The following is a 144,179-nucleotide window of genomic DNA, read 5'->3' as shown; positions in this document are numbered from 1 at the left end:
CAGGAGAAGGACTATGCGGGCGGTCAGTTCAGCAGCACAGAAGGACCATGGCAACATACTGGTGGTAGTAGTAGCAGCACAGCGTCATAGTGCTGGCCAAAAAATTAAATGCACCCGGTGACCCGGGCAGTGTGAACGCAGACAGAGTACACTGGTGGAAGCGACTGAGTCAGGAGGAGGAGGACAATGCGGGCGGTCAGATCAGCAGCAGCAGCAGCACAGAAGGACCATGGCAACATACTGGTGGTGGTAGTAGTAGTAGTAGCACAGTGTCATAGTGCTGGCCAAAAAATTAAATGCACCCGGTGACCCAGGCCGTGATAACGCAGACAGAGTGCATTGGTGGTACCGTGGTAGCGACTGAGTCAGGAGGAGGAGGAGGACAAAGCGGGCGTTCAGTTCAGCAGCAGCAGCACAGAAGGACCATGGCAACATACTGGTGGCAGTAGTAGCAGCACAGCGTCATAGTGCTGGCCAAAAAATTAAATGCACCCGGTGACCCGGGCAGTGTGAACGCAGAGTGCAGCAGCGGGAAGCGACTGAGTCAGGAGGAGGAGGACAATGCGGGCGGTCAGTTCAGCAGCAGCAGCACAGAAGGACCATGCCAACATACTGGTGGTAGTAGTAGCAGTAGCAGCACAGCGTCATAGTGCTGGCCAAAAAATTAAATGCACCCGGTGACCCGGGCAGTGATAACGCAGACAGAGTACATTGGTGGTACCGTGGTAGCGACTGAGTCAGGAGGAGGAGGAGGACAAAGCGGGCGTTCAGTTCAGCAGCAGCAGCAGCACAGAAGGACCATGGCATCATACTTGTGGTAGTAGTAGTAGCACAGCGTCATAGTGCTGGCCAAAAAATTAAATGCACCCAGTGACCCGGGCAGTGTGAACGCAGAGTGTAGTAGCGACTGAGTCAGGAGGACAAAGCGGGCGGTCAGTTCAGCAGCTCAGAAGGAGGACCATGGCAACTTACTGGTAGTAGTACCATAACACCAAAAAATTAACCAAGGTAGGCACTAGGCAGGTAGTAACTGTCTTTATAAAGGCAGGCATAGTTAACAACAGCACATGCAGCAGCCACTTCATGTCCCCCTGTGTCCGACAATAGGGGCCAGGAACTCACCTTCCACCCAAGCCTGGTTGATTTTCAGGAAGGTGAGTTTGTCCACAGAGGCGTGGGAGAGCCGAGAGCGCTTCTCTGTGACCACGCCACCGGCCGCACTAAAGCATCTCTCTGAGAGGACACTGGAAGGAGGGCAGGATAGGAGTTCCAGGGCGTACTGGGAAAGCTCGCTCCAGATGTCCAGTCTCTTGACCCAGTACTCCAAGGGGTCCACGGGGCTGTCGGTGTCATTGAGCCCACTGGATGACCCCATATAGTCAGACACCATGGTGGTCAGTCGTTGCTTGTGCTGGTTGGTGGTGGATGCTGTGGCGGGCACCTCTGTTCTGGGCTGCTGCACTGCATACAGGCTCTTGCTTAGGCTCTTCAGGTCTCCGGGGCGCCAGTTGCTGCTGCTGCTGCTGGTGGTTGTTGTTGTGCTGCTAGTGGCAATGGCAGGCACCTCTTGCTGGCTTGGGAGAGCAGTTACAGTGGGGGTGGAAGGCTGGGGGAATGCTTCCAGTAGTCTGCGCACAAGGGCCTCCTTCAACTCCCTTGTGCGTTGCTCGGTGGTGGATGGCGTCATTAAGTCTCCCAGCTTCCCCTTCAGACGGGGATCAAGCATCAAGGTAATCCAGATGTCCTCCCTTGAACGCATCTGGATCACCCGGGGGTCCCTGCGAAGGCAGCGCAACATGTGCACAGCCATGGGAAACAAGTGGGCCCTGCCAGCAAGATCTTCCTCGTCCTCGCCATTGTCCCATAACGCATGCCTGTCCTGTTCCTGTGCCATGTCGTTGTCCTCCTCAAACCGCCATCCACGTACAACGCCTGCTGCACTCTGCTCCTCCTCCTCCTCCTCATTCAGGTTAGGGACCTCCAACTCTTCCACTACCTGCTGTGAGCCCTCCTCTGAGCTGGACTGTGCTGCCATCTGCTCCTGTTCTTCCAACTGCCTCAGGGCTTCATCCCCACGCTCAATTAAATTGTCCATTGCCTGCTCCAGTAGACAAACCAAGGGCACCCACTGGCACACAGAGGCCCGCTCCTCACTGACCATCTTGGTTGCCTCCAGGAAGGGACTCAGCACCAGGCATACTTGCTGCATCAGTGTCCACTGAGTGGCAGTAATCATGGGGACTTGCTGGTTGCTGGGAACACATGGGTCTAGCATGTAGGCCCTAAGAGCCAGCCTGTGCTGACACAGCCGCTCCAACATGGCCAGAGTTGAATTCCAGCGAACTGGCATGTCGATGATCATCCGGTGTTGTGGCCTTCCATACTGCTGCTGTAAGGTGGACAAGAGTGCAGAGGCAGTGGCTGACAGGCGGAAAAAGCGTACCACCGCCCGGGCATCCTGCAGCAGCTCGCTCATCCCCTGGTAGGTGCGCAAGAAGCGCTGCACCACAAGATTGAGCACGTGGGCCAAGCAGGGGATGTGCTGGAGGTTTCCCTGCTGCACTGCTGCCAACAGGTTGGCCCCGTTATCGGCTGCCACATACCCCACTTCCAGGCCTCTGGGGGTCAGCCACCTCCGCTCCTGCTTCCTGAGGGCGGCCAGGACGTTGGTGGCCGTAAGCCTCTCCTTCCCCAGGGTCACCAATTTTAAAAGGGCTTGGCAGTGCCGAGGCTTGGCGCTGCTGCTGCCGAGGCGGGCTTGCTTTCCGGGTGCAGAGGGAGTGTCGTGACAGGACCCTTCTGCATCCCCCCTGATCCCGCGTGGTGGCACCACTAGCTGGGCTGATGCGCTCTTGTCCTCCCTCCCTTCCATCAGTGTCACCCAGTGGGCCGTAAAGGACAGGTAGCGACCTGTCCCAAATCTGCTACTCCACGAGTCCATGGTCACGTGGACCCGCTTGCCCACAGAGTAGTCCAGGGAACGGGTCACGTTTTCCACCGCAAACTTGTGGAGTGCTGGGATCGCGCTCCTGCTGAAATAGTGGTGACTGGGGACTTGCCACTCGGGGATGCCAAATTGGAGCAGCGTCCGCATGGCACTCCCCTCCTGCACCAGGGAGTAGGGAAGCAGCTGTGATGCCATGGCCCGGGCCAGCAAGCCATTTAGTTTGCGGATCCGCCTGTGGCTTGGAGGCAGAGGCTTGGTCAGACCCTGAAAGGTGTCGCTCAGCAGGGTCTGACGACGCTGGGATGCAGGGGAGACAGAGGAGAGAGACGAACACTGGCTGCCAGCCTCAATGTCTGTGTCCTGAGTAGCCGAGGTGGAAGAGCGCTTGCGTGCTACTACTGCTGCTGCTGTGGGGGATTCACGACCCTGAGGGAGGGATGATGCTGCTGCGCTGGTGGGCCTTCTGCTCTCAGGAACCCCTGCCAGCAGTGCCTGCTTCCTCTTAAAGTCCGCATACTCGCGGCAGTGGCGGCTTCTCAGGTGGCCCTGGAGGGATGAGGTACCCATCTTGCTCAGACTTTTCCCACGGCTCAATCTTTTGCTGCATAACCTGCACACAGCATACCTTTTGTCATCAGTACATTCCTCAAAGCAATCCCACACTGGTGACTTTAATTTACTGCGGCCCCCACTAGCAGAGGGTGCAGCGGAACAATGTGTGGTAGTAGTTGCCGGGGGTTGCATGGTGGTGGTGCCGGCTGAAGCAGTGTCCTGTCTACTTCCTCCACGCCCACTGCTGCCAATGCCCCTGCCCCTGCCAGACATATGGCGATATCCTTGCCTAGGCCGAGGTGACTCGTCATCCTGCTCTGTCTCTGACCATTCTTCCACAGACTCAGCAGGCTGCACATAGTTAGGGTCCACAACGTCGTCATCATCAGCAGCATCATCATAATCCAGCTCTTCCTCTGACTCCCCCGCCTCCTCTTCTGTCCCTACATCCCCAGACACAGACCCCGCTTCTTCATCACCAGAACTCAACAACGCTTGTGATTGTGGCCCGATCTCAATCTCTGCCACATCAGTCCCCAGTAAGTCCTGAGCTTCTTGCATCAGCAGGTTCCCAGAAGCCGGACTGAGGGACAGAACGCTGTCATCCTGGGAGGGCTGCTGACCAGTGGGTGCTGGGGTGGATGTCACAACAAGCGTGGGACGTTGGCTGCTGCTGCTGCTGCTTGGAGTGGTGCTCACAGTAGAGGTCTGGGAGGAAGTCATGATGTCCATGAGTACGTCAGGTTCCATTTGCTCAACCACCACACGGGGACCAGAAACTTTAAAATATTTGGACAATGGCGTCCGCTGACTCGGCCCAGGCTTTGCTGCCACCCTTTCTGCTGCATCACGACTACGTACAGCTGGGCGTCCTCTCCCTGGACGTGGAGCAGTCCCAGAAGTGGCTGAGGCAATTGAACTCCCTTTCCTCTCACCCCGCGAAACCCTGCCAGACATGTTGCTAGTAATGAATCACTGGATGCAGTGGGCACAGTACAAGGTCACTGAAGGATGCACCAGGCACAGTACAACGGCACTGAAGGATGCAGTGGGCACAGTACAAGGTCACTGAAGGATGCAGTGGGCACAGCAGTGGGCACTGGATATACAACTAGGTCACTGAAGGATGCAGTGGGCACAGTACAAGGTCACTGAAGGATGCAGTGGGCACAGCAGTGGGCACTGGATATACAACTAGGTCACTGAAGGATGCAGTGGGCACAGTACAAGGTCACTGAAGGATGCAGTGGGCACAGCAGTGGGCACTGGATATACAACTAGGTCACTGAAGGATGCAGTGGGCACAGTACAAGGTCACTGAAGGATGCAGTGGGCACTGGATATACATCTAGGTCACTGAAGGATGCAGTGGGCACAGTACAAGGTCACTGAAGGATGCAGTGGGCACAGCAGTGGGCACTGGATATACAACTAGGTCACTGAAGGATGCAGTGGGCACAGTACAAGGTCACTGAAGGATGCAGTGGGCACAGCAGTGGGCACTGGATATACAACTAGGTCACTGAAGGATGCAGTGGGCACACAAGGATGTCACACTGTGTAATGAGATGCTCATATGCCAGCGAGCGAGCAGTGGGCACTGGGCACGGCACAAGGTCACTGACAGAATGAATGAACAGCGCTGGCAGAGAGTGGCGGCGCCGGCGGTGTGACTGGCTGCCTGCAAATAGTACAAGTGTATAACTGTCACTGGAATATGCAAGTGAACACTGCAGTTGCACTAACCTGCCTGCCTGCACTACACACAGATAATCCCCACTCCCACTACACTGACTACACTGCAGCACTGAACCTGCCTGCACTACACACAGTTAAATAATCACTAGACTCCCACACTCCCACTACACTACACTGACTACAACTAACTACAGCAATCACTCACTGACTAGCTAACTGTGTACAGTATAAGAGCAGTGTTAGCAAAAAAAATGCTTTGTTTTTAACACAATAAATGCACTTGCTCAAACAACAATGGCCTGGAGATAATCCTCTCAGCACCACAGTCTAGCAAGGACAGAGCTTTTCCATCATGGCAGCCGCTTTATATTCAGGAGGGGAGGGCATAGCTCCCCTCCTGTGATTGGTTGCTAGGGCCTGGCTGGGGCACTCTGATTGGCCTGCAATGTGTCACTTCCGCATAGTTTGACGCATTTCCGCAAACCACGACTTCAGCGCCGGGTTTCACGAGCGTGAATGCGGATTTCTGTCCGCATTCACGCGTAGCCGAAGCAGATTTTCGTGGTTGAAAATCTATTCACGTAATTTTGTGTCCGAGGCGGAATGCATCAAAATGGTCGTGAATCCACGCGTAAGCGTGATCACGACCTGGCGGTGAGCACCACTGGCGGTAGGTGAGTGGTCTTTTTGGTGGTCCTAAAGTCCAGAATAATTTCTTTGGTCTTCTTTGTATTTAATAACAGGTTGTTAATGTCGCACCATGCAGTCAGGTTCCTAACTTCTTCTCTGTATGCAGCTTCCTCATTGTCAGATATAAGCCCAATGACAGTCGTATCATCTGCAAACTTAACAATTTTGTTTGAGGTATGGATAGGCTGGCAGTCATGGGTGAAAAGTGCATAGAGGAGAGGGCTTAATACATAGCCCTGTGGCACGCCAGTGCTCAGGGTAAGGGTGGAGGATGTCTGTTTTCCTAGTCTGACAGTTTGAGGGCGATTAGTAAGGAAGTCCAATAACCAAGTACATATGGAGGGAGCAAGACCTAGTGCATGGAGTTTGTTGGTCAGATGGCTAGGTACAATGGTGTTAAATGCTGAGCTGTAGTCAACAAAAAGCATCCTAACATAGGAGTTGGGCTTTTCCAGGTGTGAGAGGGCAGCATGGAGAGCTACACAGATGACATCCTCAGTCGATCTATTTGTTCGGTAAGCAAACTGGTGTTGATCTAGATTTGCTGGGATGGAGGCCTTGATGTGTGTGGCTACCAGTCGTTCAAAGCAGGGCTGTGGAGTCGGAGTCGGAGTCGTGGAGTCGGAGTCGTGGAGTCGGGCAATTTTGGGTGCCTGGAGTCGGAGTCGGGAAAAAATGCACCGACTCCGACTCCGACTCCTAATGAATTTGTAACTGTAATTAAAATAGAAAATATGATAAAATGTTCTATTTCTCAGATAATAGTCATTAAAAATAATGTATATATACAGTATATATACAGTATATATACAGTAATAGCTGTGCTTAGTCCACAAAAATGAAATAAACCAATCAAAATTAGTTACTTGTGCTGCTTCAATAAAGCAGTCCCTGTATTTTTAAGGTCAGATATACATATCTGATTGTGACTGTGATATGATGTGTACACAGGAATCTCTTATATATACTAAATAACATCTATGCTGTAAGAATAAAGCCTGATGTGTAGCCGTGTCACTAATAGAGATGGTCAACGAGATGGAAATAATTCTGCGTCGATTCTGATTTATGCAAATGTATGCACTCCCTTTGCTGATGAAATCAAATAATGTGATATGTTATTAAAATTTGGTTTGGTGACTACAAATTAAAGGGTAACTGAGACGGATGAAAAGTAAAGTTTTATACATACCTGGGGCTTCCTCCAGCCCCCTTCAGGCTAATCAGTCCCTCGCTGTCCTCCACCACCCGGATCTTCTGCTATGAGTCCTGGTAATTCAGCCAGTCAGCGCTGTCCGGCGCATGCCGCTCCCACAGCCAGGAACATTCTGCACCTGCGCAATAGTGCTGCACAGGTGTAGTATGCTCCTGGCGGCGGAGTGTGTGCATGCGCACTACGCCCGACTGGCTCAAGTACCTGGACTCATAGCAGAAGATCCAGGTGGTGGAGGAGGACAACGAGGGACTGATTATCCTGAAGGCGGCTGGAGGAAGCCCCAGGTATGTATAAAACTTTAATTTCATCTGTCTCAGGTTTACTTTGTTACACAGTAGTACTATACTCTACATATGCACTCCCCACAGAGCTGCAGGGAATCCACTGAGAATGCTGTGCACATTGAACACAGAGGTGTTGTCAGTTTACAATCTCCTCATTCCCCTGCAGAGTACCTGCACATCATTCTTACATGTACCCACACTTACATTGCCTAGGGCCTGATAGATGTTCTTTGTTCCGGTTTGTACCTTTTACAAGTACTCTTACCAAGGACTAGTTTTAGTCTAAAGGGAATAAATATATTAGTCTACATATCCTTCTCACTTCAGTTGTCTTGTAAAATTCCTAAGCGTTGGCAGTTAAGAGACGAATTTCATGTTACATACTTTTAATCAACAAAATTGTAATATGCAAATTAGAGGAGTCGGAGTCGTGGAGTCGGAGTCGGTGGAATCCTAAACTGAGGAGTCGGAGTCGGTGGATTTTTGGACCGACTCCACAGCCCTGGTTCAAAGCACTTGGCGATGACAGGGGTAAGAGCAACTGGTCGATAATCATTAGGACAGGTTACCCTAGGATTTTTTGGGACTGGCACAATGGTTGTAGATTTAAGGCATGATGGGACTACACCCAAGAACAGAGAGAGGTTGAATATTTGTGTAAAAACTTTCGCTAGTTGACCAGCACAGGCCTGGAGCACACATCCTTGCACACCATCAGGACCTGCAGCTTTCCTGGTGTTGATATTTGTGAGTGCTTTCTGCACTTCATGTATGTGAAGGATTAAAGGCTGTGAGTCTGTAGTGGGCCCAAAGTTGACTGGAGGCCGATTGTTGTCTTTTTCAGTCATGGGTGAAAAGTGCATAGAGGAGAGGGCTTAATACATAGCCCTGTGGCACGCCAGTGCTCAGGGTAAGGGTGGAGGATGTCTGTTTTCCTAGTCTGACAGTTTGAGGGCGATTAGTAAGGAAGTCCAATAACCAAGTACATATGGAGGGAGCAAGACCTAGTGCATGGAGTTTGTTGGTCAGATGGCTAGGTACAATGGTGTTAAATGCTGAGCTGTAGTCAACAAAAAGCATCCTAACATAGGAGTTGGGCTTTTCCAGGTGTGAGAGGGCAGCATGGAGAGCTACACAGATGGCATCCTCAGTCGATCTATTTGTTCGGTAAGCAAACTGGTGTTGATCTAGATTTGCTGGGATGGAGGCCTTGATGTGTGTGGCTACCAGTCGTTCAAAGCACTTGGTGATGACAGGGGTAAGAGCAACTGGTCGATAATCATTAAGACAGGTTACCCTAGGATTTTTTGGGACTGGCACAATGGTTGTAGATTTAAGGCATGATGGGACTACACCCAAGAACAGAGAGAGGTTGAATGTTTGTGTAAAAACTTTCGCTAGTTGACCAGCACAGGCCTGGAGCACACATCCTTGCACACCATCAGGACCTGCAGCTTTCCTGGTGTTGATATTTGTGAGTGCTTTCTGCACTTCATGTATGTGAAGGATTAAAGGCTGTGAGTTTGTAGTGGGCCCAAAGTTGACTGGAGGCCGATTGTTGTCTTTTTCAAATCGAGCAAAGAAGTTGTTAAGTTCCTCTGCTAGGCTGGGGATGTTATTGTCCAGTGTATATTGAGTGCTATTCTTCTTTTTGTAATCTGTCAATAGTTGAATGCTTTGCCACATCCTCTTTGGGTTTGAGTCATTTTCAAAGTTTTCCTCAATCCTTTGTTTGTATTTAAGTTTTGCATTTCGTATGCCTTTTTTCAGACTTGCTCTGGCTAAGGAATATGCTTCTTTGTCCTGTATTTTAAAAGCTTTGTTTCTATTCTTTAGAAGTTCCTTGAGTTCTTTTGTTATCCATGGTTTATGATTTGGGTAAACTGTAATTCTTTTGTTGACAGTGATGGTGTCCACACAGAAATTAACATATGACAATACAGAGGAAGTACTCATCTCCAGGTCTGTTTCATGAAAGAAAATATCCCAATCTGTATTTTCAAAGCAATCTTGGAGCTGAGAGATGGCAGTCTCAGGCCAGACTTTAACATACCTGCTAATTGGTTTAGCAGTGTTGATAATGGCTTTGTATGCGGGAATAAGAAACAAAGATAGATGGTCAGACTGTCCCAGTGGGGGGCGTGGGGTGATTTTATAGGCACCTTTTATGTTTGTATAGACATGATCCAAGGTGTTTTCTCCTCTGGTTTTACAGTCCACATGCTGATAAAATCTGGGAAATACCTTCTTAAGATTTGCTTGGTTAAAATCTCTAGCAATGATGAACATTGCATCAGGGTGTGAGTTCTGTTGCTTACTAATGACATCAGTTGTTCATTTGCTGACTTAGTATTGGCATGAGGTGGAATGTACACTGCCATAATTATAATAACTGTATGTTCCCTGGGTAGGTAAAAAGGTCGACATCTCATGTTCCTGTATATGACCACACACCACCTTTCATGTTCCTGTATATGGCCACACTCCATCTCTCATGTTCCTGTATATGACCACGCTCCATCTCTCATGTTCCTGTATATGACTTTGTTCCATCTCTCATGTTCCTCTATATGACCACACACCATCTCTCATGTTTCTGTATATGGCCACACTCCATATCTCATGTTCCTGTATATGACCACACACCATCTTTCCTGTTCCTGTATATGGCCACACTCCATCTCTCATGTTCCTGTATATGATCACGCTCCATCTCTCATGTTCCTGTATATGACTTTGTTCCATCTCTCATGTTCCTCTATATGACCACACACCATCTCTCATGTTTCTGTATATGGCCACACTCCATATCTCATGTTCGTGTATATGACTTCGTTCCATCTCTCATGTTCCTGTATATGACCACGCTCCATCTCTCATGTTCCTGTATATGACCACGCTCTATCTCTCATGTTCCTGTATATCACTCGCTCCATCTCTCATGTTCCTGTATATGACTTTGTTCCATCTCTCATGTTCCTGTATTCGACCACGCTCCATCTCTCATGTTCCTGTATATGACCACACACCATCTTTCATGTTCCTGTATGTGACCACGCTCCATCTCTCATGTTCCTGTATATGACCACGCTCCATCTCTCATGTTCCTGTATATGACCATGCTCCATCTCTCATGTTCCTGTATATGACCACGCACCATCTCTCATGTTCCTGTATATGACCACGCTCCATCTCTCATGTTCCTGTATATGAACATGCTTAATGTCTCATGTTCCTGTATATGACCATGCTCCATCTCTCATGTTCCTGTATATGCCCACACCATCTTTCATGTTCCTGTATATGACCACGCTCCATCTCTCATGTTCCTGTATATGACCACACACCATCTTTCATGTTCCTGTATATGACCACGCTCCATCTCTCATGTTCCTGTATATGACCACGCTCCATCTTTCATGTTCCTGTATGTGACCATGCTCCATCTCTCATGTTCCTGTATATGACCACACTTCATCTCTCATGTTCCTGTATATGACCACGCTCCATCTCTCATGTTCCTGTATATGACCACACACCATCTTTCATGTTCCTGTATGTGACCACGCTCCATCTCTCATGTTCCTGTATATGGCCACACACCATCTTTCATGTTCCTGTATGTGACCACACTCCATCTCTCATGTTCCTGTATGTGACCACGCTCCATCTCTTATGTTCCTGTATAAGGCCACACACCATCTTTCATGTTCCTGTATGTGACCACACTCCATCTCTCATGTTCCTGTATGTGACCACGCTCCATCTCTCATGTTCCTGTATATGGCCACACACCATCTTTCATGTTCCTGTATGTGACCACACTCCATCTCTCATGTTCCTGTATGTGACCACGCTCCATCTTTCATGTTCCTGTATGTGACCACGCTCCATCTCTCATGTTCCTGTATATGACCACACTCCATCTCTCATGTTCCTGTATATGACCACGCTTCATCTCTCATGTTTCTGTATGTCACCACGCTCCATCTCTCATGTTCCTGTATATGACCACGCACCATCTCTCATGTTCCTGTATATGACCACGCTCCATCTCTCATGTTTCTGTATATGACCACGCTCCATCTTTCATGTTCCTGTATATGGCCACACTCCATCTCTCATGTTCCTGTATATGACCACGCTCCATCTCTCATGTTCCTGTATATGACCACGCTCCATCATTCATGTCCCTGTATATGGCCACACTCCATCTCTCATGTTTCTGTATATGACCACACACCATCTTTCATGTTCCTGTATATGACCACACCCCATCTCTCATGTTCCTGTATATGACCACGCTCCATCTCTCATGTTCCTGTATTTGACCACACACCATCTTTTATGTTCTTGTATATGACCACCATCTTCCCTGCCTGTGACCACCCATTGTCTTTCCTGTTCCTGTATGTAGCCATGCACCCTCTTTGTTGTTGTTGCTGTATGTGGGCATATGATGTTTATCTGTATGTGGAGTATTCTCCTCCTTATTTATTGATTATTCCTGTATGTTATCACATGCCTTCTTTCCTGGATGTAGCATGCACTGTCTCTCTTATTCCTACCCATGGGCACGTGCCAGTGTTTGCTGAAAGGTTGGTAAACTAATGGTTGTGTGATTTAAATGCCTGCAGACGTGTGCACTATCCAGAATTTTTATTAAAATGGACTTTGCTGTGGATACTGCCACAAGATGTCTGCCAAAGTTTTGGTATGCCGAATCTTTAAAGGATACCTGAAGTGGCATGTTGTACAGTGCCTAGCACACAAATAACTATGCTGTGTTCCTTTTTTCTTTCTCTGTTTGCAAGAGTTAAATATCTGGAATGTAAGTGGCTGACTCAGTCCTGACTTAGACAGGAAGTGACTACAGTGTGACACTCACTGATAAGAAAGTCCAACTATAAAACACTTTCCTAGCAGAAAATGGCTTCTGAGAGCAAGAAAGAGATAAAAAGGGGAATTTCTTATCAGTGAGGGTCACACTGTAATCACTTCCTGTCTGAGTCAGGACTGAGTCAGCCACTTACAAACCTGATATTTAACTCTTTCAGACAGAGAAAGAAAAAAAGGAACACAGCATAGTTATTTGTGTGCTAGGCACTGTACATACACATGTCTATCTCATCATGTCACATGTCACTTCGGTTATCCTTAAATGACCCTTGACAACCGAGCATCATCCAATGACGTTGCTCTCTCTGAACACTGTCATTTCTCCTTCTCCTCCCATCCCCCCCAAACAGGATCATCCACACAACATCCTAGGCAGGTCCAAGGGGCCCAGTAGGTGTCATGGGGCCCACCTGTCACCTTCTGTGATCCCTCTCAACCTCCTCAGATTGGCATAAAAACCATAAGTGGGAGCCACAACTACTAACTAGCCTAGGGCCTCCATCTCATCTTTATCCATTCTCTGCAACCCAACCCCCCCCCCCCCCCCCACCACCACCACCACCACCAGCATAGCAATAGATGAGTCGCTAGCTTGGAGGCTGATGATTCGTCTGTACACCGTTGACAGTGTTCTGTTGCCCAAAAGATCATGTACTCTAATGGGTGGATCTCTGATGGGTGGCAGAAATCCCCAGGAGATCCCCCTGGGGTGTACAGTGCTTAAAGGACAACTGAAGTGAGAGGGATATGGAGGCTGCCATTTTTTTTCCTTTCAAGCAAAACCAGTTTTCTGGTTGTCCTGCTGATCCTCTGTCTCTAATACTTTTAACCATAAACCTTAAACAAGCATGCACCAGAACAGGTGTTTCTGACATTGTCGGATATGACAAGATTAGCTGCATGCTGGTTTCTGGTGTTATTCAGACAATACTACCGTTAAATAGATCAGCAGGACTGCCTGCTAACTGGTATTGTTTAAAAGGAAATAAATATGGCAGCTCCCATAAAACTCTAATTTCAGTTGTCCTTTAAGAAATCAAAGTAAGCCTATTAACCTTATTTTTTTTTTTCAGCTTGTTGTTATAATGTTGGAAATTATAATGATGGACTGGCTACTCTTTTGGAGCAGAGGGAAATATTATTAGTAATTCTGTTTTATTAGCAGAGGATTTTTATAATTAAAATCCAGACCTTACTGGGGATCCTCTTAGGTCACTGGAGATACCTTAGTAAAGCAGTCCCTATGTGTATTATCCCAGAGGAAATTGTCTTTCATCTTTAAGATTCTGATTATTTTTCCCTATTTTGCAGAGACTGTAATCTCTTCTGGGCCCCAGGCAATATCTGTGTTTGTTCTCTATTAATAGCTAAAATGTGTTTTTGCTATCCAAGATCATCAATCAATACCTTTTTATTTCTGTATGTGTTATTGCTACTTAGAAAAAACATATGAAGAAAAAGACATTCTGAAATGAAGATTCACTGAAAGATCTATCTAAAACTTTCTATCAGTAGCATAGAGAACAACTTGTAAAATAAACCTCCACCCAATACATTTTTCTTTTTAGAATATGGAAATAGTGTGGAGACGTGATCACATCTGTAAAAACAAAAAGAATGTATAAAGTGTAAATTATCCAAAATGCCTCTTACATCTCCTCCCCCAATCCCCAGTATCCAGGTTTGTGTCGTTTGAAATGTTGAGATTTAATTTACATTGGTTTATATGCAGTGCCACTGCTCTCTCTGGCCATTAGGAGGCCCTACTGTGAAGGAAGAGGAACTCTTCTCAATTTATTTCAAAGAAAAGACCATCTCATCTAGACCCAGAAGTCTGAATGGAGTTGTGACAGGTTGTGTGGCTAAAACTAGTGTTGGGCGAACAGTGTTCGCCACTGTTCGGGTTCTGCAGAACATCACCCTGTTCGGGTGATGTTCGGGTTCGGCCGAACACCTGATGGTGTTCGGCCAAACTGTTCGGCCATATGGCCGAACTAAGAGTGCATGGCCGAACGTTACCCGAACGTTCGGCTAGCGCTGTGATTGGCCGAACGGGTCACGTGTAGTGTTGGGCGAACATCTAGATGTTCGGGTTCGGGCCGAACATGGCCGAACTCCGAACATAATGGAAGTCAATGGGGACCCGAACTTTCGTGCTTTGTAAAGCCTCCTTATATGCTACATACCCCAAATTTACAGGGTATGTGCACCTTGGGAGTGGGTACAAAAGGAAAAAAAAATTAGCAAAAAGAGCTTATAGTTTTTGAGAAAATCGATTTTAAACTTTCAAAGGGAAAACTGTCTTTTAAATGCGGGAAATGTCTGTTTTCTTTGCACAGGTAACATGCTTTTTGTCGGCATGCAGTCATAAATGTAATACATATAAGAGGTTCCAGGAAAAGGGACCGGTAAAGCTAACCCAGCAGCAGCACACGTGATGGAACAGGAGGAGGGTGGCGCAGGAGGAGAAGGCCACGCTTTGAGACACAACAACCCAGGCCTTGCATGAGGACAAGAAGCGTGCGGATAGCAATTTGCATTTTGTCGCCATGCAGTCATAAATGTAATACAGATGAGAGGTTCAATAAACAGGGACCGGAAACGCTAACCCATCACAGATGTTCATTGTTCATGTTACTTGGTTGGGGTCCGGGAGTGTTGCGTAGTCGTTTCCAATCCAGGATTGATTTATTTTAATTTGAGTCAGACGGTCTGCATTTTCTGTGGAGAGGCGGATACGCCGCCGATCTGTGACGATGCCTCCGGCAGCACTGAAACAGCGTTCTGACATAACGCTGGCTGCCGGGCAAGCCAGCACCTCTATTGCGTACATTGCCAGTTTGTGCCAGGTGTCTAGCTTCGATACCCAATAGTTGAAGGGTGCAGATGGATTGTTTAACACAGCTACGCCATCTGACATGTAGTCCTTGACCATCTTCTCCAGGCGATCGGTGTTGGAGGTGGATCTGCACGCTTGCTGTTCTGTGTGCTGCTGCATGGGTGTCAGAAAATTTTCCCACTCCAAGGACACTGCCGATACCATTCCCTTTTGGGCACTAGCTGCGGCTTGTGTTGTTTGCTGCCCTCCTGGTCGTCCTGGGTTTGCGGAAGTCAGTCTGTCGGCGTACAACTGGCTAGAGGAGGGGGAGGATGTTAATCTCCTCTCTAAAGTCTCCACAAGGGCCTGCTGGTATTCTTCCATTTTGACCTGTCTAGCTCTTTCTTCAAGCAGTTTTGGAACATTGTGTTTGTACCGTGGATCCAGAAGGGTATAAACCCAGTAATTGGTGTTGTCCAGAATGCGCACAATGCGTGGGTCGCGTTCAATGCAGTCCTAGGCCGAAGAGGTCATAGCCTAGGGTCACAAAACCTGTTTATTTGGGCAATTTCAATGGTGGCAAGTCTGACGTACATAAATCGCAGCAATGGCCGTTAGCAACGTCTGAATCTCACGAAATGTCTCATGCAGGTAGAAGACATATTGTTAGACTTGGGCTCCAAAGATGGGTTCCCTACATCTCTGCAAACCAGAGTTACAGGGCTCCAAATTTGGTAAAATCCCCCATAGGCTTTCATTGGGCCTCCTATTTACAGTTCCAAAATCTCACATCTTTTCAAAGGGCAATTACTCAGCAGTGGCAAATTTTCTAGCATTGTAGGGACCCTTAGGGGGAACATGATTGGTGAGTTTCGGGCCCCTAGGCCGAAGAGGTCATAGCCTAGGGTCAAAAAAACCTGTTTATTTGGGCTATTTCAATGGTAGTGATGGTGACGTACATAAATCTCAGCAATGGCCGTTAGCAAAGTCTGAATCTCACGAAATGTCTCATGCAGGTAGAAGACATATTGTTAGACTTGGATTCCAAAGATGGGGTCCCTACATCTCTGCAAACCAGAGTTACAGTGGTCCAAAATTGGTAAAATCCCCCATAGGATTTCATTGCCTCCCTATTTCACTTTCCAAAATCTCACATCTTTTCAAAGGGCAATGGCTCAGCAGTACCAAATTTTCTAGCATTGTAGGGACCCTTAGGGGGAACATGACTGGTGAGTTTCGGGCCCCTAGGCTGAAGAGGTCATAGCCTAGGGTCACAAAAACCTGTTTATTTGGGCTATTTCAATGGTAGTGATGGTGGCGTACATAAATCTCAGCAATGGCCATTAGCAAAGTCCGAATCTCACGAAATGTCTCATGCAGGTAGAAGACATATTGTTAGACTTGGATTCCAAAGATGGGGTCCCTACATCTCTGCAAACCAGAGTTACAGGGGTCCAAAATTGGTAAAATCCCCCATAGGATTTCATTGCCTCCCTATTTCACTTTCCAAAATCTCACATCTTTTCAAAGGGCAATGGCTCAGCAGTACCAAATTTTCTAGCATTGTAGGGACCCTTAGGGGGAACATGACTGGTGAGTTTCGGGCCCCTAGGCCGAAGAGGTCATAGCCTAGGGTCACAAAAACCTGTTTATTTGGGCTATTTCAATGGTAGTGATGGTGGCGTACATAAATCTCAGCAATGGCCGTTAGCAAAGTCTGAATCTCACGAAATGTCTCATGCAGGTAGAAGACATATTGTTAGACTTGGATTCCAAAGATGGGGTCCCTACATCTCTGCAAACCAGAGTTACAGGGGTCCAAAATTGGTAAAATCCCCCATAGGATTTCATTGCCTCCCTATTTCACTTTCCAAAATCTCACATCTTTTCAAAGGGCAATGGCTCAGCAGTACCAAATTTTCTAGCATTGTAGGGACCCTTAGGGGGAACATGACTGGTGAGTTTCGGGCCCCTAGGCCGAAGAGGTCATAGCCTAGGGTCACAAAAACCTGTTTATTTGGGCTATTTCAATGGTAGTGATGGTGGCGTACATAAATCTCAGCCATGGCCGTTAGCAACGTCTGAATCTCACGAAATGTCTCATGCAGGTAGAAGACATATTGTTAGACTTGGATTCCAAAGATGGGGTCCCTACATCTCTGCAAACCAGAGTTACAGGGGTCCAAAATTGGTAAAATCCCCCATAGGATTTCATTGGGCCTCCTATTTACCGTTCCAAAATCTCACACCATTTCAAAGGGCAATGGCTCAGCAGTGGCAAAACTCACCAGTCATGATCCCCCTAAGGGTCCCTACAATGCTAGAAAATTTGGTACTGCTGAGCCATTGCCCTTTGAAAAGATGTGAGATTTTGGAAAGTGAAATAGGGAGGCAATGAAATCCTATGGGGGATTTTACCAATTTTGGACCCCTGTAACTCTGGTTTGCAGAGATGTAGGGACCCCATCTTTGGAATCCAAGTCTAACAATATGTCTTCTACCTGCATGAGACATTTCGTGAGATTCAGACGTTGCTAACGGCCATGGCTGCGATTTATGTACGCCACCATCACTACCATTGAAATAGCCCAAATAAACAGGTTTTTGTGACCCTAGGCTATGACCTCTTCGGCCTAGGGGCCCGAAACTCACCAATCATGTTCCCCCTAAGGGTCCCTACAATGCTAGAAAATTTGGTACTGCTGAGCCATTGCCCTTTGAAAAGATGTGAGATTTTGGAAAGTGAAATAGGGAGGCAATGAAATCCTATGGGGGATTTTACCAATTTTGGACCCCTGTAACTCTGGTTTGCAGAGATGTAGGGACCCCATCTTTGGAATCCAAGTCTAACAATATGTCTTCTACCTGCAAGAGACATTTCGTGAGATTCAGACTTTGCTAACGGCCATTGCTGAGATTTATGTACGCCACCATCACTACCATTGAAATAGCCCAAATAAACAGGTTTTTGTGACCCTAGGCTATGACCTCTTCGGCCTAGGGGCCCGAAACTCACCAGTCATGTTCCCCCTAAGGGTCCCTACAATGCTAGAAAATTTGGTACTGCTGAGCCATTGCCCTTTGAAAAGATGTGAGATTTTGGAAAGTGAAATAGGGAGGCAATGAAATCCTATGGGGGATTTTACCAATTTTGGACCCCTGTAACTCTGGTTTGCAGAGATGTAGGGACCCCATCTTTGGAATCCAAGTCTAACAATATGTCTTCTACCTGCATGAGACATTTCGTGAGATTCAGACTTTGCTAACGGCCATTGCTGAGATTTATGTACGTCACCATCACTACCATTGAAATAGCCCAAATAAACAGGTTTTTGTGACCCTAGGCTATGACCTCTTTGGCCTAGGGGCCCGAAACTCACCAGTCATGTTCCCCCTAAGGGTCCCTACAATGCTAGAAAATTTGCCACTGCTGAGTAATTGCCCTTTGAAAAGACGTGAGATTTTGGAACTGTAAATAGGAGGCCCAATGAAAGCCTATGGGGGATTTTACCAAATTTGTAGCCCTGTAACTCTGGTTTGCAGAGATGTAGGGAACCCATCTTTGGAGCCCAAGTCTAACAATATGTCTTCTACCTGCATGAGACATTTCGTGAGATTCAGACGTTGCTAACGGCCATTGCTGCGATTTATGTACGTCAGACTCGCCACCATTGAAATTGCCCAAATAAAAAGGTTTTGTGACCCTAGGCTATGACCTCTTCGGCCTAGGACTGCATTGAACGCGACCCACGCATTGTGCGCATTCTGGACAACACCAATTACTGGGTTTATACCCTTCTGGATCCACGGTACAAACACAATGTTCCAAAACTGCTTGAAGAAAGAGCCAGACAGGTCAAAATGGAAGAATACCAGCAGGCCCTTGTGGAGACTTTAGAGAGGAGATTGACATCCTCCCCCTCCTCTAGCCAGTTGTACGCCGACAGACTGACTTCCGCAAACCCAGGACGACCAGGAGGGCAGCAAACAACGCAAGCCGCAGCTAGTGCCCAAAAGGGAATGGTATCGGCAGTGTCCTTGGAGTGGGAAAATTTTCTGACACCCATGCAGCAGCACACAGAACAGCAAGCGTGCAGATCCACCTCCAACACCGATCGCCTGGAGAAGATGGTCAAGGACTACATGTCAGATGGCGTAGCTGTGTTGAACAATCCATCTGCACCCTTCAACTATTGGGTATCGAAGCTAGACACCTGGCACAAACTGGCAATGTACGCAATAGAGGTGCTGGCTTGCCCGGCAGCCAGCGTTATGTCGGAACGCTGTTTCAGTGCTGCCGGAGGCATCGTCACAGATCGGCGGCGTATCCGCCTCTCCACAGAAAATGCAGACCGTCTGACTCAAATTAAAATGAATCAATCCTGGATTGGAAACGACTACGCAACACTCCCGGACCCCAACCAAGTAACATGAACAATGAACATCTGTGATGGGTTAGGGCCCTTTTCCACCAGCGCGTTTGCGCTGGCTGAATCGCAAAACCGCAAACCGCTAGCGATTTTACAATCGCTACGGTTTGCTTTTTAACATAGGAATCGCGGTAGGTCATTTCCACTACCGCGATTCGCTTTTGTCGGGAACGCGAACGCGCGGCGGAGCGATAATTGCCGCGATTTTGCTATGCAGTGCATAGCATAGCAAAATCGCGGCCGCAAACGTCGGGGGAATCGCCGGTTTTGCGATTCAGCAATCGCTAGCGTTCAGCGTGAACGCTAGCGATTGCAGGTGGAAAAGGGCCCTTAGCGTTTCCGGTCCCTGTTTATTGAACCTCTCATCTGTATTACATTTATGACTGCATGGCGACAAAATGCAAATTGCTATCCGCACGCTTCTTGTCCTCATGCAAGGCCTGGGTTGTTGTGTCTCAAAGCGTGGCCTTCTCCTCCTGCGCCACCCTCCTCCTGTTCCATCACGTGTGCTGCTGCTGGGTTAGCGTTACCGGTCCCTTTTCCTGGAACCTCTTATATGTATTACATTTATGACTGCATGCCGACAAAAAGCATGTTACCTGTGCAAAGAAAACAGACATTTCCCGCATTTAAAAGACAGTTTTCCCTTTGAAACTTTAAAATCGATTTTCTCAAAAACTATAAGCTCTTTTTGCTAAATTTTTTTTCCTCTTGTACCCACTCCCAAAGTGCAAATACCCTGTAAATTTGGGGTATGTAGCATGTAAGGAGGCTTTACAAAGCACAAAAGTTCGGGTCCCCATTGACTTCCATTATGTTCGGAGTTCGGGTCGAACACCCGAACATCGCGGCCATGTTCGGCCTGTTCGGCCCGAACCCGAACATCTAGATGTTCGCCCAACACTAGCTAAAACACAACATGATATATTATATGAATAGGATGCACAGTACTACAATACTTTGAAAAGTAACAGCTTAATACAGTGGTGTGAAAAACTATTTTCCCCCTTCCTGATTTCTTATTCTTATGCATGTTTGTCACACTTACATGTTTCTGCTCATCAAAACCGTTAACCATTAGTCAAAGATAACATAATTGAATACAAAATGCAGTTTTAAATGATGGTTTTTATTATTTAGTGAGAAAAAAAACTCCAAATCTACATGGCCCTGTGTGAAAAAGTGATTGTCCCCCTTGTTAAAAAATAACTTAACTGTGGTTTATCACACCTGAGTTCAATTTCTGTAGTCACCCCCAGGCCTGATTACTGCCACACCTGTTTCAATCAAGAAATCACTTCAATAGGAGCTATCTGACACAGAGAAGTAGACCAAAGCACCTCAAAAGCTAGACATCATGCCAAGATCCAAAGAAATTCAGGAACAAATAAGAACATAAGTACTGTAATTGAGATCTATCAGTCTGGTAAAGGATATAAAGCCATTTCTAAAGCTTTGGGACTCCAGCAAACCACAGTGAGAGCCATTATCCACAAATGGCAAAAACATGGAACAGTGATGAACCTTCCCAGGAGTGGTCGGCCGACCAAAATTACCCCAAGAGCACAGAGAAAACTCATCCGATAGGCCACAAAAGACCCCAGGACAACATCTAAAGAACTGCAGGCCTCACTTGCCTCAATTAAGGTCAGTATTCACGACTCCACCATAAGAAAGAGACTGGACAAAAACAGCCTGCATGGCAGATATCCAATGCGCAAACCACTTTTAAGCAAAAAGAACATTAAGGCTCATCTCAATTTTGCTAAAAAACATCTCAATGATTGCCAAGACGTTTAGGAAAATACCTTGTGAACCGACGAGACAAAAGTTGAATTTTTTGAAAGGTGCGTGTCCCGTTACATCTGGCGTAGAAGTAACACAGCATTTCAGCAAAAGAACATCATACCAACAGTAAAATATGGTGGTGGTAGTGTGATGGTCTGGGGTTGTTTTGCTGCTTCAGGGCCTGGAAGGCTTGCTGTGATAGATGGAACCATGAATTCTACTGTCTACAAAAAAATCCTGAAGGAGAATGTCCGGCCATCTGTTCGTCAACTCAAGCTGAAGCGATCTTGGGTGCTGCAGCAGGACAATGACCCAAAACACACCAGCAAATTCACCTCTGAATGACTGAAGAAAAACAAAATCAAGACTTTGGAGTGGCCTAGTCAAAGTCCTGACCTGAATCCTATTGAGATGTTGTGGCATGACCTTAAAAAGGCGGTTCATGCTAGAAAACCCTCAAATAAAGCTGAATTACAACAATTCTGCAAAGATGAGTGGGCCAAAATTCCTCCAGAGCGCTGTAAAAGACTCGTTGCAAGTTATCACAAACGCTTGATTGCAGTTATTGCTGCTAAGGGTGGCCCAACCAGTTATTAGGTTCAGGGGGCAATTTCTTTTTCACACAGGGCCATGTAGGTTTTGAGGTTTTTTTCTCACTAAATAATAAAAACCATCATTTAAAACTGCATTTTGTGTTCAATTATGTTATCTTTGACTAATAGTTAATGGTTTTTGATAAGAAGAAACATTTAAGTGTGACAAACATGCAAAAGAATAAGAAATCAGGAAGGGGGCAAATAGTTTTTCACACCACTGTATATTGCTTAAACATCACATAGTACCTTTTATTGCAGTGCAGCCAGAGTTCCTAAAATGTTATACTGTCCTCAGCTATGCTGCCTTCTATTTAAGACTTAAAGAGAAACTCCAACCAAGAATTGAACTTTTTCCCAATCAGTAGCTGATACCCCATTTTACATGAGAAAGACAATGATTTTCACAAACAGACCATCAGGGGGCGCTGTGTGACTGATTTTGTGCTGAAACCCCTCCCACAAGAGGCTCTGAATACCGCGGTACTGCTGGCAAACTGCCACAATGTAACAATGTTCAGAGACAGGAAATAGCTGTTATTAGCTGTCTGTAACAGACAGAGCAGCTAGAAACAGCTAAATAACCTGCCCACAGTAACAATGTCACCATGTAATAAATGTCAGAATGTGAATCTGGGAGAGGAAAGATTTTACAATGAGCAAACACTGACTAAATCATTTATACATAATTATGGTAAAAAATGAAGCACTTTTTTTACTACATTATTTTCACTGGAGTTCCTCTTTAATTCTAACCTTCAAAGGATACACAAGGTGACATGTAACATGATGAGATAGAGATGTACAGTGACAAGCTCACAAATAACTATGCTGTGTTTTCTTTTTTTCTTTTTCTGCCTGAAAGAGTTAAACATCAGGTATGCAAGTGATAAGGAATTACAGCAATAAAACACTCTCATGGCATTAAATGGCTTCTGAGAGCAGGAAAGAGAGAAAAATGGCCAACAGTTCATAAATTTTAGCTCTAGCATACTACAATGCATGTGTCATTGAGCAGAGACAATGAAGTAGTAAAAATGTACATTTAACCTCCCTAGCGTTCTGGATGAGCTAGGCTCGTCCAGAGACGCCGGAGGCCACCGCTCAGGCCCTGCTGGGCCCTCACGTTCAGAACGGGATTACCTGACGGGAATCAGAAGGGAGTGGGGTATCATGTAGCTAGTGCTAGGCTAGCTACATGATTAAAAAAAAATTCGGTGTAAAAAACCATGCGCAGCCGGGTGATATAGTGGTAGGCTGAGAGTGAAATATTCTCATGTAGAGACGATAAACTGGTAATGATATAGTGGTAGGTTGATAGTGACATATGGACTGGCATGTAGGAATGATAGGCTAGTAATGACATAGATGATGGGCAAAAAGTGATGTCATAGACAAGTATTGACAAAGTGACTTGCAAATAATGCTGGCAGGTAGCAACAAGTAGTTACAGGAAGGCAAAGGGTCACTCACTCTCCATCTACACCTGGCTTACCTTGATGCGGCTTCCTAGGTCTCAGTCGGCCTCCATGTTGATCTTTGAGGTCCTCGATGCTGTAGTGCAGACAGTGCAGGTACAGCTCCACCTCCTTCACTGGGGCCACTCTGCGGCACAGAGAAGCCTGATGCTAGGCACCTTACACTAGCAGCAGTGAGGGGCAGATATAGCCTCACGGGGAAAAGGTGGAGCCTCCCACACATGGCACCCTTATCACCCTATCAGTTAGCCCTAAAAAACGGTCGGCTGGAAAAGTATACCACCCAAGTTATAGCTCTCAGTGTTCTTGGTGGGGCTTAAGTCACTGCTAATTGCAAGTTAGCTGCGTAAAGATGGCCACTAATGATACAATTTTCCAAACCATCGTTTTTGAACTATTCATAGGAACAATCAAAAATTATTGTTTGGGACCACTAATGGATGAAGATGTTCTAATTCGATCAGATTGACAGGATCAATCAGATTGATTCAATTAATATGTTAGTTGTCCCAAACGATCATTTCCAATCATTCATACGAATAATCATTTGTTAACGATCGTTCACTGAATTGTACTATTAGTAGCCACCTTATGGCTGATTTTTAATGAGATCAGGAGAAGTGATTTTGAGCAAGTGAAATTTTTATTTTAGATCTGTAATTTTTAATTGTATTATTTATTTGTGTTAAATATGATACATTACCCTTATGTCGGCCATGAGAGAAACAGAGGTAGGATAAACTTAATAAACACCATAAACTTTAAACGGGTGTGAAGTGAGAATGAAGCACTCGCCTCTGTTCAGACCAACAAACTGTATTTTAGTCTGTTTAGTGGGGTGATGCCTTGTCAAAAATTGCTACAACTCAAAATATGCTACTACCATACTTTGTAGTTGTTTTATTCTTTATATGAACATTTTCATATACAGTAGATTAGAATATAGTATAGACAGGCTGTAGTGCTTGTACAATGTCACTTTATGATATCACTTTATAGAGTAGTATGCTTTTCACCACTACTGCCTTCTAAAGAAGTCCCAGGCTAATAACTTTGTCAATATGTCCTTTCTTCTGGTTTGGAGAAAATGCCTTGCATGTTTTGTTAGTGATGTTTTTCTTATTTCCAACCAGAATAGAATTTTCAAGGATGCATTCCAGTTATGATATGTATACTCTATATGTAATGTCATCTTAAAGTGGATCCGAGGTGAACGTTTACACATTGCATAATTGTGTTCCTTTCCTATTGTTTATAGGGCATTCCTCAAGCCAAATACTTTTTTGTTTTTGTTTTAATACTCTAATTCCCTATAAACTAAATAAACCACGCCCACAGGGTTTCAGAGAGCCTTGGCAGTAGCAAGGGCTCATGGGAGCTCAGTCTGGGCAGGAGGAGGAGGAGGTGTTACTAGCCATTGATTTCAGAAGCAGAGGGGAGGAGGGAGGAGGAGAGGGGATTAGGCTGATGGCTCAAGATACAGATAAGCCTGCCTCTGTGTAATGTTTACAAACAACATGGCTGCTGTCGTATCACAGGAATAAATAATCATATTCTATTAACACTGTTTGCAGCTAGATTTGCTGTGTAAACCATCTAAACTTTAGATAAGATATATAGACAAGTTACTTGTTACAGTTTTTTTTTTAACAGTTAAATTTTTATTGAAAATTTTTTCATGTACAGAAAATAAACCACAAACAATATGGGAGAAGAATACCAACCGCTCCACTGCATTCACCAATATTTTAATAGTACCAACAAGCATTGTAATACATTCAGTTGCATTGTTAATAAAATGTGAACCTTGTTGTTGGGTTATTAAAGATACCTGGTTTTGGTTAGCGCCACATGGGGCAGCCGCATTCCCCCTTAAAATACAGAGATGGAAAAAGAGAAAAGAAGAAAAAGAAGTGGTCCATCCCCCGCTCCCCCCCCCCCACACACACACACACCCCCACCCATCACCCCAGGGTCATCCAAGGTCTAGTCCAGAATTGGGATGAAATTTGAGCTAGTAGAATCCAGGATTTTATCTTCCCAGATACCCCATATTTTTTGATATTTTTTGGGGCACTTCCTGCTTAGATAGGTGGTTTTATATAAGGGTAACAGTTTATTTACCGACTTGGCCCAGTTGCCTAATGTGGGCACAGAAGTTTTTTCCAGTTTAAAAGTATTTGTTTTCTAGCCTGAAAGCATAAGACCCGGACTAACAATTGTTTATGTTTATTTAGTGATGTTTCCCCAAGATGCCCCAATAACATCAGAGCAGGCTCTAAGACAAGGGTTATTTGAAGTATGGTATTAATTACGCGCAATACCTCAGTCCAAAAAGGAATGATAAGGGGACATGTCCAGAAAATATGCACAAAATTACCAAGTTGTGTATGGCACCTCCAACATCTGTCTGAGTATGTGTTCTTTATTCTGTGCATACGTTCCGGGGTGAAATAAATTCTGTGTAGAAATTTAATAATTTTTCATTTCGGATCAGCTTTAAGATCAGTATTTTTCTACATATAAAATATGATAATGGTTCTAAGTCTCTGCTCCCTGGAGATTATTATTTATTCAGGCAATACACCCACATAGCTTAGAATTTGAACAGGCAAGAGTATATTTATGAAGACTGGGGTAATCTGAACCTATTTCTGCCTGCATATATTATTATTTTCTATAATTATACAGTGCTGCCTTTTTAGGCCGTCTGTCACAGAGTTCATAGAAGACCAATTTGCTTCTGTCCTCTTCCCTAATATCTTAAAATCAAATGTCCCAACACACAGCAGGGTTAGTTCACTTCATGAAGAATAATTGGACTGGGCATTGAATTGGAATAACTTTTGTAATTCAGATCTTTTAGATAGGACTATTAGACAGCCAATCTGCTACCCCAATAACAGTATAAATGAAAATTGCAGAAAAATCCCCCACTCACAAAGAAGTGATGACCCAAAGAGAAAAGATAGGAGAGTACTTATCAGTGACCATGTGGCACACTTTAAAGCGGATCCGAGATGAAAAACTAACTATAGCAAGTAACTTGTCTATATACCCTATCTAAAGTTTAGATGGTTTACACAGTAAATCTAGCTGCAAATAGCTTCAACAGTATATGATTATTTCTTCCGGTGATACAATGAGAGCAGCCATATTCTGCTTGTCATTACACAGGCAGGCTGCTCTGTAGCTCCACCACTCAACATGGAAGGGGGGTTTAAGTGTTAGGCATAGAGGGGGCTTTTAGTGCTAGGCACCTGGGGGATGTTAACTTTAGGATTTGGAGATGGGATTTTAGGGCTAGGTATCAGCAGAGGGGGCTGGTTAGGGTTAGGCTTCAGGGAGGTGGTTAGGTTCAGGTATCCTTAGAGGGAGAGATCTGTATGTAAGAATGATGTTGGGTTAGGCTATAGTAAGATACGAGTCAAAATTACCAATATTTTATGATTAGAATAAACTACTAATTTAGAATAAACTACTAATTTATCGATATTCCAGGCTAAACCTGGTGGCACCCATTCCTACACTCTGAACATACATTTTAAAACTGATTTTCTCAAAAACTACAAGGTCTTTTTTTAAGTTAAATTTTCTCATTGTTACCACTCTTCTCTTTAACATATCCTGCAAATTTGGTTTCTATCATGTGTGGGGGCTTTGCTATTAACCCGCTAAAGTCGGCAGCCACTGACTTTTGTAACGATTGGTGTAGCACACAGACGTCTTATTATTGTGTGATCTGCAGAATCACCAATAATACAGACTCTATACCCGATTATGTGGTGATCTGCAGTATCACCAATAGAGATGTAGCGAATGGTTCGCCGGCGAACGGTTCCAGGCGAACTTAGGGGGTTCGCGTTCGCCTGCAGCAGGCGAACTTTTGCGGAAGTTCGAATCGCCCCATAATGCACTATGAGGGTCAACTTTGACCCTCTGCATCACAGTCAGCAGGCACATTGTAGCCATTCAGGCTACACTAAGCCCTGGAGCCCCACCCCCCCTTATATAAGGCAGGGTCCGGCGGCCATTAGCCTCACTCGTGTGCCTGCTAGAGAGAGGCAAGGGACAGCTGCTGCAGACAGTGAAGCCAGCTCACTGCATCTAACTACCTGTTGTGTTGAGTGAGAACCCACCTCACTGCATCTTAAGTACCTTTACTGTTCAGTGAACCCAGCTCACTGCATCTAACTACCCAGTACCTGTTGTGTTTACCTAACCCACCTCATCACTGCATATACCTAGCGTTGTGTTGAGTGAACCCAGCTCACTGCATCTAACTACCTGTTGTGTTGAGTGTGAACCCACCTGGCCACCTCACTGCATCTAACTACCTGTTGTGTTGAGTGAGAACCCACCTCACTGCATCTTAAGTACCTTTACTGTTCAGTGAACCCAGCTCACTGCATCTAACTACCTGTTGTGTTGAGTGAGAACCCACCTGGCCTCCTCACTGCATCTAACTACCTGTTGCGTTGAGTGAGAACCCACCTCACTGCATATAGCTAGCATATCCCCGAGATGGACAAAATGGACAAACCAGGTAGAGGAAGAGGTAGAGGCAGACCCAGAGGAAGGCCACCAGGCACCAGCAGGTCTGTGGCTGTGCGAGGTGGTGTTGCTGTGATTTCGTGCAGACCTGCCCCAAAATACAGTGCTCAGAAGAAGGCATGTGCCATCACTTCCCAAAATCGTGAGGAGGTGCTTGAGTATTTAACACAGAACACCTCATCTCCCGCAGCCACCAGCGCTACAACAAGCACCACATCCACTGCATTTGACACTTCGCAGGAGTTATTTGGTGGTGGTGGTAAAATCACTGATTCCCAGCCACTACTGCAACAACAACAAGAAGGCGCAGGTACACCGCCTCATACGTCTGAGTTAGGTGGCGATAGTATGGACGTAACGTGTGTGGATGGGGATGATGGTGGACCACCTGAAGTTGGTGCACTTGAGGAGGTGTCTGAGGAAAGTTCAGCTGGCCAGGAGGATTATGATGACGATTATACCGATACCACATATGTTCCCGGTAGAGGAGATGACCAGGGGGACAGTTCAGAGGAGGAGTCAGAGAGGAGTAGGAGGAGACGACTCCATGATAGAAGCAGAGGGAGCTCATCCTCAGAAACAGCTGGGGGCAGTGTCCGGCGCCATGTATCACCAGCTATGGCCAGCCAGCCAACATGCCCTTCAACGTCAGCTGCTGATGCCACCATAGCGCCATCACCCCAGGGGGGTTCAGCGGTTTGGAAATTTTTTCACGTGTGTGTCTCAGACCGGAGCAAAGCCATCTGTTGTCTCTGCCAGCAAAAATTGAGCCGTGGAAAGGCCAACTCTCACGTAGGGACAAGTGCCTTACGAAGGCACCTGGAGAGAAGGCACAAACAGCTATGGCAAGAACACCTGAGGAAAAGCAGCACCCCTCAAAAGACAAGCCGCGGAGAACAACCACGGCAGCCGTCACAGGGGGCTTCTGCTGCTCCACGTTCCCATGGTATTGTTCGCGGCTGGGGGGAGGAAGAATGGATACACTTTTAAACAATTTAAAAATACAACCATCTAAACTTTCAAACAATTTAAAAATACAACCATCTAAACTTTCAAACAATTTAAAAATACAACCATCTATCATTTTCAAAAAATAAAAAAAAAGGGCAAAAAAACTTGCCCTCCGTAAAACATTCTTGGCAAATGCTTTCGACTTGGTTTGTCTTACGCTGGCTCAAGGGTCCATTTGACCACAGATGCCTGGTCTGCAAAGCACGGTCAGGGCAGCTACAGCATGGGTCTCAGCAGGCTCCCACTTCGGGCCGGAATCCAACCTTCATTCCCCGCGGTGACAATGGCAGACTTGCCCTCCATAACGCATTCCCGTTAAAGGATTTAAAGTTAATTCATTTCAAATACACAGCAGGGCCTCGAAAGTCCGCCTCCTGTATTGTTATTTTTGGTCACTACCTCGGGGCGGGCGTGCATGCCTGCCTGCTGCCCTCCTTGGATGTGTAGTGGTAGCCATTTCTCAGGCTCCACACCGGATTCCATCCCTCATTCCCCGGCCATTACCCGGGGTCACAAATGGCAGACTTGCCCGCCTCCATATGATTCTTGTGAAAGGAATGTTGTGTCATCTTTGCCCGCCATAACTGGTTCTCGTTAAAGGATTTAAAGTACATTCATTTCAAATACACAGCAGGGCCTCGAAAGTCCTCCTCCTGTATTGTTATCTTTGGTCACTACCTCGGGGCGGGCGGGCGTGCATGCCTGGCCGCTGCCCTCCTTGGATGTGTAGTGGTAGCCATTGCTCAAGCTCCACACCGGATTCAAACCCCTCATTCCCCGGCCATTACCCGGGGTCACGATGGCAGACTTGCCCGCCTCCACAGGATTCTCATTGTAGCGGTACTGAACAAGTACACAGCAAGTAGAAAATGTAATTTAAAAACAAAACGTAAGCTTTTTAACAATGCCATGGAAAGTTGAGAAGGAAGTCACACATTACCTGACATCACTGAGTGAGGAAGAGCAATCTCGCCATGTTGCGCAGTAGTCCAGCATGGCCGTCACTACACAAACAGCTGTTTGCGGTGCGTTACACAGTGAGTTTGGTGTGTCAGTGTGAAGCAGTACTCTAATTACACTCCCTGATTGATGTATACACATGCAAGATGTTTTAAAGCACGTTAGGCCTGCAATTTAGCATTCAATGTGATTTCTGCCCTTAAAACGCTGCTTTGCGTCACATCCAGATTTTTCCCAGGGACTTTTGGCATGTATCCCACTCCGCCATGCCCCCCTCCAGGTGTTAGACCCCTTGAAACATCTGTTCCATCACTTTTGTGGCCAGCATAATTTTTTCTATTTTTCAAAGTTCGCCTCCCCATTGAAGTCTATTGCGGTTCGCGAACTTTTCCGCGAACCGAACCTTCCGCGGAAGTTCGCAAACCCGGTTCGCGAACCGAAAATCGGAGGTTCGCGACATCTTTAATCACCAACAATGCAAGTATAGACAGCTGAGAAACAGAGGTGTAAAGTGTTTGGTGCAACAGTAGATTAAATGGATAGATATCACCAGAGAAGATGGTGAGTACTATCTGAAACAGTACTAGGGGAGCTGGTGGGTACTAGCCACAATAACAGTGCTAGCCCTCACCAGGGGAGCTGGTGGGTACTAGCTGCAACAACAGTAGAATAAATAATAGGTCTTACCAGAGGAGCTAGGAAAGTACTAACAACAGGAGTGACAACAAAGTTTGGCTAAACCTTACCAGGGGAGCTGGTAAGGTGCTATCAGCACAAGCGACTGAATAGTTTAACTAGACCTTACCAGAGGAGCTGGTAGGGTACTATCAGTCACAGGAGCTGTATAACTTAAACCTCACCAGAGGAGCTGGTGGGTATTAATCAAAAGAGCACCTCACCAGTGGCAAGGGCCCACTGGTGAGTAGAGAGGTCAGACAGGCAAGGTTTGGCAACTGAGAGGCGAAGACAGTACAGAAACGTGAGGCAGAAGAATAGTGAGTTATCAGGCAGAGGTTCAGCAACTAAGGTCAGACAGGCAGAAGTACAGAATCGATGAGCAATAGCAAGGTCAGAGTATAGCCAGAATCATACACAGGTAATCAGTAATACAATATAACAATAGTCCTAGTTTTGTGTGAAATCCCTGGTTTCCTCCCAGATCAAAGCACACCGGATGCTAGTCTAAGGTCTGAGCACTAACACGAGTGTATTCGCAACAGCAGACAAGTTGCAAATGACCAGTGAAGGCTTAAGAAGCCGATGAGAGCTCACAGCCACGCCCCTTACCAATCAGCCAATCCAAGCGGCGTGAGTCACCTCTGATGTCAGCCGACCAGCGGGTCAGCTGACGTGCCTTCTTCCAGCATAAAGGTCCTGTCTCTGCGCGCGCCCGCGCAATACAGCGACCCTATGAGCACGAGACAATACAGTTCCCGGCGTGCTAGACGCCAACGGAACGGATGAGGCCTGAGAACAGGGAACAAAGGCGGCTGCGGGTATACCCTGCGTGTCCGCAGCCGCCATAGTTGCAGATGTTACAACTTTAATGTTAAATGCAAATGCAAACTTTTGACAGGAAAGTTCTCATTAAATGCGAACGGTGAAAGTTCGCCGAGAACTGTTCTCCCAGTGAACTGTTCTACCATCACTACCAGTCAGATGGTATTAGCTGTTTATTTTATCTTGTGTTCAATACTTTAGACTATAGATGAAATTTGATGACAATACACATTAACCACTTGGCAACCTATGCCACACGTATCTACACCCCTTTAAAATTCACCTGAATCACAGGAGCATAGATAAGCAACTCTTGTTTACTTTGCCACTGTGTGCAATCTCGCATGCGCGTCAGGCACCCGCTGATCCGTGGTTGGTTGATGTGAACATGTGTTCACAAAGCCAATCAAAGTGCTTACAAGTTTGAATGAGCACTGCCAAAGCCAATGGCAGTGCTCATTCATTCAGAATGTGTGTAAACATCAGTCACTATGCCGTTACAGTTACTGAGATCACTCGTGAGAGGATCTCAGATAACTAACACAGCATTAGTGACTGATCAGCATCAGTGAGTTGTTTTTTGTTTTGTTTTTTAAATAAACTATACCCCTATTAAGCCTATTAACCCTTGCCTCCCTGAAATGGGAAAATTGCTGTGGCTTTTAGGTGAAAAAAACTGTGGTTGAGAAGTGGTTAAGGAAGGAATTAAGGGTTAGGTACACGGACGTAGCAAGATGGGGTGCAGAGGTTGCGACCGCACGGGGGCCCTTGGACCTACCTCAACTTCAGTATTAGCTCTCTATTGGTCCTGTGCTCATAATAATCACTTCTATAGAAACTTTGAATAGTGGTAATCATTAAAAAACTGCTCCCCCTTCCCTTCTTGCACCTCTGACACTGTAGTTGCCATTGGCAGGTTTTGGTGCGCTGTATCAATTGTTATGTATAGAGTGCTTGGGGGGCCCCGCCGCCCCAATGTAAAACTTGCATCGGGGCCCACAGCTCCTTAGCTACGCCACTGGTTAGGTAGGAGAGTGGTTACCATTAAAGGACCAACAGGAAGAAAAAAATGCTCACAAAAAAGGCATTGTTAAACTAAAAAAGGAACAAAAATAATCTGTACATCTAATCTGTCTGTCTATTTACTTGCGACAGGGCCAATGACGAGGGGTCTCCTTATTATAGAAAGCTTTCAGTTTCAAAACTGTTTATTACCCCACCCCTTCTTTGGCACCAGAGGTGTACCTGTGCTAAGGGTCCTAGATGGTAGCTATAGGGAATGGCAGTGTTTCTCAATCTTGGCACACTGACTGTATTGAGTCACCCCATCTGTGTGCACATATCAACTCCATTTGTGTGCACCACTGACCTCTTTGTTTGCCTGGAGAATACATACAGTTGCACATGTGCAGCTACACTACACTATTATGTTTTTATGTGAAGGGTGTGCATTTCATATATGTATTCATGGAGTCATACAACCTCACTTCCAATATCCTTATACAGTTACATGTTGTTTCCTTCTATATATTAACCAAACCATTTTAGTGGTTCTAACCTTTTGGCAGCTTCCAATGATTCTGCTAGCAAGATTGGATTGTAGATGACTGCCAGCTATAGGTAAGACTGTAAATGGCATTAAGGATTCTGAATAGTTTGCTGCTACAAGACATCAGTAATGATTAGTACGGCCCGGACGGATTTTGGGGAAGGCCCCCAAGCCCAAGGACTAGGGCGATTTTATCCATGGAGCAGGTGACAGGTTGACTGCATCTATCACCAGCCATTGCCTAATGCTGCAGCAGGTAGAGAGTCTATCTGCTCAGCAAGACCACAGTCGCCCCACTGTGCTCAGCACTTCCAGAGCCTGTGTCTGTGTGCAGCTGCTGGGGGCAACTGCTGGCTTTGATTGAATGAGTGACGGTGAAGGAGGGGAGCAAGCAAGTGTGCATGCTAGCACAGCATCAGCCTCTACAGTCGGGCAGCAGTCACATCACTCAGCCAAGACATCACTCAGTAGCAGTGCTGATGAGATCCCCTCCCTTCCTTCAGAGTGTCAGCAGTGGAAGCATGAAGAAACTTAGTCTTCCGTCCGATCTGCCCTCCATAGCCGCAGCGATTCCTCTGCTTCCTGAAGCAGAACCAGGAAGTAGAGGTAGCGCTTCGGCTATGGAGGGCAGATCGCAAGAAAGACTCAGTTGGCTGGATCAGGTAAGTTTCTTGACCTCTCCACCGCTGACACTTTGTAGGGGAAGGAGGGGGGAGGGAGAAGGATCACCAGGGACACCTCTGACTACCTATTCGAGGGGGACAAGACTATTTATACTGGGGGAGGGAGAAGGACCACCAGGGACAACTCTGGCTACCTATTGGGGACGAGTAGACTATTTATACTGGGGGACACCTTTTGTGTACCTTTGGAGGGGGACTACATATAAATGGGACACCTCTGGCTACCTTTGGGGTGGGAACTGTTCATACTGAGGGACACCTTTTGTGTACCTCTTGAAGTGGTCGTTATTGTTTGCCTTTTATCTAATGTGTGTAAGGACCTTTAGTAAAAGGAAAGTACTAGGGAGTACAAAATAAATAGAATGGTTGCAAATGTTTGGCAAATCCTCAGTAACTATTGCAGCATCTTTTCCAATTTTTCCCAGGGTCATGTACATTATGAATTGCTATTGTGCAGAGAAGTGAAATAAGGTGACAGCATTGTAAGGAGAGCTTATTATTATTATTTAGTATTTATATAGCACCGACATCTTATGCAGTGATGTACAGAGTATATATAGTCTTGTCATTTAACTGTCCCTCAGAAGGGCTCACAATCTAATCCCTACCATAGTCCTATGTCTATGTATGTATCTTGTAGTATATGTATCGTATAGTCTAGGGCCAATTTAGGGGGAAGCCAATTAACTTATCTGTATGTTTTCGGAATGTGAGATGAAACCTGAGTGCCCAGAGGAAACCCATGCAGACACGGGGAGAACATACAAACTCCTTGCAGATGTTGACCTGGCTGGGATTCGAATCGGGGACCCAGTGCTGCAAGGCAAGAGCGCTAACCACTACACCACCGTGCTGCCCGTTATTCATATTCTCTCACACTACACTGGTGCCAGGCTCGCAGCCTGCCGCTAATGTCTTTTACTATCTCATTTCTTTCCAATGAACAGTAATAAAATATATAGATCATAATTTAATGCGTTAAAAATGAAAGTTTCTTGGAATGTGTTAGTCTCTTACTATCTCAGTCTAATAACACAACTGGCTAGACGCAGTCTGATGTAGATGTGAACAACATACAAAGCATACATGATTATAGCTAATTTGTTTTGTGGAATTTCCATAACATCCTACAGTGTACATATAAATTAAAACATTACAGCCAGCCCCTCCCCAGGAAATTGATGAAAATGTGTTGCTCTGCATTTGGAATAATGAGACTATAGCTTGATGGTAGCAGCTGACCCCAGCATCTCTCAGGGGATGAAGCAGGTCATGGAGCATCCTTGCATGAAGGAGAAAAGGTCAGGAGGAGAGGAGAGGGAGGGCCCAGCCTTTTACACATTTAGTGTAATGTAATGGGTGTGTTGGTGGCTGGTAAGCAAAGCCTACAATCTCTTGTATTTCAGCAGCAGAGAGAGGGGGGCAGTAGGAAGCTGAAGGCTCCAGTCTGTGATTGCTGCTCTTGGTTATTCATAGGATCTCCTGCCACAAGGGGGTAGACAGCACTCACACAAGCACTAAGCACTCTCAGAGACGACGGAGGTGGGTGTATGTCTGATACAGAAGCATCCCATGGCTCTGTAGCACTGCCTGCTGAGGGACCCCCACAAAGCCACATCTGATCCCTCCTCTGCCTACTGTATCCGAGAGAGAGAATCGAGAGCAAGTCACCTCTGAACCACAGGTAAGGGAGGATAAGAGGCTGGCAGAGCTGCAAATATACACAGCTTCATCCCAGCTGCTACATCTGTGTGACGTTTCCTATTGCCTTTCTCTCTCTTTTTTTCACTCACACCAGGCAACCCATTTCATAGAGGAGACACCTGGCACAGGACTGGGACTGAAGGTAGTACACGTTTTCACCTCCTTAATTTTCCATCTCTCCATTGTGCTGAATGATGTTGGAACATCAGACCTGTTTGCAGTGCCCTTAGGACATTAGCAGCAGTGGGGGTAGGTGCATCTGTCACAGAAGCTAGATAGAGCATTGGCTGCTCTCGTCTGCATCAAGCCTGTGGAGACAATCCCAGCTCTTCCCACTAATTCCTCTCTTTTCAGGCTTCATGACAAGGGGCTTAGCACTCAGTATAATCACTTACTATGTGTACGTCTGACAGATGGATAGGTAGGGTGTAGCTGAGGTGTTCTAGGGGCATCCTGTGGGCAAGCTCCGGTGCCTTACATCATATTTCCAGTGTGATCACCAGAATCCCAAGCTGTAGTTGCCATCTTTTTCACCCTGCTGCTCGAACTGTCTCTGGGGGTCTTTTTTCTCCTATCACATTTCTATCTTGTGCTCATGAAAACTGCAATGCCTGTGCGAAGGGTGATGCTGGGATTGCTGCACCTCCCCCTCTTAGCCTTCCTCCTTTATTTTGCAGAGGAAAAAAATCCAGGTTTCAAGGACATGGGGCCAAGCTCACCAGTTAATGTTGCATGAATTATTACGCACATAGAGCCCTACTCACATCATACAAGGCTTATGTAACAATACAAATGTAGCATTTCTGGGACTTTTATATTACATATAGCCGTATTCCAGGTACACATATCAGCAAGTGGTCACACAGGTGTGTCTAATATATGAGTGTGGCTGTCTGTGTATTCCATCTCCCATTTTCATTCTCTCTGTCCATCTTCCTTCCTACCATATATATTTAAATGTCATGCTCCCTATCTCATGTATGCATTATATCCATCTATCTATCTTCCAACCTATCCATATCCTGTAAATAAGAAGTCAAGCAGATTATATATATATATATATATATATATATATATATATATATATATATATATATATATATATATATATTGTTTATATGATGTGTCTAGGAGGTAGATACATGCATATATAAACAGTACTCATATTGGGTAAAGCTGCATGATGTAGTGTGCATAAATGTAAAGTATTAGCATTATCCAATACCGATAGGCTAATGTTTGCCTAAATGTTACTGATTTATATAACTGAATATGTCGTCTTAGCAAAATGAGATTGTCAGTGCCCAATAACTGACTGCATTTGCATGCTTGGTAGGGATGTGTAACATGATTTGTGCTCGCTCCCTGCTCCTTCCTATTCTGTCAGAGGAAGGGAATGTACTAATGTGATGTGAGTAGGGGTAGCTTTCTTACTGGAAAGCAGGTCAGTGTGAGCTGCAGGGGCTTGTGATATCACTGCTTCCTGTCTTACCATACTAAGCCGCTGCCTCCTCTTCCCCCTTCTCAGCAGACTGCAACAGATCAGAATGGATGTGCTTATGAAAGGCTTGTCCAAAGCAAAGGAAGGAGTGGTGGCTGCTGCTGAGAAGACCAAACAAGGTGTAGCTGAGGCAGCAGAGAAGACCAGGGAAGGAGTCATGTATGTGGGTAAGTAGCTAGTGTCTGCTCATCAGCACAGGAAGGAGTTGATGGTTATAATTTATGTTATTTTATGACTTCCTCATATGTTTATATAAGTCATGGCTGTGACATGTCACTTTATTATTATTGATTTCTATAGTGCCAACATATTTGCAGTACAAATGAAAGAACAAACATGGGGTACATAATAATACAGACAATGCCATACACAAGATGTCGGCATAATACAGAATTGGTTGAAATAATTACGATGATAAATGTAACATGATGATCAAAATGTATAGTAAACATTGTTTACTATACATTTTGATCATCATGTTACATTTACTAAACAAGACACTAAAGGATGAGAAAGTCCTCCCATTGCTAGCTCACAATCTAAAGGAATAGGGAGGAAACAAGAGGGTGGGGTAATATTCAATATCAAGTCCTAGAAGTAGTGTGCTTTGTAGGATGTATTTTGCTGGCCAGGTGTTGAAAGGGGAATGGCCTAAGTTAGAGCATATGCAAGTCTAAAAAAGTGAGTTTTTACTAAGCACTTAAAAATTTCAAAGGTTAGAGAGTGACGGATGTGCTGTGGAAGGGGATTCCAGAGTAGGGGTGAGGCTCATGTGAAATCTTGAATGCAAGGAGATTATTCTAGAGGAGGACAGAAGAAGGTTGTGTTCAGAGCTCTTAATTTCTAGGGCTTATCTACATTCTAAAATCCAATGAAAACAAAAATGTGCATATAAAAAGTTATATAATATGAAGTAGGGTCTGTACATTTAAAAAGGCTGTTTACATTTGCAGTTCCATAGTGATTGGTGCTGACATATTGGTAAAGCTAAGTGAAATGTCAGCCCATGCATTTTACCAGTGCCAAGCCCTACATACAGGTAGAAACACAATGTTGACATTATCTTCCTCTCACTACCATCTTTAAGGGCTTCTGAACATGACCCATGTTCGTATATTGCATGAATGAATCACACAAGGATTACTTAATTACTAGAGCAGGCTAATATCTCACACATGTTATGATTTGTGTGATAATAACAATAAGAGTATGAATAACAGGCCACAGAAACCATAGCTGTAGCAGTGCCATTACATCACCTCAATTTACAAGGTAGCTACTCGTGACAACCAGTCAGATTTCATCCTTCACCTATTTGATCAGGAATCAGAGATCTTAATTAAGTTTGGCAGGTGTAGGCTACTGTTATTTGCACACCATTATCATGCATTGTTACATGTTCTGCATAACATACAGGCCTAGTGCCTAGTTGAGGACTTCTCCAGCTAGCTGTGCTGCTGGTCCCCTGTGAGCTGTCCAGTGCTGAAATCTAGGAGATACATTCTACCACTTTGTGCTGCTAGTGTGCTGGGATGTTATACATCTGCTATAATTATAAGTTAAAGAGGCACTGTAGAATGCAGCACATTATACAGGATGCCCACTTTTATGGTAAATATCTTGCTTTCAGCATCAGAAACACTTCCTATATCTATATATTGCTGTATATTGGTGTGTAGCCCTGCCCTCACAGTGATTCTAAGCTTATGATGTTTAGCTATGTGGATTTCTCCTCCCAGAGCATTTTGGGAGACCAGGTTTTAGAGCGTAGATCAGGGTGAGGAAAGATTTTACAATAGGCAAACACTGACTAAATCATTTATAAGTTAACTAGACCTAAGGCCCGTTTAAAAACGGGGGCTAAGCCTCTCCCATAACAGCTACCCTCCCGCCCCTGTCGCCACAGCAAGTCAGCAAGCATGCGCGTGCACGGCCGCGACACGTACCAGCACGAGCATCGTGATGTGTACCCGCGCATGCACACGCCCGCCCCTTGGCCCCGTCCTTTTCCTGTCCCAATGGCTGCCCGCGTGCCACACATGCGCAGTAATGCAAAGGCATGGACATAGGGACAGGAAAGGACGCAGGAACACGGGGTTTATTATATAGGCTATTGTTAGAAAAACAAACACAATTTTTTTTTTTATTCTAATGTTATTCTCACTACAGTTCATCTTTAACGCAATCAACCTAATTGAAAAAAAAAATATAGGTACCCTGCTATGTAGCAAACCATCATCCCAATGGGGTTTTTACCATTTAATCGACCTGCACTCAAAAAATCAAATGTGGGATGCTACTGATTGCTATGGACAGCAGATTCACTGGCCTTAGTGCGGGACTTAGTGTGTGTTTTATAACTGCTTTATTCTTCTTTGGTTATCATCCCCAGAAATGATTGTTTGGGTTCCCTTAGCCTGCTATGAAGCTATGATTGAAGCTTGTGTCAATATAACATGGATGTGCCATGTAACTAGGTTACAGGTTAAGGCAGGCAGCGTCAGGCTTTTAACTCACTCGTGTGCCTGCATTAATTAGAGCAGGGAGAGCTGCTGTGCAGAGACCTATAGGGAAAGCTTAGTTAGGCTCTTGTAGGCTTGTTAGCTTGCTCCTTGCTGATTGTTATTGCTAAAAAAGCACCCCTCAACAGCTCTTTTGAGAGCTAATCTTGTTCTTGTGATCTATTTTTTTTTTGTGCGTGTTTGTGTGACCCACTTGCATTATATACAGCCCTGTCAGTCAGTTGCAGCTGGCCTTTGGCCCCTTGGTGGTATAATTACTGCTATGCCAGGTGCACATTATACTACCTATCACTGCATATACCTTACCTACTACCTGTTGTACACTTCAGTGCATCCACCTACCTACGTGAGCGCACGCAGTGTGACTGTGCCTGCCCGGTACCTGTGTGTGTGTGACAGGTGCACATTGTAATACCCATCACTGCATATACCTACTACCTGTTGTTCACTTCAGTGCACCCACCTACCTACGTGAGCGCACGCATTGTCACTGTGCCTGTCCGGTACCTGTCTGTGTGTGACAGGTGCACATTGTAATACCCATCACTGCATATACCTACCTGTCGTTCACAGTGCACCCACCTACCTACATGAGCACACGCAGTGTCACTGTGCCTGTCCGGTACATGTGTGTGTGTGTGTGACATGTGCACATTGTAATACCCATCACTGCATATACCTACCTGTTGTTCACAGTGTAACCACCTACCCACGTGAGCGCACGCAGTGTCACTGTGCCTGTCCGGTACCTGTGTGTGTGTGTGTGTGACAGGTGCACATTGTAATACCCATCACTGCCTGATTCCCCAGCCATTACCCGTGGTCACTCACAATGGCAGACTTGCCCTCCATAACAGATTCTCAGGTACTGAACAGCCAGCAGAAAATGTAAAAAAATAGATGTAATCTTTAACAATGGTAGAGAAAGAACCATCGAAAGTTAGTAAGGCAGTCAGACATTACCTGATATCACTGAGGAAGAGCAATCTCGCCATGCTGCGCACCAGTCCAACACGGCCGTCACAACACAAACCGCTGTTTGCGGTGCGTTACACAGTGAGTTTGGTGTGTCAGTGTGAGGCAGTACACTAATTACACTCCCTGATTGATTTATACACATGCAAGATGTTTTAAAGCACTTTAGGCCTCCAATTTAGCATTCAATGTGATTTCTGCCTTTAAAATGCTGCTTTGCGTCAAATCCAGATTTTTCCCCGGGACTTTTGGCATCTATGCCACTCATCCATGCAAACACTCAGATGTTAGACCCATTGAAATATCTTTTCCATCACTTTTGTGGCCAGCATAAGTGTTTCTAGTTTTCAAAGTTCGCCTCCCCATTGAAGTCTATTGCGGTTTGTGGAAGTTTGCGCGAACCGAACTGTTGCAGAAGTTCGTGAACCAAAAATCCGAGGTCCGGGCCATCTCTACATGTAACACAGGTGTAGCAAGCGCAAAGCTACCTGACATAAAAGTGTTTCCCAGCCAACACGTTCCTCTTGTTACAGGTTCAGTGATTTGTCTGCTAATTATCTGCAGTTTACATTTATTTCTGCCAAAGCAGTGTAGCTAGAGAAAGAACATGGATGATAAATGAATCTGACCTTTTAGTGATCATTGGACTCCCATGATAATTCCCTTCCCTGCTTTAAAAACCAGATCTAATTAGACCACTCAACTGCAGACAGAGACTTAACTAATGTCCTACACCGCTAAGTATTGATTGTAATTGATTATAACTATTTTGTAATTCTGCATGGATTATAATAATATGGAAGAACTGCAATGCTTTCTGTTTATGGTGTCTGTATGCCTCTAATTATATGTACACAAAACTTGATTTAGCTCCGTTTAGGTGACCTCATCTCACCCCAGAAGACATAGCTAAGCAGCGTGGAAACAGGAAGAGAGCTCACTTTGCACAATGTAGTGGAAGCAATCTCTACACTTATAAGCTTTTCTCCACTTAAATCCATGTTTGCCATGTTCTGCATACCCAAATATCATGTAAGTAGTTTTGTTGGCCAGAGTTACAGAATCTGTTATTTGTATTTCATGGGAGATCTATCTTGCTTCTCAGATATTTTACAAATAACTTAATCTGCAGACCTAAGTGAGGTCTCACAGCTGCTTCAGACACTAAAGGGTTACCTCTAGGGGTCGAGTGGGGCGTGGATGCGGGTGGACGACGTCCACCTGCTTTTTTCAGAGGGTGGACACCGTCCACCCTGGCATGTGTGGAGGGGAGCAGCGCAGTGGAAGGAGAGTAGTGGGCAGTGGTGGAGAAGGGGGGACGTCTCCCCCCCGCCCTTCCCTCACCTTGGGGCTCTCCATCCCTCGCTCTCCCCTCCAGAACTAAAATTTGCAGCGGCTGGCAGCGGGCAGCGGGCAGGATTTACCTCTTCCTCGATCCAAGCGCCGGGTAAGATCTGCGTGCTGCTGCTCTGGTCTAGACCAGACCAGATTAGCGGCAGTGGAGTGCTCCCTCTCGCACCGGAACGAGGAAGAGGTCCCTCCCGCTGCCAGCTGCCCGCACATTTTAGTTCTGGAGGGGAGAGCGAGGGATGGAGAGCCCCAAGGTTCCCTTCTCCACCGCTGCCCACTACTCTCCTTCCACTGCGCTGCTCCCCTCCTGCTGGCGGGACACCTGACTACTTATTCTAGGGACATATACCCCTGACTACATATACTGGGACATATACTGGGGACATATACCTCTGCCTACATATACTGGGCACATATACCCCTGGCTACATATACTGGGACAAATATCCCTGATTATATATACTGGGTACATATACCCCTGGCTACATATACTGGGACAAATATCCCTGACTACATATACTGGGACATATACCCCTGACTACATATACTGGGGACATATACCCCTGACTACATATACTGGGTATATATAATATACCCCTGCCTACATATACTGGGCACATATACCCCTGCCTACATATAATGGTCACATATAAACCTGCCTACATATACTGGGCACATATACCCCTGACTACATATACTGGGCACATACAGTGGCTTGCAAAAGTATTCGGCCCCCTTGAAGTTTTCCACATTTTGTCACATTACTGCCACAAACATGAATCAATTTTATTGGAATTCCATGTGAAAGACCAATACAAAGTGGTGTACACGTGAAAAGTGGAACAAAAATCATACATGATTCCAAACATTTTTTACAAATCAATAACTGCAAAGTGGGGTGTGCGTAATTATTCAGCCCCCTCGGTCAATACTTTGTAGAACCACCTTTTGCTGCAATTACAGCTGCCAGTCTTTTAGGGTACGTCTCTACCAGCTTTGCACATCTAGAGACTGAAATCCTTGCCCATTCTTCTTTGCAAAACAGCTCCAGCTCAGTCAGATTAGATGGACAGCGTTTGTGAACAGCAATTTTCAGATCTTGCCACAGATTCTCGATTGGATTTAGATCTGGACTTTGACTGGGCCATTCTAACACATGGATATGTTTTGTTTTAAACTATTCCATGGTTGCCCTGGCTTTATGTTTAGGGTCGTTGTCCTGCTGGAAGGTGAACCTCCGCCCCAGTATCAAGTCTTTTGCAGACTCCAAGAAGTTTTCTTCCAAGATTGCCCTGTATTTGGCTCCATCCATCTTCAACTCTGATCAGCTTCCCTGTCCCTGCTGGAGAGAAGTATCCCCAGAGCATGATGCTGCCACCACCATATTTGAAAGTGGGGATGGTGTATTCAGAGTGATGTACAGTGTTAGTTTTCCGACACACGTAGCATTTTGCATTTTGGCCAAAAAGTTTCATTTTGGTCTCATCTGACCAGAGCACCTTGTTTCACGTGTTTGCTGTGTCCCCCACATGGCTTTTGGCAAACTGCAAACGGGACTTTTTATGCTTTTCTGTTAACAATGGCTTTCTTCTTGCCACTCTTCCATAAAGGGCAACTTTGTGCAGTGCACGACTAATAGTTGTCCGATGGATAGATTTCCCCACCTGAGCTGTAGATCTCTGCAGCTCGTCCAGAGTCACCATGGGACTCTTGACTGCATTTCTGATCAGCGTTCTCCTTGTTCGGCCTATGAGTTTAGGTGGCCGGCCTTGTCTTGGTAGGTTTACAGTTGTGCCATACTCCTTCCATTTCTGAATGGTTGCTTGAACAGTGCTCCGTGGGATGTTCAAGGCTTTGGAAATCTTTTTGTAGCCTAAGCCTGCTTTAAGTTTCTCAATAACTTTATCCCAGATGTGTCTGGTGTGTTCTTTGGACTTCATGGTGTTGTTGCTCCCAATATTCTCTTAGACAACCTCTGAGTCCGTCACAGAGCAGCTGTATTTGTACTGACATTAGATTACACACAGGTGCACTCGATGTAGTCATTAGCACTCATCAGGCAATGACTATGGGCAACTGACTGCACTCAGACCAAAGGGGGCTGAATAATTATGCACACCCTACTTTGCAGTTATTGATTTATAAAACATGTTTGGAATCATGTATGATTTTCGTTCCACTTCTCACGTGTACACCACTTTGTATTGGTCTTTCACGTGGAATTCCAATAAAATTAATTCATGTTTGTGGCAGTAATATGACAAAATGTGGAAAACTTCAAGGGGGCCGAATACTTTTGCAAACCACTTTATACCCTTGGCTGCATATACTGGGTACATATACCCCTGCCTACATATACTGGGCATATATACCACCGCCTACATATACTGGGCACATATACCCCTGACTACATATACTGGGCACATATACCTCTGCCTACATATACTGGGCACATATACCTCTGCCTACATATACTGGGCACATATACCTCTGCCTACATATACTGGGCACATATACCCTTTGCTACATATACTGGGCACATATACCCCTGGCTGCATATACTGGGTACATATACCCCTGCCTACATATACTGGGCATATATACCACCGCCTACATATACTGGGCACATATACCCCTGCCTACATATACTGGGCACATATACCTCTGCCTACATATACTGGGCACATATACCCATTGCTACATATACTGGGCACATATACCCCTGGCTACATATACTGGGCACATATACCCCTGGCTACATATACTGGGCACATATACCCCTGGCTACATATACTGGGCACATATACCCCTGGCATGCCCGTTTCTAGGGCCGTGTGACCAGTGCGGCCACCCTGAGCACTGAAGGAGTGGGGGTGCTGAAATAGAGGGGGGAGTCAGCCACGGGGAGGGCAGCCCGACCTCTGCTTCCCTTCCTCTCCCCGGGCCGCCCTCCGTGCTCCCCCCCCCCCCTCCGAGTCTGACTGCAGAGTGAGCGCAGAGAAGCGCTATGTACAGACAGCAACTCACCTGCCTGCATTCCAATCGCTGCTCACTCGCCGCTAGTCACTTCCTCTGCCTAGCCGCTGATACACACACTGCTTCCTGAGCAGAGGAGGTGACCAATGGCGAGTGAGCGGCGATTGGAACCAGGGAGGTGAGTTGCTGTCTGTACACAGCGCTTCCCTGCGCTCACTCTGCAGTCAGACTCGGAGGGGGGAGCACGGAGGGCGGCCTGCGGAGAGGAAGGGAGGGAGAGGTCGGGCTACCCTCCCCGCAGCTGACTCCCCCCTCCATTATGGGGGGGGGGGGAGTACCTAACTATGCTGGGCGGCAGCTACCTATCTAACCTATACTGGGGGGCACCTACCTACCTAATCTAACCACACTGGGGGGCAGCTACCTAATATAACCTATACTGGGAGGCAGTTACCTATCTAACCTATACTGGGGGGCAGCTACCTAATCTAACCTATACTGGGGGGCAGCTACCTATCTAACCTATACTGGGGGAACCTACCTAATCTAACCTATACTGGGGGCAGCTACCTATCTAACCTATACTGGGGGACAGCTACCTAATGTAACCTATACTGGGGGCAGCTACCTAATCTAATTTATACAGCCGGTTAACTATACTGAGTGCAATTAGACCTGGCTAACCTATACTGTGGGCACGTATACCTGGCTCCATGGGGGGCGCAATTTTTACACCCTCGCCCTGGGTGCATTTTGGCCTAGAAACTGCACTGACCCCTGGCTACATATACTGGGCACATATATCCCTGCCTACATATACTGGGCACATATACCCCTGCCTACATATACTGGGCACATATACCCCTGGCTACATATACTAGGCAACTACTGTATACCTCTGGCTACATATACTGGGGACTACTATACTCATGGCCAGGCTACTTATACTGGGGACACCTATAGACCTGGCTACCTATGCTAGGGGTACCTATTTTGGGGGAACTGCTGTCAGATTATCTGCATTTTTGTGGAACCGCTGTTAACAGACTATGGGCTTGATTCACAAAGCGGTGCTAACCTACTTAGCACGTCTAAAGTCTTAAGGCGCGCTAACCAGGGTGCTAAGTAGGTTAGCACTGGTTTTCTCAATTGAGAAATCCGGTGCTAACCTACTTAGCACCCTGGTTAGCGCGCCTTAAGACTTTAGACGTGCTAAGTAGGTTAGCACCGCTTTGTGAATCAAGCCCTAAGTGTATTTTGGGGAACAGCTGCCAGATTATGTGTATGTTAGGGGAATGGCTGCTGCCAGATTACGTGTATTTTGGGGAACTGCTGCCAGGTTGTGTATGTTTGGGGGACCACTGCTGCCAGATTATATGTATTTTGGGTGTTACGTGTATTTTGGGTGATCTGCTGCCAGGTTTCGCGTATTTTGGGGAACTGCTTCCAGATTATATGTATGTTGGGGAAACTGCTGCTTCCACATTGTCTATTTTGGGGGAACCATTGCCATATTATCTGTATTTCGGAGGAACTTTTACCAGATTATGTGTCTTTTTGGTGAAATGCTGTCAGATGACATCTATTTTTGGGAGATACACTAAGGCAAAGCTCAAACTTCCCCGGCAGACCTTTTACATCACTGCTAAGGTTATGTATATTTGGCCCCACCCATGACCACGCCCACATTATGCTTGACCACGCCCATTTTTGTGCGCAGGGGTTTTTAGGGTGAGTCCACTCACCTCTTTTCCCAGGACTAGACCCCTGGTTACCTCTGCCTATGCAGTTCCCTAGTCAGAAGTCTGTTTACATTAGTGAGGTACAGTTGCGCAAAATGTCAAGCAGTGTTGTCAATTTCAGTGTGAAAGAGACAAACGTCTCCTAAAAAAAGCTTTGATTGTGCAAAAAATAAATGTAAAAGTGAAATGATGTGTGTGAGGGGATCCCTGTCCAGCATCAGGTGCATTTTGACTTGATCATGTGTCCTTGCCATATGCGCAAGCTGTACGGTATATAATGAATGTAGTCTCATTCATATAGTTCATGGTTTTGTTGTGCACTGAGCATAATATCGGCTATCCTATTTAAAGAAAGCAATCTCAAAAGCTCCTCCTTTTATATCATACTTTTCACAAACCTACCGTACTATAACAGTAGTTGGATTTCAGAATTTGTAGGTGACCCATTAATGAAATCTGCCAAATTTGAATGTTACAGTCTGTTCATTTGCTTCAGTGTTCTTCCTATGTGGGTGGAGCTTTGGTTACCTTTAACATCACATCCCTAGCTCAATCCTACCTTCCTGGTATGCAGCTGCATTAAAGCAATAGAAAAGAGGAGGTGGGGGGTGTTACTGGATGCAGTTTCTCACATATTAGCAACAGTGAATTGGTAAGCCATGTCAAATCAAAGAGCCTGGTCTTTAGTGGTTTCTCCTCTCCCTACCCAATATATCTTCCCTGGTGGCTTAGTGGTCCCCCCCCCCCCTCCTCAATAAAGCTTCCCTGGTGGTCAAGTGGTTTTCCTCTCTCTCCCCAATAAAGCTCTCTTGGTGGTCTTGTGGTTTCCCTCATCCCTCCCCAATAAAGCTTCCCTGGTGGTCTAGTGGTTTTCTAACTACCTCCCTCCCCAGAAAAGCTTTTAGTGGTCTAGTGGTTCCCTTCTACCTCCCCAATAAAGCTCTCCCGGTGGTCCAGTGATTAAATAAAGCTTCCCCGGTGGTTTAGTGTTTTCCCCACTCCCTCCCCAATAAAGCTTCCCTGGCGGTCTAGTCATTTACCCACTCTCTCCCCAATAAAGCTTTTCTGGTGAAGGGGGAGGGGGGTGTTGTTTGCTGCAGCGGTCGGAATGGTTGAGAGGTATGTTGCCTGGAGGTTCTCTTTAAAGCCCAACAAAACCATAAATTCAGCCAGGCAAAGTCTGAAAAAGGTTATGTTAGTTTGTGTACCTTCTATGTATTGCTTCTGGAAAGAACTTTTCAGGTTTAAATCTGTAACTGATTTTGCTGAAGCTGTGCAGCTAATCATGCATGCTGAAGCCCTCCAAAGTCAGGTATTTAGTCCACCACTTTGCCTCTGCTAGAAAAAAAGCCTTGTGTTGGGTTTAGATATGATTCAAATTCAACAAGCTACATATCTAGAACTACTGACATTTTAAAATGGAGCTGACTACATTTTTCATTTTTTCCTTTAAGCTCAGTTTTTTTTTCCCCAAGGCTTGTGATTTATACATTGAAGTGATCCTGTTCTGGTGTTCTATAAAAATTACTGGTGGCAAGGCTGCAGGCTGCACTACTACTGTCACACAGAACCCTCCCTCTACCGATGCTTAACCCTAAAAACTCCCTCTACCGATGCCCAACCATAAGACGTCCCTCTATCTATGCCTAGACCTAAGACCTCTCTCTACTGATGCTTAATTCTAAGACCTCACTCTACCTATGGCTAACCCTAAGACCTCCCTCTACCTATGCCTAACCCTAAGACCTCCCTCTACTGATGCCTAACCCTAATACCTCCCTCTACCGATGCTCAACTCTAAGACCTGCCTCATCAGTGCCTAACCCTAAGACCTCCCTCTACCTATGCCTAACCCTAAGACCTCCCTCTACCGATGCCTAACCCTAATACCTCCCTCTACCGATGCCCAACTCTAAGACCTGCCTCACCAGTGCCTAACCCTAAGACGTCCCTCTATCTATGCCTAACCCTAAGACCTCCCTCTACCTATGCCTAACCCTAAGACCTCACTCTACCGATGCCTAACCCTAATACCTCCCTCTACCGATGCTCAACTCTAAGACCTGCCTCACCAGTGCCTAACCCTAAGACCTCCCTCTACCTATGCCTAACACTAAGACCTCCCTCTACCGATGCCTAACCCTAATACCTCCCTCTACCGATGCCCAACTCTAAGACCTGCCTCACCAGTGCCTAACCCTAAGACGTCCCTCTATCTATGCCTAGCCCTAAAACCTCTCTTTACTGATTCCTAATCCTAAAATCTCCCTCAACCGATGCCTATCCCTAAGACCTCCAGCTTCTGATGCCTAATCCTAATCTCTCCCTCTACCGATGCCTCACCCGAATGCCTCCCTCTACCGATGCCTGTAGACACTAAAAACTCCAGCGGGTATAGTTCAATACAGACGGTACTCACGTTATCCAGCCCATGTGGCTCTGTAGTGCACTTCCCATCTAGCATCAGTACTTCCCTAACGTCCCAATCAGTGTTTTAACAAATGACAAATAAACATGGATGGACTGGACTATCAATCTGAAGCTTATCTGTGTATCTAGTCTACAGCTGCAGAGCTTTAACGGGAAAGATATTTGCTGAAGGAACACCACCCCATACAGAGCGCTATTTCTCTGTGTACGCCTCAGTAGAGAAAGCCTCATGTTTCAGCCACACATTATCTTGTAATCAGAGCTGCATTTTTTTTGAACAAGTTCATATGTATGATTTTGCCAGTGGGACGTTCCAGTAGAATATGCAGCACTTGCAGCTGGATGGAGAAGGGATGTGTATGGGATGTACTAAGCACACCCGAGGTGGTTTTAAAATTGTACAAGTTGGATACTTACCTAAGAGGAGGGAAGCCACATCCTCCTTGACACCACAGCTGCTGCGTGGAACCCTCTGACAGTTCACATCCGAGCTCCTCATCATGCATGAGCACAGCCATTCAGCACCTGCATGTGTACTGCCATGCCTGCACAGTAGCAAGGAGCCAATCGTGGACGAGTGTATTTGGTTTACTGCACAGGTGTAACCATACTTGTGTATCATAGTATGGCTGTGCTCATTCATACCGGGGAGCACAGCCATGGGAATATACTTGTCTTGCCCGTCAGATATGTTCTGAGGGTCCATGCACGGCAACGGTAGGGGTGAGGAGGACACAGGAAGCCCTTTACCTAAGTAAGTATCCAACTTTAAAAAAAAATGCCTCAGGTTCATTGTAATAAAACTGAAAAAAGAAAAAAAAAAGAGCTAATTAATCCCATAGTAATTATAGTGAAAAGGTTAACACCTAATATGCAGAAGCGATCAGTCTCCATGTTGCAGCTTCTTAACATTTCTTGATCTATGCTTACTGGAAGAAGATGGGATTATTCTATTTAATCTTGGCATATTTGTATAGCGGACTTTACATCCCTAAGGGACATTTCAGTGAAATGCAGAGCCAAATTAAATGTACATTATTAACGACTATTGCTTGAGCCATTCATAATTCAGGCAGGCAGAGTTCCCTTAAAGAGAAATCAGTCTTTAGTTCCAAAAAACAGTCCCTTCAGATCAGCTGTACACACTGCAAGGGGAAATGATACACATTCATTTTGCTTGCTTGCTTTGCTTTCATTATTGTGTATAGTGAAATTTGCCTTCTTAAAACAGAAGGAAATTTGCAATAATTCAGCCATAAGTGAACATTTGCATGGGCGTCCGCACATAGAGCCAGGGGGGTGCCGCTGCCTCCCCCTGGCCGCCCGCTGCCCCCCCCTGGCCGCCGCTCACCCCCCCCCCCCCCCCATGTAGCTGCCGCTCACCCCCCCCCCCCCCCTGGCCGCCGCGTCAGACCTCGATCAGGTGGTGACCAATAGTGCGGGCGCTAGGACCTAGCACACCACACTGATATGCGGAAGTGACATCACTTCTCATATAGAGCGGGTGCGTCCGGCGCCCGCACTTGCTGGTCGGGTCGCCGCTGATCGAGGTCTGAAGTTGCTGCAAGGTTAGGGGAGGGGGAGAAGAGCGGCGGCTAGAGAGAGGGGCTCCCTGTCACTCGCTGCCTAAAGGGGCTCCCTGTCACTCACTGACTAAAGCGGCTCCCTGTCACTCACTGCCTAAAGGGGTCCCTGTCACTCACTGCCTAAAGGGGTCCCTGTCACTCGCTGCCTAAAGGGGTCCCTGTCACTCGCTGCCTAAAGGGGTCCCTATCACTCGCTGCCTAAAGGGGTCCCTGTCACTCGCTGCCTAAAGGGGTCCCTGTCACTCGCTGCCTAAAGGGGTCCCTGTCACTCGCTGCCTAAAGGGGTCCCTGTCACTCGCTGCCTAAAGGGTCTCCCTGTCACTCACTGCCTAAAGGGGTCCCTGTCACTCGCTGCCTAAAGGGGTCCCTGTCACTCACTGCCTAAAGGGCTCCCTGTCACTCACTGCCTAAAGGGCTCCCTGTCACTCACTGCCTAAAGGGGTCCCTGTCACTCGCTGCCTAAAGGTGTCCCTGTCACTCGCTGCCTAAAGGGGTCCCTGTCACTCGCTGCCTTAAGGGGTCCATGTCACTCGCTGCCTAAAGGGGTCCCTGTCACTCACTACCTAACCTGGGGGGTCCCTGTCACTTGCTGCCTAAAGGGGCTCCCTGTCACTTGCTGCCTAAAGGGGTCCCTGTCACTCGCTGCCTAAAGGGGTCCCTGTCACTCGCTGCCTAAAGGGGCTCCTTGTCACTCGCTGCCTAAAGGGGTCCCTGTCACTCGCTGCCTAAAGGGGTCCCTGTCACTCGCTGCCTAAGGGGGCTCCCTGTCACTCGCTGCCTAAAGGGGCTCCCTGTCACTCGCTGCCTAAAGGGGCTCCCTGTCACTCGCTGCTTAAAGGGGTCCCTGTCACTCGCTGCCTAAAGGGGTCCCTGTCACTCGCTGCCTAAAGGGGTCCCTGTCACTCACTACCTAACCTGGGGGGTCCCTGTCACTCACTGCCTAAAGAGGTCCCTGTCACTCGCTGCCTAAAGGGGTCCCTGTCACTCGCTGCCTAAAGGGGTCCCTGTCACTCGCTGCCTAAGGGGGCTCCCTGTCACTCGCTGCCTAAAGGGGCTCCCTGTCACTCGCTGCCTAAAGGGGTCCCTGTCACTCGCTGCCTAAAGGGGTCCCTGTCACTCGCTGCCTAAAGGGGTCCCTGTCACTCGCTGCCTAAAGGGGTCCCTGTCACTCACTACCTAACCTGGGGGGTCCCTGTCACTCACTGCCTAAAGAGGTCCCTGTCACTCACTGCCTAAAGGGGTCCCTGTCACTCACTGCCTAAAGGGATCCCTGTCACTCACTGCCTAAGCGGGGGGTCCCCTGTCACTTCCTAACCTGGGGGTCCCCTGTCACTACCTTACTGGGGGTCCCTGTCACTACTTTACTGGGGGGGTCCTTGTCACTTCCTAACGTGGGGGTTCCTGGCGCTACCTAAACTAGGGGGCAGCATTTACTTCAACCAGCCAAGCACAGCCCAGCATCACCGCCAGCCAGGTCACAGCATCACCGCCAGCCAACCCAGCCACAGTATCACCACCAGCCAGCCTGGCCACAGCATCACGCAAGGCCTTTCAGCCCGCACGTCATCCCCAATCCAGCCAAAAACAGTATTGCCAGGCACAGCAGCCAGTAGAGGAGAATTGAGAAGCCAGGTGAGAGGTGTCTACCATATTAAGGGGGCATTCTGCCTATTTATGTGAAATGCTGTCTATTTATGTGCCTCATGACTGCTGAATTTGTCTTGTTGGGGGCCTCATGATTGCTGAATTCGCCTTGTTGAAGGCCTCATGATTTTTTAGGGGCCTCAAGATTGCTGAATGTCTTGTTGGGGCCTCATGATTTTTTGGGGGCCTCATGATTGCTGAATTTGTCTTGTTGGGGGCATCATGATTGCTGAATTTGTCTTGTTGGGGGCCTCAAGATTGCTGAATGTGTCTTGTTGGGAGCCTGATGATTTGTTGGGGGCCTCATGATTGCTAAATTTGTCTTGTTGGGGGCCTAATGATTGCTGAATTTGTCTTGTTGGGGGCCTCTGGGAAAAGCTGAATCATCATCCTATGAGACAATAGCATTAAACCTACTTTTTAGCTTTTTAAAACGGAAAATAAAACTGGGAGGTTCTAAAAAAAAGAATAAATTTTTCAGGAGTAGGATGAATGAAATTGTTTATCTTCACAGTTTATTTTCAACTTGGATTTTCCATAATGTTCATGTATGAGTTAAAACGTTTGTATGAAGTTTAAATTGCTGTTGCCACTTTGTGATAGATAAAGTGACTTTTGGGTTGCAGTTTGGGCACTCGGCCTCCAAAAGGTTCGCCACCAGTGTCCTAATCTAATGTCCCACATTGCTAAGTTAATGAAAATTTGTCACCACCCATGGCCACACCCATATTCTGGTCCATGGCCGCACCCATTTTTTGGTGCGGCGCGCGTACGCACAACATATCCCTCAGGTTTTTCGGCGCACACCACTTCTTCCCTGCCTTTTTGCCCCCCCCTGGAAAATTTTCTGCGGACGCCCATGCACATTTGTGGTTACTCACAATGCACCACTACTTAATATGCAAATTATCTCTTTTCACCCCTGTAAGCAGACAATTATCCAGAACCGCAAGACTATAGTTTTAAGTATTACACAGCCACACCAATCCCACATGTAGACAGCCTGTTTCTGGCTTTTGGCCCTCATCTTTACATGGCAGGGATTGATATGGCTGTATGGGATAGGGCTTGGACGAGTACAACAGAGTAGCCAAGCAGCTTGGGGTGACCAAAACCACTAGGAATGTATAGGGGGATAAAACAGATTGAAAAGCCCTCCTACTAATAAACAATGCTTGGTGAAATCTGCCCTCTTAAAACAGAAGGAAATTTGCAATAATGCAGCTATAAGTTAAAATTTGTGGTTACCCACAATGCACCACTACTGAATATGCAAATTATCTCTTTTCACCCCTGTAAGCCAGACAAGCACCCAGAACTGCTGGTGTATAGTGTGGCTGTGTGATATTTAAAGCTATAGGCTTGCTATACACCAACGGTTCTGGATGCTTGTCAGGCTTACAGGGGCGAAAAGAGATAATTTGCATATTCAGAGGTGGTGCATTGTGGGAAAACACAAATGTTCACTTACAGCTGAATTATTGTAAATTTCCTTCTGTTTTAGAAAAGGCAAATTTCACCAAGCATTGCTTATTAGTAGGAGGGCTCCTCAGTCTCTTTTATCCCCCTATACATTCCTAGTGGTTTGGGTCACCCCGAGCTGCTTGGTTACTCTATTATTGTGTATACCAACACCAGTCATAAGGTGTTGATAGTCATAGGGCTCATAACAGACACTTGCCCAATAAGCGTATCATAGCCTGCTGCAGTCACTTGGTTAGCCCAGGTGTGCAAGAAGATTTACAGGGACTACTCTGTAATTTTGAAGCTTACTTTCAATAATTGTAGCTGGCTGCACATTGAAATGTAAAGATCATATTTTATTTAAATTAAATAGAAAAACCAACTTTTTAGCACATTTACATGTTGCTATTATTATTTTTATAGTATTGGCATAATCTGCAGCGATGAACAGAGTACATAGTCCTGTCATGAACTTTCCTCAGCGCAGGTCACAATCTAATGCCTAACATTCCCATAGATATATGTCCCTACCTATTGCCAGTTTTGGGGGAACTATATTCAAATAAACACCAGCACTCAAATTTCATATGCAAAAAGTTGTATGAATTTGTATCGAATTTTAAACTGTACAATTCAAACTATTCTAGGAACATCCAGTAGATGCTATAAAACATTGACATCAATGAAGTACACTTAATACAAATATTTACAAGCAATAGTAACAAACAGGCATGATGAGCCTTAAAAGATAAATTAGCACAAACAAAAATTTTAAAATTGGGGGGAGCAGGCATGTGTAGTGGGCAGGCCTGGATTTACATCACAGGAGCCCATAGGCACACATGTCCTGGCACCCTAGACTTCACCCTCCATAAACCTACAAACCCCTACCAAACTGCACCGCAAATGTGCTGGCTGTCTCAGCTGTCTCGTCTCCCTTATTTCCCTTGCCAGTCATAGGTAGCTACAGGTGCCCCTTAGCATTAGGTAGACAGAGATACCCTCAGTATTAAGTTTCCCTTTACTGAAGGGAGATCTCATCAGTGTAATGCAGAGAGCAGGGTGAGTAACCTCTCAATTACACTCTCATCAATGCTCTGCATAGGGAAGATGGGAGGGAGGCGCTTGGGGAGGGAAGTGAGCCACCTTTCCATCATCACTGTTCCCCTCCTGTATAAATGTGCATGTTGTGTACATTTATACATTACCTGTTCTGTGTCGGGGTGCAATACTGTCTTCCGAATCCACCACTCTTGCATTAGCCCTATACACGTCACACACGCGCCCCGTGCTATGAGCTGACTGCATGTATAGGGCTAATGGAAGAGCGGCAGATTCGGAAGACGGATGGGCACCACAGCACAGGACAGGTAATGTATAAATGCACACATACATGCACGTTTATGCACTGGGGAAACAGTGCCGGGAGTTTCATCATGTTCGCACACCCAATCGACCACACCAGCCTGATATCTTGCAGCATGTCCAATCGCCATGCTCGGCCTGAAATTGGTCTCATCGGCAATCGGCATGCACTTGGTGGCACTGATTTTCATCCAATTCAATTATAATAAGCAGATTGGATGGTTGATCAGCCGCCATGTTGCCTGATGTATGGCCACCTTAAGGATTTCTGTCCTTTTTAAGCACTTCTAATCAACTACCTGCCAACTGTGCTCCACTCCACCCTCCCCCACCTGTATTAATAGACTACCCCAGGCTCATGGTGGAGTCTTGGCAGCAAATTCAAATAAGCCACTTGATGTGATGATATTCCAGATGTGATGATATTCCAGAGGCTTTCCTGTTCCCCTTGAGCTCGCCGTTCCAGAACTGGGACCCGCTCAACTTTTCAACAAGGGTGTTGTGGAATAGGTTCCTGTAGCCATGCTCCAGTCCAAGAACAGACGCAGCTGCTTAGCCCTGGGACAAGACAGCCCACACCTGAGAGGCAACATGGGGCTGGTCGTGCAAGGCTTTTACTGCATCCACCCAAGAGGTCCCCCCAGAAACCTCCTGTTATACCCACCAGCCCTTTGCAGATAACTGCAGTAATTCTAATGCCCAATACACAACATGCAATTATCCAATGGTTTTTTTCTGATTGATTTTCTGATCGCTTCAATATAATATTGATAAGAAAAAGGATCGGAAATTGGATAGGACTTATCGGAAATGATCTATTCAACCGTCTATGTTATGAGAAATTGCATGGTATGTACCAGGCACAACATCTTACCTCCTCCAGCAGCAGATTCAATCCATCATCTTCTGTCATAACCACCCTTTACCCTTTCCCTTCCAAAAACCTGAATCCCATAACAAATCTTGCTACCATTCTTGAAACATATTCCAACCAAACCCTCCCCCAAGCTTGGACCACTGCCACTTCCCTGGATCCCAACCGTAGCTGTCCCCATGAGTGTGCATCATGAGCCATCTGAAGCACTTTCTTTGCCTATGTCCGCTGTACTGATGTGTGCCTAAAAGGTGTGCCCACTTTACCTTGTGGAAGCCTGGGTTGCAGATGAGGTCTAGGTCTACTATGCCACTTCTTCCTGTTATTGCTGTAGTGTAGCCGACACAAAGGGCTGTATGGGGCAGAGGAATCTTGTGGCTCAAACAGAGACAGTGAGCCAGATATGATGGTGTGGGGCAGAGCAAAAGCAGCCTGTGTGGAAGAAAATCAGGTCGGGAACTCAGCTATGCTGACAGGAGTTCAGCAAAGTTCACATGCAGCCGCAGCCCAGCATAAACATGCAGCTGCCAGTAGTCCATGAGACTGCAAGTCACACATTCTCTACATATAGTTATGTGCAGAGCATGCTGCCAAAATGGGCATGGCCATAAGATGGTGGGCGTGGCCATAACATGGCGAGGTGGTGCTAACTAATATGACAGAGCTAACTAATGTAGCTGTGTAACTCTGAGGCAGTGGGCCAGAGTTACTGAAATGCCAACAAAGACCATAAAGTACCAAATACAGCCATTATGACCATCAAATAATTAATGTAGCAACCGTCAACTCCGACACATGACATGCAAAAAATGTTTCCCCCGACCAGTTGAAATGCAACAACCACTACCTCCAACACTTTAAATGCATCCACCACTACCTACGACACTTGAAATGCAACCACCGCTACCTCCGACACTTGAAATGCAGAAAACAGGAATGCAATAAACATTACCTCCCATACATTAAAATGCAGTAAACATTAAATGTAGCAAATGGTACCTCTGACACATGTGAAAAACACGTTACCCTGTGGATGGCTTATGCCATCCACAGGGTTACGCCAGGGAGGTTAGTGTTAGGCGTCGACAGAGGGAGGTTAGGGTTAGAAGCTCACAGTGGGAGGTAAGCATAAGCCATCCACAGGGGGAGGTTAGCATACGCCATGCACAGGGGGAGGTTAGTGTTAGGCGTCGACAGAGGGAGGTTATGGAGTTAGGCGCTCACAGTGGGAGGTAAGCATAAGCCATCCATAGGGGGGGGGGGGGGTTAGCATAAGCCATCCACAGGGGGAGGTTAGTATACGCCATCCACAGGGGGAGGTTAGGGTTAGGCGTCGACAGAGGGAGGTTAGGGTTAGGCGCTCACAGTGGGAGGTTAGCATAAACCATATGTTAAATGCAGCAAATGTTACCTCAGACTTAAATGCATTAACTGTTCCCCCTCTGTTCAAACCACCTAAACTTTATGAACACACCAAAAAAAGTTCCAAGCTCCTTTTTTAAAGCAGATCCGAGATGAAAAACTAACTATAACAAGTAACTTGTCTATATATCTTATCTAAAGTTTAGATAGTTTACACAGCAAATCTAGCTGCAAACAGCTTCAATAGAATATGATTATTTCTTCCTGTGATACAATGACAGCAGCCATATTCTGCTTGTCATTACACAGGCAAGCTGCTCTGTAGCTCCACCACTCAACATGGAAGGGGGGTTTAAGTGTTAGGCATAGAGGGGGGGTTTTGTGTTAGGCACCTGGGGGATGTTAACTTTAGGCTTTGGAGATGGGATTTTAGGGCTAGGTATCAGCAAAAAAGTATTTGGCTTGAGGAATGCCCTATAAACAATAGGAACACAATTATGCAATGAGTAAAGTTCATCTCGGATCCACTTTAAGGCAGCCAAATATTCTGTATTATTCCAATATGGATACAATTAGATGTAAAATGGCAGTCTCTTTCCTCATCAGGTTCTTTATCAAACTTTTAGCCATTGGAATATGTTATTCTTGCAAATGTTTGTAGTACAGGATATAAGTCTTAAATAGCAAAGAGTGTAGAAGAGGACATGTTTGGTGCATCTTTTCCTAGCAAGCATAATCTAGTCAGCATAACCACATATCCATGATGCCAGGCAGTGAATTGTAGCTTTTTCACCATGAAACTATCTCAGTTTTGGGGTTTCAGTGCATTGTAAATGCATGTTACAAATTCAAATTACTAACAGAGACAATACAGGTATAAACTAAACAAAAATGTTCATAGAAATGATTTAACTTATTTTAAATAAGCTTGTTTGTAAGCCTGTTTAATTCTCCTTTTAATTCTTATTCTTAAAGCGGAATATAACCCAGCATTTCAACTTTGCTCTAAAACATTATTTACAGCATATTATATGCAACCAGCATTTTTATTTTTTTTTACTAGACCAGCATTCGAAGGGTTACACACAGAGTTTTAAAGTTCCATGAAGAGATATGCAGACGCATCCGAAGTTCAGATAGATACATTTAACTAAACAGAATGTAACAAGTGGTGAATGTTACACACTCTTTGGCTGTCCTCCAGCTCCTGCACAGTCAGAGAGAGTGAGTCACATTCCACTCTTAGATACATTTAAGTAAACAAAATGTATCTATCTGAACTTCGGATGCGTCTGCATATCTCTCCAGGAACTTTAAAGCTCTGTGTGTAACCCTTCGAATGCTGGTCTAGTAAAAAAAAATGCTGGTTGCATATAATATACTGTAAATAATGTTTTAGAGCAAAGTTGAAATGCAGGGTTATATTCCGCTTTAATGGAGCAAATAATCGCATCAGTGACCCTTACACCCCACTCATCCACTGAAACCTATTGTAGTCTTGTCACTCAACTGCAGTAATAAGGTCATAACAATATCAATAACATAATTAACTCTGCTAGTTTGTGGAGGCAGCTATGTGGATGAGTGAAAGTGCTTTACTCTCCAGGGAGACTGTATGAGCTCATACAAATGAGATCAGTATAGAAACCTTTATTAATAGCTGCTTTTGTTTGTGTGCTTTCCTGAAAACACAACATCTAGATTATTGCAGCTTTTGTTAGTTGTCAAGGTGAAAATGAACATACTCACTGTTATACCTACTGCTGTTACAGGGGGTAATTTTTTTTTTACAAATTTATCATACTGGTGTTTTGACAGCTAACTATAATTAGATATGTTGTTGAAGAATAGGAGCAGATGTACCATGACCTCTTTGTTGCTTTTACAGTTTATCGATGGCTCATGGTGGTGTTCAGTTATATGGCTTCAGTTATACACAGCAGGCAGTGACAGTCACTTACCTAATTTCATGTGCCCCCCCCCCCCCCCCCCCACTGCTGCAAGTCAAGATCCACGTGCTAACTCCAGAAGCTCAATGCTTCAGAATGTCCAGAAATATCCTGCACCCCCATGTGACCACACTCAAGCTTAGCGATTGGTACACTCTAATAATGAGGTATGTAGTCTGCCACATAAAACCAGAAAGCAGCTAGGAGTGACAGTCCTGTAGTGACAGCAGGGGACATAAAATTTGGTTATTGAATGCCAAAGCTGGCTGGTTGTGTATAGCAATAGCCAAGTACTTTTACATAGACTTAATAGCCACTTTAATCATAAAGACATTTCTTTTTAAAATACTGAATTCCCAGTGCAGCATTTCCATTGATGGTTGCATTAAGCTTATACAAGGTTAATACAATTTTGAGAATTGAGTTGCTGATGAATTTTTAACTAAATTAGCAAATGCAGCACCTATAAGACTGGAGAATGTGAATCAGTTAATTTGGGTGTGAGCGACGCCCATCATAATATGGCGATACTATAAATCGCAATGTGAATTTGTGGCTATGGTACTGTGGTATGCTGAGGTGTTAGGGAGGGGTTATTTTGGGTGCAGGTGCATAGCTATCACATAACGGAGTGCATGATGGAACGTTAATAGTGGTGGAACTGGCATAACAACTGGTAATGAGTACGACTACACTGTTGCCATATTCATTTAAAGGTAGAGAATATCAAACTGTAAAGCTGGCCACTAACGGTCCAATTTCTAGCGAAAAATCGTTCGAGCGATCAGAAATTCTGATCGGACGAAAAATCGTTCACTACACCATCAACTAACCAATCATTGCTTCCTATCTATCACGACCACCAAGAAAATCCAAATTTTCATTCGGGCGACATTTTTTTCACTCGTTCATAATCGATTGTGTCCACCAATGGAGATTATTTACAACCAATCCGATCAGAATTTCTGATCGCTCGAACCATTTTTCACTAGAAATTGGACCGTTAGTGGCCAGCCTAATGAGTTTGGTTACACTGTTGCCAAACCCACATAACAGTGGGGATGATGTAACCAATGGTAATGGCTACACTGTAGCTAAACTCACATTGTGGTAAAAGGACAGAGTAATGCACTGCAATGAGTTCAGCTGCATTGTATCTGAACCAACAACAAGAGGATGTGTGCATCACCAAATTAAACCTTACTCATCTGGCTGCACATTGAGGCTCCCTGCACACTACATGCAATTCCGATTTTTAATAGATTTTCACATGTGATTCTAATTTCCGATTTGTAATCGGTACTGCATGCTGCGTTTTTTTCTGCATTTTTCTTTTAATAGCATCCATGGAAAATCGGAATTGCTAATCTGATTTGCAGTGTGCAGGGAGCCTAAAGGTGGCCACACACCATACAATTTTTTAAATATCTGTTCAATTTAAGAATTGCAATACATTTTTCTGACTGATTGTAACATTTCAAAAATATGACCAATGTACCACACACCTATGTTCAATTTTTCCCCCAATTATGATAAAAATGATTGGAAACTATAACAAAATTGCTAGGGTGTGTATATTAATAAATTGACAATCCAACACACACCATACAATCTTTAGAAAGATTGAAGAAAAATATCTGGCAGTCCGGATCGATTAAAATCGAAGAAAACGGGAAATCCGATCGGATTTTTCAGTCGAATGAAAAAAAAGCTTTCGATTTTTTCGGGAGATACGATCGTTTTTATCGAATTACTGTAAAATCGGATCATTTTATTGTATCGTGTGTGGCCACCTGGCCCCACACGATACAATAAAATGATCCGAATTTACAGACATTCGATAAATATGATCGGATCTCCCAAAAAAGTCAAAAGCTTTTTTTTTAATTCGACTGAAAAATCCGATCGGAATTCCTGTTTTTTTGTTTTTTTTTATCTATCTGGAATATTGGACATTTGTCTTCAATTTTTGTAAAGATTATATGGTGTGTGTTAGATTGTCAATTTATTAATATACACTCCCTAGCAATTTATTGGAGAAAAATCGAACTTGTGTGGTGTGGTACATTGGTTATATTTTTGAAATGTTACCATCAGTCAAAATTGATTCCAATTCTTGTATTGAACAGATATTTAAAAATTGTATGGTGTGCAGCCACCTTTAGCCTGATCGAGAAGAAAGGAGGTTAGTGTTAGGTGTGGAGAGGGGAAAGTAAGTGTTAGGTTTGGAGAGAGGGAGGTTAGTGTTAGGCGTCGACAGAGGGAGGTTAGGGTTAGGCGCTCACATTTGGAGGTTAGCATACGCCATCCACAGGGGGAGGTTAGTGTTAGGCGTCGACAGAGGGAGGTTAGGGTTAGGCGCTCAGAGTGGGAAGTTAGCATACGCCATTTACAGGGGGAGGCTAATGTTAGGCAGGGCCGGCCCTAGACTTTTTGCCGCCTGAGGCAAAATTAGAAAAAATTGCGCCCTTCCCCCAGCCGTGGGGGGGGGGGGGGGAGCTGGAGGGGTAGCTGGCAGAAAGGGGGTATTGGGCCTAGCGGTGGGGAGGGGGGTCGGACTCCGTCGCCTGGGTCCCCCGATCTGCGCTCCTCCTCCAGCGTTAACTACCAGTCTGCATATGATGAAGAGGCAACGGGAGGGGGAATCACTCACATCTTCCGCGTTCCATCGTGCGCTCCACTGACGTCACTTCCTGCAAGGCCGTCCACTTACAATACAGTGGGCGTCGTTTCTGGAAGTGACGTCAGTGGAGCACGCGATGGAACGCGGAAGAGGTGAGTGATTCCCCCGCCCGTTGCCTCTTCATCATATGCAGGCTGGTAGTTAACGCTGGAGGAGGAGCGCAGATTGAGGGACCCAGGCGAGGGAGGGGGGGTCCGACCCCCCTCCCCACCGCTAGGCCCAATACCCCCTTATTGCCAACTACCCCTCCAGCTCGACAGGCGGCCCCCAGCAGCGGGTGCCGCCCCCCCAGATCTGCCGCCTGGGGCAAATGTTTCACCCCGCCTCATGAGCGGGCCGGCCCTGGTGTTAGGCATTCACAGTGGGAGGTTAGCATAAGCCATCCACAGGGGGAGGTTAGTGTTAGGAGTCGACAAAGGGAGGTTAGTGTTAGGCGTTCACAGTGGGAGGTTAGCATACGCCATTTACAGGGGGAGGTTAGTGTTAGGCATTCACAGTGGGAGGTTAGGGTTAGGCACTCAGAGTGGGAGGTTAGCATACGCCATCCACAGGGTGAGGTTAGTGTTAGGCATCGACAGAGGGAGGTTAGGGTTAGGCGCTCACAGTGGGAGGTTAGCATATGCCATCCACAGGGGGAAGTTAGTGTTAGGCATTCCCAGTGGGAGGTTAGCATAAGCCATCCACAGGGGGAGGTTAGTGTTAGGCGTCGACAGAGGGAGGTTAGGGTTAGGCGCTCAGAGTGGGAAGTTAGCATATGCCATCTACAGGAGGAGGTTAGTGTTAGGCGTCGACAGAGGGAGGTTTGGGTTAGGAACTCACAGTGGGAGGTTAGCATAAGCCATCCACAGGGGGAGGTTATCATAAGCCATCCACAGGGGGAGGTTAGCATACGCCATCCACAGGGGGAGGTTAGTGTTAGGCATCGACAGAGGGAGGTTAGGGTTAGGCGCTCACAGTGGGAGGTAAGCATATGCCATCCACAGGGGGAGGTTAGTGTTAGGCATCGACAGAGGGAGGTTAGCATAAGCCATCCACAGGGGGAGGTTAGTGTTAGGCGTCGACAGAGGGAGGTTAGGGTTAGGCGCTCAGAGTGGGAAGTTAGCATACGCTATCCACAGGGGGAGGTTAGTGTTAGGCGTCGACAGAGGGAGGTTAGGGTTAGGCGCTCACAGTGGGAGGTTAGCATAAGCCATCCACAGGGGGAGGTTAGCATAAGCCATCCACAGGGGGAGGTTAGTATAAGCCATCCACAGGGGGAGGTTAGGCATTCACAGGGGGAGGTTAGCATACGCCATCCACAGGGGGAGGTTAGTGTTAGGCGTTCACAGTGGGAGGTTAGTATTAGGTGTCCACAGGGGGAGGTTAGTGTTAAGCATCCATGGGGGGAGGTAAGTGTTAGGCATTCACAGTGGTAGGTTAGCATTAGGCATTCCAAAAAAAGCAACAAACGTCCTTGCGCGCCTCTCTGGAGGCTGCAGTCACACATACACAGATGAAAGTCTTCTTAGCTGTTTAGGCTGATACACTATGCTGCTCCAGATAGTAGGGCAAAAGTGGTGTCTATAGAAAAAAATGGAGCGCACTATAGTGCATTACCTATGTAGTTTTTATTCAAAATATAAATATTATACTCACAAGAGTTGAATATCAAAGCGCTTCTCAGCGGTAAAGCCAACTGATCTGACGTCTGCGCCGAAACGCGAAATGACGCTGCACGCCTATTGAACCTCAGCCACACCTACTCCCACAGTGAGACGGCTTTTCCCATCCACCGGAACTTGCGCTGCTGGCCAAAACGCGCTGCTGCCGCCCTGCCTGAGAGTACAAGCGGTTGGCTTTACCGCTGAGAAGTGCTTTGTTATTCAACTCTTGTGAGTATAATATTTATATTTTTAATAAAAACGACATAGGTAATGCACTATAGTGCGCTCCATTTTTTTCTATAGCATTAGGCATTCACAGGGGAAGGTTAGTGTTAGGCATCCATGTGGGGAGGTTAGTGTTAGGCGTTCAAAGTGGTAGGTTAGTGTGTGGAGGGAATGGAGAGCGGTGAGATATTACCAATATTATAATTATTGGTATTATCCATTGCCCAAATTAAAGGGTACCTAAACTCAGAAGGATATGGATTCTTCCTTTTTAAATAATACCAGTTGCATGACTCTACTGCTGATCCTGTGTCTCTAATACTTTTAGCCACAGCCCCTCAACAAGCATGCAGCTCAGGTGCTCTGACTGAAGTCAGACTGTATTAGCTGCATGCTTGTTTCAGGTGTGTGATTCAGCCACTACTGCAGCCACAGAGATCAGCAGGACTGCCAGGCAACTGGTATTGTTTAAAAGGAAACATCCATATCCCTGTCAGTTAAGGTTTCCATTAAGGTGTGAAATTACTAAACATACCCTGGAGAATGATTTTTTTTTCTCCAGAAGAAAACATGCTGGGAGAAATATGGAGTCTACAATTACTAACAACCACCTTTTTAAAAAGCTAGTTGCATCGCTGCCTCAGGCTTGAGCACTGACTGACCAGGAACAAGCATGCAGAGAATGGAGTTAGGCTCCAGCTTATTGATTTGGAAATTATTAGATTCTGTGAATCAACAAGATGGATAGGCAACTACCATTTTAAACACAATTGTAAGACTCAATATTGGACGGGAAACATTCACTGGTCTTTCACTAATAACCTTAGCTGAGCATTGACTATGTCATTCATGTGTCTGCTCTGTCAATTTCAATCTTTTAATTGGATTGCTTTTAGACGCTCACAAGAGAACCACAAAAGCCTTGTTTTGTTTTAGAACCATAGATGGCCAGGCATAGAAGGTCAGCCATTACCTCAATAATGTTTTAAGCTCCAGTCTGGATATTTTTCTTTTCATTTTTATAAATCAAAGTGAAATGATAAATAAATCAAGTAAAAATAAATCAAGTAAAAGTGATTCTTGTCAAAGAAGTAAATATCTACACTATATGGCTCACCTAATGCTAATACCCGAGCCTACAACAAAAAAATCTACCTGGGCCAGAGAAGTGGGCCCTCTATCTGATGAAGAGTGGGACATTGTTCTTACAAGTTTTCTTATGGTTTCCCCCCATTTGCCAGACAGACTAATTTATTTGTATATTGTATACCGGTCCTTCCTTACTCCAATGACCGTTTCTAAAGCTACGCAGCCATTTTTCCCAGGACTGGTGGGTTTCGTTTTTTTTTGCGTGGGACAAGCGACTGTTTCTGATATTTCTTGATGTGGGTACGTGTCTGCAATTAAGCGAACGACTTTTGCAATGCATGGTGATTACGACCATCACAGCAGATCGTTATGATCCTCAAAGACTTCTGCACAAAGTGCCGCGATAGTTTGAACTCTCATTCGTGCCCGTCGTGTGCCATCACTGAGCATTCCCCAATCCATCTATGGGCCTTTAGGCTGCTTTCACAGTGGGACGTTACAGGCGCACGTTAGAGCAGCCTGTAACGCACCCCCACCACACAGCAATGAAAAATCAAGGGGCTGTTCACAGTGCCCACGTTGCGTTACACAGTAACGCTTCACGTCAAGACAACGTACTGCATGCAGTACTTAGACTGTTTGCACATGCTCAGTACGGGTAGGTTTTTTTTATTTTAGAGGCGGAGAGGAGGCGGGGAGAGGCCGCTACGTAGCCAGGCACATGGCTACTTGGCATTCACTGCACTTGCAGCGTTTACCCTTTGAAACGGCCACTGATTGGCTGGCGGGACCACGTGATGCGGAGAGCTCCGCTCACGTGGTCTCCGCAGCGCCTCCGACAGAGCAGGCGCACCAAGAGCTGCTTATAACGCGGCTCTTGGTAGCGTCCTGCTCCAACACCACCAGGCGTTGCGTTAAGGGCACGTTTTGTGCCCTATAACGTCCCCTAAACGCAACGTCCTGGTGTGTAAGTAGCCTTAGTATAAACTTGAAGCCTCCCCAGTGTGTCCAAAATGCTCGTCCATGCTGGGATAATTATTTCGCATGATCTGGGAATACCCACCAGTTCACACTTATTGGATCCAGAAGACTAAGTTAATGCATGATATAATGGGTGCTCCAGTTTCATTTACCCCTCAAGTTTGTCTCCTAAACCTATTACAGATGGCCCGGGGAGGCAGTCATGGTCACGCCAGCTCGTAGTATAGTTCAGTTTAGTATCATTATGTCCTCAAAGTCTGTCAATTGCACTATTACTTTATTTAACGCTGGGTGTATGACACAAAAAAAAAAAATTCCGGGTGTGACTTTGGCCATACTTGCCGAATAAAGTTCTGATTACCTGATGATATTAGTGAAAAAAATGCCAAAGCTCTCCTTTTACAAACTCTTTATTTAGTTAGGACTCTAATCTGCACAGACTGGGTACGGACAGTAAACTCTATATTACCATATCGGAAGTTAAATCATGAGCATAGAGGTTCTCTTGCTAGGTTCAAAACAGCTGGTTACTCTGGAATCTGTCTCCTTTAACCCATACCTAACCTTTCACACCAATAGGGCATGGCAGACTCATACTCATTACTCATTTTACCCTACATTTTTTTGCAGTAAAGGTTTTTTTTTTTTCCAGAGAGCATTTTTAGTGTTATTTGTCCAATTGCAAGGCAGGGTAACTATACAAATTTGATTATTATAGTTCAAATTTGTTGTTATTGATTTCTTTATTTTTATTGTTACTCCCATCAAGTAATTCTTGGCTTCTACATATGTCTTTTTTTCAGATATATTGTATATGTTACATATTACATACTTATTTGGGTTGAAAAAAGACATATGTCCATCGAGTTCAACCAGAAAACAAAGTACAACACCAGCCTTCTCCCTCACATATCCCTGTTGATTCAGAGGAAGGCGAAAAACCCTTTTAAGGCATGGTCCAATTATCCCCAAAAGGGAAAAATCCCCTCCTGACTCCAGATTGCCTTATTATCACTATGCGATATTTATGTTTATAATTCCTGATATGTACATATATAGATATATGTTATGCGAATAGACCATAATAAACTTGATGTGGCGAGTTGTTAAAAAAAAGGATTCTTGTTGTCTATATCAACCATGGGATGCCCTTTTCTTCCTCCAGTGGAAGATAAGAGAATGAAAGGGAGATCCTGCTTTTAGCTACAAGACAGTACAGTACATCCTTCTGACAGCCGTATGTCACAGCATTCTTTTTCAGAATACCGCCACAAAGTTATTCATGGCCTTTAGTCTTCTCAGCCAAATATCTGCTGCATTAATTCTTTCAACTTCTGTATTGCAGAGCGATAATTTTCTTATTAGCTTCAAACACTTGTAGAACTAAGTAATCCACTTAAAAACATGGCCTTATTCAAACCTGGGCGTAATAGGAATTTTAGTTAAAAGAAATATGTTCATATAAACAAAAATACACTTATTGATCTAGCCTCTCCGAGCTTTGCAGAAATGTAAATTGTCTCCCTATCTGTATTAAAAACCGACATCTGCTGGCAGTTGCTAGTAAACAGATTTGGAGGCTGCTAAAATGACCATGAAATCTCAGGACAGACAACACTAAAAATCAGTCAGCAAAGCCCAGAAATAATGACCAGTGAAAGAGTTTGTGAGATGAAGCTATGCTTGAGTTGTCCCTCGCATCCTTAGAACAAATATTAGGTTCGAACTTGGCCCAATCTGTCCCCTGAGAGATTGAGCCCAGATTCCTGATGGGAAACAGAAATTTCAAATGTGTACTTAGCCTTATTTATCAACTAGTTCCTATCGCCAAGGCCCTTCTCCTAGGTGATATTTTTAAACCTGTCAATAAAATGCCATGTAAGCTATCAGAAATCTAGAAAATACTCCAAATCATTTTGATAGTACTGTTTCCCCTACTTTTCCATACTTTTTCAGTTGAAAAGTGCTGGTACATATTTTAAATAGAAGATGAAAAATCTCCTAGGAGAAAACCTGGGGAAAAAGTTAATTGCATATGGACCAAGGTGTGACAACATCACCTAGGAAAAAACTTAGGCGAAAGAAGTGAACTGAATAAGGGCCCAAGTTGCCTATAATGCAGTGACCATTAAATATATAGGCCCCTCACTTTTCTCCCAGGAGATGTTTTCACACCTTATCTATAAAACAACCTATTAGCAAGAAAATACTCAAATTGAGTTGTAGATTACTGTACTTCTTATTACTTGCCTATTTTTTAACCCCCTTTTCAGTTGCCAGGTGCTGAAAAATTATTTTGTAGATAAAGCGAAAAATGATCTCCTAGGAGAAAAGTGAGGAGATATGGGCCATTGTGTGTAGAGAGAACAAACTCCGGCTAATGTGACTGATGACCATGAGAATCTTTCACACTTCTGTCCTGGTGAAGCACAAGACTCTAATGTGAGCTTGGGTTGATTTATGGAGAAGAAAAGAGGAACAACAATAACAAATTATTATTAACAGAAGTCCTATCTCTTTGCCGCCCTAGTCTTCCCCCATTGCTTAATCTGTGGCTATTAGGGAGAGTAGTCCCACTTCCTGCCCCATATACAGGACAGGAAGTGTAGAAAATTCTCCCCAGAATGAAAACAAAACCAATACTCTACCCACTAAAATAAAATGAAAGCCTGGGCCCACTAGAGCTGTTCCAGCAGCATTTCGGAATCGGCGGCGATTCCAACAGCGCTACTCTAAAAGAACCTTATGAGGGTAAGTCCACTCACAAAATCACTAACGCTTGCAATCAGTGATGGGGCTGCAGAATTTTTGGAGTGATTTCATTCAGGGAACGCAGAATTCAAGGTCGCATTTCCAGAAATTGTTTTGGAAATCGCTGTGTTTAGTGCAAAAATCACCGTCAAAAACACACAGTATTTTGCAATTCCCAGTGGACCCCAGCACTGATTCTGGTTGGTGGTGAGCTTTGATTAGAATACATTGTTTATACTTTGTCATAACCTGTATACATAGCTATTTTTTATAACAGTGTTTGTCTTATCTTTTTCTCTTTTAGGAAGCAAAACCCGAGATGGAGTGGTACAAGGAGTGACTTCAGGTCAGTGTCTTCCCTGTTTCCAGAGATTGTAGAGAGCACAAATCTTTGTTACACAGCAAGCACGAAGCAAGCACCTCAGAGACTCAGGCAGCCGAAGCCAGCTCTGATCATAATAGGATCAAAAGCTAATGGCGTCTGAGACCGGCCAGGCTGAGCTAATGCAATTAATACAAGTAGCTGCTTCTCATCCTCTACATGTTTACATCTGAATTTCATAACAGAAGCTAATGATGAGCACAATACGCCTACCAAAGTTTTATCACATGCTGGATTGGCTATGTGTAATTTGTTACATGGTCATATAGTCTCTTAATAACATACAGCAAACATGAGAGGGAAACTGCACATATGTTTTCTCTAAGTGGGATAAACACATCCAGACATTGTCAGGCGTTCAAAAACAATCCAACAGCCCTGGGGCGCTGGAGCCAGCAAATGGTGCGATTAAAAAATCAACAGTCGTGATTGGCTCAGCTCAGACTGTTCATTTCAGTGAATGAATTAAGATCAAGAGAACAAGGAAACAGGGTCAGTCCAGGAGCTTGAGGGGTGCTTCTACAGACATCAGGTAGTTGGCTAGTTTTAACGTAAATGGTCAGGTTAGGCAAGTATTTAATGCCTCTTGGTGTCCTTATGCTGGACATAAATTGGACATGCTTAAAATGATTTAATTTATGCTAACAAATCAATTTGAAGCATTTTTGCAGATAGCAACGTATAGGCAATCGCCCCATAAAAAACCCACTCACCACCTTAGGTTTTAATCCTGGTTTATATGGTCACTGCATGTTCAGGGCATTTGTGCCTGACTCAAGCCAGTACCATCTTTCTGATCATGTGTACCAGCATCACCCTCAGCACCTCATAACACAGAGAAGATAAGGGCCTTCACATAGTGTAAAACAATATAACTTTTACTCAGAGATGGATTAGGATGTAATGGGGCCCGAGGCAAGGTAGTAGATTTGGGGCCCCCTTGTGGTCTTTTTTGGTAAGCTGAAGTGGAGAGAGGTCAGAGAAGGTGGGAGTTGTTCCCCTTGATACCCACTAGGCCCCAGGTACCTGCCTAGGTTGCCTAGTGGATGATCCTGCTCAGCTTTTATTTCAAGCCACTTAGAATCGTACTTGCAGTGTACCTCCATTAAATAGATGTATGTTACTGGCTGCTCTGTGATACACCTGGGAACGCTGCTCTCCGGGGAACCTCCTCATCCACGCCACACTGACCCAATCACTCCTTCCAACTGAAGCTATGCCCTATGCTTTCCACTTATAGTCTCATTGTGGTCTTTACCATTAGGTAGTTAGTATGCTCTTAGGTTTTCTGTACCAGGGATCTTTTTATACCTAATATTGTCATAGCTAGCTACATACAATGCAAGACTGTCAGGAGATAGCCTAGGCAGAGTAACACAATAATTGCTGAAGTATCGCCTGCACTCCATGTATATTATTTCACTCATTGTTCTTCATGCAGTCAGGTAGACTGTATTTGCACTTGTGACCTGACCTTCTCCGGGGTTCCAGCTTCTTACGGCCTGTGTACTCCCCTCCATCTCTTGGCTGCCCAGCAGTACCCGAGTTTAACCCTCTGCATGCTGCTTGATCCACTTCAGCTGCCTCCTCTTGACGTCTGCCTTTCTGTTTGTTCTGAAGTAACTCAGGACTCTGGAGTAGCAGTAGTCACGCTGGCAGGCATCATGTTCCCTGTGCTAGCCGGTGCACAGGAGTTAACAAGATGACCTGCATGGCTGGTTGTCAGCCCAAGACAGAATAAAAAGCTGCACTGGTCAGGCAGAAGAAACGAAATAAAGGAGCAACACAAGTCTCAAATAAATGAGCCTTACTCATTCAAAGCAATTCTGATCCGTGTGACCTGTGGTTAATGTGTATGACAAGTCAGCCACATTGTCTTGACCTCCTTCTCCCTATTACATCTCACTCAGTGTAGTCATGCCCTGCTTTCTCAACAATGCCCAAAATATGGCTTTCTACTTGGACCTCTTTTAGTCTTCTCCTACTACCACTATGGCCTCCTATAACTGATGCCGCCAAAATGTCCCCCTATAACGGGTGGCCAAACTTTGTAGGCTAAGGGCCATATCGATGTTCTTGAGAGTGCTAAGGTGAAATTTAAACCAATGCTGATTGCCATTAGGTACACTATACCTGTGACATTCTGTCCAAACATTTCTAACAGATATAACCCATATAACGTGTGTAGTTATCACAGTGGCAGCTGCTAATCAGTGCCTGTTACTGCTGACTGCTGGCCTCTGCATTAACAACTATCAGTGGCGTAGCTAAGGAGCTGCAGGCCCCAATGCAAGTTTTACATTGGGGCCCCCCAAGCACTCTATACATAACAATTGATACGGCGCACCAAAACCAGCCAATGGCAACTACAGTGGCAGAGGTGCAAGAAGGGGATGGGGAGAAGGTGGTTTATGATTACCATTATTCAAAGTATCTATAGAAGTAATTATTATGATCACAGGACCAAAAGAGAGCTAATACTGTAATTGAGGGAGGGCCCTTCGGGGCCCCTTTGGCCCAAGGGCCCCGATGTGGTCGCTACCTCTGCACCCCCTATTGCTACGCCCCTGACAACTATATACAACTTTGTGGTCCACCGGGAATGGCTTGATGGTCCGCATTCCTCTCCCTCCCCCCCCCTCCCCCCACCCGGCCTGGACATGCCTGCCCTATAACAAGTACCTCCGTTATGCTACCCTTTAACAAATGCGGCCATAATTTTCCACATAACAAGTCCAGCCAATATCTCCCCACATAAAAAGTATCACCATTTTCTCATCCTATGTTGGCCAATACTCACATTCAATAACTAGTGTTCAGTGATGCTCAAATACCCCTTTTCAAAATTCGAGTTAGGTCGAATTCGAATAGTAAATTATTCGAGATCAGTCGAATATTCGAGTCGAATAATTTTTACTATTCGATTCGACCTCGGAATTCGAGCTCACTATTCGAGTCAGTATTCGAGCTCATTATTCGAGCTGACTATTCGAAATGGCCTTAAATAGCTTCCAACACTTGTTTTGAGGGTGAATGATGCAAGAAACCTCTTTTTTTCCAAGTAACAACAGCAAGTGATTATGTGGGGATGTTCCTTTAAAAAAAAAAAGTTGAAAAGAGAAGTTGTGTCCAGAAATTTGTTCAGTACTGTATATACTTCTTCTTCTTCTTCTTTATCTTCTATATCTTCTTCTTCTTCTTCTATATCTTCTTCTTCTATATCTTCTTCTTCTATATCTTCTTCTATATCTTCTTCTTCTTTTATATTGTCTTCTTCTTCTTCTTCTTCATCTTCTTCATCATCATCTTCTTCTTCTTCATCTTCTTTTTCTTCATCTTCTTCATCTTCTTCTTCATCTTCTTCTTCATCTTCTTCTTCATCTTCTTCATCTTCTTCTTCTTCTTCTTCATCTTCTTCATCTTCATCTTCTTCATCTTCTTCTTCTTCTTCATCTTCTTCATCTTCTTCTTCATCTTCTTCATCTTCTTCTTCATCTTCTTCATCTTCTTCATCTTCTTCTTCATCTTCTTCATCTTCTTCTTCTTCATCTTCTTCATCTTCTTCATCTTCATCTTCTTCATCTTCTTCTTCTTCTTCATCTTCTTCATCTTCTTCTTCATCTTCTTCATCTTCTTCATCTTCTTCTTCATCTTCTTCATCTTCTTCATCTTCTTCTTCTTCATCTTCATCTTCTTCTTCTTCTTCTTCATCTTCTTCATCTTCTTCATCTTCATCTTCTTCATCTTCTTCATCTTCTTCTTCTTCATCTTCTTCTTCTTCATCTTCATCTTCTTCTCCTTCTTCTTCTTCTTCATCTTCTTCTTCTTCTTCTTCTTCATCTTCTTCTTCTTCATCTTCTTCATCTTCTTCTATATCGTCTTCTTCTTCACTTATTTCTCTTTTCAAATTTTTTTTTTTAAAGAAATGCAGCTATTTTTGAGCGTAACAAATAGCTGGTGGCGCACGCATGTCGGAAGCGCCATTGTATGTGCTCCCTGAGTCCCTGGCAGTGGAAACACACAGACAGCAGGAGGTAAATTCAGCAGCAGGAGGAGGAGGATGAGTGTGTGGCAGCAGGCAGTCAATGAGGCAGGCAGCGTGACATAATAGCCCTGGTACCTAGCGGTGATACCAGGGCTGTAAATAAACACAGCAGGCAGGAGGTCCCAGACAGCGGTCGTGCAGCCCACATTGTGTCCAATACACAACTGGGACAACACAGTTTTCAACCCGGGCACCTCAGAAAAATTAAACCTTTTTTTTTTTTTATGGTTTTGTAGTTTTGGTTTTACAACCAATTACACAGATATAGCTATTTTTTGACGTAATAGCTGGTGGCAGAGTGGCAGCAGAAGGTAAATCTGTGTACCCTGGCGTTGGGAAACACAGACAGACAGACAGCAGCAGCAGCAGCAGGAGGAATGGAGGAGTAATGTGAGCAGCTATTGTTTGACGTAATAGCTGGTGGCAGAGTGGCAGCAGAAGCTAATTCTGTGTACCCTGGCAGTGGGAAACACAGACAGACAGCAGCATCAGCAGGAGGAATGGAGGAGTAGTGTGAGTGTGGCAGCAGGCAGGCAGCGTGACCTAATAGCCCTGGTACCTAGCGGTGATACCAGGGCTGTAAATAAACACAGCAGGCAGGAGGTCCCAGACAGCGGTCGTGCAGCCCACATTGTGTCCAATACACAACTGGGACAACACAGTTTTCAACCCGGGCACCTCAGAAAAATTAAACCTTTTTTTTTTTTTTATGGTTTTGTAGTTTTGGTTTTACAACCAATTACACAGATATAGCTATTTTTTGACGTAATAGCTGGTGGCAGAGTGGCAGCAGAAGGTAAATCTGTGTACCCTGGCGTTGGGAAACACAGACAGACAGACAGCAGCAGCAGCAGCAGGAGGAATGAAGGAGTAATGTGAGCAGCTATTGTTTGACGTAATAGCTGGTGGCAGAGTGGCAGCAGAAGCTAATTCTGTGTACCCTGGCAGTGGGAAACACAGACAGACAGCAGCATCAGCAGGAGGAATGGAGGAGTAGTGTGAGTGTGGCAGCAGGCAGGCAGCGTGACATAATAGCCCTGGTACCTAGCGGTGATACCAGGCCGTAAATGAACACAACAGGAGGTCCCAGACAGCGGTCGTGCAGCCCACATCGTGTCCAATACACAACTGGGACAACACAGTTTTCAACCCGGGCACCTCAGAAAAATTAAACCTTTTTTTTTTTTTTAATGGTTTTTTGGTTTTGTTTGTAAAACAAATTACACAGATATATAGCTATTGTTTGACGTAATAGCTGGTGGCAGAGTGGCAGCAGAAGGTAAATCTGTGTACCCTGGCAGTGGGAAACACAGACAGACAGCAGAAGGGCAGTACACAGCAGCCCACTGTAGGTGTAAAATGTGTGGCTGCAGGCGACGTAATAGTCAAAGTGAACCAGGCTGGCTTAGTGAGCAGGAGCCAGGAGGTGGTAAAGGGTGGTAAGGCACATTAACGATGGTTCTTAGCCAGTTCATGTCCCCCTCTCGCCGACAACAGGGGCCAGGAACTCGCCTTCCACCCACGCCTGGTTCATCTTGAGAAACGTCAGTCTGTCCACAGACTTGTGAGACAGACGTGAGCGTTTCTCGGTGACCACACCACCAGCTGCACTGAAGCAGCGCTCGGACAGCACGCTGGAAGGGGGGCAGGGCAGCACTTCCAGGGCGTACTGCGCCAGCTCGCTCCAGATCTCCAGGCGCTTGACCCAATACTCCATGGGATCAACAGGGGCATCGCTGTCAAGCCCGCTGTAGGACCCCATGTAGTCAGCCACCATGCGGGTCAGGCGCTGGCTGTGACCGGTGGAGGATGCTGCTGCATGCACCTCCTCTCTAGTCACTGCTGCCAGAGCCTCTACAGTCCTGTAGAGCTTGTGGCTGAGAGACAGCAGGTCTGTGGGGCGCTTGCTGCTGGATGCAGGCACCTGCTGCTGCCTCTGTGCTGGCTGCTGGACAGTGGGGGTGGAAGGCTGGGGGAAGGCTTCCTCCAAGCGCTCAACAAGGGCCTGCTGCAAGCTCCTTATTTGTTGCGCTGGGTCTCCTCCTGCAGGCGGCAGGAACTGGCTCAACTTCCCCTTGAGGCGTGGGTCCAACATCATGCTGATCCAGATGTCCTCCCTCTGCTTCATCTGGATCACCCTGGGGTCTCTGCGCAGGCACGTCAGCATGTGCGCTGCCATTGGGAAGAGGCGGGCCACGTCTGCTGGCACATCGACGGCAGTGCTGCTGTCCTCATCCTCCTCCTCTGCCTCGTCAGCCTCATCCTCTCTCCACCCCCGCACCAACTCAGCTGCACTGTGCTGCTCCCCCTCATCAGCAGCAAGGTCAGGGACCTCCACCAAGTCCTCCTCCTCCTCCCCCTCAGAGGTGGACTGTGCAGCTGCTTGCCGCTCCTGCTGGTCCAAGGCTGCCGCTCCCTGTTCCAGCAAAGCATCGAGGGCCCTGTTCAGCAGACAAACCAGGGGCACCCACTCGCAGACCATAGCATGGTCCCTGCTCACCATGTTAGTGGCCTGCAGAAAGGGAGCCAGCACTAAGCACACCTGCTGCATGTGCCTCCAGTCATCATCGGGGACGATGGACGGGATGTTGCTGGTCTTGTCCCTTCTCTGAGCGGCGGAAACAGTGGCCAGGGCAAGGTACTGGTTGACAGCGTGCTTCTGTTCAACCAGACGCTCCAACATCGCCAGGGTGGAGTTCCAGCGAGTCGGAACGTCAAGGATCAGCCGATGGCGTGGCAGATCCAGCTCCTTTTGCACGTCTTCCAGGCTCGCACAGGCTGCAGCCGAGCGCCGGAAGTGACGCACAACGTTCCTTGCCGTTTCCAGCAGTTCGCCCATCCCCTGGTAGGTGCGCAAGAACTTCTGCACTACCAGGTTCAGCACGTGGGCAAGACAGGGGATGTGGGTCAGGTTTCCCCTGTCTATTGCGGCAACCAGATTGGCCCCATTGTCGGCCACCACCTCTCCGACTCTGAGGCCTCTGGGGGTCAGCCAAATCCTCTCCTGCTCCTGGAGTTTGGCCAACACATGGGTTGCCGTCAGCTTGGTCTTCCCAAGGCTGACCAAGTGCAGCAGCGCTTGGCAGTGGCGGGCCTTCACGCTGCTGCTGAGGCGGGGGGTTTGGCCAGGTGTGCCGGAGGATGGCAGAGGATCGGAGGAACCTGCTGCAGTTCCCCTGACCCTGCGGGGTGGCACCACCCACTGTGTTGCTGCTGCTGCTGTGCCCGCTGCTGCTCTCCCATCCTCACCCCCTTCCACCAAACTGACCCAGTGGACAGTGAAGGACAGGTAGCGGCCTGTCCCGAAGCGGCTGCTCCAGGAGTCCATGGTGACGTGGACCCTTTCACCAACCGCGTGCTCCAGCCCTCGCTCCACATTGGCCATCACAAAGCGGTGCAGTGAAGGAATGGCCTTGCGGGAGAAAAAGTGTCTGCTGGGGAGCTGCCAGTCTGGGGCTGCGCAAGCAAGCAGCGCACGAATGTCGCTCCCCTCCTGCACGAGCGTGTACGGCAGGAGTTGGGAGCACATGGCCCGTGCCAGCAAGCCGTTCAGCTGCCGCACGCGACGGCTGCTGGGAGGCAGAGCCCTAACCACCCCCTGGAAGGACTCGCTCAAAAGGCTCTGGCGTGGCCTTTTGCTGGCACGGGAATCAGCAGACACAGCGGAGGAGGCCACTGAGGACTGGCTGCCAGAACAGGCCTCAGTGTCGGCGGCAGGAGTTGCAGAGGGGGGAGGAGCAGTGCGTTTCCGCACTCCTGCTGGTGCTGCTGGAGGAGCAGGAGGGCGGGTGGCTGCTGTTGCTGCTGCTGCTGAAGGCTGTGCAGTGATGGGTGTGGTGCCACTGCCAGCACCAGATGCCTTCAGCCTCTGGAACTCCTCATGCTGGTGGAAATGTTTTGCAGCAAGGTGGTTGATGAGCGAGCTGGTGCTGAACTTTAAGGGGTCTGCACCTCTGCTCAACTTCCGCTGACAGTGGTTGCAAGTGGCGTACTTGCTGTACACAGTGGGCATGGTGAAATATCGCCAGATTGGTGACAGAAACATCCCCCTACGGCATGGAAGCGCTGCTGCCTGTCTCCCTGTGGTGGTTGGGGGGGGGGCTTGGGTGCGGCTGGTGGTGGTACTGGCAGATGCTGCTGCTGCTGCTGCTGAGCCTGAGACACCAGCAGGCTGTGGGACCTGCCTACTGCTGCTGCCAATGCTTGCAATGATGCGCCTCCTTGCAAGGCCCACAAGAGCATCCTCCTCCTCCTCCTCAGAGCTGCTGAGGACGACATCCCCTGGAGGTGGTGGCACCCAGTCTCTGTCTGTCACCGGGTCATCATCATCCTCCCCCTCCTGAAACATGTCCTGCTGGGATGAGGACCCCCCAAACTCCTCTCCTGATGCATGGATGGGCTGCTTGACTGTCGCCACAGTCTTGCTGTCCAATCCCTCATCCCCCAAAGTGCCCATCAGCATCTCCTCCTCAAAATCGCCAACAACAGCAGACAATTGACTCATGATGCCTGGGGTCAAAAGACTGCTGAATGACAGGTCGCCAACTGACGGTGAACTGGCCTCCTCCCCAGGCCCTGCTGGGCGGCTGCTGCGAACAGGGGTGGTGGTGAGGGTGGAGGCCTCGGATGCAGAGCTGATGGCGGGCTGCTCATCCTCCGTCATGAGTTGCACCACAGTGTCTGCATGCTTTTCCTCAATGGGACGTCTCCGACCCGGCTGGAGGAAAATCGGAGCAGGTGCTACACGCTGCTGCTGCTGTGTCTCTGCAGCGTGAGTTGCAGATGCTCCTGCTGGGCGGCGCCCAAGGCGTCCACGGCCAGTGGCTATGGGAGGAATGTTAGCCACTGACGCTGCTGCTGCTGCTGCGGAACTGTGCATGGTGTCGCGCGGCCGCGGCCTGCCACAATGCTGCTCCCTCTCCTCCTGATTCCCTTGCTGCCCTTCCCCTTGCCCAAACCGCGCTGGCTGCCACTTCCAGACATCTTCGATGTTTTGGGCGTATAGACAAAAGTTTTTTAAAAGGGCGGGTGAAAAGTGGGGTACTTTAATGGAGTGGGTTGGTGGGTGAGGTGACTGAGTGAGTGTCCCTAGTACAGTAAGTAAGTAGTAACAGTCAGGAAGTACAACTAGCAGTTACAATAATCAGTAGTAATCACAAGTAAATTTAGTGTGTGTACACTACAGACAGTGAGTGCACGCACGCGCAAACACGCGCAGGAGCTAGCCTATGAACAGTGACTGAGTGAGTGTCCCTAGTACAGTAAGTAAGTAAGTAGTAACAGTCAGTAAGTACAACTAACTAATTACAATAATCAATCAGTTATCAGAAGGAAATAGAGTGTGTGTAGTGTGTGTACACAGACAGTGAGTGCACACACGCAGGAGCTAGTAGCCTATGAACAGTGACTGAGTGTCCTAGACTCCTAGTACAGTAAGAGTAAGTAGTAACAGTAAGTACAACTAACTAATTACAATAAGCAATCAGTTATCAGAAGGAAATAGAGTGTGTGTAGTGTGTGTACACAGACAGTGAGTGCACACACGCAGGAGCTAGTAGCCTATGAACAGTGACTGAGTGTCCTAGACTCCTAGTACAGTAAGAGTAAGTAGTAACAGTAAGTACAAACAACTAACTAATTACAATAATCAATCAGTTATCAGAAGGAAATAGAGTGTGTGTAGTGTGTACACAGACAGTGAGTGCACACACGCAGGAGCTAGTAGACTATGAACAGTGACTGAGTGTCCTAGACTCCTAGTACAGTAAGTAGTAACAGTAAGTACAACTAACTAATTACAATAATCAATCAGTTATCAGAAGGAAATAGAGTGTGTGTAGTGTGTACACAGACAGTGAGTGCACACACGCAGGAGCTAGTAGCCTATGAACAGTGACTGAGTGTCCTAGACTCCTAGTACAGTAAGTAGTAACAGTAAGTACAACTAACTAATTACAATAATCAATCAGTTATCAGAAGGAAATAGAGTGTGTGTAGTGTGTACACAGACAGTGAGTGCACACACGCAGGAGCTAGTAGCCTATGAACAGTGACTGAGTGTCCTAGACTCCTAGTACAGTAAGTAGTAACAGTAAGTACAACTAACTAATTACAATAATCAATCAGTTATCTGAAGGAAATAGAGTGTGTGTAGTGTGTACACAGACAGTGAGTGCACACACGCAGGAGCTAGTAGCCTATGAACAGTGACTGAGTGTCCTAGACTCCTAGTACAGTAAGTAGTAACAGTAAGTACAACTAACTAATTACAATAATCAATCAGTTATCAGAAGGAAATAGAGTGTGTGTAGTGTGTACACAGACAGTGAGTGCACACACGCAGGAGCTAGTAGCCTATGAACAGTGACTGAGTGTCCTAGACTCCTAGTACAGTAAGTAGTAACAGTAAGTACAACTAACTAATTACAATAATCAATCAGTTATCTGAAGGAAATAGAGTGTGTGTAGTGTGTACACAGACAGTGAGTGCACACACGCAGGAGCTAGTAGCCTATGAACAGTGACTGAGTGTCCTAGACTCCTAGTACAGTAAGTAGTAACAGTAAGTACAACTAACTAATTACAATAATCAATCAGTTATCAGAAGGAAATAGAGTGTGTGTAGTGTGTACACAGACAGTGAGTGCACACACGCAGGAGCTAGTAGCCTATGAACAGTGACTGAGTGTCCTAGACTCCTAGTACAGTAAGTAGTAACAGTAAGTACAACTAACTAATTACAATATTCAATTACAATAATCAATCAGTTATCAGAAGGAAATAGAGTGTGTGTAGTGTGTACACAGAAAGTGAGTGCACACTAGTGTTGGGCGAACACCTGGATGTTCGGGTTCGGGCCGAACAGGCCGAACATGGGCCAGATGTTCGGCATGTTCGGCCCGAACGCCGAACTCAATGGGAGTCAATGGGACCCCCGAACATGCCCATTTTGGGGGCCCCATGGGGTCGCAGGCATAAGGGGGGAGCATGCCCCGGTCGCGGGGGGGGTCGGAAATTCCCCCCACCCCCTCCGCTAGCGCTCCCCCCTCTGCCCGCTTCCCCATACAAAAAGTTTGAAACAAGTTCAATAGTACCTGGGCTGGTGGCACTGGCTGGCAGTGGAGTGAGGAGGAGGAGGAGTCCGAGTAGCAGAGTGACGTTGAGGCCGGGCAGCGAGCGGTTCAGCGCTAGTACCCTTGTGGTACTTCCGCCCTTTCTCTGACCTCACGTCCTCTGCGTGATGACGCATACGAGGGTACGCGTGATGCGTACCCTCGTATGCAGAGGACGTGAGGTCAGAGAAAGGGCGGAAGTACCACAAGGGTACTAGCGCTGAACCGCCCTCTGCCCGGCCTCAACGTCACTCTGCTACTCGGACTCCTCCTCCTCCTCACTCCACTGCCAGCCAGTGCCACCAGCCCAGGTACTATTGAACTTGTTTCAAACTTTTTGTATGGGGAAGCGGGCAGAGGGGGGAGCGCTAGCGGAGGGGGTGGGGGGAATTTCCGACCCCCCCGCGATCGGGGCATGCTCCCCCCTTATGCCTGCGACCCCATGGGGGGCGGTATTCGGCCGAACAGGGCCCTGTTCGGCCGAACAGGGGCCCTGTTCGGCCATGCATTCAGTAGTTCGGCGAACCCCGAACAGTTTGGCCGAACACCACCAGGTGTTCGGCCGAACTCGAACATCACCCGAACAGGGTGATGTTCTGCAGAACCCGAACAGTGGCGAACACTGTTCGCCCAACACTAGTGCACACACGCAGGAGCAGCTAGTAGCCTATGAACAGTGACAGTGAGTGTCCTAGTACAGTTACAGTATATAACTACAATACTAATACAATCAGTAGTAAAGGACAGCAGAAATACTGGTATAGAATAGAGAGAAATAAACAGAGGACAGGAGGACAGCTGCCCACACAGGCAAAGCCCTGAGGCCTAAAGCTGTAAGCCTGCAGCAGCTGGCCTGTCTCTATGTAACACAAAAGCTACTAACTAAAATACAATGTCTAACTAACTAACAACAATATAGGTGTGTATAGGAGGTGTATGTGAGCAAAAACGCTAGGTAAATGACCACAATAAAGCTCTTGCTAAGCCAAAGCACAAAGGAGCAACTCTCTCTCTATGCAAGTCTCAGGCAAGGACGGAGAAACGTAACATGGCGGCCGCTATTTATAGGGTAGGGGCTGGCCAGGGTCCCCCTCTGTGATTCGCTGCCGTCAGAGGGCCTGGGAGCCCTCTGATTGGCTCTAAGGACATCAATCTGGGCTATGACGCTATTCGAGCTCGGTACCGAGCTCGAATAGCGCCGTTTGCTCGAATAGCTCGAATAGTGAATGGGCTATTCGAGTGTACTCGAATAGCCCATTCGAATAGCTACAGCTATTCGGAGCTCGAATACCGAGCTCGAATAGCTGGAAAAGAGCTCGAATATTCGAGCTACTCGAATATTCGAGCTCTGCTGAGCACCACTGCTAGTGTTATCATTCCTAGCATACCAAAGAAGGCAGTGGGGAATCAGAACAGCATATCTAAACAATTCCACTCCATCTATAATTGAAAGAAGCACAAGAGAGCTGTCAGAAAGGAACTAAAGGTGGCCATACACTCGTTAGATTAGCAGCAGATAGATCATCAGATAGATTTCTGATCTATCTGATGTGTTTAGGAACATTTTTTTTACTAGGAACAGATTTCCAATAGATTTCAGTTTAAAATCTATTGAAAATTGATCTGATGGCATTTTTTTGCCATCAGATTTCCATTAGGGCCAATGATAAGCAATCTCAACAGATCGACTTAGATTTTCCAGCCTGCCAGATCGATTGAAATCGATCAAAATTGATCGAAATTGGCTGCAAATCAATCGATTGGTCAATCGATTTGCAATCAACCAATCGATCGATTGATTTTGATTGATCGATCGGCCAAAAACGGCTTAGTGTATGAGCCCCTTAAGACATAGATATGTGGTATCCACCACTTTTGATCTAAGTCCACTAAACGTGTATCAGCAAATGCTGATGGTGTGTCACAGTTGAAAAAGCATCAGAAAGGAAACTACAATTTTCAAACGTTCTTTAGCCAAAGGTGATTGAAGATGTTTTGGTTCATGAGTTAGTATTTAGACTTCAGATTCTGTTTACTATTAGAGATGGCCCGAACTGTTCGCTTGCAAATTTTGGTGGTTTGTGTTTGCGGTAAACCGCAAACTTTTCTGGAAGTTCGGTTCGCCCCTATAGTGCATTATTAGAGTCAACTGTGACCCTCTACATCACAGTCAGCAGGCACATTGTAGCCAATCAGGCTACACTCCCTCCTGGAGCCCCCCCCCCCCCCTTATAAAAGGCAGGCAGTGTCAGGCATTGGACTCACTCCTGTGCCTGCAGTAATTAGAGAAGGGAGAGCTGCTGTGCAGAGACCTATAGGGAAAGCTCTTGTAGGCTTCTTAGCTTGCTTCTTGCTGATTCTTATTGCCAAAAAAGCACCCCTCAACAGCTCTTTTGAGACCTAATCTTGTTCTTGTGATTTTTTGTGTGTGTGTGTGTCCCACAAACACTTGTGTTGCATAGACAGCCTTGGTAATTCCTACTGTGTGTGCCACTGCCAGGCCCAGCACATTCAGTGACAACCTGTGTGTGTGACAGGTGCACATTGCAATACCCATCACTGCATATACCTACCTGTTGTGTTCAGTGCACCCACCTACCTACGTGCACGCAGTGTGATATACCACTCTGTGCATACCTGTTAACTGCACCTGTGTGACTGCACATTGTATTAGTCAAGTCAGTGCATACCTTTCACTTCATCCCCACCAATATGGACAAAACAAAAGGCAGAGGCAGGCCACCTGGCAGGTCTGTTCGAGGTTGCGCTGTCATGATTTCGTGCGGCCCTCGACCAAAGTACAGTGTTCAGAAGAAGGCACGTGCCATCAACCCCCAATATTGTCAGGATGTAGTTGTCTATTTAACACAGAACACCTCATCTTTCTCAGCTTCCGAACAGAAGCGTGACATATCTTCCTCCTCCTGCTCTGATTCTGGCACCCCACTTAACACTCAGTCGGCCGCCACCACCAAAGTGCCATAACCCCAGGGCTCAGAAGTGTGGACATTTTTTGTGTGTCTGCCTCAGATAAGAGCAATGCCTTCTGTACTTTCTGCCACCAAAAATTGAGCCGTGGAAAGACCAAGACCCGCGTAGGGACAATTACCTTACAAAGGCACATGATTACAAAGTACAAACTGCAATGGGATGACCACCTGAGGAAAAGCAGCACACAAAAGCAAAGCCACACACCGCAGTGGAAGATACCAGCCTGCAATTTTTTCTCAAAAAAGGCGATACCTAAACTGTACCGTGATGTTGAAAGTCAAGTGGTGAAATCTCTGGCACACAGCGTTGAGTCAAGGGTCCATCTGACCACGGATGCCTGGTCTGCAAAGCATGCTCAGGCCTGCCCGAAGACTAAGTCAGTCCCCACACACAGCATCTCTGCCTGCACGCCGTGTGACTGGCTACCCCAAGACTAAGTAGCTCCCCACACAGCATCTCTGCCTGCAGGCCGGTTGACTGCCTTCTCCACCACCACCAATTTTTAAGGCCACTGCTAGAAGCGGCCACTATAATAGTGCCTGCCTAATTTTTCTTGCTGCACTGCAGCTGCAACAACAAAACAAAAGGCATGTACATGTGCCAATTCCCCTCATGATCATTACCTTGCCGCGGTGAAGGGGCTTGCGTATCACAAGGAAGCAATAACCGATGGCTATATAAGTGTCTCGGGGAGGGGGGCACACCCAAGATAATGAGGTCGTTGCTTCGTTGTGGACAGACCACATTTGATCAGCTGGACAGTCACTGTTGTTTTATTATTGAGCTACCACAGCCCGGTGACCATATGGGCTTGAAAACTGCCACGGCCTGCACTATCGCCATGGTGCGCACCAGTCCAGTACGGCCGTCACTACACAAACAGCTGTTTGCGGTGCGTTACACAGTGAGTTTGGTGTGTCAGTGTGAAGCAGTACTCTAATTACACTCCCTGATTGATGTATACACGTGCAAGATGTTTTAAAGCACTTTAGGCCAGCAATTTAGCATTCAATGTGATTTCTGCCCTTAAAACGCTGCTTTGCATCAAATCCAGATTTTTCCTGGGGACTTTTGGCGTCTATCCCACTCCTCCATGCAAAAACTCAGATGTTAGACCCCTTGAAACATCTTTTCCATCACTTTTCTGGCCAGCATAAGTGTTTCTAATTTTCAAAGTTCGCCTCCCCATTGAAGTCTATTGCGGTTCGCGAAAGTTCGCACGAATCGAACTTTTTCGGAAGTTCGCGAGCCCGGTTTGCGAACCTAAAATCGGAGGTTCGGGCCATCTCTATTTACTATAGCCTTGCCATGGACAGATTTTGTATAAATCAGAAAGTCATTCTATTTAAATGTACATTGCAGGCAAATAAGGAAATATTTATATATTATAATAGTTTGACCTGGAGTCCCAGTTTAAGTACCTGTATACCCTGTCTGATAGACAATACGAGTGAATTGATGTTCTGTAAAACAGATGGATCCATTAAACACTCCAATTAATGCATTGTTTCTGTACCTGCATAACCTGCTGTTAATAGGCTTGTGATTAGGAAGCAGCTGGTATACCAATGCACAGTACAATGCCACATCCTCACCTGACTGCCAGCACAGCAAAAGAGAAAGCAGAGCATGTTGCCATCAACCTTGTTACATATTAAGTTACAGATTTAGGATGGCTGCAGGCCTTGTTACATTATTTAACCATTTTGTTGCCTAATGTTTCTTTTCAATTCTAGTTTCACACCTCAGAGACTATAAATAGTAAAACATGACACACGCAGCTCTTCTAAAATAAACACTTGAAAAAGTTACATAACAGTAGCAGGAACCTCACCTCTTATGTGATCTGATATACCATATGCATACATAACATAACCTTATTAATGTTTGGAAACGGCAAGTCGTTAATTCGGTCCTAAAGCGGAATATAACCCTACATTTCAACTTTGCTCTAAAACATTATTTACAGTATATTATATGCAACCAGCATTTTTTTTTTACTAGACCAGCATTGGAAGGGTTACACAGGGCTTTAAAGTTCCTTTAGATTTCTGCAGACGCATCCGAAGCTGAAAAGAGATACATTTTGTTTACAGAAATGTATCTAAGTGTTGAATGACTCATCTCTCTGACTGAGAAGGAGCTTGGAGGACTGCCAAAGAGTGTGTAACTGTTTATCAATAGATACATAGAATGTAACAATCTGAACTTCTGCATATCTCTCCACTGAACTTGAAACGTCTGTGTTTAACCCTTCCAATGCTGGTCTAGTAAAAAAAAAAAATGCTTTTTGCATATAATATGCTGTAAATAATATTTTAGAGCAAAGTTGAAATGCAGGGTTATATTCCGCTTTAAGGCTGAATTCCAGGCTATTTTCAGTTTTAGTTTTGAATAGCATAGAACAGGGTGAGAAAATTTAGGGTTTTTATATTGTTGCCTGTGTCCTCATTGGAGATCTACTCACTCATTCTACTCACATCCTCTCTCAGAGACCTCCATGAAGCTGTGTGGCTTTAATATGGTGGTCCCAGAGAGTGTAGAAATGAAGGGACAGCAATAAACACTAGTTTGTGATTTTATGTGTTTCCCTCTTTGACTCTACAATGTTGCTGCCATTGTCACCCTTGGACACTTCCTGTTTGGACAGGAAATTATGGAAATTCTCATATGTGGGGGCAAAGGACAGGGCAATAAATGTAGAAAGAGGGTTCTAACCCCTTGCCACAATAGTCATAATTTTAAAAAGAAACATTTTTTCTCCTGGATTTAGACATTAATTAAGAGGATGCCCTGCATTTTGGAGTGATATGGGGTCCCCACCTTTTGTGACAATTGTTCTGGTCATAGTGTTTCAGTATTAGCCCTTTAGCAGCCAAATAATGCAAAACTTTATTTGGCTGCAGGGCTGAATTTTCTTTAAAGTGCACCTGAGCCATAGCACGGATCAAAAATCCAGGGACGGATCTAGACCAAGTTGCCCCAAGTTGCGCCTGGGGCAAGGTCAGGTTTTGGCGCCTAAACTGCCATTCCCCATCCACATTTTGCCGCCTTTTTAAGAATTCAACAAACTGCGCCCGGGGCAAAAGACCCGCTTGCCATTCCCCCCCCCCCCCCCCCCCTAGATCCGTCCCTGCAAAAATCACATACATTTCTACGAAGAGGGGAGCCTCCGGAACCTATAGAGGCTTCCCTCAGCATCCTCCGGTCTCACTTTGCCACTTGCAGACCTCTCCAAAGATCTGATCAGGGTAGCTCTCCTCTTCAAGCACGAGCATGGCCGTACTATGCCTGCTCCAGTATGGCCACGCCTGCACAATAAGCTGGAGCCACTCATGCACGTGCCAGAAGAGGAGCAGGATCAGCTGGAGGGTCCCGGGCAGTGGCAGGACCCAGAGGTTCCCTCTCCTTAGGTAAGTATGTGATTTTCCATGTGAGCTTATTGTTCAGGTTAGCTTTAATGTCTATAAGATGATTTTACACTAGCTTATTGAATAAAAGTGTCTAGGTTCTATTGAAGGTACAATGAAGTGGGTCCGATTTGCAGTATATAAACCAGAGGAAGAGAATATTCTAGAGGAATAATGGCATTGAGTGAAGTGTTTACATCCATTATTAGTACAACTAGAAAATGTCAGCTGAAATTGGATTGGTTACTTGCTATGCACAACACGCCTGCTGTTCCTCTCATTATTTGTGTGCATCAATCCATTGTATTGGATTCACTATTCACCTGTGCCATGGCATTTATATTTACTTGTCTATGCTCCTCTCCACAGTGGCCGAAAAGACCAAAGAGCAGGCATCTCAGCTAGGAGGGGCCGTCATATCTGGAGCTGGGAACATTGCTGCTGCCACTGGCCTAGTGAAGAAAGATGAATTCCCTACAGACATAAAGGTGCATCTCTTTTTCCTATGTGACAGTTCTGCTGAGGGAGTGACATGAGTTCATGGCCATTCAATGACACGGCTATTAGAGAAGCAATAGTTTAGTCTCAGACCAGACTGATTAGGAGGACAGAGAGTTCACGGTTGGCTAGCACACCAAAAGTAGTTTGGAGGAATATTTATTCCTCAATGCGTGTGCCAACATGATTATGGTATGTCTGCACTTTCTGATGAAGGGGACCCTCTGTGGCCCCTAAACAAGTGTCAAATTTTGTGTTGACACATGCATTGAGGAATAAATACTCCTGCAATCTATTTATGGTGTGCTAGCCGCGGATCAGTGAATAATGGCGCACAGCACCTATAAAAATGGCGCCACATTAAAAAGATACACTTATCGCTATTTATCGTTAGTACTGCATAATAATGGCGCACAGGGAAAAAGAAGAAAAACGGCACACACTAACGTTATTTATCAATAGTGGCGCACACTAACGTTATTTAGCAATAGTGGCACACACTAACATTATTTATCAATAGCGCCCTACATAAGCCAAACTGCAGACATTATTTAACTGCAAAACGGTGAAAGGATTTAATGTAACACTGTCAAGGTTAGGGTTAGGCACCACCGGGGGGGGGGGGGGTCTTAGGGTTAGGCACCATCAGGGGGGTGGTTAGGGTTAGACACCACCAGAGGGGTCTTAGGGTTAGGTACCACCAGGAGGGTCTTAGGGTTAGGCACCACCAGGGGGGTCTTAGGGTTAGGAATAGGTAAAGGGAGGGTTCTGTGTGAGAGTAGGGTTAGGTATAGTTACAGTACAATATACACCACCAGGGGGGTGGTTAGGGTTAGGCACCACCAGGGGGGTGGTTAGGGTTAGGCACCACCAAGATGGGTGGTTAGGGTTAGGCACCACCAGGGGGGTGGTTAGGGTTAGGCACCACCAGGGGAGTGGTTAGGGTTAGGCACCACCAAGGGGGGTCATTAGGGTTAGGCACCACCAAGGGGGGTGGTTAGGGTTAGGCACCAAGGGGGGTGTCGTTAGGGTTAGGCACCACCAAGGGGGGTGGTTAGGGTTAGGCACCACCAGGGGGGGGGGGGTTAGGGTTAGGCACCACCAGGGGGGTGGATAGGGTTAGGCACCACCAGGGGAGTGGTTAGGGTTAGGCACCACCAAGGGGGGTCGTTAGGGTTAGGCACCACCAAGGGGGGTGGTTAGGGTTAGGCACCACCGGGGGGGGGGGGGGGGTTAGGGTTAGGCACCACCAGGGGGGGTTTATGGGTTAGGGGTAGGTACAGAGAGGGTTCTGTGTGTTAACGCTAAATAACAATAAGGCTTTAACGCTAAATAACAATATGGCTTTAACGTTAAATAGCGATAAGCGGCAAACGGATTAGCGGCAACACTGTGCGCCATTATTCTCAGGCGCCATTTTCAGATGTAGGCTGCTAGCCAACCTTGGACTCTCTGTACTGTATTTGATGTTGTTTTGCATCCTGGCTATGCACCCAACTACTGATGACAAGATGTGCCTCTTCCAAACCCTCTGCTGATTAGGAGGGCAGGGATTTTATACCGACAATGTTGATTTATAAGTATCCATGTTGGCAGAAAGAACTATGATTGAGGGTAAGTAGGATCGCAATAGAGGATGAAAGATAGTGCCACCAAGGCACCAGAGTCTGTATTATAGACCCAACTAGTGCCACACGGAGAAAAGTAGGGTGGATCGCTGCAACCACCAATGCAGCCAACAGGAGCCTAGGACTCAGAGCATCCAGCAGCAGCAACAAAGAAAGGGATGTCCCGCTACACCGTTGTAGGGTAAAAAGATCTCTCCGACTTTATTGAACACATCAGCAAAAACACAGACAAAGGCTCACGCGTATCGGAGCTCTACATGGCTCCTCCTTAATCATAGCTATGATTAAGGAGCCATGTAGAGCTCCGATACGCGTGAGCCTTTGTCTGTGTTTTTGCTGATGTGTTCAATAAAGTCGGAGAGATCTTTTTACCCTACAACGGTGTAGCGGGACATCCCTTTCTTTGTTGCTAGTGCCACACGGAATTTGACATATAACTCATTCTTCCTCCTCTCTGGATTCAGCCGGTGGGCGGATCAATTAGGGTGACCATGTGACACCCAAAGCAGGAAGAATAATACATGGCACACTACATTTCTTAGAATCCCTTCACTACAGCAGAAGCCATGTAATGAGGCAAATTTGTAGATTACTAGAGGTTGGTAGTAAACAAACACTGAGTGTAATACAATGTAAGACCTTTATTTGGTAACAAGAAAAAGCTAAACCATCTAATACTGTAATGTAAAACAAACCAGTGCCTTCTTATTGCTGCTTCAAGTCTGATTTCATAGTTACTCTTTTTTTTACTTTGAAATAAACTTTTTTCTTATGTGTATGTAGTATCCAGCCCACTGAAATCCCGATGCACAGCCTGCAGCACGTTACTGCAAGCACCAACCTTAACGTACGGTGCTTAAGGTAATGGAAGTCCATGGGCGACACAGGTGGTGTAAATGACGGAGACCAGTGCCGCGGACATGCATGGCCCTACGGTAATCCCAGTGCTCAACTTCCTGCCCAGCAGGGAGTACGTCACAGAGCAGGGGCGGGGCTATCCATATGACTCTGTCTGCAACACTCTGATGCAGAGTTATATGATTGTAGTTTTTTTGTGTTGCGGTGGGATGCGGCAGGAGCATCGAATTGCACCGCAACGCAAAAAATGCATATTGTACAACCGGCTTTAGGGGACAATAGGTGAGAGATCGAAAAGTGATCATGTGTTCTTATCAGACATCTGTTTGTTCAAGAGGCGTTCCTATTTGTCAAATTAATTTGTATGCAAAGAAAGCATAGGTATATTTCAATTCACAATTGTATGCCAAGGAATGTAAATGTGACTCTTCACTGTCACACAGTCCAATGTCTTTAATACACGGATGCACTAGGATAAGAATCTTCACATGTATTTACACTAAACAGCGTATTTAGCTTTACTAACGTGTCTGAGTAATGTGGGCAGCTGCCAGTTATATTGGCTTCTATGCGCAAAGAACCACTGAACAAGCACTTTATCCCTTTCTAATATAACGGTATGAAATACACCTTTGAGGGTAATGTAAAAGCAACAATGATTTGCATGCTAGTTGCAGGAAGCAGCAGGAGTTACATTGATTATTCATTTTCAGCTGATCTGTGCTTCGTATGTTGCTGGGCTGTTACCTGTTTATTCATTCAGTGACTTCAGCTGTTGCTATAGCAACGTCTGTTATCATACTAATATCTGTAAACGAGAGAGGACATTTTTATTTACCTTATGTACTTGTTCAGCAGTTTATAGTCAACGTTGTAATTAAAGCTTTGTACACACACTAGAGAGATCTTGGCTGAGGTGTGGGTACAAACAAGTGCCCCCAATCAGCTGTGCTGGATCGGTAAACCACAGCGACCCCTTAGCACACTGTTCTCCTCTTTATCCCAACTAGTGATAGTCAAGTAGATGCAAATAACTTTGAGTTGATGCAAATTTATGCAGCTTGAATATGAACCAATCAAATTTTACCTCAGCAGCATTTGATTGGTTCATTTTCAAGCAGCAGACATTTGCATAAAAATTTGCATAAATTTGCATAAACTCAGAGTTATTTGCATTTACTTGACCATCACGAATCCCAACCACTGGAAGTTGTCCCGTTGTCATCAATGATCCTGTCATAAATTTAAGTCTAGATAGGGGGTGGATACTTAATGTCAACAAGGACAGGGTCAATAATGAAACAATATCAATGTGGAAAAATGTTAGTCTGCTTTTACTGCTGTCACTAGTTTCCTTTTCTGGTGACTCCATGGCCTCACTCTGGAGCCCTTTGCAGTGGCGTAGCTAAGGAGCTGTGGGCCCCGATGCAAGTTTTACAATGGGGCCCCCCAAGTAGTCTAAACATAACAATTGATACGGTGCACCAAAATCTGCAAATGGCAACTACAGTGTCAGAGGTGCAAGAAGGGGATTGGGAACACTTTGTTAAGGATTACCACTATTCAAAGTATCTATAGAAGTGATTATTATGAGCACAGGACCAATAGAGAGCTAATACTGTAGTTGAGGGAGAGCCCTTCAGGGCCCCTCTGGCCCAAGGGCCCCGATGCGGTCGCTACCTCTGCAACCCCTATTGCTACGCCCCTGGCCCTTTGTGTTACAAAGTCAGGAAGTGTGTGGGGGGAGGATCTTTAAACAGCGACATAAGCAGCAATGACATTAGAAAAATATGCAAAACGTTTTGGAATGGAGTTGCTCACTCCACATTAGCACAAAAATTTGGCGGAACCAAACAGAACAAATTTAAAAGCTTCCTATGCAAGGAAATCCTCATTCTTTCCAAGGGAGGCACAAAATGTATACATTCACAGGCTTACACTGTCAAAAACCTGAGCGGTTCTTTCCTTTTTCATGATTGCTAACTCAGCCCTTAAAGCGTTGCTATCATATACATCCGGCATAGTGGGGTCTGAACCCTCTATAACAGTAATTATAGATTGACGGTGTACCTTGAAATGAATCAGAGCACTCAGTATATAATTTTATATAAAGGATTGTATTTGCTTATCATACAGCATATATACAAAATATCAACAGTTCCAAGTAGTGTTTCCTTCTAACAGTATTCCATCTCATCAAGGCTTTAGAGCCAAGCGATCATCAATCTTCTAAGTACATTCAAAAAAGAATATAACAGTTGTGTTATGCAGAATAAGATCAAAAGTAGTCTCATCTGTATCAATAGCTGTGTATATAATAGTTGTGTAAAACTTGTAGTAATTTTCTAAACGAAATAGCATTAAAAAAAGCTTCTAAAAACTTCTTGCATAAATGAAACCGCTAGAATTCTGACAACACCTAGTGTGATTTTTAATCATGTAGGCAGAAATGATTGGATTAGACTATTCCTTGTGTGATCTTTATAAAGGTGCCCATTAACAGTACAATTTTCTACTAAATGCGATTTTCGATGCGATTTTTATGATCGAGAATAATGGGAAGGTAATTATCGATCGTTCACATTTACTGAACAATTCTTTCTTTAAATTTGATCATAAAATCCATCTTTCGGATCAATTTTATTCTATTTAGCAATTGAACAAAGAATCCTTCCTTATCGATTGCCCTCATAAATGGCAAATTTTCTATACAATTTGATAATTAAAATCGCATCGAAAGATCGCATTTGGTGAAAAATTGTACCGTTAACGGGCACCTTTAGGCTTCCTGCACACTGCAGTTTCGTTTTGCGATTGCGATTCCAATTCTGATTTGCAATTCCGATTTTCGGAATCGGATGTAAAAAACGATTAAAAATTGGAATCACATGCAGTGTGCAGGAAGCCTAACAGTGACCTGACATCCCAGTTCACCTGAAACATGTCCCAGAATTAGGGCCCCCTGTCCTAGGCACAAATATGGCCCAGGTAGACCACCACACGTCTCAAGTGGTCTGCCAAATGTCCCAGCTGTCGGACTCTGTGGCGACACAAGAGTTACTGTATATTGTCTGATGCACCAAAATGTGTCACTGTGAATGAAGCCTTTGACTAAAATCCTGAGAGTTATGAGGTATTTTGGAAAACTTTCAGCCCACCATGCAGAAATATGATTATGGTTCTCCATATCTTATCCCCAGCCCTTCGCTTTGCACGCTGCAGTGCTGTGTGTTGTTCTACCTCTCCCAGCCCGTCACCCCCTATATGCAGAGTGGTGTAGAAGCGCTTTACTTATTGCAGGTGCTGCATCGTGTTTCTTCTTCCACCTCAGAGCATTGCTCTATGCAGATATCCCCATTCGGGTCCTGATCACTATATGACATCCACATACAGTGCTGTTCTGTGATGGAAAAAGAGACCCAATTGAGGGCTGGAATTAGTAAATATCAAATCGCTCCCCTTGTAACTCTGCATATACTGTGTGTGAGGCAAGCCAAGTATAGCTGGCTGAAGCACCATATCCCTTGTGATATACACTTTGAGGGACAGTTAGTGACAAGATATATATATATATATATATATATATATATATATACACTGTACAGCGCTGCGTAATATGTCGGCGCTATATAAATACTAAATAATAATAATAATAATAATAATAATACACGAGATAACTTCGGCATGGCTGCTAAAAGGTTAAAGGGCACCTGAAGTGAGAGGAATATGAAAGCTGCCATATTTATTTCCTTTTAAACAATGCCAGTTGCCAGGCAGACCTGCTGGTCCTTCTGGCATCAGTAGTGCCTGATTCACCTATCTGAAACAAGCAAGCAGCATATCCAGTCACACTTCAGTCAAACGTCTTATCTGCATGCTTGTTCATGGTCTATGGCAAAAAGTATTAGAGGCAGAGGATCAGCAGGGCAGCCAGCAGGGGCTTAACTATAAAGGAGCAGAGCATGTGACCGCAGGGTGGCCCATTGCTGCGGGGGGCCACTTACCACTAAACTTTCCCATCCTCCGATACAGGGGCCCACCCTGACCCTTGTAAGATGGGCCCTCCAGGCTGTGAGGGTCACCAAAGGAAGGCAAGAGAAGTGATCTGAACATTGGGGGGGCATGAATTGTAGTTACGCCACTGGCAGCCACGTAATTTGCATTGATTAACCTCCCTGGCGGTATACCAGTAATTACTTCCAGATTTTATTGTCTAAAAGAGGTGCAATTTATTCACAAGCTTTTGGACCCTTAAAATCATACTGCTAGATAGATCTGTGGCAGCCCTGCACCTTACACACCTCCCATGGATGCAGCTCGGAGTTAGCGCTAAGGAGGTTAAAACAAAATAAATATGGCTGCCCCAATATCCCTCACATTCTGTAGCACTGATTGATTTACGTAAAAAACTCGCCTCAGTGCTGTCCCCACTGTCAAGTTACCTCCAAGTGTCCATAAGGTACAGAGGTAAAAGAAACTGAGACGAAAAGCCAGAAGACAGTCTTTTGCCTGCGATGAGTAGAAAAGAGATCCTGGAATACTCTCTTCAGACAATGAGGGGAACTGCTTCTAGCTTTGCTTATAAATAGCAACAGCTGAGAAAATGAGGCCACAGCTTATGCTGCCAGAATGAGAGCAAGCATTGGCGGAAGGTAACATGCAGCGCTAGGGAACGATTGGAGAGAGTAAGCTCGCCCCCCCCTCACCCAAGGTCCCCTTTTGATCCTGTAAATCCTTGTGTGCATGTGACCTGCAGATCCATCTGAGTGGCCATCTCCTCTGCGCCTGCAGATTATGCTCAGAATACAGACTCATTCCCTGCTTTTTACACCGCTTAAGATCTGCTGATTTGTTTTACATGATGTATTGGATTCCTTTATCTGCAGAGGCGTATAGCAGTTTGGGCTTGCAGCAGGCTGGTATTGTTAGCAGATTGTTTCATATGTAAATGAAGCACAGCAATTATACTACCTGTATGATATTACGGTACGCTAATTATTGTATTTATTTAATCTGCATATCATAAATACAGCCGGGACCTACTCTGCAATTAACACTCATTTCCTACTGAGGCAGTCAGGAAGATAGAAAAGATCACAGTAATGCTGGGAATACACAGCTTGATTCTGAGCTGATAAGATGGTTAGATAGATCATTTCCAACATATCCGATCACCGTTCGATCATTTTGCTGCTCGATTCTTCATTGAAGTGAATTGAAAAAAGAAAAGAAAAATGAGCAGAAGATAAGTGAAGTGAGTGGGCAAAACGATCGGGCACAGAATTGAGCATGTGCAGTGAGACAAATGTTAAAAATGATACTGTAAATAGAAGGTCATAATATGGGATTAAACCACAGATAGCAAATTTAACTAGATGTGTAAAGTTACTGAATAGTGAAGGCTAACGTTACTGTCCATATTTGTCTTTGTGGCAGTTCTTGGGCAGTTTAAGGACCACTCCAGCAAAAAGAGTAAGCGGTTAAAATCTGACAGAACTGACAGGTTTTGGACTAGTCCATCTCCTCATGGGGGATTCTCTGGGTTTTCTTTGTTTTCAAAAGCAATGGCAGTTTAACTGCCAAAACAGTAAGATACTAGCCAGCCTTCCTACTTATTTGCATACTATTTTGTCAGTCAGATTTAGCATTTGTCGTTCAGGAAATGCTTTCGAAAATCAAAGAAAACCCTGAGAACCCCCAATGAGGAAATGGACTAGTCCAGAACAAGTTTTAACTGCTTACTTTTTTGCTGGAGTGGTCATTTAAAGCACTCTGAGGCCCTGATTTACTACATAGGGATGGGCCCATTCACATCATCGCATTGGCTCCGTGGTGCGTCGGGTTCTATCATAATCATGTGATCCAAGCTACCCGACAATGCGCACATTAGGCCCATGTTACAACTTGAGTAAAGGTACCTTGTGTTGCGATGCCTGCAATACTGAAAGAACTTCGGCTCCTTTCACAATATAAACACAAAGTTGCAATTGTTCTTCAATCGCGCTGCAATATTTCACAAAAATCGCATCACACATTTACAGTGCAATGCAACCAAACAGTGAGGCATACAATACCATACAGAACCCGTTGCACCTCACTGCAATCAGTGTGATAGTCCCATAGGACTATCATTGTATTTGCCTTGCGAATTGCGATTATGTTGTCTGTTATGATTTAATGCAAAGGACAAAATGTGAATGGACCTTCAGCCTTTGTGTTTGTGCTCATACAGTAGCATGCATGCATCTGCAGTGAAATCTTTTTTGCAACAAACATTCACACTGCCTACAATCTCTATCTTCTGATATGACCCATATGATGGCTGCAAGGTTTTTCCACTTAGCAACAAATTTTGTTTAGGAAAATCCAGTTCAGTGGGGAGTAACTTAAACCCCATCAGGAATTTAGTGTTGTCCTCTCCTTGGATTAAAGTCAGTAAGATCCCAGTAAGCAAGGAAAAATCTCCTCATTTGGGGGCACAGCAGTAAAACCCCAGAGATGTTCCAACCCTTATCTACAGTAACTTAAACTAATATGAGGATTTATCCTGGAGCCTGAAGTAATAGAAGCATAAAGGATTTGTCAGTATCTGGCTGCTGCGCTGATCCTCTGCCTTACAATGACAAGCATACTTATGTAACACTGCCCTTTCACCAGCCTTGCTTTGTCATCCTGTATCTTAGATAAACATGTCTTCCAGGACCAGGAGCACTTGCAGCATCAGTCTGGCCTGCAGAAATGTGGCCAACTATGCAAAGGGCAAGTTGGCTGGAAGAGCTCGCTAAGCAGCCATCTACATACTTACAGCTTATAACTGTATTTAATAGGAATGCTATTGTGAAAAAATGTGAATTTAAAGCCTCTGATTAGGCAACGTGTACTGTTACTGGCCTGGCTCCTGACCTTTTGCACTAGTTTTGCAAGCTAAGATTAAATCTGAAAAAAAAACAGCATGTGCTTAGACTGACTGTAACCCGGGATTATGTCCTGATCAAGGCCAGATTTATACTTTTTTTTTTTTGTCCCTAGGCCAAGTGGGGCTCCACTCCCATTCCTTGTGCCGCCCCTCTTCTATGTGTATCATCCCTGTACTGCAGACCCTCTCTTTCTTGCACAGCTCTTTTTTGATGTCCAGGTGCCCACTTGGACTGCAGCCGCTCAAGGCCTGGGCCTTGGTGGCCTTTCCAGAAATCCAGCCCTGGTATGATTGGAAGGGTGGTGAGCAGCAGCTTGCCCTAAACGTGTCTTCACACCTGGGAACTTTCAGGCAAGGCTAAGCCTGAGAATGGGGATCACTGCCAAGGAAGATGCTGATGCAATAGACCTACAAAATCATAATAATAGGAGTGATGGGGATCAAAAAGTGAGCATGGCTATTGGCCACGGGCTTGCAATACATAGTTACATAGTTATTTGGGTTGAAAAAAGACATACAGTACGTCCATCGAGTTCAACCAACAAAGTACAACACCAGCCTGCTCCCTCACATATCCCTGTTGATCCAGAGGAAGGTGAAAAACCCTTACAAGGCATGGTCCAATTAGCCCCAAAAGGAAAAAAAATCCTGCCCGACTCCAGGTGGCAATCAGTTAAAATCCCTGGATCGACATCACTGGGCATTACCTAGTAATTATAGCCATGGATGTCTTTCAACATGCCCGTTTCTACAGGCGTGCGGACAGTGCCACCGCATGGGGCGCAGTGCGGGACTGAGGAGAAGTGGGGCGCAGGCAGAAGGACGGGACTGACAGAGAGAGTGTGATGCGCGCTGAAGAGGAAAGAGAAGCAGCGCTGCGATCACCTCTCTGTCATGTCTGACTCCTCCTGGGCGTCCTGTTGCCTTGGCTGCCGACGTCAAGTAATCACCACGTGACCACCGAGTGGTGACACTCACTGACGTCCTGCAGCAGCCATTAGGACAATGAAGGAGTTTAGCTTGCTGCTGATGTGTTCCTGCGTGTGGTGGGGACTGGGGCAGGAGAAGGAACTGACAGGCAGCTGGGGGCTGAGGCTGATTTGTCATTGTGCTGGGGTCAGGTCCATGGTGGCTACAAGCAGCTATCCCCATGCTGTCCCCATTTGGGACATTTAGGCGAGGTTTCCAGGCCGCCATAAGCCCCGCCCCCGATTGTGGAAGCTCCGCCCCCACATGGGACACGGGTGGCTAGGGTGGCTGGCTAATGTGAGCCCTGCCTCCGTATGCAGGAAAGGCCATCTGCAGCCCCTGGAAGCTCATTTAAGAGCACGTGTCTGGAAGGAGGAAGTGTGCCAGGACAAAGCCCCACCTCATGTCCAGAAGAAGCCCAGCCCCCCTGCACAGGGGAGAGGTCACCCCCAGCCTCCTGTGCACTAAGGAGTGCTTGACAGGATGAAGACCTGCCCTGAGTAAGCCTTGCTCCCTTGTGACCTCTGTCCTGTCCCTGCTAGCCCCAGTGATGGTGACCTCTTCCCTCCCTCCACTAGCTCCAGTGACCTCCTCCCTCCCCTCACTAGCCCCAGTGACCTTATGCCTCTCCAACTCAGTGACCTCCCTCCACCCTGGTAGCCCAAGTGAACTTCTTCCTGACCCTGCTAGCCCTAGTGACCTTCTCTCTCCTGCCCAGTAGCTACAGTGGCCTTTTGATTACCCCCAGTAACCCCAATGACCTCCTCCCCCCCCCCCCCCCCCACTAGCCCCAGTGACCAACTCCCTCCTCCCACTAGCCCTAGTGACCTTCTCCCCCCCCCCCCCAGTAATCCCAGTGACCTTCTGCCACCTACCACTAGCTCCAGTTACCTCTCCCTCCACTAGCTCTAGTAACCACCTGCGTCCCCCACTATCCCAAGTGACCTTCTCCCTCCCCCCACTAGCCCAAGTGGCTTCCCTCCCCCCACTAGCTCCAGTGACTTTCTCCCTCCCCCACTAGCTTCATTGACCTCTATCGCTTTTCCTCCCGTTGTTGACACTCTCCGTGGGAAGTGGGGGGATGCTCCTCTCTGCCCTGGTCGGAGTTGTACTCTAATGCCTAGTACACTCCACGCAATTTCCCGTCAGATTGACAGTTGAATCGATAATTTCCGGCAGGTCTGATCTGATTCCTCATCATTTTTCTGATCGATTTTCCAATCATTTCTATACAAAATCGATCAGAAATCAGATTGACCGTCGAATCAATAATTTCTGACAGGTCCAATCTGATGGGAAGTTGCATGGTGTGTACCAGGCATTATCTGCTATATTATTCTTCTGTGTAAGATCCATAGCTTTGAAGCTGGTAGTGAGTTAGTTTGATTCCTGCTTAGACAATCCGCTATGTGATCGCCTGTGTAGGCTTAGTAGGTGCTTTCTTTATTTCTGAACTCTACCTCTGTTTTAGCTGCCCCCCCTCCCCTTAAGTATAGGTGGTATAGCCAGTTACAAATTGTAAAGGCCTGTACCCAATACATATTTTTACAACAATTTTTAAAGGAATCATCAATTTTTTTTTGAGCAATGAGCGTTTTCTTGGTCTCGAGATGTGGGTACAGGTGACGACAGCTGGCGACAAGCGGTGATAGCGACTACAACGGATCGGATCTTTAAGATCCCCTACAACTCTTACGCACAGTACCGTCATTATTTGGGGAGTGGGGGGGGGGGGGGGGTATTTTTTGACACTTGCCCTGTGAGATCTTTATCCTAGAAACTGCACTGTCTTTCAATGCAAGGAAAGCATCTAAGCTCCCTTTAACGAGAACCAGAGACGAAGCACCCTCATGTATTTTATTCAGTGGCGTAGCTAGGGAGATGTGGGCCCTGATGCAAGTTTTACAATGGGCCCCCCCAAGCACTCTATACATAACAATTGATACCAAAACCTGCCAATGGCAACTACAGTGTCAGAGGTGCAAGAAGGGGATTGGGAACAGTTAATGATTACCACTGGAGAGACACTTCCTACAGGCAGCTGCACAGCATACCAGAACAATGAAGGCACACAGATGGAAGCCTGCAGCAGCAGTCCTGCTTGTCTATAGTCACATAAAGCCTAGACAGCACATCCAGAACAGCTCATAACCTGGAAGCAGAATGGGTATGAGCCGGCGGCCATATTGGATTTTTTCCTGGAGCAATAATGGATAAAAAACATTTAAAAAGGCACACCAGAGCGGCGAAATTATCAGGTAGAGCATTTATTCTTTACAAGCTATCGACTGATATGTTTATTTTGTGTGAACCGTTTATCTCTGGTTCCCTTTAAATGCAGATATAGAATGTGCCATAACTACTTCCTGTGGCAATGCACTCCACATCTTAATCACTCTGACTATAAAGAACCCTTTCCTAAATAAATAGCTAAAACATTTTTCCTCCATAAGTACATAAGTATTCCTAACATAGTAACTGGGATGGCCTGTGCAGTATATTTTGTACACAGTATAGGTTCGCTATGTATGGTCTATGTAAGCAATTCTTCTGTATATCAGTTTCCTATAGGTTGGGGGAGGGGGTCTAATGAAGATAATGCAGTGTAGCTATGGACCCCCATAGGCTGCAATGACTACAGTCTAGCACACTGGTTAGAAGATCTGTAATGTGTATAGTCACAAGTTAGGGGGCAGCTGCAGTTGGGCTATAGGTTGCTGTACACTATATTCTAGGCCGCTCTTGCAGGGAATAAAACAGTTTTCACTGCAGCCAAGACAAACAGCTTCTGTACAGTATACTGAGGATCCCTCACCATTCTGTGGCTACTTCCAGGTCCTGGTGCTTCCATAGAGGCGGGCAATTGCCCCAGGGCCCCAGAGCCTGTAGCAGCCCCTCCAAGGTCTCCCTTCCCCCCCAGCGATGGTCACCCATGTGTGCAGGTCTGAATCACACTACCTGCTGCCAGAGTTAATGCGCAGCTGGATGTCAGTCGCATACGTTACCTGTCCAGCCAGTATGTGCTTCATCTTCTCCTTCCTTCATGCGTCGCATTTCCATGGCTCCCCCGCAGTGGGGACATCATTAGTGTGTACATGCCTGCTACAAATGAGGAAGAGAGGCACCAGCTGAGTGAGGAAGTCCACAGTATAGAGCATGGTGAATTAGCGGTGTTGCAGGGCTGGTGTGGTGTCAGGAGCCCCCCCCCAGTAGCTAGAACCAACCCTGGCTACTACCGCGTGTTTTCTCAGTGTTCAGGGCCTTTACAGTGCACCAGGACAACACAGTTTCCATAAGAAATATAAAATCAGTCGGTTTTACAATATACCACACCAAAGCTGTAACTTACACAAAGAAAAGGAAAAATTCACCCCAAATAAGAATAAACAAAACTGCAGCAGGCAATGTAACTTACTCACAATTCATTAAGGAGTATAACCCAGAAATATTACAGTGAAAACCATATTGGAGGCCTCACCCTGATGAATAATATTAATGAAAACTATATATATGCACATGCATTTTTGCAAAAACAATCAATAAACCAATAAAACATCGTTATTTCAGTATGTAAGTCAGACCAAAAAAAAATCATGTGTCAAGTATAATATAAATACATTTGTCAAGTATAAACGAAGCCTTAAAGAAACACTGAAGCGAAAAAAAAATGATGATATTATGATTTGTATGTGTAGCACAGCTAAGAAATAAAACATTAAGATCAGATACATCAGTGTAATTGTTTCCAGTACAGGAAGAGTTGAGAAACTCCAGTTGTTATCTCTATGCAAACAAGCCATTAAGCTCTCCGACTAAGTTAGTCGTAGAGAGGGCTGTTATGTGACTTTTATTATCTCAACTGTTCCTGGACTATTTACTTTTCCTCTGCTAGAGGAGAGGTCATTACTTCACAGACTGCTCTTAAAGAATCATTTTGAATGCAGAGTGTTGTGTAATCTGCACATATTAGAGAATGATGCAATGTTAGAAAAAACACTGTATACCTGAAAATAAAAGTATGAGAATATTTTCTTAGCTGCTAATCTTCTAGTAATTATTCATAGTACACAACCAATTCACTATATCATTTTTTTTTTCGCTTCAGTGTCTCTTTAAGCCTAAAGACATCAATACCCTACTCAAAAATGTGCAGTGCACCATGTCCATACTCACTGGCTAATGTAAGTGAGTACATGGGTGCTTTTGGGTGAATATAGTTGGTAATCGAAGCATGAATTGCCACCCATTCAGGTTCCGTCGTTTTCACGTGAGAAATGTTCACCTCCCATTCATTAGCCTATAACTTTATCACTACTTATCACAATGCACTGATCTATATCTTGTTTTTTCCGCCACCAATTAGGCTTTCTTTGGGGGGTACATTTTGCTAAGAGCCACTTTACTGTAAATGCATTTTAACAGGAAGAATAAGAAAAAAATGGAAAAATTCATTATTTCTCAGTTTTCAGCCATTATAGTTTTAAAATAATACATGCCTCCATAATTAAAACTCACGTATTGTATATGCCCATATGTCCCGGTTATTACACTGTTAAAATTATGTTCCTATCACAATGTATGGCGACAATATTTTATTTGGAAATAAAGGTGCATTTTTTCCATTTTGCATCTATCACTATTTACAAGTTTAAAATAAAAAAAATATAGAAATATTTCATCTTTACATTGATATTTAAATAGGTAAATATTTACATGTTTTTGTTTTTTTTATTGTAATGTTTTGTTTTTTTTTATACTAAAAATTTTATTAGGGTACTTTTGGGAGGGTGGGAGGTAAACAATAGATTTATAAAGTAAATGTGTGTTAATTCTGTGTTTTTTTTTTTCCAGGTGTAGTATTGTAGTATTATGAGTTTGTTTACATGACGTCACTCTAAACGTAGCACGCGCTTAGAGTGACGCATCAGGAAGAAGACGGCCAGAAAAAGCTCAGCTTCCGAGAGAAGCTGTCGCTTTTTCAGCGGGGTAGAGGAATCAATGATCGGGCTCCGTAGCCCGATACATTGATTCCTTGGCTACCGAATCCGCGGCCGGGAGTGCGCGTTCACGCGCACTATCGGCCGCGGGGGCGTGCGGTAGCGCGCATGGTTCCTGGACGTAGAAACTACGTCCAGGCAGGGCCGGGCCGAGGCATAGGCTGGAGAGGCTCCAGCCTCAGGGCGCAGTGTAGGAGGGGGCGCACAATTCATTCAGCTGTCATTCCTAATTGTGTATGAAGCAGAAAGAAATAAGAAAAGGGGATACATAGCAGTGACTGCAGGCCAGAGAACTAGATATTAAGGTGTTGGGGAGGTTGTGGGCCCTGTGGCCTTCTTAGTCTAATAGCAATCAGTGTGTGAAGTCTGGGGTGGGAGGGATGGAGGGGCGCACTTTGGTGTCTCAGCCTTGGCTGCTGGAGGACCTTGTCCCGGCTCTGCGTCCAGGAACCAAAATAGGTTAATAAGCACCAGAATGCTCCTGTACAAATATCGTGATCTTAAAGTGACATTCAGATTTTTCAATTAGGTGGGGGAGGGGGCACCGCAGTTTGCCATTTATTTGTAAATAAATCCCTAAATGTTTGCAATATAGTTTTAACTTGAGCTATGGCTTTACATTGGATGTTTATGTGTACTATTTGAGTACTGCCTAAGGCCCCATTCACACTTGTGGTTCGAGTCCGCAAGTGCCCGGGGGTCCGGGTCCGTGGGCCGCAAAGAGACCGTACGGGTCTCTGCGGTGGCCACAAGGCGGCAAAAGTTGCGGATCCGGAATGTATCAGTTCCGGCTACAATAAAGTAGCCGGAACTAGATACTTTGCAGTGCCAGAAAGGCACCGCAAGCATGGGGGATACCGGCGTGTAGTCCGGGCCCCCCCAAGTGGCATAGGACCGGTGCTGGAAGCATCCAGTCCTATTGCCAGTGTGATGAGAAACATCCGTTTCTCATTGCACAGCATGCGCCGCATGTTCGGGTCAAGATCCGGCCCGGGTCCGCAGCCGCACCGGGACGGACTGAAAAATAGTGCATGTTGGAATAAAAGCCGGACCGTCCCAGAGCTGTGTTCCCGAATCGGATCCGGACGGCGCACAAGTGTGAATGGATACATTGATTAACAATGTATCCATTCACCATCCGCTCTGTACGGAGCGTTCCGGGTCCGGGGAAGCCGGACCTAGAACGCTAATGTGAACCGGGCCTTAGGCATTTGACATAACTGCTCTAGTCAGACCTGAACCAAAATCCTATAGAATACTCTTGCAATCTGCTTCCCAAATTGTACATGCACATTTTTACATATTCCTAACTACATCTGTTTGTAGCAGTGTGTAGTACAGTGTAATGCTAGGTACACACGTTACGTTTTTTTGGGGGTTTTTTTGGTCAATTCTGCCGTTCGATTGATTTTCGATTAGTTTTCCTGCTCGATTTCCAGCTCGATTATCTTATCTTTTATTTCAATTTCCATTCACTTCTATGAGAAAATGAGCGGTAGAACGATGGAAAGTAATATTGGACATGACGGAAATTATCAATCGAATACATCTATTGTACGATAAAACGTAACGTGTGTACCTAGCATTAGCCATAGATAGAAGCATGCTAAACAAAAGACTGTGGCACCTTAAAGAGACTCCGTAACAAAAATTGCATCCTGTTTTTTATCATCCTACAAGTTCCAAAAGCTATTCTAATGTGTTCTGGCTAACTGCAGCACTTTCTGCTATCACAGTCTCTGTAATAAATCAACTTATCTCTCTCTTGTCAGACTTGTCAGGCCTGTGTCTGGAAGGCTGCCAAGTTCTTCAGTGTTGTGGTTCTGCTATGAACTCCCCCTTCCAGGCCGCTCTATGCACACTGCCTGTGTATTATTTAGATTAGGGCAGCTTCTCTCTTATCTTTTACAAGCTGGATAAATCGTCCTCTGAGCTGGCTGGGCTTTCACATACTGAAGAATTACAGACAAGAGCAAAGCTGAAAAGAGCAGCCTGAAACTTCAGTGCATGAGAACTGCAGGGGGAAAGAAACACACAAATGATCTCTTGAGATTCAAAAGGAAGGGTGTATACAGCCTGCTTGTGTATGGATGTATTTTCTATGTGTGGACATGCTGTACATCAACCTACTTCCTGTTTTGGTGGCCATTTTGTTTGTTTACAAACAAACTTTTTAAAACTGTTTTTAACCACTTTTAATGTGGCAGGGAGCGGCGAAATTGTGACAGAGGGTAATAGGAGATGTCCCCTAACGCACTGGTATGTTTACTTTTGTGCGATTTTAACAATACAGATTCTCTTTAAGTAACTTTTGGCTCTCACCAGAGCGCTCCACAAGAGATTATAGGCTACCACCATCCGGATCAGTGAATAATGGCGCACAGCGCCTATGCATAAAAATGGCGCCGCAACAAAAGGTGAATGGATTTAATGTAACACTGTCAAGGTTAGGGTTAGGCACCTCCAGGGGAGATTTAGGGTTGGGCACCACCAGGGAGGTCTTAGGGTTAGGCACCACCAGGGGGTGCTTAGGGTTAGGTACCTTCAGGGGGTGGTTAGAGTTAGGCACCACCAGGGGGGTGGTTAGGGTTAGGCACCACTAGGGGGGTCTTAGGGTTAGGCACCATCAGGAGGGTTGTTAGGGTTAGGCACCTCCTGTGGGGTCTTAGGGTTAGGCACCACCAGGGAAGTGGTTAGGGTTAGGCACCACCAGGGGGGTCTAGGGCAGGGCTTTTCAATCTTTTCACTAATTGTACCACTTTTATCACCTGAAAATGTACAAGTACTACCCGTGTGCCTGCGCAGTAGAGCGCACCCAATCATGCTTGACTGTTTCCACCAGAATTCAAGCGGAAAACTGCTACTGCGTATGCGGGTATGCTGACGAGATCTTTGGGTGTCCTATCACTGGATCCCCTCTACTGTGGAGAAATGGGGAAGCCCCCCGAGGTCCTCGCTGTGCTGCCCTGCAGAATAGTTCAGACCTCAGATCAGCAGCAACCCGACTGATACTATGCACCATTTGCCTGGCTGTCTCTTCACCACTGATCTGAAGTCTGAAGTATGCCACAGGGCAGCACAGCGAGGCGCGAGCATGGGGGAGCTGAAATTTGTGGAGGCAAGATGGGACCAGGATAAGTGGCAGGCAAACCTGAGGTGTACCACCTGGGCAACAGCAAAGTACCACTGGTGGTACGCGTACCACAGGTTGAAAAGCCCTGGTCTAGGGGTTAGGGATAGGAACAGAGAGGGTTCTGTGTGTTAACGCTAATTTTCAATAAAATAAACAGAGCCAAATAATGATAAGGCTTTAACATTAAATAGCGATAAGCGACAAACGGATTAGCGACAACACTGTGCGCCATTATTCGCAGGCGCCATTTTCAGATGGATCGGCCACCTCAGTGTGCGTCGGACTGCATTGTAGCAAATAGCCACCAGGTTGTGGACTTATCCCACTGGTAATAAAGAGAACTGTTGGTACTAGTGGGTGAGATATAGGCTACAGAGTGTAGGGACCGTTGTCTGGAGGCAAGGCTAATAGCGTAGTCAGATATCAAGCAAAGGGCAGGGAGCAAACAGACATAGATGGAATTCAGGTCAAAGGCTGAGGCAGGCAAAGCTCAGGCATAATCAAGTAAGCCAACTGGGTCATAGCGGGTAGCTGAGTTTTCTAGGCAGAGAAGCTCACACACACTCAGCACAGCAGAGGTCGCAGCAGTGTCCCACTGTCAACCTCAAACATAAATAGCTATGTGTGCATGTGCTTTTGCAAGTGCACTAATCCAGCGCACCTACACTTTTAATCTCGCACCAGAAGTTGTCACATGCACACCACACGACACCCACCCGCATGCACTCTCTGTGCTACATACTATGTAGAAGAGGGGACACCAACAGATGCTGGACTGGGGGTTGGTAGCAAATATGTGTGGGTGTGACATTTTTACTGGCATTCTCTTTGTTGTGCTGAGTCATTAATCACTTTTTTGAGCTCATTGCAAAAATCAATGAAAGCCTGTATGAAAAGGCCCCGCGGGAGTGGGCTAAATCATTAGATGAGCTGGGATTTAAATGGCAAAATATGTGTCAGTGAAAATTGATTCTCTAGCCAGCAGATGAGGTAGATGATAGTGGAAAAGTCACATGCTGCAGATTTTGGTGTACACGATATGAGGAGCCCATTCAGGACTTGGTGAAATCTGTCAGAACAAGGACAGCAGAACAAGGACAGGGATACAGTTTGTCTGTTTGTTGGAATTTGCAATGAAGATTATGGTGCAGAAATATTTTCAGAATGGATGGGGTCAGTGGCATAAACAACAGCCATCCCAGCAGCCAGATGCCAGGCCTAAAGTGAAAGGAATATGGAGGGTGTCATATGTATTTCCTTTTAAGCAATACCAGTTGCCTGGCTAGCCTGCTGATCCTCTGCCTCTAATACTTTTAGCCACAGACCCTGAACATATGCAGCAGATCAGGTGTTTCTGACTGGTTTAGCTGCATGCTTATTTCAGGTGTGCGATTTAGATATTACTACAGCCAAAGAGATCAGCAGGACTTCCAGGCAACTAGTATTGTTTAAAAGGCGTAAAAAGCGTAATATGTTGGCGCTTTATAAAATACAATAAATATTAAAAGGAAATAAATATGGCATCCTCCATATTCCTCTCAGTTCAGGTTTCTTTAACGTTATCCAGCGGTCTTGAAACTTAGTAAATCAGGGCCAAAAATGCTGGGCAGGATTGGTTCCTCTTGTTACTTAACCCTTTAGTGTGTAACCTCATTTCCAGAATCTCAGAATATTTGTCTTCCACTCCCCTAATAACCTCTGCAAGCTATATAGGGGCCAGGACACACCAAAAACGCTAGCGTATCCGCAAACACTAGCGGTTTTTCTAGCCATGTTTTGATCAATTTTCTAAACCTGCCTAGCAGTTTTTGTAGCGTTTTTTGTAGCGTTTTTTATATTTTGTTAGGGTACAGCTGTTGTAACTGAACAGCTACTGTAACAAAAAACGCTTGGAAACCCGCACTGATCTAGATGTTTTTCAGAGCAGTTTTCCACTTTCCTATACCTAACATTGAGGCAGAATCACCTCAGAAATCAGCAAAAATTCTGCAGGACCCGAGTTTGCCTTTGGGGAAAAAACCAATCGCTCTGGTGTGCACCATCCCAATGAAATACATTAGCCAAGCGGATTTCAACCTGCACGCGTTTTAAAAACGTTCAGAACCGCTTTTGGTGTGCACCAGCCCTAACTGTGGTTTAGATCTGAGGTGAGATTTGTGTAAGAATATTAGCTATATTGTGCAAATTTTATGGTGACATCAGGTCTGTAGAGCGGCTGGAACTCTCACTACATTGGCAATAGGTGTGCACTCTAAGTTTATTGCACAATTAAACTTAAGTCTTGGCAAGAATGAAAAACATAGAAAGTGTTTGGCTGCCCTCCCAGTTTCAGTTCAAATACAAAATGTTAATGCTGGATGGCATTGCCATGGTTTCGTAGACTATCCTGTGCACAAAATATTAACCATCTAATTAAAGGTTGCCACACACCATACAATTTTTTAAACATCTGTTCAATTTAAGAATCGCAATCAATTTTTCTGACTGATTGTAACATTTCAAAATTATGACCAATGTACTACACTCGTATGTTCAATGTTTCCCCAATTATGATAAAACTGATTGGAAACTCTGACAAAATTGCTAGGGTGTGTATATTAATAAATTGACAATCTAACACACACCATACAATCTTTAGAAAGATTGAAGAAAAATATCTGGCATTCCGGATCGATAAAAATCGAAAAAAAACAGGAAATCCGATCGGATTTTTCAGTTGAATGGAAAAAAAGCTTTTGATTTTTTCCGGGAGATCCGATCGTTTCTATCGAATTTACGTAAAATCGGATCATTTTATTGTATCGTGTGTGGCCACCTTTAGCATTGCTTGTATTGATCATTGGGATCCTCACATCGCACAAGTACATGCATTTCACAAGCACATGCATTTCAAAGTGTTGGTTTTAGGTAACATTTAGGGCCCTTTTACACTAGTGTCATGCTGAGTTGTGTCACGTTGCATCCCATTTGCCAAAATGAGACGTAATGCAATGCAACTCAACCCAATGCATTGCGTGTAAAAGGGCCCTTAAAATGTACTTTTAGGCTAGGTTCACACTGGGACATTGCATTAAGTTCCCTGTAAAAAAAAAAAAAGGAACGGAGGGGAAAAGCCGCACTGCATGGTAGACGAGTGATGCATACAGTGAAGCTTACAGTCAATGAAAAGTATGCTTCACTGCAACTCCATGCTGTCTGGTAATGCATGGCATGCCTCACATTATGCCAACTGATCCCTCACACCGAACTGCTAAAGCGCCAGTGTGAACGTACCATTACAATATAATTGCATCAATTTAGCAATGGGATTCTATTATCCTTCGCAATGCACCAATGCGAACGTAGCCTTGTTGTTAAATGGTAGAGATAACAGAAGGTGCAGAGAACATTAAAAATTGTTCTACTTGGAGATGAGAGTAATGCAAAGGTAATGACAGCTTACCTATCCATGCAGAGACGCTGAGGGCCTCAATGTTTACATAAAAACATGTAGACTTACCTGCCATAATTTCCTTTTTTTACTTGTATGTGCCACCAATTTTGGAATGTTGAGGAAAATGGCTGATTAAGGATTGCTCACTAGCACCTTTTTCTGACACTCTCCTGGCCTTCTCCCACATAATATTAATATTTAGTATTTATAAAACATTGACATCTTCTGCAGTGCTTTTACATAGTGTGTATAGTCTTGTCACTACGGCTCAGTGCACACTGGGCGGATCCGCCGGCCGCATCCGCTTGAAAATCCGCGTGGCTAATGTATCTCTATGGGCTGGTGCACACTGGCGGTTTGAGGTTTTTAGCAAGCCGCAAACGTGCCTCTTGCTGCACGTTTGCAGTTTGCTTAAAACCTCAAACCGCCGGTGTGCACCAGCCCATAGAGATACATTAGCCACGCGGATGCTGATGCAGATGCGGCCGGCGGATCACATACCAAATCCGCTCGGTGTGCACCCGGCAAATATCGGCTCTCTGCTCCCAAAACCACTAGCGTTTTGACGATCTGCTAGCGGTTTTGGTGTGCACTGCCTAACTGTCCCTCAGAGGAGCTCACAACGGGTAATCCCTTTTATAGTCGCATGTCCATCACAGTCTAGGGCCAATTTAGGGGATGCCAAGTATCTGTATGTTTTTGGAATGTTGTAGAAAACCATAGTGCCCAGAGGAAACCCACACAGACATGTGCTGGGATTGGAACTGGGGACACAGCACTGCAAGGCAAGAGTGCTATTTACTAAATCACACATCACACCATTGCCCACTATACTGGTGCAGATGGTTGGTGCAGAAGTGCCCAACTTACTTGGCATCCTTTGCCTCTAATACTTTCACAGACTGTAACTGACAAGTATGCGGATCAAATTGTCTCCAGTGACTGCAAAACTGTTGCAGGTATCCTACCTAATAAAAGCTAACTGTCGCTGCGTCCAGCAGTTTTGGCTCTGTGTCCCAGGATTTTTGTTACTGAGCATGTGCGCAGTAACTGACAGCTGGGACCAGGGAGCTGGACGGGCGAGCGAGGTGGGCAGGTGCGGGCGAGCGAGGTGGGCGGCGATTGCGTGCGCAGAGCACGCATGCACACTGGTGGCGGCGGCGGCGGCCGTAGACCTAGAGCCCGTTTTTAAAGGGGCTGGGTCTACTAGTCCTCTATAATAAAACCCCTGTGTCTGCGTCACGCTGTCCATGTGTAGCTAGGTCCGTGCTTTTTGCTACTGCGCATGTGCGCAGCACGGACCCAGCCTCACAGAGACAGGAGGACAGGGACGGGGCCAGGGAGCCAGGCAGGCATGTGAGCGGGCGGCCGGGTGTGCGGCGGGTGTGTGCGCACTAGTGTTGGGCGAACACCTGGATGTTCGGGTTCGGGCCGAACAGGCCGAACATGGGCCAGATGTTCGGCATGTTCGGCCCGAACGCCGAACTCAATGGGAGTCAATGGGACCCCCGAACATGCCCATTTTGGGGGCCCCATGGGGTCGCAGGCATAAGGGGGGAGCATGCCCCGGTCGCGGGGGGGGGTCGGAAATTCCCCCCACCCCCTCCGCTAGCGCTCCCCCCTCTGCCCGCTTCCCCATACAAAAAGTTTGAAACAAGTTCAATAGTACCTGGGCTGGTGGCACTGGCTGGCAGTGGAGTGAGGAGGAGGAGGAGTCCGAGTAGCAGAGTGACGTTGAGGCCGGGCAGCGAGCGGTTCAGCGCTAGTACCCTTGTGGTACTTCCGCCCTTTCTCTGACCTCACGTCCTCTGCGTGATGACGCATACGAGGGTACGCGTGATGCGTACCCTCGTATGCAGAGGACGTGAGGTCAGAGAAAGGGCGGAAGTACCACAAGGGTACTAGCGCTGAACCGCCCGCTGCCCGGCCTCAACGTCACTCTGCTACTCGGACTCCTCCTCCTCCTCACTCCACTGCCAGCCAGTGCCACCAGCCCAGGTACTATTGAACTTGTTTCAAACTTTTTGTATGGGGAAGCGGGCAGAGGGGGGAGCGCTAGCGGAGGGGGTGGGGGGAATTTCCGACCCCCCCGCGATCGGGGCATGCTCCCCCCTTATGCCTGCGACCCCATGGGGGGCAGTATTCGGCCGAACAGGGCCCTGTTCGGCCGAACAGGGGCCCTGTTCGGCCATGCATTCAGTAGTTCGGCGAACCCCGAACAGTTTGGCCGAACACCACCAGGTGTTCGGCCGAACTCGAACATCACCCGAACAGGGTGATGTTCTGCAGAACCCGAACAGTGGCGAACACTGTTCGCCCAACACTAGTGCGCACGTACATGTGCGGCAGGTGTGCGCGTGTGCAGCGGGTGTGCGCGCGTGTGCAGTAACAGGCGGCGGCGAGAAACACAGACCCTAGAGCCCGTTTTTAAACGGGCTTGGGTCTGCTACGGTAGTTTGTGAATAAAATGGCAGCCAGTACTGTATACTCTCCATATTAGAGATGCATTTAAAGGACAGCTGTAGTGAGAAGAATATGGAGGCTGCCATATTTATTTCCTTTTAAACAATACTAGTTGCCTGGCAGACCTGCTGATCTATTTGGCTGCAGTAATGTCTGAATAACACCAGAAACAAGCATGCAGCTAATCCAGCCAGATCTGACAATAATGTCACCTGATCTGCAGCATGCTTCTTCAGGGTCTATGGCTAAATGTATTAGAGGCAGAGGATCAGTAGGACAGCCAGGCAACTGGTATTGCTTAAAAGTAAATACATAGCCCTCTCGCTTCTGTTATTCCTTAAAAAGTAATATACATTTATATATGTAAATAAACTGGAATGACTGCATGTAAATAAACTAAAAAATGAAATCACTAGTGAAATCCCAAACACAACATTTCATCTAGCATTATTATGATCATGTGCATATGTTGACAATATGGCCCAGAACAAAGCAGAGCTGATAACTGATGCGGAGCGCCATATACCATGATGGATAAAGGAAATGCTGGTATCTTGCTCTAAGCATTCTGTGATTTATCAGACATGATTAATGCATTCACACTCCTGCTAGCAGAGGAACAAGAGCTGCACTGCAGTGACAAGAGTTATATATATATATAAATAGGACAGGTTAGTGTGAAGATGGGAGGAGGCCTACATATCACTGTGAGTCTGCCAGGCAATGCAGAGGCTTCGCCCAACACATATATCTGTCTCTGGCCACCCGCCCTAGTCTGCCCTGTACCTTAAGTTACAGCGATAGGCACAAGGAGAATTCTCAGCTTTCACCACAAAGAGGTCATTCCTAATCTGAGAATCTGAGAATCTATCAGTTTAAGTTGCTTGGTGTGGAGCATTGTGTGCTGCAGTTTGTTTATTAATCAGTGGAGAGCATATGCTCCAGTGGCTTACTTATCATTAGATTCATCTCGATAAAATTGTAGGGAAGAAAATTAATTTTTACCGTGGCCCACAGGTAAATAAGGGAAGACAAGATATTTACACAGGCATGGCGGCTTTCATCTGTACTTGATTGTGTTACAAGTGCTTTTTCTAAAACATTACACCTTCCTTTATTAAATGAAGGCCTTAGGCTTTTACTTAATAACTTATTACAAGAAAGCAATGATGTGCAATAAGTCATCAGATTTGAATGGTACAAAGACGAACCACATGCCGTTATGATAACAGCCGATCATAAAGAAGAGTTCCACCAATGAAAATGGCTTCTGTTTGTTTGTCGCTGACCCCTCCCACAGTGTGATGTCATGACCAAGGTCCTGACAGTTTGCTGTCTGTGAACACTGTTGCATTGTGGGAAATAATGGCTGTTTCCAACTGCCAAGCAAGCAGTATCTCCCTCTGTGCATAGAACTCTCAGTAATGAACATTCTGTACAGATCACCTGGCAGAATTAAAGATGTCACCACCCAGTGGCGTAGCTAAGGAGCTGTGGGCCCTGATGCAAGTTTTACAATGGGGCCCCACAAGCACTTTATACATAAGAATTGATGTGGCACACCAAAACCTGCCAATGGCAACTACAGCGTCAGAGGTGCAAGAAGGGGATGGGGAACAGTTTGTTAATGATTACCACAATTCAAAGTATCTATAGAAGTGATACTATAGAAGAGCACAGGACCAATAGAGAGCTAATACTGTAGTTGAGGGAGGGCCCTTCGGGACCCCTATGGCCCAAGGGCCCCGATGCGGTTGCAACCTCTGCAACCCCTATTGCTACGCCCCTGTCACCACCAGTGATAAATTTCAGAATGTAAATCAGGGGGAGGAAAGATTTTACAATGACTGACACTGACTGAATATTCATTATGTTATTTCATCTTTAAAGGAAACCAGAGACGGGGAAAGTAAAAAAAAAATTATACATACCTGGGGCTTCCTCCAGCCCCATCCACCTGGATTGCTTCCACGCCGTTATCCTCCACAGTCTGCAGCTACAAGAACCGGACCCATCACTGATGTCATCGGAGCCAGCTACACAGGAGAAGTGCGCCCTCTACGTATCTCTCCAGCGGCTGCTGGAGAGATGCGCAAACAGCGCACTTCTCTTACACTAGACTGGCTCCGACTGATGGCAATGCGGGGACCCGGTTCTCGTAGCTGCAGACATTGGAAGACGGCGCCGTGGGAGCGATCCAGTTGGATGGGGCTGGAGGAAGCCCCAGGTATGTATACATTTTGTTTTACTTTTCGTCTTTGGTTCACTTTAAGGGGAACCATAGTCAAGTAACATAATGAATACAATTGCTTATTGTTTTACAGTACAGTAGAGGCTCGTTTATCTGACACCAACCGGGATTGGCTGATGCTGGATAAGTGTGGTCTGATTGCTTGAGACTTAATGTTAAAAGTAGGCCCAGCTAATACAGAACTATACCCCACTGTATATACATACCATGAACTCTGTATTTAATGTTATAGTACAGGATAAGCCGTTGAACCAGCAGAGCTCACAATCAGCCTAAGAAGTTGGCCTTCACCACTGTGAGTACTGCCGGTGCTAGTTAGTTGAGACTACTGCTTAGTTGAGTTCCGAAGAACCGGGACTCTAATGTATTCATTTTGAAATGATTTAGTCAGCGTTTGCCATTGTGAAATCTTTCCTCTCCCTGATTTACTTTCTGAAATGTATCCCAGGAGGCAACATTTTTATTACTGACAGGTGATCTCTGCGCAATGTTCATTAATAAGAGTTCTAAAGCCAGTAGAAAAGATCTCTAGTGGGAAGGAGGGGCTACATACCAATATACTATATATAGCTATAGGAAGTGTTTCTTATGCTGAAACCAGGATATTTAAAGAGTATCCTGAATAATTGACTGCATTCTACTACATGCCTATAGGAAGAGTTATTTCCATGTCCACAGAAAAAGTCTGTCTGGTGCCCTTCCCACCTCCTGTGGGTGATGATGGGATAAAATGTCCATTAATGGTACAAGTTTTAGCAATTGATCTTAATTGCGATAAGATCATTCAGATCAAAATAAAAGATCATATTTAATTGATCCTTCAGCAATAAAGAATCCAACCCACTGGAGTGCCAGACCATCAGGCTTAGCACCCTGTTCCCCTCCTGACCCCTCCTCCTGGGAGCTGCTCCACGAACCTTGCGATGCCTCTGTACTGCAGTTGGCCCAGAATTGTCGCCCTATCATTTTTTGATATATTTTTTTTTATTTAAAAATTAGGATACATTTTTCAAATTGATTGTAACATTTCAATCTGACCAACACATCAGACGTGTGTTCAGTTTTCCTCAATTATGAAAAAAGATAAAAAAACGTCACTCCAAATCAACTTGTATTGAAAAAAAATGACAAATTTGATCACATTTCTCTGTCAAATAAAACTTTAACATTTTCTGTAAAACTGATCGTTTTTATTGAGAAACAGGAAAGTCATATCTTTTTACTGTATCATATGCATGGCTCACACACATATCTAGTCCTTACACTGGTGTTTCCAGCAGGCTAGAGGAAGCTATTTCCTGGGAGCCTGTGATCGATAAGCAAGATTTGAAGCATTTTATAATTTTATTTTATAATAAATCAGGAAGCCAGGACCTAATCTTAACTTTAAAGGATACCCGAAGTGACATGTGACATGATGAGATAGACATGTGTATGTACAGTGCCTAGCACACAAATACCTATGCTGTGTTCCTTTTTTTTCTTTCTCTGCCTGAAAGAATTAGGCCCCGTTCACACTTGCGTTTTTGCAAAAAACGGAACGGATGTCCGGATCCGTTCTGTGCGCATCCGGTTTTTCATCAGTAGGTGATCAGGTTGATATCCGGATCCGTTTTTAAAGAGATACAGACTATATAAATTCTTGTGGTCTGGGAGGTCTGCAGAAGCCCTGGGGTCATTGTTGGAGACAGCCTGACGTGTGGGGACCATCCTTGGATATAGAGACTGCAGTTTGGACCATGGATCCAGTGTTTTTGTACTGATTTTACTGGGAATTGTCTCCTTTTTTATTTTTACCTATACTATGTGGGAAGAAGGCGTGCTCCTCGCAGGAGATGGTGGGTGCACCAGGCAGGTAGCTGCTGCACCTGTAAAATCAGGTCCTCAGGTGTGTAGGGCCTCACCTCTTCGTCCGACATGCTGCCAAATATCTCCAGCCACAAGTCACTGCTGCTCCACTCCTCAAACGCTGGGCCCATGAAAACGCATAGGAAGTGGGTAGAACGTCCAGATTTTTTATAGCCAGTGTGTTGCCTCCTTTCCGTTTCTCATTGGTTCAGCTGTGCGGATAGTGCAGTCAGGATCCGGTCTGGGTGCGGCCGCCGGATCCGACGTACGTGAAAAATAGAGCAAGTTGGAAAAGTGTCCGGAGTCCGTATCCGGTCCGTATCCGGTCCGCGTGGAACGGACGAGTATGTACGCATCCATAGACTATCATTGGATTGCCAAACGTCCGTTCCGTTTGTACAGTATACGTTCCGGATCCGGTCCGGAAAATCCTGACTGCTAAAGCAAATGTGAACCCAGCCTTAAATATCAGGTATGTAAGTGGCTGACTCAGTCCTTACTTAGACAGGAAGTGACTACAGTGTGACCCTCACTGATAAGAAATTCCAACTATAAAACACTTTCCTAGCAGAAAATGGCTTCTGAGAGCAAGAAAGAGGTAAAAATGGGAATTTCTCATCAGTGAGGGTAACACTATAGTCACTTCCTATCTGAGTCAGGACTGAGTCAGCCACTTACATACCTGATATTTAACTCTTTCAGGCAGAGAAAGAAAAAAAGGAACACAGCATAGGTATTTGTGTGCTAGGCACTGTACATACACATGTCTATCTCCTCGTGTCACATGTCACTTCGGGTATCCTTTAATTTCTCCCTTTGCAAAGATGCCATAAATGCTACCATCGTTATATATATCAGATTATGTGATAGCTTAGTGCCAAGTGCAAAACCGTTCAGTGAGCCGCAGCAGCAAATTAAATTTGAAATAACTCCAGGCTTAAAGGGTAAATCCACATTAGTAGAAGCATTCACATAAAATATATCATCACTGCACAAGACATTTTGTAATTGAATGCCATTGTATATTTTCGCTCGCATAAAGGTTTACTGTGCGCATAAAGGTTTACGCGCGTTTCTTAAAGCTTTGTGCGTGCTAACTACTTAGCACCCTAGTTAGCACGCCCAAAGCCTTTAGGCGTGCTATCTAGGTTAACACCGCTTTGTGAATCGAGCCCGTAGTGTGTGTGTGTGTGTGTGTGTGTGTGTGTGTGTGTGTGTGTGTGTGTGTGTGTGTGTGTGTGTGTGTGTGTGTGTGTGTGTGTGTGATTTTATAATTATTTTTTACCTGTAAATTACATTTTAATCATTAATGATATTTAATGTTAACAATATTTACCTGTAAATTATATGAATTCTGTTACTATTTAGTTCATATAATGAAAGGATCTTTTAATAGTGGTTAAAACTGGTGTGTGGTATTGAAAGAGTAAAGAATACTGTAGAATGGAGGTGTCAATAGCTTTGTTACAGTGCAACTGTAGAGCCTCTGATTTGTAAATAATTTGATTATAATTGAATTGTGAAGAGAGATCACCATCACTGTAGTCCTGCCAATCATAATTAAATCATTTACAAATTGGAAGTGTGATGACATTATTACAACAGGTCCAATTGATAAATTAGGGGTAGCTCTACTTTTAATTTATTGTATGAGGGTCATCTAGGAAGTCACATCAGCTTTCATTTTATCAACTAAAGAAACATTTTATTTAATTAATTTGTGATGCACTGTGGGTTCAGATTATTTCATCTCCAGTCACACTACCAGCGGAGGCTCCTTGTCAGTTGGCGGATGCTGTCCCAGCGGACTTCCAGGACCGGCATGCTCGGGCAGCACAGCTGCGTCCTACTAGGCATTCTACTAGCCCCTTTATGCGTATGGCAGGGGTGTTGCTACAGCACTGATGCAAAGGTCAGGGTATTTAAACCCCGATCAATCAGGGCTCAGTGCTGTTGCATCATTCTTACAGCCGCGGTGCGTATTTACACTGTTCCTTTGCCAGCTCTGTCAATCTAGTCTTGCTAGCCAGTCCTGTCATGTCAGTCCTGTCACGTCAGTCCTGTCAGCCTTGCCAGTTAAGACTGACCTTCTAGTCCGTCACACCAGTCCTATCTTCAGTGCTGGCAGATCTGTCCCCTTTTTCCATGCCTAATGGCAAGGTTAGCCCCTCCTTTTCTTCTTGTCTCTGGTGGGACAGTCCTAGGGGTCGTGACCTGGTGAGCACTAGGCAGAAAAGTTGTCTGCCACCCATTGGGGGTGATGGCCCATCATCCCTTGCGGCGAGCGCTGCTGAAGACCATTGCTCACGTAGACTCCACACCCTGGGAGTCCCTACTCCAATGACCGATGCCGATATCAACAGGACCCTGATACCTCCATTATTTAAGCATGTATCATATCTTTTTTTACAAGGTTTTGTTGTAGTGGTATAACACTCCTCACCTATGCGTTGTAGGAATTGAAGTGGGCTTCATGTTAATGCTGCAGAACTATCAGTTACTAGCATACTGCAAACATGTGACAAGTGGTCCAGGGAGAGGATAACCTGACAGATGTAAGTTCCCTTTAGGGACTAGAGTTGGACATCGCTGTCATAGGCAATGGATACAAACATGTAATGTACTGTACTCATTCAGCCTCCAGTAACTGATCCTCAGTGTCCTACAGTAATTTCTCCACCAAGCAAGTTTTTTTTGTTTGTTTGTTATTAGGATTTTAGCAATTGAATTCACTTTCTCCTACAGTATATTATATGATGTTCAAGAAAACTTTTTCACTTTCATGAAAACTAAGTTTCATTGTATGGAAATATACTAATATTAAGTAAAATTACTTCCTACTGTCTTTGTATGGTAGCAGAGGCTTGCGGCAAGTACAAATCTGAGTTGTTGTTGTTGTTTTGCATTAGGGGCTAGAGTCACTAATCTTTACAGTGTGCTGGTAGCACATGTACAGATTAGCATGCCTTATGCAAGTAGGGTAAGCCACATTATGCAAACGACATATGTATCTGCAATGTATACACTGTGTGCATTACTCAAATTACACTAATTGCATGATGCCTGCTAATCTTTATGTATGCTGTCAGTGCATTGTGCAGTTCTTTAAAGGTTCAAGAAAAGTGCGAAGAGAGGCATATGATTTATCAGGTAATCAATTTGTCCTTCTCTGATTGGCTGGTCTGAATCATCTGATCATGTGTTATACTTTAACTTCCTGTGAAGGCGTACAAATTGATGTATTTCTTCAGGAAATAGTGGAGAAATTCAACAAAGATAATTGATCACCTCTAGTTTCTATTACTATGTTGCTAGTATGAACATGACTCTTAGGAATATGGCACTATAACTACTTTTTATGTATTTATTAATAATAATAATGTTAACAACATTTGTATAGTGCTTTTCTCCTGTCGGACTCAATGCGCTTGAGAGCTGCAGCCACTAAGGGCGTGATCAGTAGGCCATTTTGGAGCATTAGGTAGTCTTTCCCAAGGACTCCTTAGAGCCCTTTTCCACTGCAAATCACAATTGCGCTGCAATTCTGAATGCCATTTGCTTCAGTTTAAAGATACGAATTAGGAAAATTGCATGAAAATCGCACTTGGTAAGCTCCTATCGATTATGCCTAAGCGCAATCGCACAAAAACTACAGCAGGCAGTGCAATTACGTCTTGGTAAGAATTGTAACACACAATCGTTGTGGTGGAAAAGGGGCACAACGATTACATTGTTAATCATGGTGTCTGTGGGATTTCCCAAACGCTGGAAAAGTTTGTGTGATCTTCCTAATAGAAGTTGGATTTTCCTAGTGGAAAAAAGTTTCTACTGAATAGGTAATTGGCTGCAGCCAGGATTCAAACCCTAGTTTTCTGTGTCTGCCATCTGAACACTGTTGACATACCAGTCTCTGTGCAAACATTTGCTATAGTGTCTACAGGCAACTGTGTCATTAACAAGAATCATCATTATTAATAATATTGATATCTGTGTTTGCAGCCTGAGGAAGAAGGACAGGAAGCTTTGGAAGAGCCTGCTGGTGAGCCTCTGCTGGAGCCAGAAGGGGAGAACTATGAGGAAGCCCCTCAGGTGAGACCCTCAGAACATCCACACTCCACATGTACATTATTCATTCACTGGCCACAGGCTCACTTGAACGTTCAGGGCAGTTTTCAGGCTATATAGTTCCCAGATCTACATAGCGCCTTCCCGCGAAAGTAAATCACTTTTCTGGGAACCACATGCTGCATATCTACGTCCTCCTTGGCATCTGTATCATTAGTAACAGTGCCCCTTGTGAAAACATGTCACCACAGGGGTGCACCATTACCACTTGGGATGGAAGGAGAAAGACGATATGTAGAGCGTTTGGACCCCGAAAGGGAGGGTTGCTGCTCCCTGAATCTCTCTGCTCCACCCACTGCTACAACCCATGCCCCGGGTCTCCCATCTGCCCCTAAAAATTGGGGCTGTGCGCATCCATATATTTGCTTCCTTGGTAAATGTGACAGTGACAGCTCCTTGTATTTTTATCCAAAGTTGTCTGTGCAATTCCCTGCAGCTGAAATGTTTGCTTTCGTCAGAAACCCTATTCTGACCTGTCTCTAACTGAAAAATACTGTTGCCTCATATAAAACTAGTATAACCCTAAACTACTAGCCTTTCCCTGCAACCCCAACCTAGCATACCCCCTGCCCACCACTATTGCAAAGCACTCTTCCTTTCCCATATTCTATTATAAGATCAATCCTCCCCAGTGCTGCATCCTAACACCCTTCCCCTAAAAAAAGTCTAGCCTACCTCCTTGTGTTAAACTTTACCCCACCCATCAAATCTAGCATAATTGTCACTACAAACATATCAGGACCTCCCAGCAACTAATACTAGAGTTTCTAATTCCCTCTCCTGAGGGGTAAAAAAGGTGTATTTGAGTCTCAGTTTGTGTTGATGAGTTGTACCCTTTACCTTTCAGGGCAGGGTATAAGACAAATCCTCCCAAAATGGGACCCAGACTACAATATAGAACGCTAAATTCAAGGCTATTTCCTACAGTCTGGACTTATGCTCTTCACATTTATTTGGGTTAGCCGGTTGATTTCTGGTTTTATGAAACTAAGGGCTGGATGCATGAAATGGCTATCTGCACACGGCAGTTTTACTTGTAGTAATGGAAGGGGAGCAGCGCACACTATGCAGTTGACCCAGCACACATTAACGAGATATGGGCCCGTTTCCCCTAGGAGTGGTGCGACGCGGCTACATAGCCGCATTGCACCGCAGGTGTCCTGAAACACATGCACGGCAATGGAAGTGTTTCCACTGCGTGCATGTTGTGCGGAGCGGTGCAGAGCGATCCGAGAATCTGCAGCATGCTGCAAATTCTCGCATGTCCGCATCCGCCCGCAGCCGCGTCCCATCTCCTCAATTGACTTCCGCATCGGGAGATGCGGAAGTGATGTGATGCGGCTAGATAGCCGCATTCGCATCACTAAGAAGTGGAAACGGGCCCTAATGCGCAGTATGCTACTTGTGTAAGTGGTGCACTGAGTGTTACCATAGCAATGCATGCGTAACCCCGGTAACAAGCATTACTCTATTAGCGCTGCTCTCTTGGCATTACTACTGGTAAACTTGCCGATTGCTGCCTGCATCAGGCCCCATGTTATTGAAGCTTTTATATATTTTAAAGGACTGAGCTATCCAAAGTGCTTTGATATCGTTATGCTTATTCAATATCCTTGTATTTATTTTTAATTATCTGTTTCTTTTGCCATCCTACCTAATAAAACCCCTGTGTTTCTGTGTCCCATGTCCGTGGGTGTGTCCCTGCTTTGCGCTACTGCACATGTGCCGCAGGGACAGCCGTTGTTCAGACGGAAGCAGGACAGCCAGGGGGCCGGCTGGCGCGACGAGTGTGTGCGCGCATGCATGCTGACAGGTGGCGGCAGTGACGAACCCAAAACCCATTATTAAATGGACTAAGGACCCTAGTAACAATATCTCCAGGGTACTAACCCCGTCCAGTGTGCAACACTCCCCATCACCAACGGGCGGACAACCTGTCCTATAAAGAAACATCTTTGTAATATACAGCTCGTTTTTCTTAAAGATATATGGTAAATCAGTCCCCATTCATATTCACCAAGTCACAAATTTCACCTCTACAATAAATGCTATTAAACATTGATATTAGTGGCAAACTGGCAATAGCCCGCATATTTATTGGAATCTAGCATCCTACTTCATGATTAGACATATAAAGCAGTTTGGGAACTGGTCTATCTGAAAGCTTCTCCCTTGTGGATGCTGTGCCTAGGCAGACACTGATCATGCTAAAAATGGCTGATTCAGAATCAATCTATAATGGCACCCTGTAGCCAAGCTTAAAGAGCATCTGAAGTGAGAATAGTATCAAGGATGCCACCTTGCTATCAAGTTTCAAAAATGCAATTTAAAGGGACTCCGAGCAGTGCAGAAACTATGGAAAGATTCATATCATTTTAAAGCCCCCTTTTCCTCTTTCCGTTGATATATACCGTAAATCGCCGCCCTACGCCTTTTAGTTGAAATTCCCGTAAACCATAGCATTACATTACATTGGGAAGAACTTTTGAAACCTCTAGCGCCCAAACGCTAGAGGTTTCAAAAGCTCTTCCCAATGTAATGCTATGGGGTTTTTTTTACAAAACCTCATTGCTCCAGTGTGCATAGACACATAGGATAACATTAGCAGCAGATTTAAAGGGGTTCTGTTAGGGGTTTCTGAGGAGAAAAACAGACCCTTACCTTGGGCTTCTATCAGCCCCATGCAGCGGTAACGTCCCACGCCTTCCTCCTCCCAACTGCTGTTCTCCTCCGCCGGCCCCGGTCTAAGCGGCATGGGATCCAACTGCGGCTGCGCTACAGTGGCCGCGCACCCGCTCGCTTCCGCCTGCGTCATCGGAAGCTTACTGCGCAAGCGCAGTACAAGGCTCCGTTGTACTGCGCCTGCGCACTAAGCCTCAGATGACGCGAGCGGAGGCACGGCAACGCGCATTATTCGTCTGTGTGACAGACGAATAATAGCCCGGTGCCGGCTGCGGGGAATGGCAGATGGGAGCAGGACGGCGTGGGACATTACCACTGCAGGGGGCTGATAGAAGCCCCAGGTAAGTGGCAGTTTTTCTCCTCAGGAACCCCCACAGAACCCCTTTAAAAACTCAAAACGCTCAGAAAAACTCCTCTGGTGTGCACCAGGCCATACTTTTTTTTTTAAACAAAGTAAGCAATGGCACATTCCACATATGTCTGTCATTTAACCCCGGTAACAAGCATTACTCTATTAGCGCTGCTCTCTTGGCATTACTACTGGTAAACTTGCCGATTGCTGCCTGCATCAGGCCCCATGTTATTGAAGCTTTTATATATTTTAAAGGACTGAGCTATCCAAAGTGCTTTGATATCGTTATGCTTATTCAATATCCTTGTATTTATTTTTAATTATCTGTTTCTTTTGCCATCCTACCTAATAAAACCCCTGTGTTTCTGAGTCCCATGTCCGTGGGTGTGTCCCTGCTTTGCGCTACTGCACATGTGCCGCAGGGACAGCCGTTGTTCAGACGGAAGCAGGACAGCCAGGGGGCCGGCTGGCGCGACGAGTGTGTGCGCGCATGCATGCTGACAGGTGGTGGCAGTGACGAACCTAGAACCCATTATTAAATTGACTAAGGACCCTAGTAACAATATCTCCAGGGTACTAACCCCGTCCAGTGTGCAACACTCCCCATCACCAACGGGCGGACAACCTGTCCTATAAAGAAACATCTTTGTAATATACAGCTCGTTTTTCTTAAAGATATATGGTAAATCAGTCCCCATTCATATTCACCAAGTCACAAATTTCACCTCTACAATAAATGCTATTAAACATTGATATTAGTGGCAAACTGGCAATAGCCCACATATTTATTGGAATCTAGCATCCTACTTCATGATTAGACATATAAAGCAGTTTGGGAACTGGTCTATCTGAAAGCTTCTCCCTTGTGGATGCTGTGCCTAGGCAGACACTGATCATGCTAAAAATGGCTGATTCAGAATCAATCTATAATGGAACCCTGTAGCCAAGCTTAAAGAGCATCTGAAGTGAGAATAGTATCAAGGATGCCACCTTGCTATCAAGTTTCAAAAATGCAATTTAAAGGGACTCCGAGCAGTGCAGAAACTATAAAAAGATTCATATCATTTTAAAGCTCTCTTTCTCCTCTTTCCGTTGATATATACCGTAAATCGCCGCCCTACGCCTTTTAGTTGAAATTCCCGTAAACCATAGCATTACATTACATTGGGAAGAACTTTTGAAACCTCTAGCGCCCAAACGCTAGAGGTTTCAAAAGCTCTTCCCAATGTAATGCTATGGGGTTTTTTTTACAAAACCTCATTGCTCCAGTGTGCACAGACACATAGGATAACATTAGCAGCAGATTTAAAGGGGTTCTGTTAGGGGTTTCTGAGGAGAAAAACAGACCCTTACCTTGGGCTTCTATCAGCCCCGTGCAGCGGTAACGTCCCACGCCGTCCTCCTCCCAACTTCTGTTCTCCGCCGCCGGCCCCGGTCTAAGCGGCATGGGATCCAACTGCGGCTGCGCTACAGTGGCCGCGCACCCGCTCGCTTCCGCCTTCGTCATCGGAAGCTTACTGCGCAAGCGCAGTACAAGGCTCCGTTATACTGCGCCTGCGCAGTAAGCCTCAGATGACGCGAGCGGAGGCACGGCAACGCGCATTATTCGTCTGTGTGACAGACGAATAATAGCCCGGTGCCGGCTGCGGGGAATGGCAGATGGGAGCAGGACGGCGTGGGACATTACCACTGCAGGGGGCTGATAGAAGCCCCAGGTAAGTGGCAGTTTTTCTCCTCAGGAACCCCCACAGAACCCCTTTAAAAACTCAAAACGCTCAGAAAAACTCCTCTGGTGTGCACCAGGCCATACTTTTTTTTTTTTAAACAAAGTAAGCAATGGCACATTCCACATATGTCTGTCATTTAAGAAAGATGATTGCACTCTTCCTCTGTCATCTCATATCTTACATAAATGAGGCCTGGTGGGTGGGGCAGTTGACAAAAAACAACCTTAGCTCACACCCACCAAATAAACAAGAGCACCTGTCTTTAAATATGATCACACATAGGGCTTGATTCACAAAAGAGTGTTAACTGTTAGCACGGGCGTTTTCGCTCGAATTTTCGCATTGTGCGCAATCGCGAATGTCGATTTCATGGGAAAATTTGCGTTTGCGCGCGAAAACATTATCGATTCACGTGAAAATTTGCGATCGGGCGCAATGTGAAAAATCACGCGAAAACGCCCGTGCTAACAGTTAGCACCCTTTTGTGAATCAAGCCCATATTGTTGTCAGACTAATTTTGTGTCTCTGCAGATGTATATACATTTACAGGGGCTTGCCAGGGCTATCTTTTATGCTCACAGTAACTTAGAGGTGACTTGCCCAAAGCCTGTATCTGGATGCAGTGGGCATCCACCATTCCAAAAATGACTGAGTAGCTTTTTCAATAGTGATAACATTGCTAACATTAAGGGCTCGATTCACAAAGCGGTGCTAACCCAGTTAGAGACTTTAGGCGTGATAACCATTGCACCATGCTGGTGAAAAGCCAGTTTAGGCGTGATAAGTTTAGGTGTGATAAGTTTAGGTGTGATAAGTTTAGGCATGCTAAGTTTAGATAAGTGTAGATAACGTGCAAAGCCCCGCACGCAAAGCAGCGCCATTAAACTCTATGCGAAGTGCACCAGACTTTGCTAGCGCAAAACTTTTGATCAGCTGTGCATTGCGGTGCTAACGCAGTTGGTGCTTAAACTTATCATGCCTAAACTTATCACACCTAAACTTATCATGCCTAAACTTATCACACCTAAACTTATCACACCTAAACTTATCATGCCTAAACTGAGTTTAGGCGTGATAAAGGGCTTTTCACCAGGGTGCTAACTGTTAGCACCGCTTTGTGAATCAGGCCCTTAGAGAGATAACACAACAGCAAGGGTTAAAAATAATGACTTGTAATCTTGACGTTTCTGTGCAAATTAGAAATATGCACAATAATGACTTGTAATCTTGAAGTTTCTGTGCAAATTTGAAATCTGCACAGGTGATACTGTTCTCGTTCAGCTGCAGACAGCTGTGGCAAAGGCTTCCACAGATAAACGATACAGAGGAGAAACAATTAGTGAAGCAGATTGAAGAAATTGAAAATAAAAAAAGAGGTCATACTTTTGGGTGACTTTAGATATACGTATATTAAATTGGTTGTTGAAGCTAGAAAAAGTCACAGTTTTTATAATTTACACTATATCAGTTTTCTTGACTAAAATAATATCTGAGCCAAATAGAGAAATGTTTGACTTTCAAATAGACTTGATACTACATTCAAATTGGCACGTTTGGGAGCACTTTGGGTATAGTGATCACAAAATAACACTTGACAGACATTTAGCAGAGTTTTGAAGAAGGGAACAACTAAAACTATAATGAATTTAGACCAAGTCAAGTTTGAACAGCACAGGTGTAGAGATGTAGCGAACGGTTCCCGAACCGTTCGCCGGCGAACCGCTCTGCTACTCTGGGCCTCTTACTACTTCCGGGTCGCAATGACCCGGAGTAGTACGCCTGCGCTGCCCGGCGGAGCGCATCCTAGATCGCGCTCCTGTTGCCGGGCACTCTCTGCGCATGAGCGTGACGTCACTCATGACGTCACGCACATGCGCAGAAAGTGCCCGGCAACGGAAGCGCGATCTAGGACGCGCTCCGCCGGGCAGCGCAGGCGTACTACTCCGGGTCATTGCGACCCGGAAGTAGTAAGATGCCCAGAAAGGTTCGCCAGGCGAGCGGTTCGGGCCATCACTACTCAGGTGCTCACTGAGTCTTCCAGACTGGAATAGCAAACTACAAGGTAAGGACCCTAAGGCTATGTCCACAGTGAGAGTTGTTTTCCCTGTATAAACAGTAAACAAGAAAGTCACACCACAGGTTATGTGACCTTTAGATTGCATACAGTGAAGCATGCAGTCAATTAAATGTATGCTTCAAGTCCTCTGTTAACACCAACGTTAGGTGGTAATGCACTGCATGCCCCATAGGGCTATCACTGCAGCGTTTTTGTACAATGCGATGGAACATACCACAGTAAGTGTGAAAGGGTCCTAAAAGTAAATGAAACACTTTTAAACAGATTATTAATGCGTATACTATTATACACATTTCTTAAAGGGAACCAGAGAGGAACGGGCTGAAAAAAAAAGAACAAGCCTTTATACATACCTGGGGCTTCTTCCAGCCCCATAAGCCTGGATCGCTCCCACGCCGCCATCCTCCGCTTCCTGGAACCGCCGTTACCGGGCCCGTCACTTCCGGCGGACGCGGCCAATTGTCCGCATCACAGGCGCTCCCTCCATACATGTACGCATGCGGCTGCACAGCAGGCAGCCTCATGCGTACTTGTATAGAAGGAGCTCCGTGTGATGCGGCGAATCGGCCGCGTCCGCCGGCCGACTGGCCGACTAGCGGCAATGACGGGACCCGGTACCGGCGGATCCAGGCAGCAGAGGACGGCGGCGTGGGAGCGATCCGTGCCTATGGGGCTGGAGGAAGCCCCAGGTATGTATTAAAGCTTCCCCCCAACCTCTCTGGTTCCCTTTAATGAAAACTAAATTTCTAGATATAAAAAAACTGCCACTATGAATAAATAAATATGTCTTGTATGTGATTAATTGTAAAATGAATGCACTTAAAGAGACACTGAAGCAAAAAAAAAAATATGATATAGTGAATTGGTTGTGTACTATGAATAATTACTAGAAGATTTGCAGCAAAGAAAATCTTCTCATACTTTTATTTTCAGGTATATAGTGTTTTTTCTAACATTGCATCATTCTATAATATGTGCAGATTACACAACACTCAGCATTCAAAATTAGTCTTTCAGAGCAGTCTGTGAAGTAATGACCTCTCCTCTAGCAGAGAAAAAGTAAACAGTTCACTTACAGTTGAGATAATAAAAGTCAGATAACAGCCCTCTCCACGACTTAAAGCAGCCCATACACTCAGCCGATTTTCTGGCCGACCGATCGATCCCGATCGATCGATCGATCGATTGCAAATCGGTTGGCCAATCGACCGATCGACGGCCGATTTCGATCGATTTCGATGGATTTCCATCGAACTTGCAGGGTGGAAAATTTAGGTCGATCTGAAGAGATTGCTTATCAGTTTGCATTGGCCTTAATGGAAATCTGATGGCAAAAAAATGCCATCAGATCGAATTTCAATAGATTTCAAACTGAAATCTGTTGGAATTCTATCCTGGTAAAAAATGTTCTAAAAACGCATCAGATAGATCATCAGATGCATTTCTTATCTATCTGCTGCCAATCTGACGAGTGTATGTGCACCTTAAGGGGCCCATACACTCAGCCGATTTTCTGGCCGACCGATCGCAAATCGGTTGGCCAATCGACCGATCGATGGCCGATTTCGATGGATTTCGATGGATTTCCATCAAGCTGGCAGGGTGGAAAATTTAGGTCGATCTGATGAGATTTCTTATCAGTTTGCATTGACCTTAATGGAAATCTGATAGCAAAAAAATGCCATCAGATCGAATTTCAATAGATTTCAAACTGAAATCTATTGGAATTCTATCCTGGTAAAAAATGTTCTAAAAACGCATCAGATAGATCATCAGATGCATTTCTTATCTATCTGCTGCCAATCTGACGAGTGTATGGGCACCTTAACTTAGTTGGAGAGCTTAATGGCTTGTTTGCATAGAGATAACAACTGGAGTTTCTCAACTTTTCCTGTACTGGAAACAATTAGACTGATGTATCTGATCTTAATGTTTTATTTCTTAGCTGTACTACACATACAAATCATAATATCATCATTTTTTTTCCGCTTCAGTGTCTCTTTAAGGCCTTAAAACATGAAGGGATTATGTCTGCATGAAAGAATAATATGGAGTGTGATAAAAAAAAAAAAAAAAAAAAAAAAACAACTATAAAAGCAAATCAGACTTGAACCTGAAACATAGTTATTTAGTGAACTATAGGCCCCTCTAACACACCGTTCAACACACAATATTATCATATGTCAAAAAGATGTATTACTTTTATTTACATTATTGTTAATTGCTTTTCAGAAAGTTTTTATATATAGCATCAAGAGATAGATGATTATTTTCATTATCTTTGTTACAAAAGTATTACTAGACTTGTGTTGTGTCTGTTGCTTTCTAGCGGAGTTGTTTATTAGGAATAGATAATAACAAACTGATATAAGAAATGCTGAAGACAATTATTTAGAAAAGCACTTATCATTAATATTTTAAAACACACTGAAAATGAAAATCTCATTTAAGCTCACAGTGCGGTGCTGGTTAAAGTGAGTTTTTACCATACTCCTTGCCAATATTTTATTTTATTATTACGAAAACTATTCTTTTCAGCTATCCGATAATGAGCTAGGCATTATGTTCTTTTAAGTCAAATGATTTTATGTTGCATTAAGAAGGCTAAAGTAATTTAATCATAAGTGGAACATTTCACCGGAGCTGTGGTGATTGTTTAAGTGTGATTAAATGTGTTAAATAATTAATTACTTCCAGGTGCAGAAACTTATGTCTGCCAATAAGTCAAAGCTGAAATTAATAATACAGTGTCAGTGCCATTTGCAAGTATAATGTACTGTGATGGTTGTTCTGGCTATAACCCGTTCATAGCTCTTGCAGGCATTCATTGATACATGTGACATAAGGCACATATGACGAAGAATAGGAATGGTCAGTAGTTTCTCTATGGCCATATCAGGTGGATGTTTTATGTGTAGCACTCTTCCTAAAGGTGGCCATACATGGTACAATTTTTTCATCCAATCTTACCAATTCTATGTAATATAAGGGAACTGCCTGAATTATCCTTTCAGTATTTGCACTTAATTTACCCTTATACTACATAAAAATGGTAAGATTGGATGAAAAAAATTGTACCATGCATGGCCACCATAAGAGTAGTACGTCAGCTCATCAGAGGAATTGGTATTTTGCCTATTACATGAGCAAATTACATGTGCTAAGGGCAATTATGGTAACTCCCAGAATTAGTATGTGAAGTGTTTGAGAGTTCCTAGCCTTACTTTATACTGCAGAAGGAAGAAACTTGCTATTTTGACAAAAATGATTCTTGTCCTTACTTTATGTACACTTTAGAGGTGTGTGTGTGTACATAATATTATCCCCATTCCACTTGTCCATGTTCAATTTGCATTCCCCACCCCATCCCTGGATATTTTTTTATTTTGCCTCTTGGTCCCACCCTGTCCTTGTGCTATTCTTTTCTGTCTCCACTGTTCAGTTCCTTTTCATCTTGACCCCATTCCTCTCAAATGCCTATTTGTAGCGACCTCATCCCCACTGTACAGTTTAAAGTGTACCTGAAGCTACAAGTGACATGATGAGATAAACAGTGGTACATATAGTACTAGGCTATGTAATGGAGAAACAAAGAAGGTGTGTGCTCAGACCAGAAGCACCTGTTTATAAAGGCTGCTGAAATGTCTTTCGACTAATTAAAATGCAAAACACATGCAAATTGCATCTACTTGCCAGAGTTTGCAATGCCTAAACTAACTAACCTGTTATTCCCTGCAAGAGTTAGCCTACACAAAATACTTTGCATCTCAACAGGGACGCTTTGTGTAGGCCTCCTCGCGCCCCCAAGCAAGGGGAGCAGCCCTGGCAGTACCCCAAGTGTCCGGAAACCGCTCCATATAGCCTTGTTTTTCTTACACACACAAGCACTCTAGGAAGGGTAGTTCTTTGTATGCAATACAGCCTCACTTAGTGACACTATGTCAGCTTTGACACGACGTCACTTGAAAATGGAATGAAAATCCATAATGAATTTATAATGCAATACTGATCAAGAACACAAAATAGTAAGTTATTGAAACCTCCCTTTGCTATAATGACATCAGCAACACATTTGTAAAAGAACTGCACCCAGAAAATGTCTTATTACAACCTCTCTAACTGCATCTTTATCAGTAGGTCCTTCCTCTATGACAGGTCATCATGGTGGTGGGTCAAGCTATTATGGCAAACCACAAGACCTGTCTGAATAAATATGCAAATGTGTAACTTTAGTGAATGACAAATTTTAAAGAGTGACCTAGACAGTGCTAAGTGTACAAATAACTAGACTGTGCTCCTTTTAATCTTTTTGTGCCTGAAAGAGATAACATTAAGGTATGCAAGTGGCAGTTTCTCTCCAGTCAAGACCCAGTCAGAGGATAGCGTAACCATCACTGATAAGGAGTTAAAGCCATAAAACCCTGCCAGAGAACAGTGTCTAAGTGCAGGGAATAGATAAAAAAGGTCAAGAGTTCAAATATTTTAGCTTCTGGGACACTGAAAGTCTGTGTAAGTTATATGAGACAATATAACATTAAATAAACTTTTTTAGCTACACAGATACACAGAAAATGAAACTGTGGGATTCTAAATAAATAACTGTTACTTCTTAAAACATTTGTTAAAATTTACTATAGTAAGCTCTGTCCCACGTGAATGCCATCAGGACCCACTCCCTCCCCTACCCCCACTGACACCATGAGCATCCCAATTGGCACCTACCACCACCATGCACAGCTCCCCTGACACCCGCTGCCAACCCCTATACTCCTACACTGCAAACTCTGATGCTCACCACACTATACTAATGGCAAACCCTGGATAAAGCATCCTTAAACTTTCTGCCAGAGTTGCCCATTGGTTTTTACACTGACTAATGGGATCCCTTGGAGAGATCTCATAGGTCAGTGTAAATACCAAAGGGAAACCCCAGTGGAAAATGTATAGATGCTTTTGCTGGGGTTCCCCAGTAGTTCAGTGCGTTGATTTTCAAACAAGATATCTAGAGGATATTGGCATGTTACATTTCTAAGGATATTGGCATGGGATCATTAATTAAAGGTAAGTTTTTATTAACGAAAATTGCCAGAAATTTTGCATTATGATTTCGATGCAAAATTACGACTATGCAAAACTCAAGTTTATCACTTTTAATGATATATCGGATAATAAGCTCATAATTAACTCGAGAATGGGCAGAGCATGATCTTTATACACAATCACTGAGCTTCTCCTCAGACACATTTCCAAATATTGGGAAAGATCTGACTAATTTGGATGAAATTGTTTGCCAATATTTTTCATCCACAATGTCAGTTTGTCCTTGCTCAAGAGTCAGATTATATGGGCGTATATTGCATTTGGTTACAAAATTAACTGGGTGTGAATTCTCATGATTTCATTAAATCTTTTCTTGTCAACAACTTCAAACTCTGTACATAGGCCTCGCCCCCCCAAAAAAGGAAACAAACAAAAAAACCATCTTCCTCTGACTTTTCAGATCAAGGGCCAGTTGACTGTTCTTCAGGCTGCTGGGGGCTGACCTGGGGAAACTAAACACTTTTTCTGCCTGCCCCTAGGTAGACCATGCCTAGGATATCTAGCCTGTAAAATATGTCCCATATGAAATAAACCATAGACCATAGCACATGTACAATCATTATATTCCATTCAGTGTACAGCTACATTCTGCAGCAAAATGGGTGTTTAGTCAGAAAGGTTTGTTGGCCAAATAATGGGTATACTGTAACTTAAAGGACAACTGAAGAGAGCGGGATATGGAGGCTGCCATATTTATTTCCTGTTAAGCAATACCAGTTGCCTGGCTATTCTGCTGATCCTATGCCTCTAATACTTTTAGACATAGACCTTGAACAAGCATGCTGCAGATCTGATGTTTCTGAGATTGCTGTGAGACCTGACAAGATTAGCTGCATGCTTGCTTTTGAGGTTATTCAGGCTCTACTGCAACCAAATAGATTAGCAGGGCTGCCAGGCAACTGGTATTATTTAAACAGGAATAAATATGGCAGCCTCCAATTTCTTCTCACTTCAGTTATCCTTTAAAATCACTTCAGCACAATAACAAAAAATCAATTCTACATTCAGGTAAATTCAAATGAAACTGAAATAATACTAACGGCAAACATTTATCAATGTAGACATCAATGTAGACATTACCAAATGACAGACTTATGCTAACAATATGCACATAATACCAACTGGCAGGTATTGAACGACAGGCAAACGCCAAAGAAAAACAACATAATTAGTGTCTCCTACCACACATCTTAATTTGGCAGAATGACCCCCACCCCCCTTCCCCAACATAAATAAACAGAATGTCACCAAATAACAAAATGCAGAGTTTAGGGCGTATTTCCACTACACACAGTGCGGTGCAGCTACAAAGCCGCATTGCACCGACGGCGAACTGAAACCAATGCATGGCAATGGAATAGTTTCCATTTGCGTGCTGTTTATGCGGAGCGGTGTGGAGCGATCTGAGAATCTGCAGCATGCTGCATATTCTGCCCGCATCGGCATCCCGTCTCCTCCATTCACTTCCACATAAGGAGATGCGGAAGTGACGCGAATGCAAGCGGAAGTGATGCGATGCGGTGAGGTAGCCACATTTGCATCACTTCGCCAATGGAAAAGGGCTCTTACCCCAAAGAACAATATGCATGTCCCTAAAATAATAGTGAAAGTGGTCCCAAACGACAATATTTACAGTGACTCTTAACCTCCCTGGCGGTAAGCCCGTGCTGAGCACGGGCTATGCCGCGCAGGAGGATTTCTCAGGCCTGCTGGGCCGATTTGCATACTTTTTTTTTGCAACACGCAGCTAGCACTTTGCACTCAGAGCGTGCACTCTGATCGCCGCTGCTCCGCGCCGACTAGCCACCGCTCCGCGCCGATTAGCCGCCGCCGCTTGCCGCGCTGAGCCACCTGCCCCCCCCCCAGACCCTGTGCGCTGCCTGGCTGATCAGTGCCAGGCAGCGCTGAGGGGTAGATCGGGACTCCCAATGACGTCACTACGTCGATGACGTCGGTGACGTCATGCCGCCCGTCGCCATGGCGACAGGGGAAGCCCTCCAGGAAACCCCCTTCTTTGAACGGGATTTCCTGATCGGAGATCGCCGGAGGCGATCGAAGAGGGCGGGGGGATGCCGCTGCACAGCGGCTATCATGTAGCGAGCCCTGGGCTCGCTACATGATTTAAAAGAAAAAGAAAACTGCTCTGCTGCCCCCTGGCGGTTTTTAATAGACCGCCAGGAGGGTTAAATATCAATATGCAGAGGGCCACCAAAAATAACAATATTACCCATAATTAAGCTAAATGATCCCCAAAATGTTAAGGAGGTGCAAAACATGAATACATGGAGTGGATAGCACTCTTGCCTTGCAGCGATACGGTCCTAAGTTCAAATCTGGACCATGACACTATCTGCATGGTAGTTGTATGCGCTCCCCATTTTTGTATAGGTTTCCTCCTGCATCACACACTAAGTTTTCCTAAATTTGAAATAACATATTAAAGAGGCACCATAGTGACAAAAAAGAAAAATGCAGTAAATTATTTAGGATACCCACTTTTACATGAATTATCCTGGTTTCACCATCAGAAATACATACTATATGCTGTGTATTGGAATGTAGCCCCACCGCTTCCAGTGATGCTTTGCCTGGACTGTTAATCTATGCAGAATCCCCCCCAAAGCATTTGGGAAGAATAGGTATTACTTGCACTGGCATCGGATTACTGAGTATACAAATATTCCACAGCGATGCACCTGACAGGACTAAACATGTTAAAGAGTAGAAGAAGCTGGAGCTCCACCTGGGTTTTGCAATATTAGCTTAATTTATTAGTGGTAACACAGCCACAAAAAGCACAATGTTTCGGAACACAGGCCTTTGACAAATGCACTTGACACATGTATTTGACAAAGGCCTGTGTGCCGAAACGTGTTTTCTGTGGCTATATTACCACTAATAAATTAAGCTAATATTGCAAAACCCAGATGTAGCTCCAGCTTTTTCTACTCTTTGCTTCTGACTGCACACCCCTGTGGGATCCGGGTGTATACTGGTTGACTCCCTGGTGCTACAACTGTCAGTGGTTGGAGCTCTGGGGCAATCCTTTTTTGTGGTAGGACTGTCAGAGTGTACATCTGGGTAAGGAAGGATTTTTACAATGGAAACAACTGACTAAATGATTTATAAATGGATATTGTAAAAAATAAGCAATTTAATTCATTATATTGTTTTCACTACAGTTCCTCTTTAACGTCTATAATCAAAGAACCCATGCGATTCTAAGTTGTGCTACCACTGATTATTACTTGCTATCTCTTTGCAGGATGACTACCAGGAATACGAGCCGGAAGCATAACATCCCTCCCACTTGAACCCAGCCACCAGCAGCATCAGCACAAAAATAGCTATAATAAGGATAATAATGAACCTCCCTTCTCTTCTAGCCCTCCCCTTCCCGAGAGGAGTGTGAAGTGCACCCCCCTCTTCTCCCAAGAAGTGAGCTCTTCCTTCACTCCACCTCCAGAGAGCCTCATGTGAAGTGATTTCATGTATGGTAATCCTTAGCGTTGAGTCATTAGTCCAAACAAAAACCGGTGTTTAAACTTTCAAAAAAAAAGCCCTTTGTAATGTATGAACCCATGAATGCATTGTACTTGTCTTGGCAGTCTTAGTGCCCCCGGGTAATTATTTCTGTTTCCCTCCCAGACAATAATTCCCGGGGGTTTTTTGGTGGATTTTGTCTCTCATATGATTATTTTGTAAACTTCTTTTTGTTTCGGTGTGTATGCTTGTTCGGTGGCAGAGGGGCCTGCAACACTCTGCGACCAAACCTGCGGGTAATCTTCTGCGTCTGCTGACCTAAATAAAGCATGTTTTACTTTTTATAAAGAGACGGCGGGAACGCCCATAAATGTTTACTCCCTCTTGGCCGCATGATGTTTTCCAAGTTGTGTAGCCACTGAGGGAGAAACGCACAAAAAAAGAAAAAAAATGTAGGTGTGGATGACTGACCTTTGACATAGTTTATTCTGTGTTCTAATGTGACATTTATTTTGTTGGTTGTTTTTTTTTATACATATATTCACACATATCGAAAAATATATAAATGGTTTAATTATTTGTGACTGTTCTGTAAAGCAGATAAAGAAAAAACAAATCTGTGATATTCCATACAGAATCTTTTCAATGTCATTGTGTTCCAAATAATTTTGCAAAAGGAATAAAAAAAAAAAAGAATTAACCAAAAGAGGATTGTTGAATTGATATTTTCTCTAGATTGGTGCAGTCGAGCAGAAATGTAGAGGGGGAAGGTCTTATAAAAATGCAAAGGGCAAGATTTATTAATAATGCTGATGTTCGAATTGGGGTTATTGGAATTTGGGGCTGCAGCGAAGCTTCACCCCAAACCACGAGGCTCGGCCCCCACAGGCATATACATGCCTGTGTGTGTAGCCTGATTCTCTCCCTCTAACACAGCAGGGAACAAAGAGGGAGAGGATGAGATGATGCACCAAATAAAGACCTTGCAGCCATGCAGAGAGGAGGATCTGAGTGGTAAGTTACTTCCTTCTCACTGCCCTCCATCGTTCTGCCTTTTCCCCCTCTCCCCACCAACTCTCAATAACTTTCTCCTTCTCTCTCCTTCTCCCTTCCTTGCATTCCCTCCATTCTCTCAGCAAGCCTCTCTCTCCATCCACGCTCAGCACCCTCAGTAAGCCCCCTTCTCAACTCGTCAGTAAGCCACTCTCCCCCCCAGCACCCTTACTAAGCCTCTCTCTTCTACCTTTCCCCCCTAAGCACCCTCACTAAGCCCCTCCCCCCCGGGCCCTCAGTAAGCCTTCCACTATCCCCATCTTCCTCCCAGCATTATTAATAAGCCCCTCTCTAGCCCCAGCACCCTCTCTCCCCATCCACCCCCAGCACTCACAGTAAGCCCTCTCTCCACCCATAAGTAAGCCCCTCTCTCCCCCAACACACCCAGTAAGCCCCTCTCTTCAACCCCTCAGCACCATCACTAAATCCCTCTCTCCCCAGTACCCTCAATAAGCCCACATCTTTCCCCATCCACACCCCAGCACTCTTAGTAAGCTCCCGTCTCCCCCACCCACCCCTCAATAAGCCCCTCTCCCAACATCCACTTCCAGCACTCTCAGTAAGCCTCTCTCTCCCCATACACCCCCAGCGCCTTCAATAGTCTTCTCTCTTCCCCTCTATCCACCCCTCCTTAGCACTCTCAGTAAAACCCCTCTCTCCCCATCCAGCCCTTAGTAAACCTTTCTCTCCCCCCAGCACCCTCAGTAAGCCTCTCTCTCCCTCCCCCAGCACCCTCACTAAGCATCTCTCTCCTCCCAGCAGCCTCACTAAGCCCTTCTCTCCATCCAACACCCTCAGTAAGCCCCACACTTCCCCCATCCACCCTTCAGCACCCTTAGTAAGCCCCTCTCTCCCCCATGCACCCTCACTAAGCCCTTCTCCCCCTCCAACACCGCATACATTTGAAAAAGTTGCAAGCTAATTTAGACGCGACGTTAAATAACGATATTACTAGCTATATCGGTAAATAACAATTTAAATGCAACATTAAATAACAAAAATGGTAAATAACTATTTAATTGCAGTATTACTTTATCTGTAAGGTTATCGATAATGTTGAACTTAATTATAACCTAACCTCTCCCTACTCTCACACAGAACCCTCCTCTGGTGGTGCCTAACCCTAAGACCCCCCTGGCGTGCCTAACCCTAAGACCCCCTTGGTGGTGCCTAACCCTAAAATCACCATGGTGGTGCCTAACCCTAAGACCCCCCTGGTGGTGACTAACACTAAGACCACCCCCCAGGTGGTACCTAACCCTAAGAACCCCCCCCCCTAGTGGTGCCTAACCCTTAGACCCTCCCTAGTGGTGCCTAACCTTAACAACCCCTTAACAATCCCCATTAATATGATACATTTTAATGTAATTGCCCGCTGAATAGTACGCTTAATAACAATTGTGCCCACATATACCGATAAATAACAATTGGGACCATTTTTGGCCGCAACTTTTTCATCTGCTCTTCAAACACCCTTAGTAAGCCCCTCTCTCTCCTTATCCACCCTCTGCACCTTTACTAAGTCCCCTCTCTTCCCCCAGCAACCTTAGTAAGACCTCTACTTTCCCATCTATCTATTTAATGAATATTCCCGTGTTTGATATTCACTCATTCATTGGTATCATTTAATTACCTGATTTAAGGGTCATAATCGGGAGAGGGGGGGGGGGGGGGCAATCAAGGTCTAGCTTTTCTCAGGGTGCTGTGAAATCTAAAGCCGGCCCCGATACACCACTGCATTCAGGCAGCATAGTGCTAGCAATGGTGCTGAGTACAGTGAACATGTGAAAGAGCCCAGTGCAAATGTAAGAAGGTTATGGGGCTTATTTATAAAAGGATAAACTGTAAAAAAGGCACCATCATTAGAATATCACACTTTGGTGGTTGCCAGTTGCCACTCTTCCGAAAGTAGAGATCAGCTGAAAAGCTTGCCACTTATCATCATGATTGCACTTTTACGGTGTTTGCCATTTTACTCATATGGAACTGCTTGTCAGCAGCTGCCAGGAGAAGTAATGGTCCTCCAGTCAATGGAGATTCTGATTACACATTTGGGGTATTGTAGTGCGCCAATACACTATTTTGAATTCCTGATAAACAGCGAACAAAATATGTTCGCTGTTCATCAAAATATGTTCCATGTTCCCGTTTTTATGAATATGGTATAAAAGTGGCAATCAGAATTTCAAATGTGGAGGACAAAAAACTGTCAATCATTTTATGTTCTCCATTTTATTATGAATACACCACTATGGATCAAGCTACCCGGCAATTGAAAACATGTCTCTCGCTGCTCTAAAGCTATATTTCGAACTAGGTCAGTATCATTCAAATCAGGTGGATTCCACTGACCTTATCTTATGTTACAACTGTTTGCAATACTGAGTTCCTTGCTGACACTATCTTTAACGTCAAAGGAGAAAAAGTTCTGCAGCGCTGTCTATTGTAATGCCACACTCTGTGAAGGCCTGCAGACATCTAGTGCTCAATGGTAGGGACAATGACCATCAGCAAAAACATTTGAGTTGGAGGAGTTAGGGCTTAGTTAAACACAGTGGAATGGCGCACTTTATTCAAACACATCCACTTCCATTAAAAGAAAGCAAAACTCATATCATGGGTCCATGCATACAGACACACATGGGGCTCGATTCACAAAGCGGTGCTAACCCAGTTAGAGACTTTAGGCGTGATAACCATTTTTATCATGCCTAAACTCAGTTTAGGCATGATAAGTTTAGGCATGATAAGTTTAGGCATGCTAAGTTTAGATAAGTTTAGATCGCATGCAAAGTCCCGCACGCAAAGCAGCGCCATTAAACTCTATGCAAAGTGCACCAGACTTTGCTAGCGCAAAACTTTTGATCAGCTGTGCACTGCGGTGCTAACCCAGTTGGTGCTTAAACTTATCACGCCTAAAAACTTATCACACCTAAACTTATCACACCTAAACTTATCATGCCTAAACAGAGTTTAGGCGTGATAAAGGGCTTTTTACCAGGGTGCTAACTGTTAGCACCGCTTTGTGAATCAGGCCCATGGGGCCTGATTCACAAAGCGGTGCTAACAGTTAGCACGCTGGTGAAAAGCCCTTTATCATGCCTAAACTCAGTTTAGGCATGATAAGTTTAGGTGTGATAAGTTTAGGTGTGATAAGTTTAGGCATGATAAGTTTAGGTGTGATAAGTTTAGGCATGATAAGTTTAAGCGCCAACTGCGTTAGCACCGCAGTGCACAGCTGATCAAAAGTTTTACGCTAGCAAAGACTGGTGCACTTTGTATAAAGTTGAATGGCGCTGCTTTGCGTGCGGGACTTTGCAAGCGATCTAAACTTATCTAAACTTAGCATGCCTAAACTTATCACACCTAAACTTATCACGCCTAAACTTATCACGCCTAAACTGGCTTTTCACCAGCATGGTGCAATGGTTATCATGCCTAAAGTCTTTTAGGCGTGCTAACTGGGTTAGCACCGCTTTGTGAATCGAGCCCATGGTGTGCAGAAAACACATACAGAAAACTGACAGAGGAGTGTGCTCCCAGCCTCAGCCTATTACACTCCCGGGGCTCGATTCACAAAGCGGAGCTAACCCAGTTAGCATGCCTAAAAGACTTTAGGCGTGATAACCATTGCACCATGCTGGTGAAAAGCCAGTTTAGGTATGATAAGTTTAGGTGTGATAAGTTTAGGTGTGATAAGTTTAGGCGTGATAAGTTTAGATAAGTGTAGATAGCGTGCAAAGTCCCGCACGCAAAGCAGCGCCATTAAACTCTATGCAAAGTGCACCAGACTTTGCTAGCGCAAAACTTTTGATCAGCTGTGCACTGCGGTGCTAACGCAGTTGGTGCTTAAACTTATCATGCCTAAACTTATCACACCTAAACTTATCATGCCTAAACTTATCACACCTAAACTTATCACACCTAAACTTATCATGCCTAAACTGAGTTTAGGCGTGATAAAGGGCTTTTCACCAGCGTGCTAACTGTTAGCACCGCTTTGTGAATCAGGCCCCCTCTGTCCACCTCTGATGGAGAGAACTGGCTCTGCAGACTCCTCCAGCATCACTACAGTACAGAGACCCTGCTGCACACTGAATATAGACTGTCTACAAAACTTTGTATGATTCCTTATCAGTGGCTGCAGAGATGCAGTCATTAGAACAATTGTGCCGAGAGCAGGGCATTTTTTCTCTCTGTGCCTTCAGTTGTCAGTGTCTCGGGTCAGGGAAAATAAACTTCTTCCCCCTTGGGGCCCCCTGCGGCTTCTGGGCATCCTTCGCAGGGTCTATTGTTATGCCCCTGCATTGGTGATTATTCACAGAGCCCTGTATCTGGAGGGAACAGCACCGTAATGAGATATTAAAGTGCACCCAAGGTGAATAAAATTTAAAAAAAAATCTACATACTTACCTAAGAAGAGGGAAGCCTCTCTATCCTGCAGTGGCTTCCCATATCTTCTTGGTTCCCGCTGTTTACCGAGGACGGAACCCTGAATGAAAATTCGCCAAGAGCTTGTTGGATTTCTGAACACGACCATGCTCCTCTTCATGCAGGATTGCGGCCTTTCTGCACCTGCGCATGCACGAGTGGCTTAATGCTACAGCACGGCCATGATTGGATCCCGGACAGCGGCGATAGGAGCAAGGAGGACAAGTGAAGCATCTGGAGGATCCAGAGGCCTCTCTCTAGCTAGGTAGTGAGCAAAGGTTTGTCTTGGGTTTACTTTAAAGAGACTCTGTAACAAAAATGTCATCCTTTTTTCTACCATCCTACAAGTTCCTAAACGTATTCTAATGTGCTCTGGCTTACTGCAGCACTTTCTACTATCACCTTCTCTGTAATAAATCAATGTATCTTTCCCCTGTCGGACTTGTCGTCCTGTGTCTGGAAGGCTGCCAACTCTTCCGTGCTGATCTGTTATGCACGACCCCCTCCAGGCCCCCTCTATGCACACTCCAGTGTGTGTTATTTACATAAGCCAGCAGCGTCTCTGCTCTCTGATATCAGTGAGAGAAGAGAGCTGGATAAAAATCCTCCTCTGTTAGGCTGTGAAAGGAGCTGGCTGACACATACTGAGGAATTACAGACAGGGCAGAGCTGTCTGCAGGAAGAAACAATCAGCCTGTCACTAGTATTCAGTGGATGAGAGCTGCAGGGGGAAGAAGGTAAACACACAAATTATCTCTTGAGATTCAAAAGGAAGGCTGTATGCAGCCTGCTTGTGTATGGATGTATTTTCTATGTGTGGACATACTGTACATCAACCTACTTCCTGTTTTGGTGGCTATTTTGTTTATAAACAAACTTTTTAAAATGGTTTTTGACTACTTTTAATGTGGCGGGGAGCAGTGAAATTGTGACAGAGGGAAATAGGAGATGTCCCCTAATGCACTGGTGTGTGTTTACTTTTGTGCGATTTTAACAATACAGATTCTCTTTAAAGCCTGCCCTCTACTTGCCATAGACGAGGAAAGTATCCATATTTCCTCTTTATTTAGTCCAGCGTGCTGCTAAACACTGTGAACCAGCCCAGACAATAAACATTACCTTGCACTTGCCTAAGATTAGCCTTACCAATTATTTACCAATTAAACTAATCCAAGCACAGAAAATTAAAAAAAAAACCACTTGACTGGGTGAAGGTTGGATTATTAATTGCTTTGAGTTTGAATACATATTTCCAGTTTTAGATATCTTTGGTTTGTTTTTCCAAACAGGTTTGACACATTTCCTCCGCATAATCAGCCTGTGAACATGGGTAACATGATTACTGCTGCTTGTCATCTCCTCTCCAGTTGAAAGCCACATGTCCTCTGTCATCCAGCTTGGCTTTGTCACTTGCTTTTCTCAATTTTTACAGCAAGTTTCTTTTCTTAGCTATATACCTGGGACATCTGCTGGAAATTATGGGAACTACATCTCATGCATGTTCAAGCATATTGTATCTCTGTTGGATCCGTAACACTTAAAATTCAAAGCATTTGGACATATCCTAATTAAAATGATTTGTTTTGCACTGCCTTAGTAGCTACAGGCTTATTCATTAAAAAGAAAACTGTGCATTGCAAAAAAGCAAAGATCTTAATCTACCTTACTAAAACATAGATTACTATGCACCGCACTTAACCCTGCTCCACTTACTGCATGATTAGTAAACTGTGTACTTAGGATAAAGGCACCACAGTAATTTGGGTGCCGGGTAAAACCGCTATTAGAATATTGGTAAAATTACTGATATGGGCATAGGGTAATAACAATAGAAGAATATCTATCTTCAATTTTTATCAATATTCTACTGTCACTTTACCTAACCCTCTTCCAGGGGCGCCTCTAGCCATTTTGTCACTCAAGGCAAGAAAACCTGTGGTGCCCCCCTGCCCCTTGGTGCCCCCCATGAAAATAATCGTAATGCGGCAGGGTTTCATTAGAAAATAATCATAAAGCAGCAGTCTTTCACCAGAAAATAATCATAAATCTGCAATTTTTAACCAGAAAATAATTGTAATGCGGCATTATTTCACCAGAAATTACAAAAAGGAGGCACAGGGGAAAAGAAGGATGCACAGGGGAACTGAAGGAGGCACACAGAGGACAGAAGGAGGCACAAAGGGGACAGAAGGAGGCACAATGGGGGACAGAAGTATGCACAAAGTGGTACAGAAGGAGGCACAAAAGGGGGACAGAAGATGGCAGAGGGGGGTGTAAGGAGGCACAGAGAGCCAGAAGGAGGCAGAGGGGGTCAGACAGAGCCACAGGGAGACAGAAAAAGGCACAAAGGGGCACAGAAGGAGGCGCAGGGGGACAGAGGAAGGTGCAGGGGACAGAGGTGGCACATGGGGACTGAAGAGGCACATGGAGACAGAAGGAGGCACAAAGGGAGACAGAAGGGGGCACAGGAAGACAGAAGGAGGCAGAGTGAGACTGAAGGAGGAACAGGGGGGCAGAGGTAGCACAAGAAGACAAATAAAGGCAAAGGGGACATAAGGAGGCATAGGTTGATAGAAGGAGGCACAAAGCGGCACAGAAGTAGTGTTGGGCGAACAGTGTTCACCACTGTTCGGGTTCTGCAGAACATCACCCTGTTCGGGTGATGTTCGAGTTCGGCCGAACACCTGATGGTGCTCGGCCAAACCGTTCGGCCGCACGGCCGAACTAAGAGCGCATGGCCGAACGTTCCCCGAACGTTCGGCTAGCGCTGTGATTGGCCGAACTGGTCACGTGGTTCGGACCCGAACGCGCTCTGATTGGCCGAACGGTCACGTGGTTCGGGTAAATAAATACCCGAACCACGTCATATCTCCGCCATTTCTCTGTGGGTTTAGCTTTGGGTAGGCAGGCAGGGTAGTTCGCTCTCCAGCCACGCTAGCCAGGGTCCCCCCCAGTCATTGTGTGTCGCTGCTGGGAACAGTAGTACACCGCTCGCTCAGCCACACTATATATAGCATTGTTTACTGCCACTGTGTACCTCGCTCAGCCACACTATATATAGCATTGTTTACTGCCACTCTGTGTACACGGCTCAGCCAGACTATATAGCATTGTGTGTACTGCCACTCTGTGTACACCGCTCAGCCAGACTATATAGCATTGTTTACTGCCACTCTGTGTACACCGCTCAGCCAGACTATATAGCATTGTGTGTACTGCCACTCTGTGTACACCGCTCAGCCAGACTATATAGCATTGTGTGTACTGCCACTCTGTGTACACCGCTCAGCCAGACTATATAGCATTGTGTGTACTGCCACTGTGTACCTCGCTCAGCCAGACTATATAGCATTGTTTACTGCCACTCTGTGTACACGGCTCAGCCAGACTATATAGCATTGTGTGTACTGCCACTCTGTGTACACCGCTCAGCCAGACTATATAGCATTGTGTGTACTGCCACTCTGTGTACACCGCTCAGCCAGACTATATAGCATTGTTTACTGCCACTCTGTGTACACCGCTCAGCCAGACTATATAGCATTGTGTGTACTGCCACTCTGCGTACACCGCTCAGCCAGACTATATAGCATTGTGTGTACTGCCACTCTGTGTACACCACTCAGCCAGACTATATAGCATTGTGTGTACTGCCACTCTGTGTACACCGCTCAGCCAGACTATATAGTTTGTTTACTGCCACTCTGTGTACACGGCTCAGCCACACTATATAGCATTGTTTACTGCCA

The 144,179-nt window shown here is 45.4% G+C and overlaps 1 protein-coding gene across 3 annotated transcripts; it reads left to right on the top strand.

The window, feature by feature from the left end:
• The first annotated feature begins 35,047 nt into the window (after nt 1–35,047).
• Nucleotides 35,048–135,616, top strand: SNCB (synuclein beta). 3 transcript variants are annotated; one of them, XM_068272822.1, is made up of 7 exons: nt 35,048–35,334; nt 35,449–35,496; nt 36,886–37,022; nt 68,771–68,812; nt 86,776–86,894; nt 119,400–119,489; nt 134,729–135,616. In XM_068272822.1, exons 3-7 carry the CDS (start codon nt 36,902–36,904, stop codon nt 134,759–134,761), a joined length of 405 nt encoding a protein of 134 aa, XP_068128923.1. In that variant the 5' UTR covers nt 35,048–35,334; nt 35,449–35,496; nt 36,886–36,901; the 3' UTR covers nt 134,762–135,616. The 3 variants fall into 3 exon arrangements, with proteins under 3 accessions (XP_068128923.1, XP_068128924.1, XP_068128922.1); XM_068272821.1 differs by having other exon boundaries at nt 35,049–35,334; nt 36,883–37,022; XM_068272823.1 differs by lacking the exon at nt 35,449–35,496 and having other exon boundaries at nt 36,883–37,022.
• The last annotated feature ends 8,563 nt before the right edge of the window (nt 135,617–144,179 follow it).

Source organism: Hyperolius riggenbachi, chromosome 3, assembly GCF_040937935.1.
Source record: "Hyperolius riggenbachi isolate aHypRig1 chromosome 3, aHypRig1.pri, whole genome shotgun sequence".
NCBI classification, from domain to species: Eukaryota; Metazoa; Chordata; class Amphibia; order Anura; family Hyperoliidae; genus Hyperolius; species Hyperolius riggenbachi.
The sequence above is the reverse complement of the archived record's forward strand: the minus strand, read 5'-3'. Positions and strand labels throughout refer to the sequence as shown.

What these genes read in the sequence shown, in the direction of transcription:
- SNCB (XM_068272823.1), top strand. Translation starts at nt 36,902, where the DNA reads ATGGATGTGCTTATGAAAGGCTTGTCCAAAGCAAAGGAAGGAGTGGTG. An exon ending in GGTACAAGGAGTGACTTCAG is followed by an intron (nt 68,813 to 86,775) that starts GTCAGTGTCTTC and finishes TCCTCTCCACAG; the next exon opens with TGGCCGAAAAGACCAAAGAG. An exon ending in ACTATGAGGAAGCCCCTCAG is followed by an intron (nt 119,490 to 134,728) that starts GTGAGACCCTCA and finishes ATCTCTTTGCAG; the next exon opens with GATGACTACCAGGAATACGA.